This window comes from Anabrus simplex, chromosome 11, assembly GCF_040414725.1.
Source record: "Anabrus simplex isolate iqAnaSimp1 chromosome 11, ASM4041472v1, whole genome shotgun sequence".
Classification (NCBI taxonomy): Eukaryota; Metazoa; Arthropoda; class Insecta; order Orthoptera; family Tettigoniidae; genus Anabrus; species Anabrus simplex.
Genome location: NC_090275.1, coordinates 52,707,194 through 52,829,089, shown reverse-complemented (window position 1 = coordinate 52,829,089; position 121,896 = coordinate 52,707,194). Strand labels below are relative to the sequence as shown.

At 39.8% G+C, this 121,896-nt stretch overlaps 2 protein-coding genes across 2 annotated transcripts; one reads left to right on the top strand and one right to left on the bottom strand.

The window, feature by feature from the left end:
* Nucleotides 1-927: 927 nt before the first annotated feature.
* Nucleotides 928-23,754, bottom strand: Ype (yippee zinc finger protein). The gene is made up of 3 exons (XM_067155688.2): nt 23,541-23,754; nt 17,429-17,603; nt 928-11,303 (listed from the first exon to the last, which is right to left on the bottom strand). The coding sequence occupies exons 2-3, from the start codon at nt 17,587-17,589 to the stop codon at nt 11,105-11,107; spliced, it is 360 nt and encodes a 119-aa protein (XP_067011789.1). The 5' UTR covers nt 17,590-17,603; nt 23,541-23,754; the 3' UTR covers nt 928-11,104.
* Nucleotides 23,755-24,269: 515 nt separating this feature from the next.
* Nucleotides 24,270-71,874, top strand: Coq8 (ubiquinone biosynthesis protein COQ8, mitochondrial). Its single transcript, XM_067155250.2, has 9 exons — nt 24,270-24,661; nt 32,549-33,016; nt 39,297-39,522; nt 44,067-44,191; nt 47,865-48,087; nt 54,464-54,604; nt 59,637-59,839; nt 68,694-68,846; nt 70,140-71,874. The coding sequence occupies exons 1-9, from the start codon at nt 24,467-24,469 to the stop codon at nt 70,416-70,418; spliced, it is 2,013 nt and encodes a 670-aa protein (XP_067011351.2). The 5' UTR covers nt 24,270-24,466; the 3' UTR covers nt 70,419-71,874.
* Nucleotides 71,875-121,896: the final 50,022 nt, after the last annotated feature.

The following is a 121,896-nucleotide window of genomic DNA, read 5'->3' as shown; positions in this document are numbered from 1 at the left end:
CATGCTGTGCCTGAGGGCCAAACTGCCAACAGTGACTATTATTGCCAATTTCTGGAGCGACATATGCGTCCAAGTTTATTGTGAGACAATCGCACAATTGTATTGCATGACAATGCAAACAATGTCAAGCTCTTATTGCAACGGTTACACCGGGAGGTCTTGGAACACCCTCCATACTCACCAGACCAGACCTGACTTCGATCTGTTTCCAAAGTTGAAGGAACCCTTCCGAGACTGCCAATTTCCTGATGTGGCATCTGTACTCCGCACAGTAAGGCGGAGAACACCTTGCCAATGGTTCCTGACATTTGGCAAAAGGTAACAGACTTTGCGGGTGATTACACTGAAGGAATGTAATGAAATTATACTTGTTACTTCATTAAATACTGTGTTCTATCAATATTGCCAATACTTTATTTATAGCCCTCGTCAAAAGTTAGAACCCTTCTGTCGGCAGCCCTGAATGTGGTTTCTCCATCTTTACACCAGACAAATGCTGGGTCCGTACCTTAATTAAGGCCACGACCGCTTCCTGCCAACTCCTAGCCCTTTCCTGTCCCAACATTGCCATAAGACCTATCTCTGTCGGTGCAACTTGTAAAAATACATACATTATAGACTGTTATGCCTTTCAGTGTTCAGTCTGCAAGCCTCTGTGAATTTACTAAACTAATCAGTATATGAAAAAAGGTTCCACCTAATCGATACCTTTCTTTTTATTTAGCTACTTATAAAAACATTAATAATATCAGGACATGTTTCGATCGCTTTGCAATCATCATCAGCTGTTTACATAAAGCTTAGATAAAAACAGCATACAACAATCACATAGTTAACATTAAAAACTGGTGTTAGTAGGGGACGTATAGGTTGGAGGGGGGGAAGTAGTGTGCAGAGGGGGGCGGTTGTTATTAGGACGTTAAAATAAATTAAAAATACTATCTATGGACTAGAATATCTTTGGTTAAGTCCCAAAGGCTTAATAAAATCACTTGTTGTTTAAAAATCTTAAAGATTTTTAGTATTTTGATCCTGAAGAAAGGTTTTTGGTTGACTCTGTTTCTTCTTTACTTGACTTCTTGTTTCTTCTTGTACATGTCTTTTAAATGTAAGCATTGTCTCTGTCTTTCAATCAATCAATCAATCACTACTGATCTGCATTTAGGGCAGTTGCCCAGGTGGCAGATTCCCTATCTGTTGTTTTCCTAGCCTTTTCTTAAATGATTGCAAAGAAATTGGAAATTTATTGAACAACTCCCTTTGTAAGTTATTCCAATCCCTAACTGCCCTTCCTATAAACGAATATTTGCCCCAATTTGTCCTCTTGAATTCCAACTTTATCTTCATATTCTGATCTTTCCTACTTTCAAAGACACCACCCATATTTATTCATCTACTGATGTCCTCCCACGCCATCTCTCCACTGACAGCTCGGAAAATACCACTTAGTCGAGCAGCTCGTCTCCTTTCTCCCAAGTTTTCCCAGTCCAAACTTTGCAACATTTCTGTAACGCTACTCTTTTGTCAGAAATCGCCCAGAACAAATCGAGCTGCTTTTCTTTGGATTTTTCCAGTTCCTGAATCAAGTAATCCTGGTGAGGGTCCCATACACTGGAACCATACTCTAGTTGGGGTCTCACCAGAGACAAATATGCTCTTTTATTTTCATACGTCACTTTATCCCATTTAATTTCTCTCCCATTTCCCATAATTATATTAAGAAAAATCATGGTATGATATTTCAGTAAAAGAGTATGTCTTTGAATGAAACAAGAATCGCCTTGGTGAAGATGACCTTCCTTCATCTTAATTTCTTGTATCTAAATTTGATATCTGCGCATATTCTACTGCAGGATATATCAGTTCTTTATTTGACAGTGCTTGTAAAGTTATTAATACAGAGTAATTTAATAGGTCCTATACTGACAAAAATAAAGGTAATTCTTTCTTAGAATGGTCGGGCGTGATGCCATTTGATAAGGTCATGATCGATACCATTAATGTTTCTGCCAGCCTTCGCACAAAAGAATTACAAAGAAAAGGAGAATTTGACCCTCAATGAGCTGACATGCACAGTACATCTGTTGGCTTTACAGAGTCGTGTTGTTCCTCCCCTCATTCCCCTCTCTCTTCATTGTCATGCCAGTGGGACGTGCAGGCAGGCGAGGTAGCAAGTACCTTCCCCTCCACATGTGTTTCATTCGTGCTACATATCCCATACTTCGCTCTCTCCACCTCCCCTCAATCTTCAGACATGTGCATGTGTTACGCCTCTAATGGATGTGACCAATGAGAGAGAGTGTGTAAGCAGGTACTCGGTGGTTCTGAGGGCTGTACTGATTTCTGGCCACGAGATACTAAAGATCTTTTTTTTTTTTTTTTTTTTTTTTTTTTTTTTTTTTTTGCTAGGGGCTTTACGTCGCACTAAAGATCTTGAGTATACTTCCCATTCACTGGTTCTGTAAAAATGCTTACTTAAGCTGCATTGCTCATTTTTAATTTTTTGTTTTGAAATCCACTTATTCACTTCAATTCTTCTTCAGCAGCAGTGTATATAGTACAGTAGTAATTGTTGGATTAATAATTATACTCGTATGTGTGTATATATATATATTAATTCCATTCATGAGAAAACAAAGTTTCTCCTTCTGTCTTGTGAAGGTTTGCCGCATTGCCTGAGAAGGGAATAGAAGACTCCAATGGTCGAATAATTGGGCTATCATTACGCAATGAAAATGCCAGGAACAGTTCTACGGCCATTGCTGACTGCTCAGTTCTGGGCTTCTGTAAACTTTACTCTGAAGGGGTTACGAGGTTTCCTTTGCCTACCGGCAATATATATACAATACATTAACGTTATTATTGGGAAACAGGGTGGTCTAGCCTCTTAGCTGCTTGCCTGTCATCCTGGTGACCGTGGTTTGATTCCTTGTGTTGAAAATACCATGGTTTCAGGAAGGGCATGCAACTTTCAAACAGATGATGATGATGATGATTATAGTTAACATTATTTGGCATCCAGCAACAATCATTTATTATTGTATAATCGCAATATATTCGTACTTTGGGTGTATGAAGGTTAAGAAAATGGATTTTGGGGGTATGCCAACCAACAAGTTTGAATACTGTTGCATTAAACTACGGTGCACCCTATGTTCAAAGGCTTAAGCTTTCATGGGAATCTAAGAACTACAATATAATTTTGAGAGGAAGAAAAACACATACAAATTTATGTTTCCATAAGTACAAAAAAATCTTTTAAAAAAAATCATACTCTGTCTAATTTCTATATTTCACCAATAGCCAGAACATAACCAACAAAACATGATAAGATGATACAGTTTCTTGGCTGTGAAGCAAACCTTACAAGACTGTGATAAAACTTTTATTACAAATTTCTGTTTCCTAAAGAGAATTAACATCCATTTTACATCAAATGTTCTGGAGTTTTGAAAATATAATACAATGACATTTCTTCATAACAGCAAATAGATGTTCAGTAACTTTGGATACACACCATCACTAACATTAAATTGTACAGTCAGAGTTTTAACTACTGACTGACCATTTATTACCATATTTCAATCTAATTAATTCATCCCCAAATCAACTAGCTCACAATACAGATATTCCAATATATTACTGCCATCTTAGTTCAAATAACAGGGACCAAAGTGAAACTGTTTAATTTCATAAGGATCAAAGTGCAAAAATCCTGATTTTACAGCTAATACGAGTATTTTTAAATGTACATCAAGGCTCAGCATGGTCACGTCATCTCTCCTCTTCATCCTTGTTATAGACACAATCTCTCGAGATCTGGAAAGTGAAACTTCATGAACCTTGCTTTATGCTGCTGACGTCATGCTTGCATCCACCACTAAAGAAGATCTTCAGTACAAAGTTCAATATTGGTATGACTGCCTTAGTCAGTTAGGTCTTCACTTCAATATAAAAAATACTAGTCCAGATACCGGCAGCAATTTGATAATGGCTACTACGTTTAGATATTTAGGGTCCAGCTTACAAGCAGATAAGGATATCTGTGGTGAGCAGCGATCAAAAGTAAACATGGGGTGGTTGCATTGGAAGGCATGCACTGGGGTGCTCTGTGGTAGGAAAATCCCAGACATTTATATGTCCGAAAGTGATTCACCTAGTTGCCCTGTATGGAGCCGAGTGCTGAACAGCAACCCCAAGAGCACTGAAAATCAGGTCTATGTTGCACTGGACAATGGGCTTTATTCACCTGATTATATAACATATAATGACACAAGAAAGAAGATGGGCATTGTCCCATCTACGATAAACTACAAGAAAGATGTCTTGAATTGCATGGCCACACCTTTCAAGCACACAACTTGTAAGTCCATGGACACTAATAAAGGGGCCAACTGAAACAGCCATTATTGTTTATTATATTGATGGATGAAATCATAAAACATGTAAAACAATCAGTAGTGATGAAGAGAATGCTTTGGTATTTGCAGATAATGTGGTAATTTGGGGAAAAGGAAGTACAAAGGAGAATGGACATTTGGAATGAAAATCTGAAGGAGTTTGGAATGGTAATTAGTAAATAGAAAACTGTAGTCATGCACTGTGGAAAAGAGAAAAAGAGGAGCCAAGTGAACATAGATGGAGAACAGTTAGAGAATGTAGAACAGTTTACATATCTGGGGAGCATTATGAATGAAAGTAATGACATCAACCCTGAAATTACTAACATACTAAGTAAAGGTACAACATTTCATCATCAAATCAGAGAGCTTTTATGGGATGACAAAGTACCCAAGAGAACGAAATTAACATTATATAAACAGTATTTCATACCAATTGTAACATACGGATTAGAAACGTTGGTAACTAATAAGAGACAAGATAGTAAGGTCCAAGCAGTAGGAAATGAAATTTTAAGAACATCAGTTAAAAAGACAAGAAAAGATAGAATTCAAAATATTAAAATCAGAGAAGAGCTAAATATAGAATCGTTAGTACAGAAGATACAGAAAGCAAGACTAAGATGGTTTGGACATGTAAAAAGAATTGGAAAGGAACAGGTAGCAAGAAGGAATTGGAAAGAAAAGTTAAGGGAAAGAGACCAGTTGGAAGATCGAGAAGAGGGTGGATGGATCAGATATGGAAGGACATTAGAGAAGCTGGATTAGATGTGGCGGAAGTAATGGAGCAGGAAAAGTGGAAGGACGGAGGCTTGTTAACCACACCGGGGCAACTGGAGTGGGACATTGATAACGATGATAACTGAAACAGCACTGGCAAGACACCATAATCCGAGACCTAAGGAAGACCAACTTTTGTCCAGTTGACGTCTTAAATTGTATTAAGTAGTGATCCAAGATCCAAGCATCCAGCGGGGAAAATGTCAACAAGAAGATCTATAACTTTTAGAAGAGTCTATAGGCCACTGAAAGTTTCATTAGTAACAATATATGCCGAGAGATAGAATTTATCTCTGGCAGCTCATTCACTGTCTATGTGCCAATGCTCACCTAACCTGCCGTTTTGTCTACTCAGTTTCTGCATCACTGTTAACATTATGTACAACAGCAATGGGCTAGTAACATTTGTTGTGTGCGCGCGATTTATTTTTCCTACGAAAAATCTGAGAATATCTTGCAATGAAGAAAAATGTTATGAAGACAAGGAAGAGAGGTGGAAAAAGTTTGTGTGCTTCATAAAAGACAAAAGAAAAATTTGGTAGAAAGGAAAATGGTGATCATACAGGTTAACTCATTGGCATACACTCATGGCTCCCAACGGTGTGATAGCACATGGGACACAAGGTATACACATGGCTGTGAAGCTTGATCAGATTTGTACATGTATTTTGGATGTCCTGCCAAAAAATTGCATGACATATTGTATATACAGTTACTAAATAACCCATTGGTTTGACAGAATTAGTATTTCAATTACGTGAGTCACAAGCGGTTTGTAGATTCTCTTGTAATAATTTATAAAATGCTTTCCTTGGATCTGCCACTACTACTAAACAGTTCTTCACAATTTGACATTTCAGAGACTCACTTTCACTTTCATTTCTGTTCACCATTTCAGAAATATCACCGCTTGCTAACAACAGCCTTTTATGCAACACAATTACTTGCCCAAATAATTTACAGCAGATCAGAATATTCTGAATGTGATGAACGCAATGTTGCAAGGCCAGATTCGAGAAAGAAAGAAAAATAAAGAAAAAGAGAAAAAATGGAAATGTGAGGAAGAGCTGGCAAAGCACAAGAACGTTCATTTTCTATGACTAGTGGTATAGCTCCAATATTACTCCAGCAACTATGTGCTCATAAAAGGAACGTTTTAGCCAATATGAATGCGACAGTTATCTCGGGGTTTAGTAAATCCTCGACTCCTTCAGACTAGAAAAATGTACTGAGATGCTAACAAGATCCAAAGGTAAGATTCATGATTCTTTTGTTTTATAGATTAAGTTTGCAGGAGAACCTATGAACAGCTGTGACTCATATAATTTAACTACTAATTCTGAGGATGCGAAAGGCTACAAAGCTGGTAAACTAATGGGTAAATTAATATAATTAATTGCTATCAAATTAGCATTAATTTCAATTTGATATGCATTATTTTGAAGTACCACAAACAATGAATAGTGTGACAAGTATCTAATCCTTGGCTCCTTTGTCTTTTGGTGCAGAAAATTTGTTCATGCAGATACAACTGTCAAGGCCTGGTTGTTGATCATCTCAAAACACTGCTAGGCAGCTACTATGCTCTTGCTGATAAACAAAAGTATGGCCCTTATGAAACTATACACTTCAATTGAAGAACAAAAGTGGCATATCTATAAATAGGGTGTTCCCAAAAACTGAGGGAAGTAATCGGGGCGTGGATAGTACATCCCTAAGAACACAAAATGTTCCTATGAACATACGTTCTATAGTTGATCATTTATGAAGTTAGGTTATTAACTGGAATGGAGGAAACATTTATATTAATTTTGGAGTCAGGAATTTTTGTCTTAAGATCTCAAATAATTTAATTTACAATCTAATCATTAGGAGTGTAACAATGTCTGTTCTTCTCCCATGGCTAAAATAATGCAAGATTCTCTCAATGATAATATCACTCATGATTCCAAACAACACTAAAATAATGCACCAATTGGAGGCCGAAAAGCCATCAAAATTGTGATGCACTTTGAGCACATATTGTACAGAAACATGGCTACTGATACTCGAAATGCCAGTTATGGCAATTACCAATAACTCCAGGACAATTTTGGAATGTATGTAACTCGTAAGTGATCAACCACAGAATGTCTGTTCAAAGGGCTGTTTTGTGTTGTACTACCGACGTCCCAATTACTTTTCACATTTTTGGGAACAACCTGCATATCAGTGAATGTTTCCTGTTTTTGGTATTATTTGCAAAAATAGCTTGAGGTTATGCCTTACCGAATAAAAGAATAAATACAAATGGAGCTAGATAGTAGTGTACATCACACACATATATTGCCAATCAACTACTCTGTTTGATTACAGTGATAAAAATTTACATATGAACTTGTTTCCATAAGTGGAAAAATTAGAACTGTTAATGAGGTGAATAACTCTGAGGATGTTTTCTTATTAAAATAAATTTAATGGTAATTTGATTCTAGAAACTTCAATTATCTCCAATCCTTTCCTTTTCATATTCAGACTCTACAATATCATTCTCCTTCAGTTTTTAATATTACAATGTGTTCTCTGAATTTTGGTTATTTCAAGGATACATCAATACTATAAACAAGTTTAAGAAATACAGTTGAACTTCTGTATAGCAATGTTTTTGGGTCCAAGCACATTGTACTGTTATATCAAAGAGGGAATATGAAAATACATGCAGAATACGGTTTGAACTACAAGTTAATTCAAGATAACATGTCTAGATCCTCCTACAGGAACATTTTGAGCCCTCATTTTGTTAAACCATTTTATTGCAACACTACCCACATCATCTGAAACTGTCACCTTCAATAGCTTACAAGCAGGATCTAGTTTTCCGATCATAACATATTCTTCGATTTCATTCCTTTTTAAGGAATATTGCTGTATTAGATTGTGAGTTGTTCTGTAACTGTTATCTGTTTCATTCCAATCATCCAAATATTGTAAATGCTGTTAACTTTGTTTCCAAACTTAGTTACCTACTTTTAACAGAGGCCATACTTACATAACATACATGCATTAGAAAATAACTGGAAATCTGGTTTATTTTACAGGTTGTGTATTTCATACTACATTAATTCATAAAAATTTCCATCCTCGGGTCATTGGCAATAAGGGATCTGCTTATTGCTTTACGTGGCCAATGAAGGTCAAGATACATATTGTTACAACAGCGTATTTCTGAAATCGCTTCATTACTGTAATGAATGACAAAGTTACAGGAAATTTGCTGGGACTGTACAAAAATATTGCTTACTACAGATTTATTGTTATAAGAATATTTGTTATATGGAGGCTTAACAGTATTTCAAATGAAATAATATCGACTTTCTTAAAAACAAGATGTCTTCCAATATAATATCAGAATTTAATTATCACCAAAATTAGCAGCAAAAGAAGGGTTCTACTCATGAACTAGACATTATATTTGTTCAGATTTTCATATTACAATGTATTCTCTGAATTGTTTTCAGGTAATTTCAAGAATACCTTGACTTCTTAAACAACTTTAATTCAAAGAAAGGATTAATATACAGTGTGCAGCAGTGTTTCGTATTTTAACTCCTATAGTACAATGACATAACACATCAATGTATAGCATATGATGCACCGTTCTTTTCTTGATAAGATGCCATTTTGTTTGTTACCTCGACATGGAAAGTTGGACTCGTGAGTTTAATTCTTTTGCTGTTCAAATGTACTACAAGAATAACGATTTTATAGTTGCTACACAGCACACATTCAGGCAACACTTTATCTCAGGACGCTATGAAAAAGTGTCAGACTGTCACACCAATACAGGGTGTGTCATGTCCTTTAGATAAACAACATCTGTCCATAATCGTAAACCATGAGGGATTGGAAGGACTTTTGCAGAAACAGTCTACAGCTTTGGGTAATTGTGATTGTTTGTTCAGAAAATATAGCTTCATGATTTGAACTCTGAGTTGCAGATGAGTCTAAGACTTGTGATTTAGTTGTATATGAAAAGTTTTACATAATCATGTGTGATCTCCTTTGGGAAAATCTACCAATATTATACAATTTGATTATGCTTTGAGTTAAATGGTTCTGTGAACTGTTCATGTAGATCTTGCAGAGCATCCTTGTTTCTGTTTGATATGAAGTTGTTTCCTTTAGAATTATTGGAGCATATTTTTTTTTTAGGATCATGTGGTTGTAGCTGTTACTGCCAACAGTAAACGTCATCAAAAGATACTGCAAAACTTTTTTCTTCCTCAAGTACGGATGCTAAATGAGGATACAGACTGTTTATTGAGCCAACTATGTACATGGTCAGGATATACATGGATAATTCAGTGAGAGACCTATCCATAAAGATTATTTTTCATTACTGTGACATCTCTTGGCTGCCTTAATTGCCTGATCTAATTTATGCTGACTATTTTCCTATGTGGAGGTTCCCAAGGCAAGAAATCTTCCCAACACTTACCACAACACTGGATTTGAAAGACTATATCAGAGGGTAGTGGACACCTTCTATCACAGTTTCAGAGAATCTCTGCTGCACTGGGGTGATCATTTATCAGGGGTCACATTTAAACACTGATAAATAACATTTCAGTACTACTATTCAACATACATAGAAATAAGTAAAAAGCAGCTGTTTGCTTGAAATGTGCTAGGAATGCTGCTGTACACTGTAACCTTGGAATTTCTGAGTATTATTATGCCATACTTTCATCACTAAAAGTAGCAGCATCAGAAGGGATCTACTAATGAACCAGATTCGACAGCTTTTTCACTGGTATCTTACAGCAGTGTAAATGCTGTAACTGGTTTTGATATTTTATTACATTTCTCCACCCTGTTTACTTCATTAACAATGAAGAATATAGAGCTATGTTTTAATATAACCCTGTTTAAACCCATGTTATCTAAAAAAAAAAAAAAAAAACCTTTGATACCTTTTTGCTCTCAAAACCAACATAGAAATTAAACTAAAAGCACCATCCCATTTTGAATAAACCAAGTATAGCACTTTAGTAGCAGTTAAAAAAAATATATTAATGCAAAGTTTCCAACAATGCAGAATTCTACTACCTAACATGCTAATAATTTGAAAAATATAATTATGCCACAGTAAGGAGGAAGACAGTTATATGAGTAGTAATTAGATACAAATATACAGGGTTTAGAATTTTGTGATTTAGTGTTATTTAAGGATTCCAGTTTAAAATAATTTCTCATATTACACATAAATAAAATTACAGTTAAAATGAGAAACAAACAGATTTCATAACACAAACAGGGAAGATATTTCCATATCTGTTGTTATAACTGACCTCAGAAAAATTTGCTTATTTAATTTACAATCAGAAATAGACAGCAGAATCTGTTTACTGAAAATGTGATAATTATCTTTAAAACATTTGAAATAGATAGTTACAGAGGAAGAGGAATATAAACAAAAGAATAAGACAGAGACATGAAGACAACTGTGTTAAAAACACAACAATGTACAAATTTAGGGATTTTCCATTTAACTACCGAATGCCCTATCTGAAAGATCTTTTCCCATTCATCCATCCATTCATCAAATAAATGAACATCCGAGCCAAACAATGACTTGAGATTTTCAATTATGAGCTTTCTTGTCTTACAGACAAGCCTTAAAAAATCAATATTCACAGAGATTAATTCATTCTCTTGAAGTTTCAGTTATCCCACCAGCCGACCAGCCATTAAGTATGAGCAAAACAAGATGGTGCCCGTAGTTTTCAATTCCTAGATGACAGCTTTACAAAATGACTCAAAACTACACATCCAAGCTCCATAAATGGGAGCTATCCAAACACAATCCAGGGGGCTGTACTTCTGTATCAATTTCTTTTTAAGTTACAAAAACTGAAAAAGTACATCTAGGTGCTTTAAGTACATCAGTCATCACCCATGTGCTCATCAATGCCATCACTCTCTGTGACTAGAGCTCTCTCTAGTATGACACGGCCCTCCTTGTATCGCTGGTTTTCCTCGGTAGCAAATTCATAGATCCAACCCAGTTTGGCATCACAGTTTTTGCACGACACATCACGAACCATGTGTCTTCCCGTCAGCATTACTCGATCTTGTACTTCACTGTAAGAAAAGAATTCTTGCTGTTACACAATTCTGGAATTGATTTAATACACTGCATTATAAACATTACTAACAGAAAAAATATCTACAGCAAAACCTTGTTAATTCGAAGTAGCTGGGACTCAAAAATCGGACTTCGAATTAACTGCCAATTCGTAATTTAAAAGTGCCCACCCTTATCGCATTACAAAATATTCTAAGGCCCGTTACTGCATGCAGTTAACCTTGATTCACATTTTTTTTTTTGGCTAGTTGTTTTACGTCGCACAGACACAGATAGATCTTATGGCGACGATGGGACAGGAAAGGGCTAGGAATGGGAAGGAAGCGGCCGTGACCTTAATTAAGGTACAGCCCCAGCATTTGTCTGGTGTGAAAATGGGAAACCACGGAAAACCATTTTCAGGGCTGTCGACAGTGGGGTTCGATCCTACTATCTCCCGAATACTGGATACTGGCCGCACTTAAGCGACTGCAGCTATCGAGCTTGGAAATTCACAGTTTAAAGCTTTCAAATGCCATGAAAAGGAAACTATTTCCAAAATGTATCCAAAAAGGTGCATATACAGTATTCAAATAATGCACTTGGATAACTCAGTGACAAACATAACCTCACGCAAAGAAGGAAAGAAAGAAAAATAAAAAGCACGATTCAAAGGCGAGGAGAAATCTACGCTGGCTTCCATGTGCAAGTGCTTTATTCATTGGATTACTATCCTAGATGCCTTGTACTTACACAGAAAGTTCCCGATGCCCTTAAAACATCGTGGTTAATCGAACTTTCCTATGACTCTATCCTTGTATGATTTCCCGCCATGGCACTTCTCTCATACTTCAGAAATGTAAACACTTGCCGCGTCACAAAGTGTTCTAAGACCCATTAATGCATGCAATCACCATGATTCACAGTTTAAGCCTTTCAAATGCCATGGAAAAAACTATTTCCAAAATGTATTCAACAAGGTCCATTTACAATGTTCAAATCATGCACTTGGATAAACCACTGACAAACATAACCTCACGCAATGAAAGAAAAAAAAATCACACAATTCAAAGACGAGGATAAATTATGCTGGTTCCCCTGTGCCAACTGCAAATGCATTATTTTTTGGATTACGGTACTGTTTGCATTTTTAGATGCCTTGTACTTTACGAAAAGTGCCCGACGCCCTTAAAACATTGTGGCGTATCGAAATTTCCTATGGCAAGGGGATAAATTTTCTCGCTTCCGTGTGCATTGCAACACAGTACAATGAGCCCCAGCCTTGTACGATTCTCCGGCTGGCACTTTCTCCTTTAAAACCACAAGACCGTTTGGGCTCGGTATTAAAAGAAAGCAATGCAGTTTCATCGGCAATGACAATATTGTTTGGTGCCTACGAATTGATTATATGAGCCATGCGTTTCCATCAACTGTCGGCATCGCCAGTGTTAGATTCTGTTTTTACGCATACTGCCTGCTGCGTGATATTACGGTGTTCCTTAAAAGGTTGAATACAAAAGAATTCCGATTTCATTCAACTCAGCAATTATGAAGCACACTGTAGACACACTGAAGTGAGTGTAAGTGCGGAAACCTACCCCTCTACGTTCCGGAACACGCGTTCTATCATGACATGGATAAATTTTGAATTTAAATTAGGTACTCTGTAACGTACTATTGTTTGAAAATGTAAAGGCAGTTTCGAATTAAAAGTCTGAATTTCGGTAATGGGGCCGACATTGTACTTCGAATTACGCATTATCCGTATTTCGAATTAAAACAATTTATATAACATGCAAAACCATATCTCATGTTTTTGGGAATAAGAGCTTCGAATTAGGTGGGATTCTGAATTAACCGATTCTGAATTAATTTCTAACTTTCAGGCTGGGTAGCCCAGGCTGTAGAGCGTTAGCCTTTTGAGCCAAGTTGGTGGGTTTGATTCTCGCTCAGTCTGGTGGTATTTGAAGGATCTCAAATAATACGTCAACCTCGTGTTGGTAGACTTACTGGCAAGTTAAAGCACTCATGTGGGATGAAATTCTGGCACCTCAGCATCTCCGAAAACCATACACATAATTAGTGGGATGTAAAACCAAGAATATTCATTTCTAACTATTTATCAATTGTAGAAGCCTCGGTGGCTCAGACGGTAGCACGTCAGCCTATGACCGCTGGATACCGTGGTTCAAATCCCGGTCACTCCATGTGAGATTTGTGCTGGACAAAGCGGAGGCGGGACAGGTTTTTCTCCGGGTACTCCGGTTTTCCCTGTCATCTTTCATTCCAGCAACACTCTCCATTCTCATTTCACAGCATCTATCAGTCATTAATATATCACTTTGGGAGTGGCGACCCCATCGTACTAACAGCCTATATATGCTTCATTCATTACATCCCTGACCCGCTCAATGACTGGAAAACAGGTTGTAGTTTTTCATATAAATTGTAGAGCTTCCAGAGCCAACGGTGTGGCCATGTTGAAATACCGGATCTCGAAAGTCAAGCAACATTGGGCATGGTCAGCACTTGGATTGGCAGGAATGCTTATAATAAAATTCTTTATAAGAATTTATTTTTATTTTGTACTAAACAGGTGGACCACCAAAAATAAATTCCTACAAAGAATTTTATTATAAAATTGTCAAGTTAATATGGAATCAAATATGAAATACAGTGATGTTTTGAACATCACAGCATGTACATAAAATTATCAAACTGTGGAATTAATTGGAAAGGTATATTTAATTTGTGGTAGGTCATTCTAAATTATTATGCTTATATATACGGTTTTTAATCATCCATTTCACACTATCATCTTATTTCTTTGTATCATGGAAATAACAAATTCTTAACGAGCTGAGTCTTGAGTAATGTATTACAACATTACCCATATTAATAGCTTGCAGTAAATTCCCAGTAGCCCTAGGTCAGGTGACCAGACATTCCATGCTAATTTTAGCCCATTACCAGGAAGAGGACATCATCAAGATTGCAAAACTGCTTGACCCCCTCCATATTCTGAATAGACAGTTAGAACTTGTTAACTCCTAGTTTTTGAACTTTGTTAGATGACGCTTTGAAAGCCATCGAAATTTCAGCCTATGTGAATGAATGTTACCAAGTAAGATGATGGATAGGAGATTTTGGAGTCTATATACATTAATGACAAGAGCTCAAGGAGGTTTTAATAGCTGAACTGCTGAAGGGTTAACTGCTGAAGATCTTAAGCTTCTTAACATTTTAGCGTCTGATAGTGATGATGACAGAGGAAGAAGGTCTTTCTCATCGTTCTTATGAGTCACTCAAAGTTACTCTCAATGAGAACTGGTTATCACAATGATGAGAGATAAAGTTAACGAGAGACTGGTTTTGACTTATCTAGCACAGGAGAAATTTTGTTATGTATTTAGTTATGCTACATTTCTGTAATACAGAAAAATACAAGTGTATTCTCTCCATGAACGTAACCCAAGTTGGTTTTGATATTGAAATTAGGACTCATTACCACATTATGTAATGAGTATTATAGTTAGTGTTAGTCAGGAATGTTGTCGTCCAATTAGTGGGCAATACACAAATCGGAAATAGGACTGGTACTTATGAGATAACAACAGCAGAACGAGAGGATCATCAATGGTGAGCTAATGGCATAATTTACTGCAAGTCTCTGCGTAACGGTTCGTTTTATTAAATTTTATTTCATTCGATTTTTCTTTTCTTTCCATAAGTTCAGTTTTCGCAAATACGCTGTCACATTCATCTTCCTAATAAATAGTTATTTTAATTGGTACTTTCATAAATTCTTATTAATGATCCTTAGTTTCCTAGTTAGTGTGTACTTAATGGTTAGGATCCTGTCACCCCACCTCTGGGAGTATTTAGAGTCTAATTACCTATTATTATTAATTATGAACTATTGTCTTCAAGCCATAAGTTTGAAGGCTGGCACCCAAGGGATATTGTTTATGGAGAGGTAGGTGAGCGAGTATTTATTTATATCAAAATTAATGTGACCCGGCATGTCACATATTGTTGCCTATTCGTGGTGTAAGAGCGGGCAAGTCACAATACATTATTTGTAATGAGTAGCAATGTGCTGTTGGCTATAGGAGGAGTGGAAAGGAACCGGCTACTCGACCGGTCTCGAAGGTTTTTTGCGAAGGAGAGGATGCCTGATCAGTGGGCCCTGGTCTAGCTGGGGGAAATGACTACACTGCCTATGTCCAGGTTACAATAAGTCCCTTGGTTGGTTAGGATAGCCTCTAGAGTACCATCCAAGAAATCCACACAATTTCCAGAGTAGGAACACAGCGGACATTCCTGTATTTTTATAGCAGCGAGAAGGATAGGTGGTAGCAGCACTACTGACTTGTCTTCTCTCAGATTGGTCTCTCCAAGTCTTGTGCAGTGGGACGCAGTGCAAAATTTTTCTGTCATCTAGCGCCAAGGAACGGTCATCGAACTTTGCTAATTTGTAACTCCTTTTCTTTCCAGATCAAACAGTTGTCACGTTTCATTATCTGCACATTTTCTCAGTAGACATGTCTAACGCTGGCAGTTAGTAGCCAGATATATGGTTTCCTCAAATTTAATTTGATGGTGAAGGAATGAGGGAGTGCTTGGCCACTGATTATTTTTCAGGTTGGATGAGACGACAATGATGCTTATGCTCTTTCAGCCTCAAATTAATGCTGCATTTGGCGGTTCCAATATAAAACTTTCCGCACAAACAGGGAATTCAGTAAAAGCCTGCTCTGAAGCGAAGGTCCTGAGTGTCCTTAGCTGAGTGTAACTGCTGGGATATTTTTTCTTTGAGGTTGCAAAGGTGGTCCTGGTACTGAGAAGACCGAGCTCGATAGCTGCAGTCGCTTAAGTGCGGCCAGTATCCAGTATTCGGGAGATAGTAGGTTCGAACCCTGCTGTCGGCAGCCCTGAAAATGGTTTTCCGTGGTTTCCCATTTTCACACCAGGCAAATGCTGGGGCTGTATCTTAATTAAGGCCACGGCCGCTTCCTTCCCACTCCTAGCCCTTCCCTGTCCCATCGTCGCCATAAGACCTATCTGTGTCAGTGCGATGTAAAGCAACTAGGAAAAAAAAAAAAAAGTACTGTGAAGAGATGGTCTGATCATTTCAAGAGAAGGAATCCACAAAGAATCGAGAGTGTGGTTAGAGAAAGAAACTGAAGGCAAAGGATCAAAGGGTTTGTGTAAGAAGAGACAATGTGACCGGGAAAACAGCAAGACCTGAGGTACAAGGGTTGGAGTGGGAAGAGATTGAAGTGTAAGAAGTCTACCTGAACAGGCAAAAGTGGAGAGAGCTCATTTATCGCAACCAGGCTACTGGAGCCAGTTCTTGATAACGGATGATGATGATGAAGATGACTTGGGTATTTGTGGTATGTGTTGAGTGTTCTATTGCCTAAGCACTCGAATATAAGTACATCAGCCACAACAGTGGATGGTTTGCTATCTTCATTTATTTGTGTGCACCATTTTTGGTCTAATATTTAGTTACGCCTTGTTTCAGACATGATCATTAAGCAAGTGTATATGTTTCTGTGTCCAGTCTGATGACTGCACATTATAGTAGTATGTGATGATGATTATGGTAATGAGGTAGAAACTCAGTGTTGGCACATAGCCTACTCCTGTCAAAAAACAACAAGGGGGGTCTGCTCAATGCTTAATGTCTCCATCCGACAATCGAATCACCATCAACAGTCATATGTCATCATTCCATATGAGCAGCAAGGTTTGGAATTAAACCCAGGCTTATGGTACGCAGTCTAGTAATTTGTAATTCTATACCAATTTACAAGTGGCTTTATGTTTTACCAACAAAGATAGGTCTTATGACGATGAGATAGGACTAGGAGTGGAAAGGAACTGGCCGTGGCCTTAATTAAGGTGTGAAAATGGGAAACCAGAGAAAACCATCTTCAAGGCTGCCGACAGTGGGCTCTGAACCCACTATCTCTTGAATGGTATACCACTATCTCTCCTAACTTGCTGGCCAAAATTCTGATGGTAAAATTTTATTTCACAAAAGGGACTCGAACCAGATAACCATGGGATTAGACCATAAAGACTTAATCCCTTGGCCACCACCAAGCATTTTTTTTTTTTTTTTTGTACTTACCTGTAATTTAAATTTACCACCTTGTTGAAGAGAAAGGCTCTGCCAGTAGCTCCTGTGAACCGTGTACTGATCAGCTCACTCCTGTTTGTCAATATTGTGTCACATGAGGCACAGGAGAAGAGCCGGGAGCCACCAATATGATCCACAAAGATTCTACCCATTGTGAGTTCTCAACCTGAAACAGAAAGTTAAAGTGATGGGAAGCGTGGGACCAGTAGCGAGCAAACCAATAGCCCTGAAGTATTGTTGAGGCAGGTCTAAGGAAGTCACTCAGAAAATGCTGAAAGTAGCCAACAATGGACAAGTTCCTGGAATGATCTGGAAGCAGAAACCGAGAGATACTTTGTCAAGAATCTTGCACGGGGCTATATAAGGAGCGAAGCCAGGTGAAAGGGAGTCAGTCTTGAGTCAGTGGCGAGTTAACATGAGGCAGTTCAATTCAGCGATGAAATCATTTGGGAGTATAACAGCGACGAAGAAGACAGTTTTCATTACGCGACATGCAGTGAGTTGTGAAGACAACAATATGCTGTGAGAGGTCACGTTGGACAGCAAGACCTCGACACATTGGAGAACTGTGTGATCGGCCAAGCGAGTTAATACGAACTTGTAAACAACTGTAAATAGCAGTTCAATAATAAAATACGCTACCTCTCTGAATAGTGATTTTTAAAGACTCTGATAACCCACCAATAAATAAGTAGGTATTACACACGGTTTTGCTCGCATATGTGCAGAAATTGTTTCTAAATAATGTCATCAATATGCTCCTCTGCACCTTTTTGAAAGAATGTTTCTTGAGGGTCCACGTTTTCAATACATTATATGTAAATGTACAATACAATAAAAAATAGGCAAAACATGTCCCACTTAGGATATCATAATGATGTAACATTATTCATGTAAATTAATAAAAAAAATATAATGTACTGAAAGGGTGGACCTTCAAGAAACATTCTTTTGGAAAGGTATGTATTGCTCAATACAGACCTAACGATGAGATTTATAACTTATCATGCTCCTCGGTGTCGATCTGTTTTTGTTACTGCAATGGTAGGTTGGATAACCATACATGAATTAAAAGTCCCTTTTCTAAGGAAGAACATTCTGACATCAGAATTATGGAAAATTGCACATTTTGACTAACTTTCGCCTAGTGGCAAGACTTGGAACTAATAATTTTTGTAACATAATTCGCGAACGCAATGCTTTGTTAGCATATCTATGGAATTTCAGATGTTAACGGCCATTACAGCCTCGGCTGTGCTGAACACCGTAAGTTTCATTGCGGATACCCGGTACCTAATATTTATCAACAGTAACATTATACCGACTGACTATTGTTGGTTGAGGTGGGGGTCTGTCGACTCATTTCCGTTAAACAACATTACTGCTGTAATTATACTATAACTACCTCCAACGATGGGTCTGACAGATAGTATGCTATTAAGATAACACAAATGAAGCAGATGTAGTAAAATGAAATGTAAGACAAATTAAAAATAAAATAAAAATAAAATCATGTCTTGATCCTTAGAGGTTCTGGCGTTTTAAAATAACTGCAAATACAGTAAAAATGGAAATGAATTATTTTTTTGATCTTCTGAAATTTTGGCAAGATGCAGGATGTTTCTGAGTTGAGAGGCCATATTGAGCAGTGTTTGAAAGCATAAATCCTAATAAACGTGCCAGAACTACCATTATCATGTGTTTGATCTTTCCTGCCTTTTTCTGTGACCCTACCATTGCTTACAGAGCCATATTTTCACCTGGTGGCAAGACTTGGAACTACCATTGCTTACAGAGCCATATTTTCACCTGGCGGCAAGGCTTGGAACTAATAATTCTTGTGGTATATTTTGCAAGCATATTGCTTAGTTAGCATATCTAGGAAATTTCAGACTTCTATGATCATTACAGCTTGTGCTGTGCCACGCTAAACACTGTCGATTTAACTGTGGACACCCGGTACTTAGGACAAACTGCAGCTTGCCTCACTCCTTTATGGATTGCTGCTTTTTCTTTATAGCCCTTGATTCTTATCACTGCAGACTAGTTTTTGTGCAGATTGTAGATAATCTTTCTTGCTTGGTATTTGATGTTGATCACTTTCAAAATCTTGATGAGCTTGGTCCAATCAACATTATCAAATGCCTTTTTTTTTTTTTTTTTTTTTTTTAGATCTACGAATGCCATATACATGGGCTTGTCCTTCTTCATTTGATCCGCTAAGCTCAGACATAAAGACAAGATAGTTTTGTGTGTTTTTACATTTCTTCTGAAGCCGGACAGATTTCCCAACTCAGCTTCAACATGTCTATCTGTTGCAGGCATGAGGTACTAAATTATTTTGGCTATAGTTTTCACGCCTGTTTCCCTCTGTGGGTGGGGGTGGTATTCCCTGCCTGTCCTAGGAGGTGGCTAATAGAGGCCCCAGGGGCTCTTCAACTTGGAAGCATGGGTTGGTAGCCACGGGGCCCTTAGCTGAGCCCTGGCATTGTTTCTACTTACTTGCACCAGGCTCCTCACTTTCATCTATCCTATCTGAACTCCCTTGGTCAACTCTGTCTCTTTTTGACCCAAACGATATTAAGCTGCGAATCCTAGGGAGTGTTTCATTTCCATGCCCTTTGTAGTCCTTATCTGTCTTTGACTAATACCTTCATTTTTTGAAGTATTGGATTCCTTCCATTTTTCTCCCCCTGATTAATGTTAATAGAAGATTGTTGCCCAGCTGTACTTCCTTAAAACAGTAATCACCACCACTACCACCACCACTTCATGCCTGTTAACATCTGCTTCCTTTGGAGTAGGTAGAACAACATTGGCACTTCTCCTGTTGCCACTGTATATGTGGACAAGACCTAGAGACACTGGAAGATACCAGATATTCTTCATTATGGTTAAGCAGCGATTCAGAAACGAAGTATTGGATTGCAAGAACTTTCCAGGAGATGTGGACTCTGACCACACATTGAAGTTGAAGACAAGTTGAAGGAAAAGACAGTGAGGGATTGTTTCAAGGAACATGTTGCACAAGGACTAAAAATAACCCACAATCAATGAAGACTGGACAGTCCTGAAGAATGAGGTCAGTAGGACTGCTGAAGAAAAGTTAGGAAGAAAATCAAGATCAAGAAAGAATTAGTGGATAACTGAGATCGACGAATGACAGAAGTAAAAAAGAAAAAAAAAAAGAAAAACGCAAAAGATCAAAGAGATAGAAAGTGCAGGACAACTACAGAAGAAGGGAGTCATGACTGCAATTTCAATTGCTTTCAGCCGTGTATTGGTACAAGGCCGATCAGTCATAACAATGCCAAACAGTCAATCATCCACAGTAGCAGTGATTGAGAACTAAAAGTGCCAGGGCAAAGAAAATAATATACCGACACCAAACAGTACCCGGCTTTGTGGGATATAGCAGACGGGTGGGGGTATATACATCAAAACTGAAAAGGAAAAGCTACTGAGTGAATTTAAACAGAGAGGTAAAGGTTGACTGTTTACCAACTTACCGGTAAGTGCGGTAATAATAGTTTCTTGAGATTTTGATTCAATTCTATACAATAAAACTTTCACCAAAGGAACAATATTATACATTTATTACAAGGAGTACAGTGTGATTATACAATGAAAATCATTTAATATTTGACTGCACACTAAGAAAGTAACAGACACTAAGGAATTGCCAGACTGACTAATGCACGCGGCAAGCGGGTGAACCATACCTCAGTGTCCATGACCTCGCCAAAAAAAAAATATAGGCATGTGTGTATATATAATATCTGTTACTCTTCCTCACAGCACATACAAAGTCTCCACTACTTACTGCGGTGCTATACAAATCGGTTAGCCGGGACGAATGATATCAGCGTATTTCCGCTAATAATTTTGTTAATAATTAAAGAAAATAAAGGGAAGAATTAGGCAATAATGCTTGTACAAATTGCTTTTTTAAAATATAATTCCTAGTTTCAGCCAGCAAACTTGACATAAAAATGTTATTTTTTCGCCGCTACTGATCATCCAGATCATCCAATATGGTTGGCTGCACCTAAAGCTCTGCTACGTGCTTTGTTGGAATGATAAGTGTCAATCAATCAATCAATCAATCAATCAATCAATCAATCAATCAATCAATCAATCAATCAATCAATCAATCATCTACATTTAAACCTGTTGCCCAGGTAGCAGATTCCCTAACAACTGTTTACCCATTTTTTTCCTAAATGTTTTCAAAAAACTTGGAAATTTATTAAATATTTCCCTTGATAAATTATTCCATTCCCTTTATCCTCAGGGTGGCAAGATCATATAAATCGCATGGGAGTGATGATGATTCTTGTTTTAAGAGGAAGTAAAACTGGGCAACTATCTTCTATTAACACTAATTAGAGGGGAAAAAAGGAAGGGATCTGACACTTCAAAAAATGAAGGTTTCGGACAAAGAAAGACAAGGGGCATGAAGGGCGTGAAAGAAAAAGACTCCCTAGCCCTCGGGAACCTAATAGCGTCAGAGTCCGAAAAGAAGCAGAGTTGACCAAGCAAGGTCAGATTGGACAGATGAACGTGAGGAGCCTGTCACAAGTAGATAGAAGTAACGTCAGGACGCAGCTAAAGGGCCCCATGGTCACCAACCCACGCTCCCAAGTTGAGAGCCCATGGGGCCCCTTTCAGTCGTCTCTTACGGCAGGCAGGAGATACGGTGGGTGTTATTCCACAGCCCCCACCCACAGGAGGTGTTCACAGGGGAGGAATTGAACGTGGCCCTCTAATGGCAGCAGCTAACAGTTGTACTACAAGAGACTTAAGCTGCAAAGAGGAGACATAAAGCAAAAATTACGTGTCGTATCATCAGATGAGTATAGGATGATAAACATAGTGTGATTATTGTTTTAAGAGGAAGTACAACTAGGCAACTCTATTAACTTTTTTTTTTTTTTTCTTTTACAAGTTGCTTTACTCATCACATTGATACAGGTAGATATTATGGCGACGATGAGATAGGAAAGGGCTAGAAGTGGAAAGGCCTACTTCTGTATAATTAATAGAAGTCTAAGTTAAACTATATGGGATAACCTTTAAGTCATCATTTACAAGAGGAAATATAAGGACTTGTAAGTAAGGGATTATGATGAGGTATAATTTTATTTATTATCTCTGAAGTATTTTTCTTTATCTCAGGAGGACAAGACTATCAAGGCACAACATTTTAAGGCGATAAACGACAAAAGTTAAAAATAAGTAATATCCTCAGTTCTACTATGTGGCAAGTTTTTGTTTTTTTAAACGAGAAAAGAAGTGTTATGCAAGTAAATAGGGTTGGAGGTCAGAAGAGGCCATATGTTTACCAAAACTTAGATTGGCAGGAAGTACAAAATAAAGGGGACTTTCATCTAATTACGAGAACGTATGCCAGACTCAGCTCACAGTCTCATTGTCATATTCATCTTGTCAGTGGTGGGCTGCGTAAATAATAAGAATACCTGGCATAACGACATGAAACAACCTTCTATAACACTCATTAGAAATAAATATATCAGTCGATCTCTTATACTCATGACCGTAGAAATAGGTCGCGGATGAGTTTGTAGCCTATGGGAACTATAGTGACCTGGTTGCATTAGAACAAAGAAACGTTCTTAAAATAAAAACTGTGAACGTCATTCTGGATATATAAAAAGAGCAGCACTTTAAACAAGTAATTATGAGAAGTAACATTGTACCTATTCCTGGTCTAACTTTGAACAATAATCTGCATTTAAGTAACGTACCCGAAATTTCTTCGTATTTTGAGAGTGATTAATTGCTAACTAAGTACCAAAAATCAATCACATCCTTTGAGTAAAAATAGACGGAATTATTTAAAGAATCGGGAAAATGTCTCAGAAACACGTATTTGTGTCATTAGCTATCACTAAGCAATGTTCAGGTTTCCAGTCTATTGTGAAAGAGCGAACAAAACCGCACGTATAAAGTGTGCTATATTATTGTTGCCAATTCTTTAACAATTTTCTGTAAATAAATCAGATTACATATTCAAATCTTTCTATAAGGGAAAAGCCTCTGAGCTATATTTATGATCAATAATTTCTGCCTCATTACTCACGCAAATTATGCTCACAGCTGCAAGTTCAGAAGCTCCTGTTTAAGCCAACAACTTTCTCGCATAACAAAGACTTTATCGGATTAACCAATGTTAACTTCACGATGCAATGTAAGGTGAAGCACGAAATGTTTTGATTTTATGATAAAAAACACTGTCGATGTCCCGATCTCACTCTGTCTTGCAGCTGTACTTCAGTACGACTATTTATTATTCTATTTTGATTATTTTGATAACAGATGACGTATTCCATATGATGCAAAGGTAAATAAATATCAGGTTAGTGTTGTATCAATTTTACAACATTAGAAAGATAAAAAATATAATCATAAAATTTAATAAATTCTATTTATAAGAGATAAGATTCAATATCAACTTAAATTAACGCTCCACAATACGATATATAAAATTTCAGCCTATATGAGAGGCATATTGATTTCAGTAGTGTTAATCATTGTAGCCAATATCAGTACGATGGTTGTCACAAAATGTAACAAAGAAATCACTCTAATTATATTGATTAAGAAACAAGGTGGACTAATATATTTTAGAGATGTTATATGGAATAATCATATTAATCAAATTACAGTTAAAACTGCAAAATCGTTGTCTACGGTATAATCATTCCTAAGATCATTATACGGGCATAAGTTGTTGTAACTTGATAACAGCTGGCTGGACTATTGTGGTAGGGAGCAGGAGGAGTTGAGGTGTGGGGAGTGGAGGGATTCAGTAAACAACAATTTGAATGGAATCGTAAATGCATTTGGTTATGTGATAGCAGTTTCTTCTTTGTAACACAGTTTTGAAAGATTCTTTTTGTTAGGGACTAAAAAAATATATCAGGAATTTAAGCAATGAATTTTCTTTTTTCAAATAATTGATTTAACGATTACATAACTCGTAAAATCAACCATCGGCTTGTAGCAATGGCTCGCGTTTGGATTCAGGATATAACGGGAGTACTTCGTGGAGCGCAGAAAGTAATTGATGCAATGATAAAACATGAAGAAGCTAAAGTTAAACAAATTTGGGACAATTCTAGTATAAAGGAGGCTACAAAGGATTTGAGTGGCAAAATTGGCAAAGGTGTTTTGGAAGCAGGGACACTAGCAGACACCCAGGTAACTGTTATGAACACACAGTTGCTGCATGCCGTTTTCCATGCCTTTTAAACTCGAAATTATTATCGTTATTTACTCTCATTCCGTGCTCAAAATGTGCAGAAATCAAGTATTGTCTGGTGTAGCCTGCTAATGAATAGGCCCTACTTTTTTGGGTCATCTTTCTCAGAATATTAATAGCTGTGAACTAAACTAAAAGGATGTAAGGGAGTAGTGACTGAAGTTCTCTGTTAATAATTGCCAGAAGCAATTTTTGATGGATCAGTATGTAATCAGTGTTTGTGGAAACTGATGCTAACTGTATTGAAATGTAATTATTACTAATTTAACCTTTACGACAATACTGTAATTTCGAATGGTATGTATGGTATTCTGTTTGTAACTTTTTAAGACATTAATCACATTTAAAGACAGGTGATATGTTAATGAGAATATTGTGGTCTTGTGACATCTACCTCCAGAACAAGGCCAGAACCTCCTCCTTCTGGTGCTGTTAATCAGTCGGTCATCGCTGATTTAGGGCAGTCACCCATGTGGCAGATTCCCTATCAGTTGGTCTTTCTTAAGGAATTTGGAAATTTATCAAATTATTGATAATTATTTCAGTCTCTAACTCCTCTTCTTATAAACAAATATTTGTTCCAATTTTTCCTCTTGTATTCCAACTTTATCTTCATATAGTGATCTTTCCTTCTTTTAAAAACACCACTCAGACTTATTTGAGCACTAATGTCATTCCAAGCCATCTCTCCACTGACAGCTCGGAATGCACTGCTTATGATATAAATGTTGATTCTCATACCTCCGTGGCATGCACTAGCCACGAATCTTGGTGGGTGTGCTATTTACCAACTGATGAGCCCAACTTAGCACACTGGGGCGAAACGTTGGCAACTAGGAATGAGTTAGCTGGAAAATTTATAATGTCCAATAACGGACCATTTATATTGGTATTACATACCACTTAGTCGAACAGCTTGTGTTCTTTCTCCCAGGTCTTACCATCCTAAACTTTGCAACATTTTTGTGACACTACTCCTTTGCCAGAAATCTTCTTCTTCCTAGTGTTTTCACGTTGGTGCAAGGTCCGCTGTTTTAAACTTGGCTCACCATTTTGCATGAACTTGAGCATCATATGTGGTTTTAAGTGGCACCCTTCTGTTGCAGAGTACACCAGAAATCACGGGTTTGGCTGTTGGCCATGATTAGTACCAATGTGTGAGGAACACCATGGGTTTGTATTGCCTGAGTGTAGTCCCATTATTTGAGGAATACCATGGTTCTCTGTTGCCTGTGAGTGGTGCTATTATGTGTTACATATCATGGGTCAGCTTTACCTGTGATTAGTACCACTATAGGAGGAGCACCATAGTTCTGCTTTACCAGCGATTAGTACTATTATGAGGGGCCCGTGACCTGGAATTTGGACCCCTTTTTATAACAAGCATCATTTCAGAAAAGAAGGCATTGTGAATTGGATCCACTGATTGTTTTGGATTCATGGTCATTTTTTCATCATCATTTGTATTATATTTAAATCAGTGGATACATTTTGAAGTTTTAATTATCGTTTCATTTCGTTGCACCTCGCACCATTAGGGGCTGATGACCTAGCTGTTAGGCTCCTTTAAACAACTAACAACATCAGATTCAATGCAGTGCACTCTCACTCCTGCCGTTGCCACTTCCAACACAGATGTTAATAATAATGATAGTTTATTCTTGTCCCTCTTCTCTTTAATGCCATATATGATGAGGACCGGGCGAGTTGGCCGTGCGGTTAGAGGCGTGCGGCTGTGAGCTTGCATCCGGGAGATAGTGGGTTCGAATCCCACTGTCGGCAGCCCTGAAGATGGTTTTCCGTGGTTTTCCATTTTCACACCAGGCAAATGCTGGGGCTGTACCTTAATTAAGGCCACGGCCGCTTCCTTCCAACTCCTAGGCCTTTCCTATCCCATCGTCGCCATAAGACCTATCTGTGTCGGTGCGACGTAAAGCCACTAGGAAAAAAAAAATGATGATGCATCTATTATGTTGTGTAAATGGTGTTTTATGGGCTGGTTTTCTATTTGAATGTAACACCCATTACAATCGAATCCTTGTATAATCATCTTCATTATCATTGTTTGACTTTCTGTTGCAGTGGGTACAGCATACAGTACAACCCTGGTAATTCTAATCCCGCAAATTTGAAATTTCAGATAATCCAGACAGAATCCATGAGAAAGGAAAGAAGATTAAAATCTCGCATGCAATTGCAAGAAAAAGGATTTAATCATAGTTAATAATTAATTTTGTGTAGCTATTTCTAGCTGGGTGCAGCCCTTGTAAGGCAGACCCTCCAATGAGGGTGGGCGGCAGATCTGCCATGTGTAGGTAACTGCGTGTTATTGTTGTGGAGGATAGTGTTGTGTATGGTGTGTGAGTTGGAGGGATGTTGGGGACAGCACAAACACCCAGAGAGAGCCAAGAGAATGAACCATTTATGGTTAAAATCTCCGACCTGGCCGGGAATCGAACCCGGGACCCTCTGGACCATAGGCCAGCATGCTAACCATTTAGCCATGGAGCCGGACAAATAAACTCGTGTCCTCATTCCGAGATGGTGCATCTCTTTCCACGCACACCCCCAATGGAGGTGAGCTGGATGTACCTTTTCAACCACATACCAGCCCTCCTGCCATTCTTAAATTTCTGACAGTGCCGGGAATCAAACCCCAAACCCTCAAGGACGGCAGCTAATAACACTAACCATTACACTACAGAGGCAGATCATAGTAATGTACTTAAAATTCATTGTTTAAGTTAATGCATAGCAGAATTTACTTTATCCAGATCTAGTTTTTACTTGACGTTTTGGTAGATCATATGTAATCAATTTCTTATTATTCCATATTGAAGAGCAATGTAATGTAAACAAGAGCTAAAAGGTTTCCACCTATTCAGTGCTATTTATTGTGACTTTAAAAAGTTACATATATTTGAAACTAGTTTTGGTCTTGCTTAGAGACCATCATCAGTCAAAATCATTAAAATTAAAGCAAGATATGAATTATAATAGATAAAATTTAAAATGTATGAAACAAGCGTGTGTTGTTGGTATTCGGTGCAAAACAAATAAAGAGTTTTCTATTTGAACTTTTTTTTAGGTTATAATAAATAGTAGGCTATTGAATAGGTGGAAACCCTTTAGCTCTTGCTTTACATTATGTGTCTATAGCTGCTGATCAACATTGTTTATGTGCGATGTCAACAAATGGCAGCCATATCAACTAAATGAATCATTCGCAAATGTACATTTATGAATACTTATTTATTCCCCCCACCCCATCAGCCTCCATATTGTCGCAGCAAGTGCATTATTGTGTGTTGCTGTTATTATGTTCATTGTCAATTATATTTCGTAGCAACTTGCATATATTTATAGATGAGTGTTACTTTTCTTATGCAAATGTGAGATTTTAATCTTCTTACAAAGGTGGAACAAGTAGAATATTTCAAGTATTTAGGTTGTGTGTTCTTCCAGGATGGTAATATAGTAAGTGAGATTGAATCAAGGTGTGGTAAAGCTAGTGCAGTGAGCACGCAGTTGCGATCAACAGTGTTCTGTAAGAAGGAAGTCAACTCCCGGATGAAATTATCTTTACATCGGTCCGTTTTCGGACCAACTTTGCTTTACGGGAGCGAAAGCTGGGTGGACTCAGGATATCTTATTCATAAGTTAGAAGTAACAGACATAGAAGTAGCGAGAATGATCGCTGGTACAAACAGGTGGGAACAATGGTAGGAGAGTACTCGGAATGAGGAGATAAAGGCTACGTTAGGAATGAACTCTATCGATGAAGCTGTACGCATAAACCGGCTTTGGTGGTGGGGTCATGTGAGACGAATGGATGAGGATAGGTTACCTAGGAGAATAATGGGCTCTGTTATGGAGGATAAGAGAAGTAAAGGGAGACCAAGACGAAGATGGTTAGACTCAGTTTCTAACGATTTAAAGATAAGGGGTAGAGAACCAAATGAGGCCACAGCATTAGTTGCAAATAGAGGATTGTGGCGACGTTTAGTAAATTCACAAAGGCTTGCAGACTGAACGCTGAAAGGCATAATGGTCTATAATGATAACGTATATATGTATGTATGTATGTATGTATGTTCCTTTCTCACGGATTCTGTTCAGATTATCCAAAATTTCAGATTTGCAGGCTTAGGATTACCAGGGTTGTACTGTATACTGTACCCACTGCTACAGAAAGTCAATGATAATGAAGATGATTATACAAGGGTTCCATTCTAATGGGTGTTGCATTCAAATAGAAAACAGGCCCAGAAAACAACACTTCCACAACATAACAGATGCCTCACAACGCTTGTTTCATAAATTTTAAATTTTATCTATTCATGTTTTGGAGCAAAACCCTCAATAAGGACAAACTGCCTGGGGTTTTCAGATGATTTAGCTCTTTTAGCCCTTGACATGGAAGAAGTCTGTGCTCAGATCACCAGTCTCTAGAAAATTGCATTAAAAATAGGATTACAAATATCCTTTGAGAATACTGAGATCATGCCAATGAAACCTCTTGATATAAACAAAGTCATCATAAATGATCAAAAAGTTAACATAGTCCTACAATTTAAATACCTTGGAGAAATCATTATGTACAACTTAAGCGAGAAAGCAACATGTATAAATAGAACCAACAAATTGAAAAAAGCACAGTTTCTAACCCGGTCAACTTATAACAAAAAATGCTTGTCAATAGACATTAAGATCCAACACTACAAAACTGTAACTTTGCCCAAAGCCACTTATGCTTGTGAAACCTTATTCCAAATGAAAAATGAAAGAAGAACTGATCAGCTCCTCAAAACTGAAAGAAGAATGATTACAACTTGCATAAATAAAAATACCAGGTTGAAGGAGACTAGAGAATCCTCCTCATTGAAACTGTCTATCGAGAGATTAATAATAATGCTATTTGCTTTACGTCCCACTAACTACTTTTTAAGGTCTTCGGAGACGCTGAGGTGCCGGAATTTAGTCCCGCAGGAGTTCTTTTACTTGCCAGTAAATCTACCGACATGGGGCTGTCGTATTTGAGCACCTTCAAATACCACCGGACTGAGCCAGGATCGAACCTGCCAAGTTGGGGTTAGAAGGCCTGCGCCTTAACCGTCTGAGCCACTCAGCCCGGCTATCGAGAGATTTACCCAGTTACCAGTATGATGAATAAGAAAAGAATCTCTTATTTCTTCCACATCTTACGATTACCAGTAAACGGGGTTTAAGGACAACTAGTGATGAGAAATGTGGGAAAGAAGACAGGAGCGTTGGATCAAAGAAATTCAAGAGGATCTCAAAACAGTTGGACTCAAATTACAGATGCAGAGAACAAGAATAAAATTACCACCTTTCTTAAGAATCATAAATTTTCAACTGAAATGATGCACAGAAGGCCTGTAGAGATTTCAGACGAATTAACACTGCGATCAGAACAAATGAAGAAGCACTGGGCAGATAAGAAGAATCAAACAGTACAACCTTCAAAGAAAAAGTGTACATGGAAGTCTCAAGTGGTCCAATGTGGCCAATAAATTACTAATAATAATAATAATAATTCATGTTTTGCCGTAACTTTATTGATTATGACTGATGATGGTCTCTAGCAAGACCGAAACTAGTTTCAAATATACGTAACTTTTTTAGGTTACAATAAATAGTATTGAATAGGTGGAAACCTTTTAGCTCTTGTTTTTCATTATGTGTTGATAGATGCTGTCAAGTTTAAAACAAATGATGATAAAACTTTTGTTTATGTGCGATGTCAACAAATGGCAGTCATATCAACTAAATGAATCGCTTGTTAATGTAAAGTTCATTTGGAAAATGCAAAATCTCAAACAGAGCATTAAGCGATCACACACGAGCACTTGCATTACTTTGGGGATATGTCTATATTTGTGAAACACAATAACAGAGAGTTAGGATTAATAAGGAATATATAAAAATATTCTACACTTATCAAATTAATGTAAGGAAAGTAACACTCTTCTACAAATGTATGCAATTTACTACGAAATGACACAATTGACAATGAGTGTAATAGCAGCAACACACAGTAATGCACTTGCTATGACAATATGGAGGCTGATTAGAGCAGGGTGGGGAAAAACAAAGTATTCAGTAAACATACTTCATTACTTCAACACCGTGTCACTTAGAGCCATATGATGAACATCTCCATGTCATCCAGAATCCCTCACTTTCATAGGCTTCCTGAATAACTCCCTTCACGTCATTCATTGCATAGTCCCACCTCTCAGCTGTCACATATTCACGTATAGCTTGCCGCGTTATATTTTTTTACCTTCCGTAAATTGTATGTTTTATTATTACAGAATACGAAACAGGCGGAGTTCAAGGCCTGTCGTTGGACACAGTTCAAACTCATGCTCAAGCTGCTGTGAAAAATACACTTTAAACTTGCACACTTAATCTTTAACTCAAAATACCATAAATACTAAAATTACTATCTGTGTCTGATGAGAAGTCACGGCAGCTTGTAGGTACAGCACGAGTAACAGAGTACTACACTAAGCTACAAACATTAGTCGTGATCTACAAGGCAAGCTTTCTGAATGAATACATATTCCTTATCAAACTGTTCATTATTCAGTACATACTAAAGTGCAATTGCACTGCCACTTTGAAACTTCACAGCAGCACCTTAGTTCACAAGAGTCACTGTGGACGGAACCAATATTTATTGTCAGGCCTTGAGACTTGAGACATGCACATGCTTACCCCTAGCATCTCTTACCCTGCATCAAAGCGACTTCTCGTCAGGCGACTATTGTATGATATTAACCTACAGAGAACAAACCAATAATGAAGATCCTCAAACAATCAACTAAGTATGTAACAATATCCTAATGGGGAATGCCAAAACGAAACCTTGATACTATTAACTAACGTATATACTCAAGAATCTCACTAAAATATATAACGGTAAAGGTAAACACCACGCTATTTACTACATATCACCAAGGAATCTAAATATATTGTAAGACTTCTCCAAGAATGAGGTTTGAATTTAGACATTAATGATAGAAGCGGAAGTGGTACGTTAATTCGTCACCAGAACCTCATTCTTAGAAAAGTCTTCCTCGTGAGCAGTCGAGATTTTCTTCTGAAGACGCAGAGCAAAGTTCTCTGTGAAACGTATTTTCTTGACATGGCATAAGCCCAAAAGCCTATATCATGTTTACAAAACATTGTTAATTAAATTCTAGTATGCTGTAGCTGATGGAAGTCAACCTTTTAAGAACTGAAATGTCAAATATTGCACGCAATTTTGTATTGTGTTCATACTGCGCTTACAAAATACATCTGTTGAATAAAGTGTTTTTAGTGTATTCTATTGTATTTTGTAATGCACTGTTTAACACTATTGTATTTTCCTCTCAGTTTATGTAACTTTCACTTGCATATGAAAATGCTGTAACTTTTACTCAGCTAGAAAAATTGGTTACCTTCTTTTGGTGTGAATAACTAAACCTCGTTGTTGACATGTGGCTGTCGATACTGTAGCTGTAATTGTATAATATACTTTTTTTGTGGACAGTCTAAGCATTTCCCAATCCAAACAAACCACAGCCTTAGTTAGTTCGGAATACCGGGGTTCTGCTGTGTAAGAACACTCCATTTTTGTTAATCTGGTCTCACCTCTCTGTTGTCTCTTCTCATCTGCTACTGCCTCAGTTGATTGACTCCCCATCTCTTCCTTGTGGTTGTCCACTTGGTCTTTTTCCCTTTCATACCTTTTCAGATTTCTTGACTGTCAAAATATTTATGGAATTTTAACTGTAGTGATCTATTCTTTCTAGGCTTTTTTGGCAAAGAATGTGTCTGAAACTCTGCAGAGAGCATCTATGGTTGTTGAAGGTGTAAAAGGCTACGTGAAATATGCTGGGAAAGTCGAACAACCTGTAGATGAGCCATTCATAACTGATGAGGAATTAAATGAACTTAACTTGTATCAGAAACCAGAAGTCATCGATAAAGAGATTGATACAAATCAACCAAAACCAACCTTCCCCACTGATCCTCCAACTGTTGAAGGACTGAAATTGGAGGCACAGAGAATTATCAGTGCACATAAAGATATCCTTGAGCCATCCATGAGAAAAGATGATATATCTGTATCCAGAAATAAGGAAAATCTCTGGATGGAAAAAATTGTGCCTCCTGTGGTTGGGTCCTCACAGGGAAAGAAGCACGATGAACACATGGAAATCAGGCCGCTTCAAGAAAGAAAGGGGAAGACAAGTTCATGGGTGAAAACACGGCCTTCAGTGAGTACTTTCTTTTATATTTCTAATGAGGTTTACATTTGCAAAGGCTTGATTTTCTTTATTTTTGCTGTGACTAGCTTTAGGTTATGATTTTTCTTATTATTTGTTATTGATGAGGATCAGGTGCTATCAAGTCGACATCATCTCCTGGCGATTGCATGGATAGACTGCCATATATGTCAGATCCTTCAGTGACATGTTCATGTTGGATTTGATGGAGTCTTATCCATCTCAGTCCTGGCCGCACTCGTCTCTGAGACCCCTCCACCTTCCCAAGCATAATAGTACCGAGCTCGGTAGCTGCTGTCGCTTATGTACAGCCAGTATCCAGTATTCGGGAGATAGTGGGTTCGAACCCCACTGTCGGCAGCCCTGAAGATGGTTTTCCGTGGTTTCCCATTTTCATGCCAGGCAAATGCTGGGGCTACGGCCGCTTCCTTCCAACTCCTAGCCCTTTCCCATCACATCATTACCATAAGACCTACCTCTGTCAGTGCGACATAAAGCAGCTTGTAAAGAAACAAGAAGCTTAATAGTCTTTTCCTACAAATCAGAGCTTCTCATCATGTGTCCAAAATACGACAGCTGTAATCTTGTAATTAATGCCTCAAGAGATAGATCTGGTTTGATCTCTTGAATGACCCATGCATTTGTCTTCTTGGCTTTTCAAGGGATACGCAATATCCTTCTCCAACACCAGAGCTCAACTGCATCAATATGCTTCTTATCTCGCTTCCTTACGGCCCAGCTTTCACAACCATATGCAACTATTGGAAAGACTAATGCCTTAACCGTTCTGATTTTAGTGTGCAAAGATACTTTTTTTTTTTGTTAGTTGCTTTACGTCGCACCGACACAGATAGGTCTTGTGGCAACGAACTTGAAAATATTATCCAGACCTTTGAATGCTGCTCTTTGAAGGACAAGTCTTTGGCAAATTTCTGGACTGTTTAAGTCACTTCTACTGGTGGTTGATCCCAACAAACAGAAACTATTCACCTCTTTGATTACTTCATTATTTATCATAATATTTGATGGTAAACCTGTTGTCATGATTTTGGTCCAATTGTATTCAGACCCATGTTCTCACTCTGTGATTACTGATTAGAATTCCAGCTCTTGCCTGAAAGGTCAATGTAGTTTCTTTCAGTTCAGAGTGTCTCGGGTTCTATTCCTGGCCAGGCCAAAGATCTTGGCTCTGTCTTGTTTATTCTTTTGATTTAGAGACTAATACATCTGTCACTTACACACACTACACTACACTACCAGCCACCGCAGAAACAGGAAGTAGTTCAATACGTCCTTCTACATAGGATTAGGAAGGGCATCCAGTTGTAAGATTGGGACAAGTCTACATGCACAGCACAGATCCCCAGGTTATGGGAAAAGCTCTGGAAAAAGAAAGAAGAAAAATTATGATTATAGTGATTACGAGTCTGGTTCCTTAGCTGAATGTTCAGTGTGATGGCATTCGGTTCAGAGGGTCCCAGGTTCAATTCTCTGCTGGTCCAGGAATTTTAGCCACGTCCGGTTTATTCATTTGACTTGAGAACCGGGAGTTTATATGCTTTTTTTTAAATTCACACCTCGTTATTTACATTCACATTACCAAACACTACAGAAACACAAAGTAGTTCAATACATCCCTCCACAAGGGTTGGCATCAGGAAGGGTACTTGGCCATAAAACTGACCTAGTCCACATGAAGGCGAAAGGCTTACATCATTCTGAGTAGGATAGGGTGATTAACGCTATGCCTGGTAATTTTGTCCCCCCCCTCCCCTCCAGCCCTTGACCAGGAATTTACCTAGGATGTTTTTTGATGAGCTAGCTCCATGGCAGCGAGCCTGCTTCTTGTATGGATGCCCCAGGTACCATTCCTGGCCCGGTGAGGGATTTTTTAATTTTAATTTTTTGCTAGGGGCTTTACGTCGCGCCGACACAGATAGGTCTTATGGCGACGATGGGATAGGAAAGGCCTAGGAGTTGGAAGGAAGTGCCGTGGCCTTAATTAAGGTACAGCCCCAGCATTTGCCTGGTGTGAAAATGGGAAACCACGGAAAACCATTTTCAGGGCTGCCGATAGTGGGATTCGAACCTACTATCTCCCGGATGCAAGCTCACAGCCGCGCGCCTCTACGCGCACGGCCAACTCGCCCGGTGAGGGATTTTTACCAGAATTTTAGGGCAGGTTCAAAGTCACTCCACTCATGTGAGAACAATTGAGAAACTGACGGTGAGATAGTGGCCCTGGTGTAGAAAGCAAAGAATAACAACCCAGAGGATTTGTTATCAATTCGTAATCTGCTAATCTTCAGGCTGAGGAGCGATCACTTGGTAGGCCAAGGCTCATCAGTACTACAGCACCATAGTTTCTTTTTCATTTTTGATCCTGATTCAACCCCACATGGAAGTGGGGGTATTTGTGTCTAAATTTCTCGACTTTCTGGGGAGAAATTGAATCCGTACTGTACTGTATGAACCAAGTACACTTTTTACTACCTTCACCAAGCAAGTTGGCTGTGTGGTTAGGGTCACGTAGCTGTGAGCTTGCATTCAGGGAGGTGGTGGGTTCGAATCCCACCGTCGGCAACCCTGAAGATGGTTTACCGTAATTTCCCAATTTTGTACTGGGACTGTACCTTAATTGAGACCACGGTTACTGACTTCCCAGTCCCAGTCCCAGTCCTTTCCGATCCTTCTGTTACTGAAAACCTTTGAGGTCTTAGTGCGACGTTAAACCCCTAGCAAAAAATAAAATTACTGCCTGCCTTCAGTTAGTGAATGTAAGGAGGAACTGTCCCATTTGTTTGATGTTATTGAGGGATTTCTTTTTTTTAAATTTGCTTTATATCGCACCGACACAGATAGATCTTATGACAATTGTAGAGTATTTCAGGAATAAGTACCCTACTTTTGGGGGTTAATAGGCTGGATGTATGTGATCATTTTAAGCTTGGGAACATGGTGTCCATGATGAGTCTTGCTTTTGCCAGGAATTCTTGAAGATGTCCTGCTTGATATGAGGAGGGAAATGAGGTTCCAACATAATGAGCCACCTCCTCAATTGAGTCATGACGTGCTAATGTTTTTGATTAAAAGGTTCCCTGTACATCGGATTGGTCATAAAGGATTGGTTCATTGGCCAGCACAGTCAACCGACCTCATAGATTTTTAAATTTTTGGCACATGTGAAGGTATAGGTGTATGAGAACACCATACACACACAGGAAGACCTGGTAGCATGAATTACTGCCTCTGCAGGTGAAATACACGATCAGGTTCATGACGTGTTCTGGAATGTCCAACAGCCTGTGATCCAATGAGTGCAGTTGTGTCATCAGTGTAGTGGGGGACATTTTGAGCTCTTCAGTGAATCTATAGTCGCTCAAAAAAAAGAATGAGCATAGGGTATTGTATGTTAATTTCATATATCTCTCATTGGTTGTCTGGCAGGCACGCCCAGCTTATCTGCCTCCTGTTAACTCATCACTCCCTCCTTGTGGCATAGCAACAAGGACCGCACTTCGCTCACCTTATCCGTGCATGACATGAGATAACAATTAAAATTAAGAATTAAAAAAATAAGCTCATACCTTATGACAGGAAATGTTGGAAATGTTCTCGTCCTGCATCAATTTTAACATTTTTGTAGCCCGTCATGCTGAGCTCTTCCAAACCCTGGCTCCTTGTTCAAGTTGTCTTGGGGATTTTGTAGGCGTATGTTCTAATCTTTCTGTGATTTCATTTAGTTTTTCCTCGTTAAGTACACGTTTTTTAACACTTCGCTTCTTATCGAGTAACAAACCAGTTCCTCTCGATTTGTTTACGAGTTTCCGCATGATCTCTCTATGTGGAGGGCGTAAACCTGAAAATTATTACAAATCGCCTAACGACTTCCCTGCAAGACTCTGTTTTCACATAACTATCGTACATCAATACCCTAAATACCCTTTCCTCCACTCTGTAGACCTACACATGTGGAGGCATTATGAGAATTATATCCCGAAGTTACACTTCACAACTCGAGAACAGTTGGAGCTACAGATCAGCACTTAATACACTTTCTAAGCATGGACCTGAACTGCTTTTGCTGCGCTGTGTAATTTTCATTGACATGTCAAGTTCACAAATGAAGAGAATGGGCCACCTCTTGAAACATGTGCGAGTAGTAATTATGTAAACTTACAAATTTTATAATAAATATTGACAGGGCTGATTCAACAAGCAGCCGTGTTATTTTTCATGAGCTTAGTCAATTCGGACCAATGGAAGAAGACCAAAAAATGGTCAGATTTATTGATTCTTGTTTAATACAATATGCTCATCTTATTGAGCAACTGTACATAATACCATTCCTGCCAACTTTACAAAACCAAAAATCAGGATATTTTGATATGAAAATCAGGAAAAATCAGGAGATACAATTGGTCAAAACTGCTTATTCTACATGTCTTGTGCAATACAGGAGTACTATGGTATGTATTATAACACTTATTGTCCCAAAACCCGACTGTTGCTATTTGAGGCTACAAGCTAAAAATTACACATCTCTATTTCCTCACAGGAAAAATATCTGAGTGAGATGATCGGTCTCTTATAAGCCTTTGAAAAATAGTATGAACTCATGCTCCAGACGTGTGAATCAGTCATGCACTTAGATGCCATTACTTAGCAAATGCATAGATTAATATATTGTATCATGTGCCCATGCGATTATGCGAACTGCAATGCTATTTTTTATCAAGTCTGTCTGTTAGGTCATCAGCCCAGAGGCTGGTTGGATCCTCAAATAGCACCACCAAAGGTTATGCGGTTATAAGAAAACCCCAAAAACCAACGGCAGCACCAAAATGAGGCATACTAGGCAAGATGAGGAGTGGGGTAGTTTGCCATTGCTTTCCTCACTGGGTCATAAAGTACTATTGCAGCACGACTGACCCTATGAGCAGCACTTTTCATAACACTCAGATGCACTAGTCGTGCTCTGAATGTCATTACTCGGCACTACCCATACCCCAGCAACTTCCATATTGTCACAACCATGGATGAGACTGGGACTTCGGTGGAAGCTACACTTTACTCTGGCCTGTGCCAAGAGATGGATGCAAAAGTACTGTATCCATCAAGAAATGACAGCAGGCAGTTTTATCAAGTAATAAACAAAATTGTCTCCAAATGGTTCCTAAAATCTCTAGAAAAGTCACTAGTTGCTATTTTTGAAATTCCGTCACTAAATTACTTTAAAAATCTCCAAATCTAGCAACTAGTCTCTAGAATCGATTAGACAGTTCTGATTGAACACGAACATAGCACGCGAGAACGGGAGATTGACAATCGATATATGCGTTGCGATATACAGGTTTCAATAAACATCGCACATTCGTGCGCATTTCTCGTATTAAGAAACGTCGATATTTTATTTGAAAGCAGCCAGTGAGCGAAGGATTTCCCGACCACTGGCGTACAAAGCTGAAACGGTGGGATTTGAAAACAAATGTTTGAAGTTCACCAAAAAAATAAGCTAAAATCAGGAGAAATAAGAGAATAATTGGGAGGTGGGAAAAACTGTTGAACATCCGGAATCTCCTGCCTAAATTGGGAAAGTTGGCAGGTACGTAATACTAATTTCACAATTTTTCTTTTTCTCTGCTTGACTTTAGGCATCTTGTGCTTAGGAGCTCATGCCATGACAGATTTTGAATGAAGATTCCCTGCATTGTTCTCTTTTATATTCTGCAGTCTATTAGCCCAGCACCACTAGCAGCTTATCTGTCTGGTTATGCAATTCCAGTATTGGCATTGTGTACAGTAACAAAGGCTAACCCTGTACCTTTGCTTAAAGTGATCAAGATACAACCTAACATCCCTTTTGTGTGTGTGTGTGTGTGTGTGTGTGTGTGTGTGTGTGTGTGTGTGTGTGTGTGTGTGTGTGTGTGTGTGTGTGTGTGTGTGTGTGTGTGTGTGTGTGTGTGTGTGTGTGTGTGTGTGTGTGTGTGTGTGTGTGTGTGTGTGTGTGTGTGTGTGTGTGTGTGTGTGTGTGTGTGTGTGTGTGTGTGTGTGTGTGTGTGTGTGTGTGTGTGTGTGTGTGTGTGTGTGTGTGTGTGTGTGTGTGTGTGTGTGTGTGTGTGTGTGTGTGTGTGTGTGTGTGTGTGTGTGTGTGTGTGTGTGTGTGTGGTTTTTTTTTTTTTTTGTTTTTGTTTTTGTTTTACTTTTATTTGAGTTCATTAGTATCTTATTTGGTTTCAAACTCTAATGGTGTGAATTTTCATCCATCCAGTTGAGTTCGACAGCAAAGCAGAGAAAAGTTCCATCATCTCGTATCAGTCGAATGGCATCATTTGGTAGCCTCGCAGCAGGGTTGGGCCTCGGTACAATGGCAGAATACACACGACGCACTCTTGGTCTCAATCCAGAACCTCCAAGTGTTGGAACTGCTTTGGATAGCGTCTTTCTATCTCCAGCCAATGCCGAGAGGATTGTGAACACTTTGTGCAAAGTGAGAGGTAGACTATAAATATTATTTGAAATTCCTTCATTATTCATTTCCTGTTCTAGATTCATATTGGGTAGGGTAATGTACTAATGCCTTCCACTTTACTCTCTCATTCCACTGTTCCTCTTCGAGCACTCTGTTGACCTGTCTCGAACCACTCAAGTGGTAATGATGGAACAAATCGTTGTAACCAGATTGCTAATAAAGTGATTATAATGGAATATATCAATATCAGATTTTTATAACCTCCTTTACAATATCTTTAACATTTTATTTTGTCATAGCAACAGAGATTACGTTTCTTAGCATATATCTCTTAAAGTTCGACTTGCTCACTAGTAGAGTCAACTAGTTTATAAACTTATCAGTCGTACATTTTACCAGTGTAATGTAATTTAATTCACTGCACCGCACTTTGCACAGACAAGCGGACACTGTCTGTCTGTATACAGAAATCGCCTTAAAACCTGTTCCTCATTCCACCATGATGCACCATGCAGTTGCATGCTCACCTCGCTTGCATGCGATTGTCCGGCCAGGACCGAAAATGAACTCGCTGTACCTGGAAGACATCAACAACAAAATGGGATATGAAGGATGCATGATAATGAACACAAGATAGAGAAGAGTGGTGACATTGACCAGGTGTTTAGGTCATGAATGAATGATTTGATGGTTGAATTTTGGAACAATGCTTTATATTCAGCATTTGACTTCAGAAAATCTTCAAACTCTTCTCTGAGTATAGTGTCTTATTCAGTTGGACTTTCTTCTTCAATGGATGCTTACCTAACGAACTGAGCTGGTTCTGCATAGAGATCCTCTACATATTTTCTCTAAAATTCTTACTTGTAATTCTGATCTAATATTGGTTTAACTTGAATGTCGCAGATTAATCTGGTACAAAATTCTATGTAATTTCTAGTTGTTTCTCTCACTTTACTATAAGCTAAATTTGTTCTTCCTTTGTTTTCTTGAAGTTAACCTACTGCCACCATTCTGCTTTCTTTTGTTTATGGAGTTTCTCAATTTCATTCTTCCTTACCCTGTAATTTCTTTTGCCTAGTTCTGAAGAGTCATTTTCAAATTGACTTCTTTCATCCATCTTTTGGAGAATGTAATCTGTAGTAACCTGGGTTATCCACAGTTTTTTATTTACTCTTTCCAAAATTCCTACTGTATTGCTCTCAGCATTTTCAGTAGAGAATTTGATTCATGCCCGTAATTGATCTGCATATCACAAGTATACTTGTCTTGTTTTTATTAATTTTTATGCTGTACCCAGTTAGATAGATTATGTCCTTCAGTTCCAACATTGTCTTAAACCCCTTCCTTGCTTTCTGCTGTTACAGCAATGTCACCAGCAAACCTAAGTACATTTTCTTCCCTATTGTATCTTAATCCCTCCTCTGTGTCTCGAGTTTCTCCCTTGTCTCATCTAGAGCTTTCTGGATGTACCCATTGAAGGGTGAGAGGGCACATCCTGTCTTACACCCCATCTGATGTCCAGCTCCATAGCTAAAGGGTTAGCATGCTGGCCTGTGGTCTGAGTGGTTCTGAGTTCAATTCCCAGCCAAGTTGGGAATTTTAACCTTAATTGGTGAATTTCTCTATCTTGGAGACACAGAGAGACAGAGAGAGTGTGTTTGCATGCGTGTGCATTTTTTTAAAATCTTCAACATTAAAAAAAAATCTTCATAGATCCCCATTCTTACAGACATGTAGGTCGCATATAGGTATTACTTCAAAAGACCTGCACCAGGCCTCTTTGGAGGCTATACACAATTTTTTAAATCCCATCTGATGATTACTTTTTGATCTTGACTGCAACATTTTAGAGCCTATTCTTCATCGTTGAGACTCCAGGTAATTTGCCTGGCCTTGTACTTGACTCCTGCTTCTCTTATCATTTGAAACAATCGGTCCACTCAACCTTGCCGTATGCTTTCTCTGTTAACAAGAGTATTGCACCACATGTGCATCTTTCTGGTGAAGTTTATTTACAAAATAATAAGATGCAGTTTGTTGATCCTGAATCCTTTCCCTTCTGAATTTTCACGTGCTGTACCAGAATTCAATTTCCAAATTAACATTTAAAAATAGAAATAAGGTTAGAACACCCTCATGTCAAATTTTGCCACTTTCTAACTATGTGGTATTTATTTTAAGATCAAGCCTACACTAATAATGTGTTGGATTAAATTAGATTAGGTTGGGTGTAGAAATCATAAGTTATAACTAGTTTTAATTTTAGGACTATCTATCTATTTATTTATTTATACATACATACATACATACATACATACATACATACATACATACATACATACATACATACATTATCATTATAGACCATTATACCTTTCAGCATTCAGTCTGCAAGCCTCTGTGAATTTACTAAACGTCGCCGCAATCCTCTGTTTGCAACTAGTGCGGTGGCCTCATTGAGTTCTCTACCTCTTATCTTTAAATTGTTAGAAACTGAGTCTAATCATCGCTGTTTTGGTCTCCCTCCACTTCTCTTACCCTCCATAACAGAGTCCAATATTTTCCTAGGTAATCTATCCTCGCCCATTTGCCTTACATGGCCCCATCTCCAAAGCCGGTTTATGCGTACAGCTTCATCCATCGATTTCATTCCTAACTTAGCCTTTATCTCCTCATTCTGAGTACCCTCCTGCCATTGTTCTCACCTGTTTGTACCAGCAATCATTCTCGCTACTTTCATGTCTAATACTTCTAACTTACGAATAAGATATCCTGAGTCCACCCAGCTTTCGTTCCCGTAAAGCAAAGTTGGTCTGAAAACGTACCAATGTAAAGATAGTTTCGTCTGGGAGCTGACTTCCTTCTTACAGATCACTGTTGATCGCAACTGCAAGCTCACTGCATTAGCTTTGCTACACCTTGATTCAGTCTCACTATATTACCATCCTGTGAGAACACACAACCTAAATACTTAAAATAATCTACCTGTTCCAGCTTTGTAGCACCAATCTGACATTCAGTTCTGTTGAATTTCTCACCTACGGACATCAATTTAGTCTTCATACCATACTCATTGCACCTATTTTCAAGTTCCAAGATATTAGATTGCAGGCTTTCGGCACAATCTGCCATTAAGACCAAGTAGTCAGCCTAGGCCAGACTGCTTACTACATTTCCATTTGCCTGAATCCCTCCCTGCCATTTTATACCTTTCAGCAGATGATTAATGTAAACTACAAACAGCAAAGGTGAAAGATTACGGCATTGTCTAACCCCTGTAAGTACCCTGAACCAAGAACTCATTCTACCATCAATTCTCACTGCAGCCCAATTGTCAACATAAATGACTTTGATTTCTTTTAACCATCTGCCCTTAATTCCATAGTCCCCCAGTATGGCGAACATCTTTTCCCTCGGTACCCTGTCATATGCTTTCTCTAGATCTACGAAACATAACCACAACTGTCTATTCCTCTCATAACATTTTTCAATTACCTGGTGCATACTGGAAATCTGTCTGACTCGTTGGCTGAATGGTCAGCTTACTGGCCTTCAGTTCAGAGGGTCCCGGGTTCGATTCCCGGTCAGGTTGGAGATTTTAACCTTCATTGGTTAATTCCAGTGGCCTGGGGGCTGGGTGTTTGTGCTGTCCCCAGCATCCCAGCAACTCACACACCACACATAACACTATCCTCCACCACAATAACATGCAGTTACCTACATGGCAGATGCCGCCCACCCTCATCGGAGGGTCTGCCTTACAAGGGCTGCACTCGGCTAGAAATAGCCACACAAAATTATATTATACTGGAAATCTGATTCTGACAGCCCCTCTGTGGTCTGAAACCACACTGGTTTTCATCCAACTTCCTCTCAACCACTGATCGCACCCTCCCTTCCAAGATGCCAGTGAATACTTTGGCTGGTATAATTTTTTTTTTGCTAGTTGCTTTACGTCGCACCGGCACAGATAGGTCTTATGGCGACGATGGGACAGGGAAGGGCTGGGAGTGGGAAGGAAGCAGCCGTGGCCTTAATTAAGGTACAGTCCCAGCATTTGCCTGGTGTGAAAATGGGAAACCACGGAAAACCGTCTTCAGGGCTGCCGACAGTGGGGTTCCCTACTATCTCCGGAATACTGGATACTGGCCGCACTTAAGCGACTGCAGCTATCGAGCTCGGTCGCTGGCTGGTATACTAGTCAATGAGATACCTCGATAGTTGTTGCAATCCTTCTTGTTCTCTTGCTTAAAGACAGGTGCAATTACTGCTTTTGTCCAGTCTGAAGGTACCTTACCAACACTCCATGCTAATCTTGCTACCCTGTGAAGCCATTTCATCCCTGCCTTCCCACTATAATTCACCATTTCGGATCTAATTTCATCTTTATTTATTTATTTTGAGGAAGTATTACTATGCAGTAAATATCATTGAAAAAATGAGGAATCCTTATTTCATGCTTTGCATTTCCTAAAATTCATATCTAATTATACAAGTGATGGATTCAGATGCTCTTTGTTAACAGTAATATTTCTTTGGGTAACCTTTTGTTATTTTACTTACCAGGAGCTGCTTTGAAGATTGGTCAGGTGCTTAGTATTCAAGATAATAGTATCATTAGTCCAACAATGCAGAAGGCATTTGAACGGGTTCGACAGTCTGCAGATTTCATGCCCTCTTGGCAAGTTGAGGTGAGTATCTTTATTACTATCCCTAGTTCTGCGAAGTAAACTAGTGATAATAGGAGGGCAGAAGACAAGTTCTGGAGACCTGACCAATACATTCTTTCACTTTGATGCAGAATATCACGTATACATACTGTATGTGTAAATTTTGTTGGGCATTGGCTTTATGGGAAAGTGGAGACTGGGGAGGAATAAAAGTGCTGCTTCAGTGGTAATTTTTACCGTACCGTCAAACGGGGAGATTTCGGACGGTTTTGAGGTTATTTTCGTCTTAACTCATGAAGGGAATCTTAAATTGTATTGTTTGTCATTCTAATAATGAGGAATATATCCAATTAATGCAATACCCTACAAACGAACAATATACGCCAATGCATGTTTTCCTGACGAAACAAAAAGGAGTGTCGGAATTCACCCCGTACTTCGGGGTGATTTCAGACGCACATGCTTTTCAAACCACTGTCCGAAGTTTCAAAGCGAAAATAGTCCTTTATTTCAATTCTTTGTTCTTTTTGCTTTACTGTTGTGATATTTAAAGTGTTCTGAGGGTGTACAAAATATGACTAGCTGGTTAAAATCTTTGTAATGATAAATGTAATGTGTTACTGATCGATCTTTATTTTCTGACGAGGTAAATGTAAAGTTTTCTGTTCTAAATTGAAATGTTAATAGTTATAAACTGCACAGAGATCCTACTGAAAGATCTTAATATTTTTCCTTACAAACGATACAAATCTCAGTGCAAAAAAGGTTGATACAATGAATATGTAGCTGCCACGGTCTATAAAACTGAAATACATTTTCTTTGAAAATAAACATTCCTCTCTTCTCAACTTGGACTGGAAGTATTTTTCGAAATTTGTTCTTTAGCTATTGTATCCTCAGCAGGGATATTAGGGAACACAAACACTTTTCTGCTGTTTTTATATGGGCGCAAGTATTTGACATCCAGATCCCTTGAACGAATATTTCAGGCCAGGCCAAAATAGTGCCTGTATGCTCTTTGTTCCTCAACTTGTATTTATAATCTGCAACAAGGAATGCCAGAACATCATTACATTCATTGTGTGCTTCATCGCATTCATTTTTACTGCTGCTGCCAGCGCCATCACTTGTTTCTGCACTGCTTTCATCTCGGCCGAAGTCCGGCCAAAAATCGACTTCCCAGAAAGATCATTTTATTTGCGGCGGCGGCGGGAAGTAGCAGGTTGTGTTGGAGCACGGCCGGAGGGTAACAAGCTTCCTTGAGCATTTCCTTCTTCCTCATTTAGCATTGGTTGTCTTCCCATTTTTTTGGATGTACTTTCTGCACTTTATTTTGTAGGGTGGACCAAGGCATACCATACAAATCAAATACTTTCCTATAAGACAACTTGCCACATTTAATATCACGTAGGCCCTACGGCTTTTTCTAATAATTTTGGTTTGTAATTACACCTCAAAGCAGCTTCTTTCTGCCCCTGATAATTTCTAGGCATTGTCCGAAATCACCCAGACTGCTTTCAGTTTTCAGTAAAATGTGCGTAAAAACACTGTTTGTCACTAAATCATATCAAAATTCCACAGCAATCGTTTATAAACACTTCAGTCAGTTGATCTCACGAAGTACCAGAGTTATAATGCATTCCTTCCGGTCGCGACAATCGAAAGTATCCACTTAATGATAATCCATGAACTTTCAACAATGCCAGTGCACACGGAAAATTTTCCAAAGTATGAAGTCGATTCGTAATAAAAAGCGCAGAACGCGGGAAACATAACCTCAAGGTCAAACTAAAACGCACGTGGAAGTGGAAAGCACTGGCGGCTCGTTGCTATGCAACAAAATACGGCAAATCTACCATACTGTCCAAAATCACCTCTGTGTCCGAAATCGCCCCGTTTGACGGTACTCCTAAACAGAGAGAGTGAAATGAATGGGGAGAATTAGTAGGCCTTCATCAAGCTCAGTCTGAACAGTATTTACTTCATAGATATACAGTAGTTCGCTTCTGTGGTGTAGTGGTTAGTGTAATTAGCTGCCACCCCCTGGAGGCCTGGGTTCAATTCCTGGCTCTGCCACAAAATTTGAAAAGTGGTACAAGGACTGGAACTGGGTTGGCTCAGCCTTGGGAGGTCAACTGAGTAGAGGGAGGTGAGGGTTTGATTCCCACCTCAGCCATCCCCAAAGTAGTTTTCCATGGTTTCTCCAAATGCCAGGATGGTACCTAACTTTCTTCCCTTTTCCTTACTTATCCATTTCAATCTTCACAGCGCCCACAAGGCCCCTGCTCAGCATAACATGTTAGGCCGCCTGAGTGAAGTACTGGTCTTCCAGTCCAGTTGTATCCCCTCCGATCCATAATCTCACGCTCCAGGACACTGCTCTTGAGGCGGTAGAGGTGGGATCACTCACTGAGTCTGAGGAAAAAGAAAAAAAACAATCCTGGAGAGTAAATGGACTAAGAAGAAGAGGAAGAAGAAGACATATACATAGAATGAAGAGAACATTTCTTGCATGTACTGTGTAGTTCCGAGAAACGTTTGCTGTAATGTGACAAAAATGTACGTAGGGAATTATAATATTTTATGCTATAATATTTTATTTCTCATGTTAACTATAATGACCCTAAAAATACTAACAAATTAAGATATTATACATGTACTAGGTGAGTTAATTACAAAGAAACGTTTGCTGCGTTATGCCATATTGGATCCTGTATGTATGTATGTTTAGTCATCAGCCTGAAGGCTGGTTGGATTCTCAACAGTTCTGCCATGAGCTGTCATAGATGGCCTAGGCATCACTGAAGAGGCGTACTAGGGAAATGAGGAGTGAGGTAGTTTCCCGTTGCTTTCCTCACTGAGCCAGAAGTTGCTATTACATATCAGTCTGCCAAGCCCACTGAAATGCATGCACCAACTGACCCTATGAGCAACATTTTCACACCATTCATAGCAGGGACTGGCTGCATAAGGAATGGCATTACTAGCATCGCTCATACCTCAGTCACTTTCATTTTGTCAAAGCCAAGGATAAGACAGAGACAGATCAATGAAAGTAACAAATTGCTCTAGCCCATACCAGAAGACTTAGTGCACTGTAAACACTAGGTCCCGCCAGCAAAGGCATATTGGATCCTATGTTTGTGAAAATGAAGAGTTTGTATCAACGTGACATTCTCATACTTCACACTGCCATAGAACGTTTTGAGTTCAACTGACATCCTGCTTGTACCTCTTACTGAATATCTAGAATGTTGAAACAACTTTATTAGTCAGAAATGGAAAATAAGTTAAGCCAGCATATTGCTTACTCGTTAGTATTTTCCAGGGAATGTTGGTACTTCCTTCAACTAGATAAGAAAAAAGGAATGACCAAAACCAAGTTTTTCTCACCATAACACAATTCAGTGGCAAGATTGAAAGCTTCATAGAAAAAACAGAATATATCAGCGCAGTCAAAGCTCATTCCACATTTCACTGTTGCTAGCTCCATATACGCAGTTGATGGGAAACCATCGAATGAGGACTTGGAAGCCGAGTACCCAGGAAAACTTGTGTGTGTAGTACATACATACATACATACATACATACATACATACATACATACATACATACATACATACATACATACATACATACATTACATATTCTGTGTTCTATTTGGTTTCCTGTCTGACAGTTTTGTTCTTTTCAGAAAGTGCTCCAAGCTGAATTTGGTTACGATTGGAGAGATAAAGTAACTTCCTTTGAAATGAAGCCATTTGCAGCAGCATCCATTGGACAGGTCCATTTGGCTGTTCTTCCAAGTGGACAAGAGGTTGCTATGAAGATCCAGTATCCTGGAGTTGCACAGGGTATCAACAGTGACATTTCTAACCTTGTGGGAATCCTCAAAGTATGGAACGTATTTCCTGAAGGTGAGTTTGGTGTGTTCATGTAATATTTGGTATTTTAACTCACTGTAGCTTGAGATTCAAGCAGGAATCTCCAATGATGGCTGTTAGGATTGACTGAGAGAATACATTAAACTGAAGTTGATGAATTACAGAAGTTTACTATACACAAGAACCTCATTTATCTGGCCCTCATTAATCCAGATCAAAAATAATAAAAATATATTTTTACTTGTACAATATTTCTTTTACTGGGTCGACTCTTCTTGAATGTCTTTTCCACCAAGGATAGTTAAGGATGGTCTTTCAAAGGTACCGTCCCGACATTTGCCTGGAATTGAGAATGGGAAACCGTGGAAAACCATTCCCAGTACGGCCAAGGAGGGATTCGAACCCCACGCTCTTCTGAATGCAATGCACTACTAATTCATTGATGGTGAATTAAAAAATGAAACCGGCACTCCATCAGAAGAAACAATGACTCATGGAGAGGCAACAATGTAGCTGGATGGACTGTGAAACCACACCGGCAGAACTGTTATTAGTAACATGTCGTCGTGATTGTGCTGCACGCAAATGCTATACAAATGTAAAATAGAAAAAAACTCACACATTATTTTAGTGCATAAAACAAGTCGTAAATGTACAAAAAGTGTCCTTTTTTTTTTTTTTTTTTTTTTTGTACAATTGAAAAGAGGATATTACTGTAATAGATTATATAACATGTACTGTATTTGTTTTTTAGTTTTCTGGATTATCTGGATTTTCAATAATCCAGATCATTTCTGGTCCCACTTAATCCAGATAAACGAGGTTCTTATGTACTTGTAAACCATGGTCCTGGTGGGGTTTGAAACTTCCCATCATCTTCTTCTTTGACTCATTGTCTTCCTGCAGATGTGGGGACCACTTTTTGGATTGACAAGCACCAATTTATGCAGTCATACACAACTTTCAGTTCAAGCTGAATGATTTGCAAGTCGATGACTAGAGTGTCTTGTTTCTTAGCCTTCTGTGGGGGGGAGGGGCTTTGTAGGCATTGTAAGTAACGGTACTGGTTGCTGTACTCAGGACAAGGTCCTCTTGCATTTTATCCCGAATGGGAACAACTCCCATCCTCGGCCGGATCTTGTCATTGGTTATGCAATCAAGGAGAAAAATTCCAAGAGACTAGCAAAACCTGTACTTCTCCACATTGTGCAGAGGATGCTTGGCACTTTTGGTGACTGGCTTACCCCATACAGCACTATACTGCGATACACCTTTGCTTTGAGGTGGACTGACACACGCTTAGCCCACAGTTCTCCCAATTCCTTGCCATCTAAGCCATGTTGCACTATCTCTTGCATACACTTGCTGATCAATGTTACCATCACTCTGTGGCTGGGATTCTACATAAAATTGCTATAAAAGAAAACAATTGAAAGTTTCCACCTTAGCCAGTACAAAATTTTTAATAAACTTTAAGAACTAGTACAAAAAATGGTACATGTTCGGCCTTGATTTGGCCTGCTACAGTCATGAAAATAAAGATACAACTAATACAAGCGACAATGACATTGAGTGAAGTGAATAAAAACTAGTTGAAACTAAGTCTTAAACATTTTTGAGATTTATATCTGTTTCATGGAATAAAAAGACTAGAATCTACTTCACCTAGATGTACTGTATCTTACTTTTTCCAGGCAGGCTAGATATATCTTCTTTTTGATGTGAATAAAGAGTAGATTCTACTTATTTGGTGTAGAAGTATCTTTATTTTTGAAGATTCTGGTGGAGCATGCTAACTTTTTCCTCGCTGCTTGTCAGTTCTCATCATGGCAGTGTTCATGCCGGTTAGACAAGAGAAAACATATCATGTTCAAAGAGATGTGAGCAGATGTAGGGAACTGTTACGTTTCAACAGTGAATATGTAGACTTTTTGACATAGGCATATATGGCAGTAGCTGAAGAAGCGTGAGTGGGAGCCCTACCTCCCAGAAAACGGATGGAGATACTTCTTCGTTGCATAGATGATTCAGGCTTCCATGGTGGAGTAGCAGAAGACTTCGTAGTTGATCAAACAACAGAATGTAAGTCTCTTAATTTTGTTACGAGTCGTGTTCTTGACAAAGCTAACAATTGGATAGAATTTCCTTCCGCAATGTAGGAAATTAATAATACTTACACTGGCAAACTCGTTTTTATCTGCCAACCATCATAGGCGCATTGGACTGCACGCGAATAGAAATAAAGAAATCATTTGAGCACGGTGATGCGTATATAACATGTAATGAACTTCATGGTGGTCCTTATTGTAAATTGTATATTATCTTAAAACAATTAAGTTTATTAAAATGGTCAACCTATTCAATACAATACATTCATAAGAATGTTTATAATTTATACATGACACTCAAATTGGGGCATGTTTCGCCTTAGTTGTGGGCATCTTCAGCCTGATTTTCCTCCTCAAAATTAAGTGTTATCGGGATCCCAATATTCTCAAATTGAACCATCTTAATAGCTAAATTGGTATGAGTTAAAAATATAATGTGTCAGTCTCATTACTGACAGGTGAACAATTATTTAATGGAGTTCTTGAAGCAGTCTTTAAAATTCATTCATTAAAATATCTGGTGTTGGCACCTATTAAAATGATCATGTAGTTAGGTACCCTCTGTCTCATAAATCAATGTTTAACAAATAATGATACATTAACACTTGATACAAAATAAACACGTCATTAAGATGCTGTGTACAGTCACAGGATAAAGAGATTTAAGGTAAAAGTCATCTGGATGTATTTTTAACTCATACTATTTTAGCTATTAAGATGGTTCAATTTGAGGATATCGGGATTCTGTTAACATTTGATTTTGATTAGGAAAATTAGGCTGAAGATGCCCACAACTAGGGCGAAACATGTCCCAATCTGACAGTCATGTATAACTTATAAACATTCTTACGAATGTATTGTATTGAATAGGTTGACCATTTTAATTGTTTTAAGATAAGATGCGTATATAAATCGGAAAGTGTATGCCAGTATCTATGTGCAAGCTCCTGCCAATGCCAATGACAAATTTTCAAGCATAAGCGCAGAGTGGCCTGGTAGCAGGCACAATGTTAGGACATGAAGACATAGCCCAATTACAAGCATTATTTCTCAGTTTGATGGTAATGCTTGCTTGCTTGACGATTCATGCTATGGAATACCTCCATGGCTTATCACTCTGTTTAAGCCAGCAGGAAATGCTATTCAATGCTCTTTCAACTTGGCTCATGCCAGAGAGAGATTAATAGTTGAAAGAACCTTTGGTCAGTTAAAACAACGGTTTTCAATCCTTGGTAACTGCATCTGGGTTGCCCTGGAAATAATTCCCAAAGTAATTGCCACGTGTGTCATGCTGCACAACATTGCTAAGCACTTGAAAGACCCATTTGAGTATGACTTTGAATACAGAAGAAGCAGAGGACGCGGATGAGGAAGATTTAGAAGAATCTGTTGGTGGACAGCACAAGAACAATGCGACTAAAGTTTGTGGTGAAGAGAGGTGCCAGGACATGTTAGATTTTAGGCCTCTGTAGTCTTTTGTAATTTAATTATAATTTACATTCTTGTATAGTTTCTGGTAGTTAACTAAATAGAATAATATAAACTGTTTACAAATAAAAAGTAATGAAAATAAAATGTTAAATTTTAAGTTGGAAAAGTGCAATAAACAAAAATTAAACTCGTGCTGAAAATAGGAACATTTTAATTTTAAATAAAGAAATGAAATTAAAAAGCAGACTTAAATAAGTCACGCTTCCAATTTAACGACACACAGAAGTTATGTGACATTACGATTGTTGGCACATAACAGCAACTATAATACAAAGTGTGTTACAAGTGTTATTTTAATATCCACCTATTCAGTACAAAGAGATCTAGTAAATTAAGAATTAAATCTTATCATAAAAGGTAACAAGGGACATGTTTCACCCATTTGTAGGGCATCGTCAGCCTCAAACTCAAACCTGTAAGGTGAATAATCAGGATCCTGATTGTTCTTACAAATCGTAAAAGAGGATATCAATGTAGGTGTTTGTCTAACATAAAATTATAAGAATGTTCTTGGTTAAAACCGTAGTATCAAGCTGCGTGTCACAAGTTCACAAGATTACACTCTCCGGAGCGCTGAGTCAATGCACCCAAAACCTGTTGAGGGTGGAGCGATAAATAGCTCAATCTTAATAATAATAATAATAATAATAATAATCGCATGGCCTCAGCTACCGTTTGCAGACATTTCGATTTGACGCCATCTGGCTGTCTGCTCGTCAATTTCGACGTTCCGGCTTACTCTGTCTGCCATCTAGCGGACCTAGAGTAAACCGGATCTCTCTTGGGCGTCTATGGCTGAGATTTAATTAATTTTGTCGGGTAAATACCAAATGTATCACCAGAGATCTTTTACATGCCGACATCGTACGACATGGAGTGTCGAACGGACTTTTTTCCGCCCTTTAAAAATCCGACTACCTCTGCCGGGTTTGAACCCGCTTTCTTGGGATCCGGAGGCCGACACTCTACCACGGATCCACAGAGGCAGCTAGCTCAATCTTTATAATGAAGTAGAAATGTGTTTCCTTGAACACTCCTATTGGAGGATAAGAAAAAAAGTAAAGTAGCTAGACTGTTAAAGATGTTAATCTTGTATGTTAAGATAAGACAACAGTATTCTTTAAGTAGCTGTGGAGCAAGGAAGGGTATTCAGCTGTCTATAGCCGTATTTATCTGGCTAAGCCTAGGCACTAGATTCTACTAGGTAGATTCTACCTTTTATCCACTTTAGTCAGTAAGACATAACACTGAAGAGAACTTTTATCTGGCTAAGCCTAGGCACTAGATTCTACTAGGTAGATTCTACCTTTTATCCACTTTAGTCAGTAAGACATAACACTGAAGAGAACTTTTATAAAAAGTAGTCATATTAAAATTTGTTGTCTTGATTGTGAAAAGTTCCATTAAAATTAGCAATCAGCCATATGAAGAGCACTTGTTCCTAAAATGTTTTACTCTTAGTATGCCATCTTGATGATAAGAGGTATGTAATCCTACTATATTGAATCTGTTCGATCGGATAATTTTTTGCTGGTATTGAAGTGCTTGAATACACATTTGATGGAAAAACAAAGATGTAATTGTTTTTAATTATTGGAAGCAGCTAGTTTGCTAGTCTTGACCATTGACCCTGATGATGAGTTTCAAGCTTCTGATGTTTTACCAGAAACTGTTTGTCATTTACAGTGATTCATGGACTCTAATATCTGTAGAGTTCAGTAGTGGACTGGAACTGTACCCATCTGCCACTACCGGGTGGTTGTCTATCGTGAATCAATTAATGAAATGGCGTATGGCTTTTAATGGCGGGATGTGTCCAGGGACTTCGGCTTGCCAGGTGCAGGTCTTTTGATTTGACTCCCGTAGGCGACCTGCGCGTCGTAATGAGGACGAAATGATGATGAGGATGACACATTCACCCATTCCCCGTGCCAGCGGAATTAACCAATTATGGTTAAAATTCCCAACCTTGCCGGGAATCGAACCCAGACCCCTGTGGCCAAAGGCCAGCACGCTAACCATTTAGCCATGGAGCCGGACAATCAATTAATGAATCATATTAAAAACTGTGAGTAGCATAATGTATAGAAAAAGAGAGTGATATGATAGTAGTAATAATAATAATAATAATAATAATAATAATAATAATAATAATAATAATAATAATAATGTCCTCTTCTACTGACCTGCAGATTTTCTGAAGTGGTGCCATCTGGGCAGCTTGCCTACCAATTTCTACATTCTAATTATGCTGCTGTCTTAACAGTGAACGTGGAATTCTACTGGATGGTTCCTATGGCTGAGTTAATTTAATTTTGTCGATTACCTCCATCTTCAACATTCCAACAACAGTGACATGGAATGTAATGTCTTTTGATGGACAAGCACATTTCCAGTCCATTACTGACCTTCTTAGAATTTAGAGGCAATCATTCATTGAAAATGACGTATGCAGTTTTCAGTGAAACGTTCAGAGCTTAAAACCCCTCTGAACCACAACCTACAAGCCCAGATATTATCAAAGTGATGTCAGGTGTGAAATTCTGGGGCGTAACTTTATATAATCAGAAAAGATCATCATCACCATCGTCCAGCTCCTGTCGGGTTGGGATGTTTATGGCACTTTTCCATCGTCCTATATCTAACCACCACTGTTTCTCCTTAACTGTGTTGCAATCCAGGTTTCTTCTAAATATACCATTCTGGATCGTTTTTAACCACCTTAGTCTTGATTGCGAAGGAGAGTGAGGTAGCATATTGTTCGCTTTTATTCCAGCATTCTCAACACCATGTACTTTCTTTTCTTACAGGTTTCTTCATCGATAACCTCGTGGAAGTTGCCAAAAGGGAACTGTCGTGGGAAGTGGATTACCATCGAGAAGCTGAATGCACAAAGAAATTTAGCGAGCTGTTGAAGCCCTATCCTGACTACCTTGTTCCTCGAGTCATAGGTAAATGTTAAAATTAGTGTCACTTCAGGAAAGACAAAGACAAACTTAAACTGGAAGATTAATACAATATTATCACATACTACTTTCATATTTCCTGTCTTTTTCTATATGGGTTGGAACTTTAAGAGTGGCATCACTACTGTGAATGCGAAATGAAATGGAATTAATTATTATCACTGCTATCACATGTTACCTCACAGTAAATGGGTTCTCCCTTACAATATGAACGTGCTGTGGTGAGAACAAGTCAGTCTTGTGTGAGCTGGTACTCAAAACTGTTGTTGTATAGTTGCCATGTTCATAAATTAGTTGGCTGAAAATTCAATATGTCCGTGGCCGCACAGCAAGACAGTGTCATGAAAGTCTTCACGAGACATATGGGGAAGCAGTGTTACCATACAGATCAGTGGATATTTGTGTTAGAGCTTGTAATCAGGAATGAAAAAGTGTGGCAGACATGCCTTGGCCTGGTCACCCTAGTGCCAGTGAAGAGGAAGTGTAGGCTATTGTCGCGCTATTAGACATAGATCAACATCAGACGGTACATGAGTTACGTGATGAGACAGGATTATGTGGACTGTTCGTGCAGGCTGTAGATTGCTCCAGCAGAGACATCAGCAGAAGAGGGGCTGCTACAGGGATAGTGCAACTTCCACATTGCTGGCAGCAAGTTGTAGACAATGCTGGTGACTACATTGAAGGACTGTAGACATTTCACACAGGTGTCACTTATGTCTTAGTAGTAAATATATAGTTGCTTCTATTGAAGTTGCAACCCTAAACCGCTTTTCGCGAGAGTTTAATCCTGATGTAAACAAATAGGCGGAACAACTTACCTATGCACGTGGACATGGACGTATTGATTGGAGAGCAACCATTGCACTCACTCGACTGTATGTGAGCTTGAAGAAAAGTAGTACGTCTCATTAATTTTATTATAATTTAGTTTATTACATTTAGAGAGATTGGAAGAGTACGTAATCAAATTAAAATATGGTGTCATATATACCGGTATATATATGGTTTTGTTTTAATAAAATAATGATTAAATAACAAGAAATGAAGGCACAAGGCATGATGTAATACAGGAAGTCTTCTTGCAGTGAGGGAAAGTTTCAGGCTGTACAGCGTGGAGATAAGGTGTTGCATCTTGTAGCAGCAGTCATTGTCAGTATTCATAGTGAGAGAAATGGAGCAAGAGGTAGGATCATTGCATGTAGTGAAGCACAAAAGAGGAAAACTGCTCAGAAGTGACCATAGGCAGTGCATCGTGAATGTGTTCAATAAACTAAGTGAACAGAATCCAGGTTTAGTCGTTTATTCAGAAGTTCAGATCTTCCCACTGTTGTCGTATGTGATGAGCAGCCCTGTACGTCCGAACATGAAACATTGCCGTGGTGGAGGTCGGTACTACATGCTCAGCAAATCACAACTCTTTCTTTGGCGGAGGTGTGGACATACCATGTTTACATCAGGATTAAACTCTCGTGAAAAGACGTATAGTATATTTGTATACTAATTTAATATGAAGTCCTGAAAGTTTGACTCGTTTTAACTCATATTATTCTGTAAAACAAGATATCTACAGAGGTTTTCTTTCTCTGTACCAGACAAATAATGAAATTACCCTTATTCTTTTATTTCTGACTAAAAACTGGATGAGTGGTATGACTAGGGACAGTGGGGATCAAACTCGCACGTCTACCGAATACAGAGCTTGACTCCATAGCTGTAGCCCGGCTACTCCGCCCGGTACACATTAGTCCACTGTTATGAAATAAATGTACTAAAAGCTATTTTCAGTGATGTTTTGGTTTCATTTTATGTCTTTGTTCATCAGAAAGTTTCAACATTGGTCAGAGAATAGTCATGGCAGTTGAACCCATGCATCACACAAATAATATAGATAAAAATGAATATTCTACAGGGTGTGTTTAACAAGCTTTGATCAATACTACTAACGGGAATAATTGTCGTAGTTCCAGGACTGTTATTACTTACGTCCCATCCACTCTGTTGGTGCCAATGTCACTTATGTGGTTGTTGCTCTCAGATGAGCTGGAGAAAGAATTTGTCTTCAGAGTCGCATAAATTAAAATCCAACACTTCTTTGTATAATACAATATTGTCACTATTTCGGTATCACTAATGTAAGTACACGCATGAAAAAGCTGTGTCACGCAATGTGTGTGTTACACAATTCCCACTAACAGGAGAAGAAACTTTATAAGATGCTCAGAGGATTTCCCTCATCAGTAGAACTGAAGGAACAGCTCTTGCCATCTGTGAGCATATTTGTGTACTCCCTTGGCTAGCAAAGCTGTGGAATTCGAATGGAACATAAATATATGTTTCCGCCTGGTGAGAAAGAAAAGTAGAGCATGTATATATATACTGTATACAATCATGTTCATAAAAAACAGAACACCTTGAAAGACTAGAGATAGGAAGTTCATATTCACAAGACATGTTCATTAGTATGTTCTGCAGAAACGATTAGCATTTCAGTCACGTAGGATCAGCATGTGTTCTGTTGCCTAGTAGGCACTGGGTCCTCCATGGGCACTGATAATTTATTCCATGTGTGATGGCATTGACGCATATAAGGCACGAATGGCATACAGCCATCCATGCTGCATTCACCTGGTTCCACAGTTTATCTTTGGTGATTGGCATTGGGTCACAGCGCTGCACTCGTCGTTTCACTGTATCCCACACATTTTCGATTGGCAATAAGTCCGGTGATCAGGCGGCCCAGGGCAACAGTCTGACATCCTGTGACAACAAGAAGGCACGTTTTAGTGCAGCAACATGTGGTCGCGCATTTTCCTGCTGAAATATGGTGTCTGGCGTGTCGTGGAGAAAGGATATGGCTATGGGTCGCAGGATGTCATTCATGTAGGTCAAACTGGTCACAGTGCCCTGGACACACACCAACTGTGATTTATGGTTGTACCCAATAGCACCCCACACCATAAGGCGTTGAATTGGCGCTGTATATCTTGTGTGAATGCAGTCAATGTGATGCCTCCCTCCCTGTCTGCAGCAAACCAAAATGTAGCCATCATTTTCAAACAAACAGAACATGGATTCATCCGAAAACACTGTCTGCTGCCATTCCCGTTTCCAATGATGTTGTTCCATACACCATTTCAGTCTAGCATGTTTATGCGTCAAAGGTAGGCAGAGAAGTGGATGACACGCCAGTAATCCAGGCCGTAATAAATGGCGACAGACTGTTACTCCTGATAGTGTATAATGTATTCCACTGTTGCGCCAGAGCCAAGGAGGACGCAGATCTGTCCTGCAATGCCATTCAGATGAGGTGTCGAACTTCTCGGGGAGGGGATCTGGGTGGTGCGACCAGACCCATCTCGTTGTGTTCTACGGCCTTCTGTGAACCATTCTGTACACACTCGTTACACTGCCGACACACTTTGTCCCATATGAGCAGCAATTTCGTGGATGGATGTATCACGTTCTCTCATGCTAATAATGCGCCCTCTTTCAAACTCACTCATTTGATGGTACAGTTCTCGCATACATCTGCTCAAGTAACACTGATCCATCGCTTTTGGTTTATAGCGACAACGAGCGCCGCAAGCACATTTTACCAGTCGGTGGTGGTGTGCCGAGATATCGATGTGGACCTTGAACCTGAGGGCCGACATGGTTTGAAGCTAATCATGTCTTCAGAACATACTAATGCACATGTCCTGTGAATATGAACTTCCTACCTCTAGTCTTTCAAGGTGTTCTGGTTTTTATGAACATGCGAGTGAGAGAGGGAGAGAGAGAGTGTGTGCGTGTGTGTGTGTGTTTTTTTCCTGCCCACAAAGTGTTGAACCTGTAAAATTTTCTGAAATCATGTTCATCAGTTCTTTTCTTGGTTTGTACATTTTTCTTCTATGAAATATTGAAAAAATCCTACCTTTTTTTGTGTCGTACAATCGTTTGTGATTTAGACGGTTTTGGCGCTGGTCTTCTGACCCCAACTTGGCAGGTTCGATCCTCACTCAGTCTGGTGGTATTTGAAGGTGCTAAAATATGTCAGCCGCGTGTCGGTAGATTTACTGGTACATAAAAGAACTCCTGCAGGATTAAATTCCGGCACCTCGGTGTCTCTGAAAACTGTCCAAATGGTAGTTAGTGGGACGTAAAAACAAATAACATTATTATTACAATTTTTTGCCCAGCTTGCGTTCAGGAGATAATGGGTTCAAACCCCACTGTTGGAAGACCTGAAGATGGTTTTCTATGATTTCCCATTTTCACACCACAGTTGCTTCCTTCCCCCTCCTAGCCATTTCCTATCCCATTGTCGCCATAAAACCTATCTGTGTCAGTGCGATGCTTTGCAAATTGTAACTTGTTGGACTAGGGCACACTTAATTAAAAGCGATTGCCTCGTGTCATTATGCATCGAATATTGAGCAATTGCTTTTGGCAGTAGCAACTGCTTCATATGGCCGACATGACCTAGCCTTTGCAACAGTAAAAGCTATTGCTCTTGAGTTTTATTCATACTGTCTGGAACTTTTGATACATTTTCTGTAATTTTTGCAGGAAGAGCAATTGTTTCTGTTTCTATGCATACCACCTATTGCAGTATGTTCGTCCTAGTATGTGTTCCTTTTCATGTTCCTATCTCTTTATATATATGGTTTAATTTGACATTTGTTTGTCCTTCCCACCTAGTACCTACATGATGTTCATTCTGATGCACCAGGCGAGTTGGCCATACGGTTAGGAGCGCGCAGCTGTGAGCTCGCATCCGGGAGATAGTGGGTTCGAACCCCACTGTCGGCAGCCCTGAAGATGGTTTTCCGTGGTTTCCCATTTTCACACCAGGCAAATGCCAGGGCTGTACCTTAATTAAGGCCACAGCCACTTCCTTTCCATTCCTCGGCCTTTCCTATCCCATCGTCGCCATAAGACCTATCTGTGTCGGTGCGACGTAAAGCAAAATAGCAAAAACAAAATTAAAAAATAGCTTTCTGATGCACAACTCTTCATCTTATCTCTTTCTCAGATGAATTAAGCACGAAACAGATCTTCACTACAGAATTAATGGAAGGAATTCCTGTAGACAAAGTTGCTGATCTGGACTACGATAACCGTGAACATATCTGTCGACTAATCATGCAGCTGGTTCTGCGTGAATTGTTTGAGTTCCGTTACATGCAAACAGATCCCAACTGGAGCAATTTTCTGTACAATCCGGAAACCAGAAAGGTATGTGTTTTCATTTCACTTTTGGAAAGTGGGTACTTGTTTAAAGTATGCTCATGTTTGGTAAATATTTAAGAACTTTCCCTGCATAAAGTATAGTGATATTTTGGAGATGAGATATGTTTCACTTGAATGCTGTGAACAATCCACTTGTCGCTTTTAGTGTAAATTCTTAATTATGAAACAGTTATATGCATGGGAAGAAGAGATGAAACAATATGCAGTGAAATTTAATGCCAAAAAGGAGCAAGATTATGATCACAACTAGAAAGAGGGCGAGACCTACGAGAGAGATAATGAATGATGATAATGCCATTTGCTTTACGCCCACTAACTACTTTTACGGTTTTCGGAGATGCCAAGTTGCTGGAATTTAGTCCCACAGGAGTTCTTTTACGTGCTGGTAAATCTACCGACACGAGGCTGACATATTTGAACACCTTCAAATATCACCAGACTGAGCCAAGATCGAACCTGCCAAGTTGGGGTCAGAAGGCCAGCGCCTCAACCGTCTGAGCCACTCAGCCTGGCAGAGGGATGATGCTTGGAGGGGAACAGCTTAGGAAGGTAGAGTGTTTCAAGTACTTGGGAAGTATCATAGAGGAAAGTACAAGACATGATAAGGAAATAATTGAGCTTGGAAGACAAGCAGGAGCATTTCTGAGAAGTGTCAGAAGCCTGATTTGGAGCAAGGATGTCCCTCAGAGAAGCAAAAGAGTGATATACGGGATGTACTATGTACCTATTCTGACATATGCTGCAGAAACTTGGGTAATGAGGCAGAGAGCCGTAACTGAATACAGACAAGTGAAATGAAATGTCTGAGAAGCAGGATAGGAGTGACAAGAATGGATAAGATGAGAAACGAGAAGGTTAGAGATATAGTAAAATAAGAGCCACTGCAGAACAGGATAGAGGCATCTAGACTTAGATAGCAAGGACAGATGAAGAGAATGATAGAGGAGGATGCGTGAAATTGAGATAACAGGAAAAATAACCAAGAGGAAGACCAATAAACAGGTGGATAAAAGGAGTGGAAGTGTGTGTACAGAAAAGAAGAGAGGACTGGACAAGAGTGACGAGGGAGAAGTGATGGGAAGACAAGAGGGAGAGGCTTATGTTCCAAGCAGACCTGGCCAACAGCTGGAAACTGCATATGATGATGATGATGATATTTTGATGGAGAATATAAGTGTTGCCAACAGTATTATTCTCTAAGTGTAGTGCTGTGACATTTACATAGTACTGGCAAGGTGTTATTGAATTTAAGCTTTGGCTTCGCTAATAATACGCTGCTTCTTTTTCTCCCTCCTCCGTCAACCTTATCCGTGGAGCTCCTGGATTAGGCTGTGGATCATCATTGACCTCCATCCACTTAGAGAATGAAGTTGCAGATCAAGTTTCAAAAGAAGCGGTACTTTTGCCACTTACTTGCTAGGGATATTTGTTCTCAGCTACGTTGTACCAACTTGGCGTCCTGGGAATCAGAATGGCTAGATATCTGAACTCCCAACAAGCTGAGAGCAATTAAGAAGATAACTGCCATGTGGCAGTCCTCTTTCCTTGCGGAGAGAGGTCATAGTTTTGTGTAGGCTGAGGATAGGTCATAGAAGATCTACGCATGGTTATCTCCTAAGGAGGGAAGATGTCCCAATGTGGTCTTATGATGTTGAATTCACCATGACCCATATCCTCACAGAATGCACCAATACCTCTGGCCTAAGACGGAACCTCGGTCTGCAGGAGGCTCTCAAACTCGTACTATACTTCTTTTCACAAGAGATTAATCCTGATGTAAACAAATAGGCGGAACACCTTGCCTTTGTACGTGGACATAGACATAGTTCATTGGAGAAGCAATCGTCACACTCACTCGACTGTATGCGAGCTCGAAGAAAAGTAATACGTCGCATTAATTTTATATTATTTCATTTAGAGAGTTTGGAAGAATACGTAATCAAATTAAAATAGGGTTATCATGTATACTGGTGTGTGTGTATATATATATATATATATATAAGTGATTAAATAACGAGAAATGAAGGCACAAGGCATGGTGTAATACAGGAAGTGTTCTTGTAGTGGGGGAAAGTCCCAGGCTGTACAGTGTGAAGATAAGGTGTTGCATCTTGCAGCAGTCAGTGAGTCAGTATTCATAGTAAGAGAGATGGAGCAAGAGGTAGGACCATCACTTGTAGTGAAGCACAACAGAGGAAAACTGCTCAGAAGTGACCATAGACAGTGTATTATGAATGTGTTCAATAAACTAAGTGAACAGAATCCATGTTTAGTCATTTATTCAGAAGTTCAGATCTTCGCACTGTTGTCATATGCGATGTGCAGCACTGCACGTCGAAACATGAAATGTTGACGGGGTGGAGGTCGGTACTACATGCTCAGCAAATCACAACTCTTTCTTTGACATTGGCGTAAACATACCATGTTTACATCAGGATTAAACTCTCGTGAAAATAATTATATCTTATGACAAGAGTACTGCTAAACTTGTCATTTGCTTTATGTGTCAGAGTGGATTAATCAAGGACATATACATTTCAAGTGTTCTATTTCTCAGGGAACTTAGTTTCCTTTTGATGAGTGTGTGTCCTTTCCGGTTTACAAAAATAATTTTTGATTTACTTTTTATTCATTTTCAAATGCCTCTGTTGAATAAATATTTTTATTTTTTTAAATTTTTGTTCCCATTTAATTTGTTTAATTTTTAAAATTATCCTGGCATGTTAGTCTTAAGAGATTATTAACATTCATATTTTATACTATATATGGTTAAATAAGGTCCCAGATCTTGACCTGAAGGTTGTCAGCAGGCTGAAGATGCCCAAATAATGGGTGAAACATGTACCTGATAAGTTTACATAAATTCATGTAGATTCAGATCACATTAAATGTGGAAAGTATTGAATAGTTGTTTTTTTTCAAATTATCCTTGAGATTTTATGCATAAAGTAAATTGTAAAAAAAAAAAAAAATTTTTTTTTAAAGATAAAAAATATGAAACCAGGTCCCTTTGTTTATGAGACATGTAAGATGTAAAACTCTCTTTATAACAGAACTATGTTTGTCATTGTAGAGGTAGATAACGGAGCATTTTCAAGCCCCACTGCTTGGGAAGTGGGTGTCTATGGAGGCCACGTGTTATTGTCGTTATTATTTTTGTCATTACAGAACCTATTACAAGGTTTACCTACAACAAGAATAAAAGTAGTTGCTTATGATGAATAATTGATGGAATGTTTATATTGATACTTCCAGGGTCCATGACTTTAGACATGATAATAAGCCTGGCTTTTGCCGTGTCAAGAAAATGAGGTAAAATTCACTTTTTGCACTTTCTTTTATTATTTTTATTTCTATTTATTTCTTCTACGACATTTGTCCTTGATTTATCTGATGCTGTTACTTTGTAATAAATGAGAGTACCACTTACTATAGACCAACGGGAAAGCATTCTTAACACATTATGGGTGGGACCTGAGTCTACTTGTGTTTGGCTGGCCGACCGTTGTGGACGGGTCCTGAGTTAACTTGTGTTCACGAGACTTGTATATTCGGTGATATCTCTTGAAACTTCTGAAACTAGCTGGTGGTCAGGGTTGATAGCATCTTATTGTTGAAGGTTTTGTTTATCCCATGCTACTTTAGTTTTCTTTTATTTTATGCTTCAGTTTCTTAGTTTTCCGACCTCATGTTTACGTCGTTCAAGGAGTCGTGGTGGGTATGATGGCATTTCCCAGACTGACCGCACGTTTAGATCAGGACGAAATATTATCGAACTGTACGTGAATAATTATTCGGAATGCCCAAGTAACGTTGAAGAATGTGAGTTCAATATTGAAAGCTCTTCTGATGAAAGTGAATGTGAAATCTGTATAAGTTGTTGTACGCCCCTTCACCGAGGTCATTGCTACAGAACTTATCACACCAGAAAACATTATTAGGACTCCTTCAGAAGGTTTCCAATGATCAGTACACTGTTAGCTAGGCCAGGATCATTTGATTCTATGCATGCGTTTTTTTGCATTAAGTTGCTCAGGAAATTGCCAGGCACAGGGGATGGTCAGTGTGAGGAGCATCCAGTCAGCAATGTGTTAAATTCAAACCTTCATTATTGGAGAAGTCTTCCTTGTAAACAGTCGAGATTTTCTTCTGAAGACGCGGAGAAAATTTCTCTGCGAAACGTAAAGAATTTTTTCTTGTTTTCTTGACATGGCAAAAGTTCAAAAGCTTATCATATCAAGTGATGGAATATTCTTCCACACTTACAGTAATTACATATTAATTTCAACTCTCCTGTAGAAAGATAGGAACAAGAAAAGGAGCACAAAATAGGATGAATACATGTGGGAAAAGGGAGCAACAGAGGACAAAAGGACAGCCTCTACATCTTCATACACTGTAATCTTTAGATAAATAGGCTCCCCCCTCAATCCTAGTTCTTCTACATCCATCTCTTATCAATCCCGGAGGAGCTCATTTCTGCTTCATCAGAAGGGTGGGCATCAACACTCACTGAGGGGCCATCTTCACAAATATCTTCAAACTAGATGTGGAAAGTGTAAGATAAGAAGAAAAACGGATAATTATAGCAAAAGGGAAGAAACATAAGACAATTACAGGTGGTAAAAGATTGTGGGGGTCGATGACCTAAATGTTAGGCCCATTTAACCCTTTTGATGCCAGACTGTAATGTAGTGGTTGTGCTAAGAATGCCAAGAGAATTTTAATGAAAAGCATACACTAAGGAAACACATTCTCCTCACATTTTTACCATGACACACAGGTGAATAGAGAACATGTGAGTGTGACTGTAATTGCAAGAGAGTTTCATTTTCTTTATTTAAAAGTGTACTAATTTTTTATTATTTTTTGAAAAAATTAAATTTCAAAATTTGACCTAATTTTTACATTTATGGTGTACTTTTATCATGGGTATGATACCTTTGTGAGAATATTCACCTAATTTTGAATAAATGACTAAAATTTTACACAATTCTTGATAGTACTTTTTGAAAATTCTGCACACGCAGCTTAAATACACAATAACCTCTTCTTTACTTTGAACACTTGTCAGTCAATAAATTATTCTCGAATGAATCACTTAATGTTAAGACATTGCATATTTTAATCATCTTTCATATACTCATCCATCTTTACACTATTGGAAGTAAAAACGTATAAACAAAGCAAGTGATTACAAAACGGTGGAGTGCAGGCCTACCACGCGTGTAACATACAATGTGTTGAAAGAAAGCTTTTATAAAACTTCACTGATATCAAGATCATATGTTATTGATATGTTCAGAGAGTGAAAGCTTCAGTCTTTCTGGCGGTATTACTGATGCTGCCATCGTACAGCAATAATTGAGGATACAGGCGAAAGAAAAATGTGGCCGACAGATCGACCCCCAGCATTTTTAGCAGCAGCTCGCATGGCTGATAGATTGGCTACCTGGCAGTATAAGAGTTAAATAACAAGCATCATCGAAAGATCAGGAACTCAGGACAAACATAAAAGGAGAGAAGGATCCCCGGGTAACCACGGTGTAAGATCATAGAAACTTAATGCCTTAACTATCATGGCTAACAGTTGGACTTGGAAAGTGTGTACTTTATTCTTTACTGGCTTACTGGGTCTATCAGCTTCAAGAGAGTCCCTTAGTCGTTGCTTATGAAGGTTCCTTTAGAGTTAACGCAACGTTCATGGGGCACACTACCCCTATTATTGCTGCTGTAGACAATCCCCTATTTCACGGTGCTCTCCATCCTACTATCACTCCTATAGAGAGTCCTCACAATGCGAATAAGGGGTTGAACTTGCAGGAGATGGCCCATAGCTCACATTATATATATATTATTCTGTTTTACATGTTTCTTTGACTCGTATAGTACCAGATGGCTGATCTGTCAGCCCTGTGAGCTGCTGTTAAAAATGTCAGGGACCAATCTGTCAGCCACCTTTCTTTTTTACCTCTATCCTTAATTCCTGCTGCATAGTGGCAGTATAAGTAATACTGCCAGAAAGATTGAAGATTGTACTGCATATTCTGTGCATGGTAGCTCTGCAGTCTGCCACTTCACGTCCCTTGCTTGTTTTCTCACTTGTTTACATGTTTGTATATTTACATCCAATAGTGTAAAGGTGGATAAATATATGAAAGATGATTAAACACACAATGTTTTAACATTAAGTGATTTATGGCAATGATGAATTTCCATCTTCTGATAACGGAGTTATTTCGGTAAGTCCGTTGCCTAGGCAATGCCATGTGACAAATGTAGCTCTAACACAGTTAGGACCGAGCTCGATAGCTGCAGTCGCTTAAGTGCGGCCAGTATCCAGTATTCGGGAGATAGTAGGTTCGAACCCCACTGTCGGCAGCCCTGAAAATGGTTTTCCGTGGTTTCCCATTTTCTCACCAGGCAAATGCTGGGGCTGTACCTTAATTAAGGCCATGGCCGCTTCCTTCCCACTCCCAGCCCTTCCCTGTCCCATCGTCACCATAAGACCTATCTGTGTTGGTGCGACATAAAGCAACTAGCAAAAAAAAAAAAAAAAAAAATCACATGTAGGCATAATTCCTAGTAGTAGTTGCGATAGTGAACGTGAACAGTCAGATCTTTCCTCGTCTGTTGATAGTTCGGGCAGTGATTGGGAAGAAGTTACAGGTAACACTGATCATCCACCTAATACTGCCTTTGGTTAACCTGAATGTGCTTAATTTTTTTTAAAATTCATAATTCTCAAAAATTACTATTAATAATTGCATAAAAGTTCAGTTTATTATTCAAAACTAACTGAATATTTTCAAAAAGGTATCATAAACATGACAAAAATACAATATAAAAGTAAAATTAGATCAGATTAGATTTTTTTTAAATTCTCATATTTTTAAATGAAGATGCAATAATAGTTACACTCACATTTTCTATATTCATCTGTGAGCTATATTAAAAAAAAAAAAAAAACAGGAATTTAACTTAAAAAATGTAAGTAGGAGAATATTTTTCCTTAGGGTCGTATTCATGAATGAGACCTAGACTTAAAAGGTGGTAAGTTGCCATTTCCATTTCATAATCGCTACTTGGAGTTAAGTAAACTGAGATGGCGACTTTACTTTCAAGTCGCCGATGTTCCATACTTAAGTAGACTCAAGAGATCAGAAAAATAATAAAATGGCAAATATTGCAGGAGTAGTTAATTTTGTAGACGAAATTGAAGAGATCCAGGAAATTATTCAGTACGTTGTGCCTAATCCTCGGCGTGTTATAAAGAGATGCACGGAACCCAGTTGAATTAAATACAGAAAATGAGTTCAAAAAACGATATAGATTCGAGAAACGTTCAGTATTAGATGTACTAACGATGTCTGAAAACGAATTACAGAAATATAATAATCAAGCATCACCCATACCTCCAATAATACAGTTGCTAATTTCGTTAAGATTTTTTTAGCTTTACGTCACATCGACGCAGATAGGTCTTATGGTGACGATGGGATAGGAAAGACCAAGGAATGGGAAGGAAGCGGCCGTGGCCTTAATTAAGGTACAGCCCCCCGGCATTTGCCTGGTGTGAAAATGGGAAACCACGGGAAAACATCTTCAGGGCTGCCGACAGTGGGGTTCGAACCCCGGACGCAAGCTCACAGCAGCGCGCCCCTAACCGCACGGACAAATTGCCCGGTCGTTAAGATGTTATGCTACAGGTAAAAGTAAAATTATTGTTACTATAGTGCAAAGTTTTTGCACTTTCTACTCATCGTGTTATCTATTTAGGTTAAGGGATGATCAGTACAGATTAATGCATTCTTATGGTAAGTACAATAGTCTTTCACACTTCCATGGTTTTCAGGTAACTTCCAAATTGATTCCGCTGATTTATGAGGCGTAAGCCAGCCCTCAGTATGTAGAATAATCAAAAGAATATTGAATATGGATCCTGACTGCCCAAAAGAGACCACAGTTTGTTTCGTTCCCAAATGAAGCTGAATGTCGAAATAATGCGCGACGTGTGTATAAAAGATCCCGATTGCCTGGAGTGGTTGGCGCTATTGATTGCACCCATATACCAATAATAAGTCCAGGTGGCAACCATGCTGAGGTTTTCTGTAATAGGAAAGGGATTTTTCGTTTCAATGTTATATATTGGAGTTCTGTGGTTTCAATTATCAGGGCATAGCCAACCACGAGATGAAGTTTATTGATTTCGTTTTCAGCTATATCTTTCTTCTCTTTCACTAGTTCTAGTAACACCTCCCTTTCATAGTTGTTGAAGGCTGGCAATTTTTTCTTTCCTTCCAACGTCGAGAAATAAAAATTAACTGTATTAACTGGATTGGATTGAGTTTAGAATCCAATGCCATCTATAACGCGGGAAACAACTGAATTTCTTCTTCTTCTACCCCTTTATTAAGAAAAAACATTGAGTGATGAGAGATGCTACACTGCTCTTCCATTGTTTTCATTGCCAACTTCATATCTAATTCTTCACATCGTAACTTACGAAAGTCTACTTACGCCAGAGTCTACTTTGCAAAAGTTGCGTCTATGAAACAGACTTCCACGAAACTCAACTAAGCGAACTTACGTAAGTCGAAGTCAAAGTCACGTTCATCAATACGACCGTTAGTGTATGTATTTGCATTGAAGTTGTCTTGGCATTTTTAGTGCAACCACTACATTTCATCTTGACATCAAAAAGGGTTAAAGTACATTTTTTTGTGGTTAAACTGGTACATGCAGTTCACTTCCACCTTGAGACGAGTACATGTATGAAGTTTTTAAAAATGAGGTAGTCATTTTCACAGTTATTTTGATTGATGACTTCCTCTTCCAGTTGGCACTGTTGGACTTTGGAGCATCACGCTCGTACAGTAAGGAGTTCATGGACCAGTACATCCGAATTGTTAAAGGAGCGGCTGATGGAGATAGAGATGTAGTACTGAAGATATCTCGTGATATTGGCTTCCTCACAGGCTACGAGTCAAAGGTAAGAATTCTCTTCATCTGAAAGCTGCACTGAGAGTTAAATATTTTTTTATTTTCATATTTTTGAACTTGAGCCCAGAATTTAAAAATAAAAAGGAACTATAGCTTGTAGATGAAGCAGGCTGTAAGGTAGAATAGTTTCCGACATTAAATTTATTACAAGTAATAAATCACATTGTAGACTGTATTGAACATCAGATTATGAACATTAAAATAAGAATAATAGTTTACACCACCTTTCCAATACTTCTTTCCTTATATTTAGGAAATAAATATTACAACAGGCGTTGTAAGATGGGACATGTTTCGCTTAACTGTCGAAAGCATCATCAGCCGAAATAAATCTTAGCCTAAAGTTAGGTCAGGGCCCCGAACCTAGTGTCCTTAAAATATATGGTACCCTAAGAATCAACATTTACATTTAGAAAATCAAATAGGCTTAAAACTAGTGTGAAAAATATAGAATGTTCATCATGACTAAGAGAAAAACACAATCGTGTTGAACAGAGGTTAAAAACAAAAAATACAATACATAGCTGGTGGTGGTGGTGGTGGTGGTGGTGGTGTCGAGTACTGTGTGATAAGATCAGCTGCAGGATGAAAGGAAAGCTCTACAAAACTATGATGAGTCCAGCAATGCTCTATAGTGCAGAAACTTGGCTGATCACGAAAACCCAAGAGAGAAAGATGGAAGTGGAATATTAAGATGGATGAGTGGAGTTACAAGAAATGGTAGAATAAGGAATGATTACATGAGAGGATCAATGAAAGTGGGATCCACAGGATAGAAGGTTCATGAAACCAGGCATGGGCATGTGCAGAGATGAGGGGAGGACTGCGTGGGGAAAAGAGTTGGAAATCGGGTCAAGGAGGAGAGGAAGACCAAAAACAAGATGGAAAGACAGGGAAGCAGGGGATTTAAGAGGAAAAGGTTTGAAGAGGGAGGAGATGAAGATGATGATGATGATGTTGATGATTGTACGGAACAGGAAGGATTTTAAAATATATATCAAAATAGTCTCCTTCCTGATCCACTATTTCCTTGAGTCATTAACCTAGTTGTCCTGTTTTTGTGTATTGAGAAAGATTTTCCTGATCTTAGTCAGATGAGTTTTTTGTTTTGTTTTGACTGTTCTGTGTGTATTTGATTACTGGTCCTTATACCTCCTTGTTTTATGACTTTGACACAATCCTTGAGGTTTACAGTAGAGAAATTTTGTCATGTGCTAGTGATATAGCAATGTTATCCTCTTGTTCTCCTATCGAATTAACCTTTCGATTCTTTTATTTTCAGCTGATGGAAGAAGCCCATGTGGATGCCGTCATGATCCTAGGTGAGGTTTTCCGAACGAACAAACCTTTCGACTTTGGTGGTCAAGATATGACACGACGCATACAGGGTCTCGTACCCACCATGATAAAACACCGCCTGTGTCCTCCACCTGAAGAAATCTATTCGCTACATCGGAAATTGTCAGGTGTGTTTCTGCTGTGTGCCAAGCTCAATGTCAAAGTGAACTGTCGAGTCATATTTGATGAGGCCTATGACAGCTACAATCGATCATCTTATTGAACATGGCTCATCCGTAGATTGATTTGTAGTAGAAAGCACATGTAGTGCATATGAAGAGTCTGTGATAAAACTATTAATGGCAGGGAACGAACGAGTCACCTGGTTTGAAGCATAGAATAGCGGGTTGAAAAGCTTCAAAAGCTTTCGCTGCATATCATCATCATCATCTAGATCAGGGGTCTGCAATGCTCTTTGCCAGCGATTTTGAAAAAAATAACTACTACTTTTTTCCTGGCCATAACTCCGCCTTTCAGTTACGCACTCCCAAAATTAGTTGAGGTCTGAACGTTTAGTCCTGTGACTGTATGCATTTATTTCTACCACTATATCTTTTAGTGCCCCTTCTTTCTGTAAGGTGGATTCAATAGACTCAACTTAGTGCAAAGCATTTCATCCAGCTGACTATCTCTTAAGTCAACTTTGGCCTTCCTCTTCCTCTTTTCAGTTCCTCCTCATCTGAGGTACAGTGTATGAGGTGGGATTTTTTCCATCTCATTATATGACCTTACCAGCGAAACTACTTACATTTCCCTTGAAGCTTCTCACTGATAGGGGCATGTTCCTCACGTGTTCATTTTGGAGCCGATCCTTTAATGTGATGCCAGTTGGTCACTGCGCATTCACATCTCCATCACGTGCAATTGTTGATCATGTTTCTTTTTCCTGGTCCAACATTCAGAGCCATGCAGAAGAGCAGGACAGATGATAGATTGATACACCTTGCTCTTCAGTTTCACACGACTCAACTTAGCTCACGCCATTTCATTCAACTGACGTTGATGTGATGTTGAACTTCGCCTGTATCCTCCACTCATAGGAATAACAAATAATATCAGTGAAATCCAGGTGTCACTACGGTTTTTAACATCAGCATCTGACGTGACATCAGTAGTGACGGCAGATCCTAGATATTTGAATTTCTGTGTCATCATTAGCGGTTTGCTATCTGGCTCCTTGGCTAAATGATCAGCATAGTCGCCTTCGATTCAGAGGACCCTGGGTTCGATGCCCGGCCGGGTCGGAAATTTTAACCTTACATGGTTAATTCCCCTGGCTTGGGAACTGGGTGTTTGTACTGTCTCCAACATCCCTCCAACTCGCTTACCATGCACAGCACTATCCTCCACTACAATAATACGCAGATTCTCATACACGACAAATGCCACCCACCCTTGCTGGAGGGTCTGCCTTACAAGGGCTGCAGCAGACTTCAGAGTAACTTAGAGATATACACCCACACCGAAAATATATCAAGCGTAATTTGGAAAAGAAAACATTTTATACTCACCTCAGCAATAGCTGCACAATATTATTATAGTGGTTTGCTGTCCAAGAAAACAGTAACCCATGGTCCAACTTGTTCAGGATTTGCAAAATTACACCACATATACTCCGTAACTATTTGAATTAAAATGTGATTAAATAAGAAATAAAAATCAATGTAGTCCATGGGTCACTAAACTACACTGTGGTATTTCAAATTGTGTATGTTTTCCAGAGTCACAAGGAAGGCAGTCTGTCAGTGTTATAACATAATAGGCTATGGCTGTCTCGGCAAAACTATCTATGCATATATACGAATCACACAGTGTTTGGGACTGACTGATTAACTGACTTTGGTTAAGATTCTCTATTATCTATATGAAAATAACGAAGTATCGAGAACCTTTGAGATGCTATCTGGAAGGCTCTGGACAGCGGATTTGGATGAACTATAGCTTCAGTCATCTATCTGCAACGTCTGCCTACTGCTTCTTGTTGGTAGATGGCTGAAGAAGCATAATTATCTGTATTTACTGTATTTCTAAATTATAATTTGTGCAGGTAGATATGATCCTTAACGAAACTTGCATGTTGCTTAAAGCCTTATCTGGCAGATAAGCTGTTGCCTGATAGGAATAGCGCCATCCTGTGTATGTAGAGAAGCAGCTGCCAACAGGGAGAGGCTAAAAGTGGAACAACAACACCCACCTGCTGCATGGACATAGTCCTTCTCAGCAACTGCTGAGATCTCAGAAGAGCTTCCTGAGGACATTTGAGATGCTTACTGTCTCACCAGAGAAGGCAAGGCTGGAGCTGTGGAAGAAGAGAACCCCTTACCTTTACGGATGGATGCCAGCAACTGAACAGTTACCACCTGAGGCCTATTCCACAAAAGTATGGTTTTGTACATTACAAGTTACTAGTGCGGGTTCTTGTAATGTATGGAGTTGTACATTTCTGTTCCACAAAAGATTAAAAGTCTCTTGTATATTACCAGTGAATAGTTACAAGTTTTACAAGTGACGACATATCAATAAACATATTACGTCATAGCATGAATCAGTTGTTTATCCTCGTATTTCATTCGTTAAATTAGGTTATACTTGCCGCATTTATCGTAATATCGTATTTTAAGGTAACTTATGCAGCTAAGATTCAAAGAACTAATATTCCTGTGAATTTCTTAATGCTACGATGTTATTTTTCAGTTTATTTGTTTGATGATAGAAAATTACTCCGTTATTCTCACCCATTATGTTCTTCCGTGATCCTTGCATATGTTCCACGATAGGTGATATAGGCTACCTTGGTCTGTCATTAGGAATCATTTGCCGCTAATAACGATATTCGGCCGCCAAACATAATTGCAAACTCTGCATGAATTGTTAAAATGATGTCAAGAGAACCAAAGTTATTCATTTTGAAGGAAATAGAAAGAAGGAAAGATGTTTGTTTTGGTGCATTCAGCGAGAGTCTGAAAAAACAAGTCAAAATAAATGATTGGATAGAAATATTTGACTTGGGAAAAGCTCATGGAGCTTTTGAGGGGAAAAGTTGGACGTATGGAAGAGATATTCTGCTCATTAATGATTCCAGGAATGTCCTTTTACGAACATGTTTGTTCAGTATTTTCAGGCCAACGAACAATTTGAGGAAATTTTATATCATTTATTGCAGCTACCACAGAATGACCACCATTTCCTAGCCAATGTAGTGATGTTAGTAACCGTTGTTTAGCAGAGAGAGATTTATTTCTGTTCGTAGGATGTTTTAACCTATGCCCATTATCTATCAAAAGTTCTTCCACTTGTATTGTGCTTAAGCTAAAACGTTCATTGTATTAAAATACAGTGTTCAACTGGAAGTTTATTCTTTCCCTGTACAGATGGTTTATTTTCATCACTATGTCTACTGCTAGACCACATATTTATCAAAATGTATCTGAAATAAGCATATTTAAATAGCACTAGTACATTTATGTATTAATGTCCTTTCACTGGTAGAGAATTCTTCCCAGTTGACTAGTAAGTTACAAGTACTAGTACTTTCGTGGAACACACCCAAAATTCACTGGTAATTTGTAAGTATGGAGTAGTAAAGTACAACTGTAGAAAATTCTTTTGTAGAACAGAAACTCTGGTATTTGTACAAGTTACTAGAGAATTTACTTGTAATGTACAAGACCATATTTTTGTGGAACAGGCCCCAGGATATAATGAAAGCTGGCTGGTGTAGAAGTCCCTGAACAGGCTACGATCAGGAGTGGGAAGATCCAGGAATAACTTGAAGAAATTGGGGGTTCAACACAAATGATACAAGGTATGAACGTGGAGAGGATAAAACCATGAGTCACATGCTTCAGTACACTCTGTGCCCAATATCTTGCATAGAGGATGATCTGCTATAAGCCACTCCAAGTGCATTGAACTTGCAAAATACTGAGCATGTGTGATGTGAATGTCTCATATGTTAAGTTTTTAAAGTTTACTTCAAACCGACTTGTTCATTAACTGTAAATTTGAATGTTTTTGACGTGAGAATAATAATAATAATAATAATAATAATAATAATAACAACAACCAAAAAGTTGGCCTCCAAATATCGTTTGAAAAAACTGAATACATGACCTGCAGCAAAGAAGCCCCTAAATTCATGGAGACAAAATATGGCAAAATAAAACGGGTCCAGCAATTCAAATATCTCGGTGAAATAATTCAGGAGAATGGAATGGAAACAAAAGCCAATGAAGTTAGATGCCAAAAAATGGAAACTGCGTATAGACTCACCCAAAATATCTATAACAAAAAGTGTCTATCCAAGCATGCAAAACTAAGACACTATAATACAGTTATAAAACCAGAATGCCTCTATGGATCAGAGACACTAATTTTGAACAGGAAAACTGATCTAGAAAATATTCAGAAAAAGGAACGCAAGATCATTAGAAAAATTTTAGGCCCAAAACTCGTAGATGAACAGTACCGCCTTAGAGGGAAACAGGAAATCAAACCATTTTCTAACATTCACAGCGACATCAGAAAACGCAGATTAAGATTCTTTGGACATATAAAAAGGATGAACCCAGATAGACTTACCAAGCAAATAGTTGCATTTTATGAAAACCGAAGTAAAGCCAAAACGGACACAATAAAATGGATTGGCGAAATTAAAACAGATCTCAAACTGGCAGGAATTACACCTGAAGACATCCAAAGCCGGGTTATCTTCAGAACCAAAGTTCATGAGTGGCAAGTTGACCAAGAGGAAAAACCAAAGAAGAAGATCGGAACAACATGGTCTCAAGAGAGAAAAGAAGCACACAGCAAACAAATGAAGGAAGTGTGGGCACAAAGAAAGGCAAATGCCTGTCTCTAAGTACGTTGCGTAGTCCTAATGGGCTCGTTCGCAAAATATAAATATATATAATAATAACAATAACAACAATATATACATCATCATTATAGACAATTATGCCTTTCAGCAAAATTTTTCAGAGATTCATTTCGCATTTTGGCATGTCAGGACGTGGTATCTCTCACATGGTCCAGTACATCAATTGCACACGCAGCCTGTGCCTGTCTCATGGTATTATTTCACACCACAGAGCTTGAAGTGAAAAACAATGCACGAAAAATTTTGTTACCACTGGTCGTATCCTCCTTGTATCCATTCACGGTTGATCATTGCATCTGTTGCAAAAAAACTCGTCCCATTTAGCAGCCTTCTTCGCCTTTAGACACACCATAGTTTCTAAGAATGCTGGTTTTGCAGGTAACAGGAAGTGTAGTCGTAGCTTCTCAGTGAAGAAATGCTCTCTGGTTAACTGATATGAGATGGAGTGAATTTAGACAAACAGAGTGCTCTTTTCAGATATGTTGCTTCAACTTTAATTGTTCCATCTGCTTCTTTCGAAGGCATCCACACATTTTCCAGGCCGTATACATCTACTGGTCTAACATTCAATTCAAAAAGCTTTATGGCAATTGCGATGGATAGTTTTTGTGGGAATCTTTTATCATTCATAGATTTTATTGCGGCGTATACTCTGTTTGTTAAGTGTAAGCTGAAATTTAATTTCTTGATATGCAACATCCAGAAAATCTGAAAGAAGCAATTGGAACTAAATGCATCATTTAAGAAGGGCATCTTCTCTGTGCATGCAGGGGACTAGTAATCTAGAATTACCAGTCTAGGGTTGAGTTCCATACTTAGAATGACATCAAGAAAGGCTTCATGTTCAGAGACACATCATGCCATGTGATCCACACAGATCTTATAGTAAGCGGTGAGTATTTATTGATTTGTTCATTGGCATATCTGGTGGTTTCTGCAGCAATTTCATTGAGGATGTCATCTATGAAGAATAGCCAAAAATAATCTAAAGGTGACATATAGGTTTTCCTCTTTTTTGTACGCTGAGCACTAATCCCATATGGGGAAGATCATTACTTGACACTAAGAAATGTTTTCAGTTATCATCAATTATGCCCTGCACGGTTTTAGTTCTCAATTGACGATTCGCAAAAACAAATGAGCATCGCCTTACCTCTGTTCCCAGCGCGCTACTGCCGTGAGAACAGTTGATGCAATACGACTGCAGTAAACAGCCTTCGTAAAATGTAATACCGGACTCAGAAAAGCTAATGAATCATGATTGAAAACAAATTTCCCAAAACTACACTTACTAACAACATCCAACACTAAAAGGAGAATGAAGAAATAACACATCACTCACCACTAATGGCTGGCAGAGAAAGGAGGTTATAGCCTACAAAGGGAACTCTCCACTGATCTCAGAGTCACTTTCTTACCACTTGTATTTCTCGAACTACACTGAGACATGCTAAATACGCACAAACTAAATACACTAACCAATACACATACTTAAAATTAAACTACAGCTATTTTTATACACTGAACTATTAAACCTGTATTTTACTAACTTACGTATGCTAAACTGTAAACTATGCTACACTGTACTATATGAGAGAGATAAAGGCTGATATGAAAAACTCTAATCACTAAAGAAAAATGCGACCGAGCTCGATAGCTGCAGTCGCTTAAGTGCGGCCAGTATCCAGTATTCGGGAGATAGTAGGTTCGAACCCCACTGTCGGCAGTCCTGAAAATGGTTTTCCGTGGTTTCCCATTTTCACACCAGGCAAATGCTGGGGCTGTACCTTAATTAAGGCCACGGCCGCTTCCTTCCCACTCCTAGCCCTTTCCTGTCCCATCGTCACCATAAGACCTACCTGTGTCGGTGCGACGTTAAGCAACTAGAAAAAGAAGAAGAAGAATGCAGAAGTTTGCGAGCTGTACTGAATACCGTACACGTTGAGCGAGATAGGTTAACCACGTGGTGAATGTAAATATTAGAGTTGGCAACTAGGTTTCGAAGATAGCACTCTGTTGATACAATCCGATATGAATGGCAGCTTGGGATTGATTGGATGTCCATGTTTCAGCACATAACCACCAGACAGAGCCAAAATTGGCCAAAACGTCGATTTAGAAGTAAAACAGTGCGGAGTATAAGCTTTTGCCGGACCCTATCATACAACAGTTATCAGCATTTTTATCTTATTCAGAGTCAGTATGTGAGCCATTCTCACTTTTACAATCACTAGGTTCATCACTTCCTTCACTCATCAAAACACTTGTTTCATTTTCATTGTGATTCATAAGAATATCTGTAATTTCATTGGAATGTAACATCTTGCTTGGACCAGTCGTCTAGAACAATATTTAAACACGTGCTGCTGTTCCATGGGATATAATACAGAAATAGTACAGAAGTGGCAATAACTTAATGTCTGATTAAGATATAGACATAGACATGGACATAGAAATTCTCACAGCAACTAGATAGTGAACAAAAAGACATTTACTGAGGATGAGCGAGTTGGCCATGCGGTTAGAGGTGCGCAGCTGTGAGCTTGCACTCAGGGGATAGTGGGTTCAAACCCTGCTCTCGGAAGCCCTGAAGATGGTTTTCCATGGTTTCCTATTTTCAAATCAGGCAAATGCTGGGGCTGTACCTTAATTAAGGCCATGTCCGATTCCTTCCCACTCCTAGCCCTTTCCTATCCCATCGTCGCCATAAGACCTATCTGTGTCGGTGCGACGTGTAGCAACTTGTATTTATAAAAAACCAGAAAGCAAACAAACCAGTTGCTGGGTGACACCCCGATTACAAGTGCAAAGGGTTAAGGCAAGTAGGAGAGAGTATTTTGGTGTGTTCTTTGTCAAGGTGTCTGTTTAAGTGATGCCTTTCTAACATGTCTCTTACATAAAATAAAAAATCTATTCCTTAAAAATAGATAAGAAGGTGTCTGTTTAATAAAAGCGCCCTCAAGTGAAAGTTCCACTGCATATTATTATAATAATACTTGTTTTGATCCAACCATTATTGTGCCCAGTGATTATCGTAGATAATTTATCAAGACACCTTTTCTCTCTTTAGACGTACCTGTTGGCACAGTTTTAGTGCCATGTGGAAACACAATACAGTGAATTGTAACGTACATGATTCTGTCATCAGGCCACCGGTTTCTAAATTATATAGCCAGTTGGCCATCATTAGACTTACTAGGGAACTGTTTGAGTTGGACCAGACCAATTCCAATGAAACTTGGGTATCGGGCTAAAATATTTTGTGGTATGAAATCTTGGTCAGTTGTATATAAACGTGCATGCTGCTAACATAATCTTTTATTAGCACAAACGAGGAAACTGTTCAGAGTCACTCATTTTGTCATACTGTGGACATCCTATGTAATAATGGCAGATGTGCAGCAATGTTCTGATGTCTCAATTGATTGTGCTAGCAAGTTTCATTGCAATCGATGTCTTTGATACACCTCATTCCATTTAAAATTATAGCAACACACGGCTATTTTTTTTTTAAAGTACATAATTATAATTTTTATGACAGAATGGCTGTTGTCATTAAATTTATGGTGTCTTCCTACCAAGTTTCATTACCATTGGCCTGGTCTACTGAGCGAGTTGGCCATGTTGTTATGATCACGTAGCTGTGAGCTGTTTGTTAAGAAGGAAGCCATATTTTCCTGTGTCGACATTAGTTAAGTGTAACTTAAAGCTTTCCAGTCTGTCAAACACACAATTTCAAAATAAAAATTATAACATAACATTCTTTCAGTCACAGACCACGCAGTTGGTCTGCCACTACTAAGCAGAATCTTGGAGGCGCATGCCAGTCCAACAGATGACCTCAATTGGCGCATCTGTGCGAAGCTCTGCAAATGTACATGGCCTAACCACCCAAAAGCTGGTTCTTTTCCTGTGATTGTAAGATCTGTGGCCATGAAAGCCATTTTTGAAATAACATTTTTTTTTTTTTTTTTACAAATCTTTGTTTAATAATTTACAGGTATATTATAGTGTTATTATTTTTATTTATTTTAACACGTCTGGAATGGAAGAATTAGCCGGTAGATATGTGCACGCTCTACCGTTTCCAGGGAGCATCGTCAGTCACAGTCTGTTTAATCAATCTTAACTGTACAATTTATTCTGTAGCTGCACATGTGAAGGGTGGATACAGCCCTTAATGAAACATGCAAAATAGTTACTGGGTGTCTGAAACCTACTTCCATTGACAGACTTTACTGCTTGGCTGGTATTGCTCCTCCAGACATTTGATGGGAAGTGTTTGCAAGGCAAGAGAGGTCGAAGGTGGATCTCACAAACACCCTTCCATTATTTGGACATTGACCTCCACCCAGAAGACTGAAGTCCAGGAAAAGTTTCCTCATTGTCTCCAAGGCTCTGGATAAACCAACAAGAAAAACACGTTGTGATATGTGGTGAGCAAAAATGGAGCATCTTTCTGACTGGATGGTGCCTTCTGAATCTCCACCCCCTGGTCATCATTTGGAATGGACGACCTGGAAGGCACTGAATCAATTGAGGAGTGGAGGAGGTAAATGTTGTAACCAAGGTTGAAGTTTACAGAACACAACTTTTATTACTTCACTTTATGATATTTACACAAATAACTGAAATTTATTTTGAAGCAAAAAGGAATATTGAATCTTGAGAAAAGTCTGTCTTTATACAATATGTACAGGTTTACAGTCTTTATATACACTTCTATCTTGAAAAGATAGTCTTTGTGAATTGACACGTTGATAGTCGAGAACTATCTGGCACACTAACATAAATGTTTATGAGAGTCCTTGTTTGTTGAAGTGCCTGAATTCCTAAAAAGCAAGTTCAATTGATTGAAGAAATTCCACCTAGCGAAACTAAGGGAGCTTGCATACATTAGGGAATGAAAATGGCTTGTAAAAGAATTACGGAACATAGGCAGCGGAAACAGGTAAGGGAGCGGTGACCAGAGGTGAAACCTCGTACTGCCAGAAATTCAGTCCACCTGGTCGAAGCACATTTTCAAGAGGAGTAGCCTCCGTGCTCGACGTAGGGTGTATTCTGGAGCTGGACACCAGGGCGAGTGGGCAAGTAAGCAGGCAGGGAGCTCCTATTTATAGTACACTCGATGGTCAGGCACGCGCACTGAGGGCTGCGCGTCGAAGCTAGCAGAATGATACACAGGCGCGCGTGCAGCTGGCTGGTGGAGCGAGAAAGGGAGCGCCGGACATACAACACCCTCCCCTCCTAAATACGCCGGTACGGCGTGAAACGGCGGCGGCGCTGGCGGCGACTGCGATGCTGGGGCGGAGCTGCTGATTGCTCTGTTGTATTGTCCGGAGCTGGAACTGGGCGGAGTGGCGCTGTCTCGTCCTGAAAGGAACCCATTGTTATTAAATGATCTAAAGCGCGTTCAGCAATAGATTTATCAGGTTTAGCAATAGCATCAATAGCTGGACAGGGGCGGTAGCGCAGACGTATCTGATCTTGATGGCGGCAGATACGTTTCTCCGTAGTCTGTATCTCGTATAGACGATGACCCAAAGATCTGCAGATGACTCCAGGTATCCAGAGTGGGTTGGATTTGAATGTCCTGGTGTAGACCTTGTCGTTGAGGGAGAACTTCGTTGGTGATGTCTTATGCTGGGCCGGAAGAGGCTGTAACAGAGAAAGTAAAGTTCTGTGAGGTCGTCCATGGAGCTTCTGTGCAGGAGTGATATTATCAGCGCCGGGTAGAGTTCTGTAGGTGTTTAAGAGTTGGAGCAAGGCTTGGTCTTTATTTAAGCCTGAAGAGACAGCTTTCTTCATACTTCGTTTAAATGTTTGTACGAAGCGTTCAGCTTCACCATTAGATTGAGGGTGAAAAGGTGGTGCTAGGATATGACGAATGCCATTATGTGTACAAAAGTTCTGAAAAGCAGTAGCTGTAAATTGAGGTCCGTTGTCCGAAATGAGTACTTGCGGTAAACCTTCTGTAGTAAAGATTTTCTGGAGAGCACGAATGGTAGCTTCGGTTGTAGTAGTCGAATGCATATCCACGACATATGGAAAGTTTGACAGTGAATCGATGACTATTAACCACATGGAATTGAGGAAAGGACCTGCGAAATCGATGTGAACTCGTTCCCATGGAGTAGTAGCAGGAGGCCATGAAGCAAGATCAGAAGACGGGGCGTTCTGATTCGTTTGACATTGCTCACAATGACGTATTAGCTTTTCGATGGCGGCATCAATACCGGGCCAGTAGCAGTGTTGACGGGCGAGTTGCTTTGTTCTGGAGATACCCCAATGGCTTTGGTGTAATAATTCGAGAACTTGTTTCTGTAGGCTAAGTGGGATAACCACTCGGAAGATGGTGCCTGCTTCTAGTAGTATAACTCCGGCACGAGTCGTGAGACGATGCTGCATACGATGATAAGGTGCCAGGTGGGCAGGAAGTGTGCTCTGAAGAGGCCAACCGTTGCGGATGTAAGTACGTACAGTAGCAAGTGTACTGTCCTTATCCGTAGCTTTAGCTATGCAGGTAGCATCAATAGGAAAACTGGATACAGTATCTTCAAGTTCTATGTCCAACTGAAGACATTCAGATTCTTGAGAATCGAAGGCAGTATCAGGACCAACGGGTAAGCGGGAGAGGGCATCAGCATTACAATGCTGGGATGTGGCTCGATATACAATCTGATAGGAATAATCAGAAAGGAACATGGACCATCTTTGAAGCTTTCTGAGGGAATTCTCTGGGATCTTATTACCAGGATGGAATAAGTGTACGAGAGGCTTATGATCGGTAATGATCAGGAAATGGTTGCCATAGAGATATTCATTGAAACGGCGAATACCAAAGATGATGGCTAAAGCTTCTTTCTCTATCTGTGAGTATCGACGTTGATGGTCATTAAGTGTTTTCGAAGCGAAGGCGATGGGGCGTTCTTGTCCATGACGATCCTTCTGGGAGAGAACGGCACCGACACCGTAGTCTGAAGCGTCAGTAGCTAGCGTGATGATCTTGTCGGGCTGAAAATGAGTGAGTTGTATAGCTTGAATTAAGGCGTTGTTGATTGTTTTCCATGCCTGTTGGCATTGCGGAGTCCACTGAAACTTAACACCTTTTTTACGTAGAGCGTTTAATGGAGCTGCCACTGTAGCGAAGTGTGGAATGAACTTATTATAATAGTTCGCTTTGCCTATGAAGGACTGAAGCTGCTTGAGGTTCTGAGGTGCTGGCATGTTTACTATCGCTGAGACATTCTGTGTACTAGGACGAATTCCATTCTTATCAAGTATATGTCCTAGGTAGTGAACTTGAGGCTGAAAGAAGGTACATTTAGCGAGATTCGCTCGTAAGCCATTGTCTTTCAATTTCTGGAGAAGGAGGCGTAGATTGGTTAGATGTTCCTGATGATCTTTGCCAGTAACAATAATATCATCCAGGTAGTTAGCACAACCGGGAATGGAGGCGGTGAGTTGAGCCAAATAGCGCTGAAAAATAGCCGCTGAGGATGAAACACCGAATGGGAGTCGCTGGAGCTGGAGCAGTCCGAGAGGAGTGTTGAGTGTGAGAAATTTCTTAGATTCTTCGTCTAAAAGTAGCTGGAGATATGCTTCTTTAAGATCAACTCGAGAGAAGAATTGTCCACCAGAGAGACGACGGAATAAGTCTTCTGGACGTGGAATAGGAAAGATATCTGTGTCGAGTTGTGCGTTGACTGTAGATCGAAAATCGCCACAAAGTCGAACATTACCATCAGGTTTCTTGATTACCACGAGTGGAGTAGCCCATTGACTAGAAGTAACTGGTACAACAATTCCAGTTTGTATCCATCTTTCTAATTCTTTCGTGACCTGGTCTTGAAGTGCTAGGGGTACTGGCCGTGCTTTGAGGAAGCGAGGCTTAGCTCCGGATTTCAGCTGTATGTGAGCTGTATAGTCTTTGGCTGTTCCGAGCTGAGAGTCGAAGACTTCAGGAAACTGCGCTAGGAGAGCGGTAACGTCAGAAGTAGGATGCAATGTAGATACGACGTTAATGTTGTCATGTATCTGGAAACCAAATAAGTTAAATAGATCCATGCCCATAATGTTTGATGCAGTGTAGTTGTTAACTACGAGAAGAGGAATGGCCTTCTGAATTCCTTTATAACTAGCCTGAAGCTTGATTTGACCTTTGATGTCAATTTTCTTCTTGTTAAATGTCACGAGCTGGATGTCAGCTGGAGAGCATGAAGGTGAACCTAAGTCGTGGTAGGTAGTCAGGTTAATAATAGAGACAGGTGATCCAGTATCTAATTGAAAATCGACAGATCGATCAGAGAATGAGAGAGGAATGATGATTTTGTGAGAATCCTTTGTGGGAAGAATAAGATTGATCTGATCAACTTCCATGTCTTGGCGGGGCTGTATATGCTTCCGGCGTGCTGCAGTAGTCTTAGCAGGGCGGAGCGAACTTTGACAGACAGTCTTAATGTGTCCCAGTTTATTACATCGTTCACAAGTAGCTTTGAAAAAACGACAGTCACGACGTTCATGATGCTTGAAACAACCTCGGCAGGAAGGCAGGAGTTTCGAGGTGCTTTTAGAATTGGGCTTCCGTGTAGCATTACGAGAGGGAACCTGGCGAGAATGCTTGGTGGAGAGCGCCTTATCCGTACGGTGCACTGTAGCAGAGGACTTGCGGGGCTGAGGCGAGACATGTGCAACTTCGTGTGGAGAAGCTATGGCTGCGGCAGTCTTGGTAGTAAGCTCATAAACCGTAGCAATACGCTGGACGTCTTCTAAAGAAGGGTTACTCTGCTTGACAGCGTCAAAACGTATTTTGTCTTCAGGAGTATGTAAAATTATCATGTCCCGAATGAGAGAATCAGTGTAGGATGAACCACAACCGTCCTTGGAGCAGATGAACTGGCAGGGTTTAGCTAGACCACGCAATTCAGTTATCCATTCAGTATGTGTCTGATGGGGTTGCTTTCTGCTCTGAAAAAATTTATAGCGAGCAGCCACTATGTGAGGAGCTTTGGCATAGTGTTCCGTGAGACGGGCTAAGAGCTGCGTGAAGGGTACCTCAGATAAGTGTTCTTCTGGACTTAATTTACGTAGTAATTCACACGTAGCATTGCCAACCGAACTAAGAAATAGTGCACGGCGGCGTTGATCATCTGTGACAGAATGGCAGATGAAATGCTGTTGCAAGCGGGCGAAATAAACTGACCATTCTTCCTTAGCCGGATCAAAAGCAGAGAACGGAGGAATAGCTGCTGGCTGTGTAGAGACAGAAATAGCTTGAATAGCCTGAATTAATGCTGCCTGTTGTTGTTGCATAAACTGTTGTTGTAGCTGCTGTAAGGCTTGGAAGATCGTAGCGAGTTGTTCCGCAGTAGCCATTGCGAGATGCGTGCAAGAACAGTAAGGTAAGCTGTGTGTCAGAACTGGTTGGAGTGTCGTTGTAGTTTAACACGTCGCCGTAGAGTTGACAACTGGGCCCGTGGAATTGTAGTTTGTTGCTGTTTTACCTCGTCGCCATAGAGTTGGCAACTGGGGCCGAAGAATTGTAGTGTCGCTTTTTACCTCGTCGCCATAGAGTTGGCGACCGGGGCCGATGAATTGGAGTGTCGCTTTTTTACCTCGTCGCCATAGAGTTGTGTTGTAACCAAGGTTGAAGTTTACAGAACACAACTTTTATTGCTTCACTTTATGATATTTACACAAATAACTGAAATTTATTTTGAAGCAAAAAGGAATATTGAATCTTGAGAAAAGTCTGTCTTTATACAATATGTACAGGTTTACAGTCTTTATATACACTTCTATCTTGAAAAGATAGTCTTTGTGAATTGACACGTTGATAGTCGAGAACTATCTGGCACACTAACATAAATGTTTATGAGAGTCCTTGTTTGTTGAAGTGCCTGAATTCCTAAAAAGCAAGTTCAATTGATTGAAGAAATTCCACCTAGCGAAACTAAGGGAGCTTGCATACATTAGGGAATGAAAATGGCTTGTAAAAGAATTACGGAACATAGGCAGCGGAAACAGGTAAGGGAGCGGTGACCAGAGGTGAAACCTCGTACTGCCAGAAATTCAGTCCACCTGGTCGAAGCACATTTTCAAGAGGAGTAGCCTCCGTGCTCGACGTAGGGTGTATTCTGGAGCTGGACACCAGGGCGAGTGGGCAAGTAAGCAGGCAGGGAGCTCCTATTTATAGTACACTCGATGGTCAGGCACGCGCACTGAGGGCTGCGCGTCGAAGCTAGCAGAATGATACACAGGCGCGCGTGCAGCTGGCTGGTGGAGCGAGAAAGGGAGCGCCGGACATACAACAGTAAATCCAAGGATAACCTAAAAAAATTTGAAAAATCAGTCAGACTTCTGCAGTTGCGGAGAGCAACAAACTACCCAACGCCTTTATGACTGTCAATCCTGGCCTGTACGTTGTATACTTCAAGACTTGACTCAAGCCACTGAAGAGAGAACTGCTGTTGCCCATTTTTGGGCAAACATTGTGTGAAATATGTTTGTGACATAAGATGTACTTTTTTTTTAATACCTTGTTTATATTTTAAGTTTTTTCAACACTCTGACACAAAATAAATAAATAAATTTTTATTTCGAATTTGTATCTTTGACACACTGGAAAGTTTTAAGTTACATTTAGCTGTGAGTTTGTATTTGAGAGATGGTGGGTTTGACTCCCACTGTTGACAGCCCAGAGGATGTTTTCTTTGTTTTCCCATTTTCACAACAGGCAGGTGCCAAGACTGTACCTTAATTAATTAATTTATTATTATTTATTGTATGGCAAGAATACAAAATAAAAATAAAATATACAATATATATAAAGACAAGAATGAATGTTCGTAGCATTTACATTTACAAATCGATGTCCAGTTGTTTTAGCCAGTCCAACAGGGGAGTTGTAGCATTGACGACATCTTGGGCTGGTTAATCATACTCCTCAGCAATGTGCTCCACTGACTGGGAAGGGGGTCTGCAGTCTCAGGCAGGGTATTCTCAAAGTCTGTACTTGTGTAGCATGGCATTACATCTATCATGCCCTTTTCTCAAACAGTTGAATTTGTCCATTCGTGTCTCGTCAGGTGAAATCCTGGAAGTCCACTTACGGAGTCATAGACGCCTTGATGTTGCACAGGTGCAGAATTCCAGCTCTGACGCCATTTTTTCTGGATATTGAAGCCAGTTTTGTCATGCCATATTGGGTCCTTGATTTAAGACGAGAAGGGTGTAGGTTTTTAAGGACCTCATGGATGCTTCCTGTTGCCTCAGTTCTGGAGGTGATGTGTTACTAATAGTACAGTATGTAATCACTGGATTGGGGTGGATTTTAGTGTGCCTGTTATGATTCTCATACATACATACATTCATTCATTCAGATGGATGTCAAATTTTTGGTGTGAGCACTACGTTGCCACACTTGAGCACAATATTCAGCCACCAGATAAACCATACTGAAGACGGTTGTGCGTTAATTAAGGCCGCGGCTGCTACTTTTTCAATCCTAACCCTTTCCCATCCTTCTGTTGCCGAAAACCTTTGATGCGTTAGTGCAATGTTAAACCACTGGCTAAAAGAGATTGGCCCGGTCTAACCCAAACAGTCTCCTTGTGAGTCATTTGGCATTGATGACAATTTATTAAGAGTTCATTGCACATCACTAGTAGTGGATAAATATATCTCCCAGTTTGAAAAGTCCACCAACGGGAAATATCGTCAAAATTATTCAATTCAGTTGTTAAGTGAAGAGGTCCACCCACTGATCTCTATACATGGATCGCTGATGGCAGGTCTCCGCTGCAGGAGAAAGTACGCCAAGTTGAGTGCGCGGTTCGCCATGTTGGCGTACCCAACCTAGAGCTCTCCTTATGGGGAAGCAATGATAATATAGTCAGTTTTAAGTCGCAATTAATGGCGCATTGGAATAATTAAAAATATAGAGACCTGTTCACTCAACGCATAAGGACATTGGGATCACTGACACGTCATTCCGAGGTCACTAAATCTCCGGGATAGCAATAAACATGAGTGTATAATAACGGCCGACAAATATTAACTTAGGTGTTGAATACATGCAATTAGCGATCGGTAACACAATACAAGTGAAAACCAGTTTCTGGAAACATTGCTGTAAATTGTATACATGTATGCCACGAAATTATGCATTCTTAAAATGATGTACCTATAAACGTAGCTCACTATACAGGCCTAGATTCGACATTCGTAATCGGTGCTTGATAATGAATTTCTGTTTCCTGTTTCAATGAAATAACGCGCATATTATCAAATTAAAATATCAGTGAAGCAAATGTACACATTTATAAAACCAGCAAATATTCAAAACTTGTCATTATATCACATTACCTGCAGCTTAATTTACTATTACAGACCTCTTTAATTAAATTCAGCTAGCAAAGCGATATTGATAGTCATCATCAGATATATGTAACACCAGTTAAGAGTCCCAAATACCACGAATTGTATAATGGGATAGCCCCAAATACCCACCACACTTTCCCTTCTCCCACCCATAATTATTACTGATGTAAATATGGTCTAGAATTCCCCCAGACTTCATTTTCTAAGATTATCATAAGGTCACGTCAATTATTTCATCGAAACCGTCAGTTTAATTACGAGAAATAAAAAAATATAAGTAAATTTTTACTTGCAGTTAATGTTCAGTAAAATTGAAAACAGTTGGCTGTACATCACTTCTAAGGTGTACAGTTTGTCCATTTCTATCAAAACAGTCTTCCTCTAAGTGATCCGAGCAGAGAACAGCTGTTTTAGAAGGCTCCCAGTTCTCCCGCCTGATACTCCTAATCGATGATCTTAGATGTTCGGGTCTCGAGAAAGGAAACCTACAAAAATTAATTGCCATTTTGCTCCCGGAATATGCGAAATAAGATACAATAAACCTAAAACTCAAAACACTACCCTAGGAAGATTCTTATGTACAGTATAAAACTCCCCGATGAAATGATTTCTCCTTCTACTGATCGGTTCTGTTTGTACATCCATAAGCTGAACACTGCGGTATGTTAATACCCCGTAGAATGTTTCTTCATTCATATTTCAAATAAACACATCATCATCTGTCGGCTTTTTCCTTCGGGCACAGCGAGGGATCCCACCTCTACCGCCTCAAGGGCAGTGTCCTGGAGCTTCAGACTCTTGATCGGGGATACAACTGGGGAGAATGACCAGTACCTCGCCCAAGCGGCCTCACATGCTATGCTGAACAGGGGCCTTGTGAAGGGATGGGAATATTGGAAGGGATAGGCAAGGAAGAGGGAAGGAAGTGGTCGTGGCCTTATGTTAGGTACCATCCCGGCATTCGCCTGGAGGAGAAGTGGGAAACCACAGAAAACCACTTCCAGGATGGCTGAAGTGGGAATCGAACCCACCTCTACTCAGTTGACCTCCCGAGGCTGAGTGGACCCAGTTCCAGCCCTCATACCACTTTTCAAATTTCGTGGCAGAGCCGGGAATCGAACCCGGGCCTCCGGGGGTGGCAGCTAATCACGCTAACCACTACACCACAGAGGCGGACTCAGATAAACACATACATATTTAAATTGAATCTTGTAATCCACAAGTATACTACAATGCAACGAACCTAAATTCGTAAAATACACTACTATTTACTTTGCAATAACAAAGCACAGAACACTCGTGGAACTACAATCAAGAGGCTGGCGTCACTGAACTAAGCATAAACAAAGCAAGTGCGCTCCTCGTGGTCTACTGCACCGTGCGCTCACTGCCATCTTACTGCGCCAGTCATCTTCTATTCGGCTTACTGCTACCCAAGCTACCAGCCATCCAGGTATAGAGATCAGTGGGTCCACCTATATATATATTTTACATTTAATTATGTATTATTTGAATGTAACACATGTTTTATCTCCTATGGAGACATCTTCAGTTCCTTGAGAGACTAGCATAAAATGACAAGGATACCATGTAAAATGATTTGTGCATGTGTAGTTTTTTTTAAACGGTTGAAGTCTTTAGGCTTAATAATATGAGCATCGACTGAGCAAGTTGGCCATGCGGTTAGGAGCGCGCAGCTATGAGCTCGCATCCGGGTTATATTGGGTTCGAACCTCACTGTCGGCAGCTCTGAAGATGGTTTTCTGTGGTTTCCCATTTTCACACCAGGTAAATGCTGGGGCTGTACCTTAATTAAGGCCACGACCGCTTCCTTCCCATTCCTAGTCCTTTCCTATCCCATCATCGCCATAAGACCTATCTTTGTTGGTGCGACGTAAAGCATAATAGCAAAAAAAAAAAAAAAAGAAATATGAGCATCAAATTTGTAATCTATATGAGTTACACACTTAGAAACAAAATCATCTTTAAAGATATGATCTTAAGCCAGGTGAAGTTAAACTATAATGGTGATTCTCCTATGGAGATATCTTCAGTTCCTTATGAAAAGCATAAATCACAAAGATAATACTTAAAATTATTTTTTGCTTTATTTTTGCAGATATAGTTTTTAAATGGTTAAAGTCTTTAGTTTCATCTGTGTCATGAGCACCAAACTTGTGATTTATATGGAACACACTCTTAGAAACAAAACCATTTTTTTTTTTTGCTAGGGGCTTTACGTCGCACCGACACAGATAGGTCTTATGGCGACGATGGGATAGGAAAGGCCTAGGAGTTGGAAGGAAGCGGCCGTGGCCTTAATTAAGGTACAGCCCCAGCATTTGCCTGGTTTGAAAATGGGAAACCACGGAAAACCATCTTCAGGGCTGCCGATAGTGGGATTCGAACCTACTATCTCCCGGATGCAAGCTCACAGCCGCGCGCCTCTACGCGCATGGCCAGCTCGCCCGAAAACCATTTTTAAGGTATTATCTAAAGTTGAAGTTAACATGACCAGGATAGCACTTAAAACATACCCTGCTTCACTACGGAATTCTCAGGAAGGCTGTCTTTGTGGTTTTCCCAACTGAAGTCAACGTAGGTAATTACAATGACGTCAGTAGGAATTAAATATAATTTTAAAAAAATATTTGTTTAATGTCAACCTAGTCAATACTTATAATTACCACTATTGTGGTTAAATGATCATAAATTATTTATTTATTATTTATTTAATTATTTATGATCATTTAACCACAATAGTGGTAATTGTAAGTATTGACTAGGTTGACATTAAACAAATATTTTTTAAAAATTATATGTAATCACTGTCGTCAATACGGACCAAATATGAGATTAATGACTTGTAAGTCAGTAGGAATGTCAAGATTAAAAGCAGTCTTATATAAAATACTCAATCAAATGAAAAACCACACATTTTCTCACTTTAAACGAACAGTACTATGCTGCCGATCTAACAGTCCAAAGTTCCAGAACTGGAATGACCAGGCTGCAGACAGCCGTGAATGCTCCTCTGCCATTATTCCGTTAAATGTGCACTCTGCTCATTCCAGTCAATGCTTTAGAGTAGGGATTGAATAGCTGGAAAGCTATGATGAACCAGTGTGTTACATATGAGTAGTATCAGAAAATTTACGAACCTGGGGAATGGCTTGCTAAAGAAGAGAGAGATCTAACTCCCCATCTACTTCCCACCAATATTCAAACAGGCTGTTATATCGGTACGCAGCAGTAATCCCATCTTTCGGAGGTGATTGGCAACCAGTGGTGATTCCTGATTTCTGGTTTAGTAGATGTAACCAAAATAAACTGCAAAAAACCAATGCAAACAGACCGTCATTCCAAACACATTTTTCAAGAGAAGACAACAAACAAGGCCAACAGAAAAATTTATTGAAGATCTCAGATCCACTAATCTGGTGGTCTGTTTCATAAATATTTCTGTTGAAATGACGAACTCAGGACTTAATTTGTGTAGTTACATTCAGAGTTGGACGTTGTTGTCTTTCATTTATAATTGTGCTTTTCTCCAAAAGTATACTAAATGGTTCTCTTAATAATTGTTCGATTACACATGGTTAGAATTCAATTCGGATTGCGCGGTAGAAACGTGACCCTGGCGTTCCTACATCCATGCCTGCTGAACTACTGTCTGATCGGTGTGATGTCATTTCAAAATCGCATTATTCCCCCATTTTCTTTGTTTCATATTTACACTACAAGCACACGAAACTGAATCATTTATATTACTACAACACACATTTGTCATATATCATCATTTACAGCACAACAAAATAACCACTCAGAAGCAAGAAATCCAGTATTTAATGAAATAGTAAATAAATCCCAGCCACATGCGATAACTTGCAGGATTCCACGGTGCACCGCCCTCTTGACGGATGTGGTTGTTTGTTCCGCATCCCAACCCCACGAAAGACATCAACAAGCAACAAAGGTACAATGCATGTGCTGCCATCTCTAGAGTAGTTTGGCAATCAGTAGCAGTTGAAAATACAAGGGATGTAACACATCAATCGCATGTATGGGAAATTCGCCACTGGTGGCAACAGAAGACACAAAGCACATCACAATAAACAGTAGTTAATGTAATGTTATTGTTGATTCATTTTATGAGATTTCTATGTTGTAGGCCTTCACATTTAGTTTTGTCTCGACTGTGTGATATTAGAGCGTCTTATAAAGTTATTTCTAGTGTAGACTGTAACTGTATTCCTCATTCCCCAATTTTACACACTGATATTCATTAAATTCTGTTAACCCATTTTCTCGTGACTCGGCGCTGTGTTATATTGTATGACACTCTTAGTACTGATGGTTGGATTTTCTAGTTGAACAGCTGTTAAGGAGGGGTGTTGTTATGGTTGGGAGGAGTAAGGAGAAGTGTAAGGGGAATATTGATGACGTCTTTTATATATTTCAGCTTAGTATATTTTCTTTGTAATAGCTAATATATTTCTTCAAATAGCACATTTGTTTCCTCTGTGATTTCATTTTTATTATAATTTGGGTTCGTTCTTTGGTCAATCTGTATATAAACGTCTTCTAAGTTATTTGTTAGGGTGCCTTTATTCGCTAAGTGCAAAATGATTAAATCCTTAGTCATCCTCTTATAAAATGGGATGCCTTACCACTTTTACTGTCAAGAAGATTACGTATCTTGTATTATACCATTTTTGTTGCTCCACAGTTTACCTCTTACCCGGAAGCCCTGCGTTAGATTCCATTCAGATCAAAGATTTTTACTCAAATCTAAGGGTTGGTTTGAGGCACACTCAGTCTGTATAGGAACAATTGTGGAGCTATTTCACTGTGAAATAGCATTCCCAGTTTAGAAAGCCAAGAATAACAGATGATAGGATTTGTTGCATTGACCACACATCACTTCATAAACTGCAGGCCTTTGGTGGCTTGGTAGGCGAAGGTCCATCAGTGCTGTAGAGCCATGGGATTTGTAGTATAAATTGTCAAGTATAGTGTACATATTTTTATTAATTCAAGCTTTACTCCATCTGCGATTGTACGTGGCGAGTGAGAAATATTGAAATTTTTCTAGAGGTTTTAAAAAGTTTCGTGCTTAAGAGAAACATGGCAAGTGTGTTGCAAATTTCATATACTGGAAGTGGAATCAGGCAATTTTTTTCTGCAATGTAGGATACAATCAGTACTGCATGAATTTAGTCATGATTGATTCCTGTTTGAGATGCTGTGTCATACACGGTTTATTTTCAGGTATATTTCCTGTTCTTCAATGACTTAATCAGTTTCTGTCAGCCAAGTGGTAAAAATCTTCTTGTTCTGCCAGAAGATGAACAGGTGATTGGTCAGTCTTTTGTGAGGTAGTCTTACTACTGTACATGGACATAGAAGGCTACTCTCCTTCTCCTAGCACAATCGGAGAGCCTCACTATATGTTCGTAGAGCTCAGAATTGTGCCATCTATGGAATTCTTCCTTTACTGGACCTAAGATCTTTCTGAGAATTCTCCTCTCTCTGACTTCCAGTTTCTCCATCAGACCTCTTTGGTTCAATGAAAGACACTCCATGGCATACAGAGCTTCTGGTCGTATGTAGTGCTTCAGTTTCAGATTGCGTGATAGGCATCTTTTGTAATAAGTGTCTTTGTCAATCAGTAGTCCAGTTTCAGCTTGTTGACTCTCATGGATAACGATGCTCTTTCTGATGAGATGGGTTCAATCCATTTGCCAAAATACTTAAATTTTCCCTGTTCAGGTAGGTATCTCTCTGCTAGCTTCTTTGATGTCGGTGAAGAACTGTTTTCTCCAACGACACTTAAGATCTGTTTTGACTGCCTGTCTTCTGAGGCAGTTGACCTGTATTTTTGCTGTATGTTCTGTTTTTGCTGAAAGCAATCCCTCTTTCTCCTCTTCTGCTGACTTGCTATGCCTAGCACAATTAAGGGTTTATCCATTAGTTGTTAGTAGTCTCCTGCTTCATGTTCTGTACACAACAGGAGATGGGTTACTGGAATGCTAGGCTTGGGTTGTCGGGTTTAACACACGTTACTGTTTTGCCTGATTTCCTCAAAACTTTGTTGGTGCATTGTTCAACTTTACTTTTTTATGTGTGCCACTAATTCTGTGCACTGATTCAAACAGAATGCCAATCAAATACATGTACTTCTGGCCGTACAGTGTTGACACCAGTGGCCTGTTGATAGTAGCATATTAATTGAAATTCACTGAGTTTATTTCAGCATATGGAACAATTTTTTCTACTCAGCTGTATTTTTCTGTATTTCCTGTGCGTTTGCATACTTCAGAAATTGTTATACTGTAGTAATTTATTTTATCTTCATTTGTTGTTATTAATTTTGTTTGTATATTTTTAGTTGTAGAAATTGTACACAAAGTATATCTAGTTGAAAAGAGTTTCGGAAGACTTTGCTGCATAATATTATTCTGAAATCCGCCTCCGTAGCGTAACGGTTAGCATTATTAGCTGCCGTCCTCGGGGGTCCGGGTTCGATTCCCGGTACTGCCAGGAATATAAGAATGGCACGAGGGCTGGTATGTGGTTAAAATGGTATATGGAGCTCACCTCCAATGGGGGTGTGCCTGAAAAGAGCTGCACCATCACGGAATGAGGACACGAGTTTACTTTGTCTGACTAGTTGGCTGAATGGGCAGCATACTGGCCTTCGGTTCAGATGGTCATGGGTTTGATTCCCGGCCGGGTCAGGGATTTTAACCTTCATTGGTTAATTCCAGTGGCTTGAGGGCTGGGTGTCCCAAACATCTCTGCAACTCAGACACCATACATAACACTATCCTCCACCACAAAAACACGCAGTTACCTACACATGGCAGATGCTGCCCACCCTCATTGGAGGGTCTGCCTTACAAGGGCTGCCCTCGGCTAGAAATAGCCACACAAAATTATTATTGTTATTATTCTGTAATGTGGTTGCTTTCACTACATCTTTGGCAGGTGTTATTGGGGTCATATTTAGGCAGAGATCAAAGGGGCCTGGGACCAGGACAGCACATTTATGGGGTTGGCAAAAAATATTACTGCTGATTTGGCAGTGCGGTCAGGGCGCGAAACTTTGAGCTTGCATTTGGGAGATTGTGGGTTCGAACCTCGCAGTCGGCAGCCCTGAAGATGGTTTTCCGTGGTTTCCCATTTTCACCAGGCAAATGCTGGGTTGTACCTTAATTAAGGCTGTGGCCTATTCTTTCCCACTCCTAGCCCTTTCCTGTCCTATCGTCACCATAAGACCTATTTGTGTCAGTGCGACGTAAAGGCAATTGTTAAAAAACAAAACAAAAAATAATTGCTGCTTGTTTTCTGGAATTTATGTTCCCGTCTTCACATGCTTCAGTTTATTTACAATGTAAATATTTGTTTATGTACTCCTGTTGTAAATTGGTCAGTTGAAAGATTGTTTTCAGCCCTTGCAAGTATTAAAAGTAATATATGATCATTTCAAACTCGACAGGGCTGAGTCCATCTCGCTGTGCCTGCCATTGAAAATTATTTAAATGTATGATTGAATTACAAATATCATCATCACCATCCATTACCCTCATTCAGCTCCTGTCAAGAAGGAAGGTTTATGGCACCTATCCATCTTGCTCTATCCAACTACCATTGTTCTAACTGTGTAAAGAGGTGTGTTCTAATCCAGGTTTCTTTTAATATTATACTAGTTTTGACTGTTTTTAACTACCTAAGTTTGGGTCTCTGTCATCTGCTTCAGCATCCTTCCCTCTCCCATTTAACAAGTCCAAAGCATCCAAGTTTATCACTCTCCATTCTATCATAAAACTTTTCCACTCCGATTTCCCTTCTAATGTCCTCATTTCTTACTCTGTCCTTTCTTCTTTCTCCTATCATCTTAAAAATTTCTTTTCATTGACCTGGATTTTATTCTCCTGTCTGTTTGTCAGTGTTCAGGTCTGTTACATATATCAGTATTGGGCAGTAGTACATCTTATACCTCACCTCTTTACACTTCATTGGTACTTCCTTCTTCCACACCAGGCTTCTCATACCCTAACAAGAGTACGTTTCCCTGTTGATTCTGGATCCCGAGATAACTGGTTCAAACCCTGCAGAGGTAGTCGAATTTTTGAAGGGTGGAAAGAAGTCCATTCGACACTCCATGTCGTATGATGTCAACATGTAAAAGATCTCTGGTGACACATTTGGTGTTATCCCGACAAAATTCATTAAAACTCAGCCATAGATGCTCAAGAGAGATTCGGTTTACTCTGCCGTCTAGTAGGCCTTCGCTTCCCAAGTACTTGAAGTTCGTCACCATAAGACCTATCTGTGTCAGTGTGACGTAAAACAAAAAAAAAAACCAAAAAAGTACTTGAAGCTCTCCTCGATTTTAAAAGTTTTGTCTCTTTTTTTTTTTTTTTTGTAATTCCTTTCCCTTCCCTTTCTCCCCTGGTCTACACCAGCGTCTTACTCTTGAATGACAAGGATATCGTAGGCAAATTTGGTAATGAAAAAGCGAGACAGAAACTACTAAGGTGCTATAGCACATACTCTCATTTTCAGTTTTGTATATACCAAAGTTTTGGGAAATGGTGTTAAGGCACAAAACTGTTTGTACCCATCAGTGCTCCAGAAGTTAAATTCAGGCCTGGATGTTATCAACCCAAACTATTAGTCGGCGTATAAATGCGTATATACACAGTATGCGCATATTCTTAACATATGAGCATATAAATGCATAAGTCCAGTTTTTATTAGGAAAAAAAAAAAAAGGCAGATATACTGTATATTGATATTCAGCAGTGGATATACGGAGGACCAACATTACACATAGAAGGGAAAATAGAATTTTTTGCACATTATGCAACAGTGCATATATAGGTGCAGATATTGGTGCTTTCAGTGCATAGATGCAAGCATATTTTTCTGTTTTTTAGTGCATGTGAATCCGCCCTCTAGTGACGACACATACTTTGTAGATATGTATTTTGGTATTTACAGTCTGTTGGTCTACACTCTGTTCTTCAGCCTGTACATAATGGTCACAACCTTGACAATTTCTGTTAGTGATCTCAGCATCAAGATATAATGGATAGGTAGATGAAATTATCAACTATTTTCAGTACATGTCTGGCGATGGCAGTGGGTGGGAAATTGTTACTGCTGTTGTCCATAACCATAGTTTTTTGTATGCCGACAATAAGACAGAATTCTTTGCATCCATTTGACAGTTGGTCATTGAGATGTTGTAGCTGGACTTCTGTAGAGGCTAACAAAGTTGCATAATCAGCATATAATATTTCACAAGAGTACCATCCTAACTTTGGTCTTCGCTTTCAGTTGCGTTGTATTGAACAAATTGCTGTCAACTCTGGTGTGTAGATACATGACTCTCATTGTAGTCTCCGTCCGACTAGTTAGCTAAATGGTCAGCGTACTGGCCTTCGGTTCAGAGGGTCCCGGGTTCGATTCCCGGCTGGGTCGGGGATTTTAACCTTCATTGGTTAATTTCAATGGCCCGGGGGCTGGGTGTTTGTGCTGTCCCCAACATCCCTGCAACTCACACACCACACATAACACTATCCTTCATCACAATAACACGCAGTTACCTATGCATGGCACATGCCGCCCACCCTCATCGGAGGGTCTGCCTTACAAGGGCTGCACTCGGTTAGAAATAGCCACACAAAATTATTATTATTATATTGTAGTCTCCAAGAGCATAATAATAATAATAATAATAATAATAATAATAATAATAATAATAATAATAATAATAATAATAATAATAATTTTATTATTATTTATTAAATTATTTACTTATTTCTTTAGTTTGTTTTGACCCATAAAGGATCACATAAAGCAAATTACGGTTTGTTGTTATTTTTCTTGTTCTTCCAGAATTCTTTCATCATGTCACTATGTTTAGCTTGACGTTCGTCAGTCCATTTTCTCCTAGATCTGCAGGGCTTATCTTCTGAAGCAACTTCCCAAGTGTAGATCTTATGTCTGAGAATTTTGCAGTCTTCAATATCTTTAGGTGTGATGTTGGCGTTATTGAGATCAGTTTGGACTTGTTTGGTCCAACTTGTTGTCGTCTTTTATGTTTGTGTGTAGATCAATATTTTCATTGTTAGTCGGTTGTCATCTAGCCTCATAATGTGTCCATAAAATTTCAGTCGTCGTTTATGGAAATCTGTTTCAGTGTTTGAGTATTTTTCTGTGATGTGCGATTGTAGACGATATCCTTTATCTATAAGTTTTGGGCCAAGGATTTTTTGGATGATTTTCGTTTCAGCTTTCTTGATATTTTTAAGATCCTCTTTATAATTGAGGTTTAAGGTCTCACTGGCATAGAGTGTTTCAGGTTTGACGACTGTCGTATAATGTTGAATTTTATTATTACTATTATTATTAGTTGGCTGCCTGGTGAATGTGATCATTAAGGCTATCAAGTCTATATGGTGTGACACTGTAGTTAGCTGGTTCGATTCCCGTTGGTCGAAAAAAATTCACCATCAGAATGTTGGCCAGCTGGGTAAGAAAGGTGGGGGTATACACTTTCAAATCACTAGGTTGCGTGCCACAAGCCTGGATTCAATTCCAAATGTCTCAGCAGTATTGATGTGGAGTGACGGCATATGACACTGTTGATGGTGATTCATCTGTCGGATGAGGATGTGAAGCGTTGAGCATGCCACTTGGCGTTATTTGACAGGAGTAGACTGTGCTGACACCAGGTTCCACCCTCTTCCTATCTCATCAGCATCCCCCTACACTCAGACATGCAGGTTGCCCATGGGCGACAAATAAACTTGCACCACGTGAGCTGATCATGTACTCGGACACTCCTGGCACTGAAAGCCATACACTAAGTAAATAAATATTAATCAGAGGGAAAAACATGGAAGAAGTCCAACCTTTCTAAGAAAGAGAGTACATAGCGAGTGGTTATGCGGTTTGGGTCACGGTAGCTGTCAGCTTGCATTCGGGAGATGGTGAGTTGGAACTCCTCTGTCAGCTGTACGTTCATTCAGGCTATGGTCGCTTCCTTTTCAATCCTAGTCCTTTCTGCTCCCATTATTGTCATAAGAGCTGTCTGAGTCAGTGAAATCTAAAAAATATAGAAAAAAATAATGAGAGAGATATCCTATGCTTTGCAAACCTAATTCTTTCTGGTTTCTGTGTAGTAACTGAGTATGCCAACTACTTGGTTTATATTAGATTTAAACAACAATTATTCATGTGATATGCAGGCATTAATATACGATTAAAAATTTCATCTGCTTATACCAGTTATTCTGGGGTTGCTAGTGCCGCTCTGGCACATTTTAATTTTTCAAGTGAAAATAATTCCAACCAGGGATCGACTGAAAATCAAATAAGCTCATGAAAGAATTTTCTCATAGAAGTCCACCTTTTCAATATACTTTATGGTTTAAAAAAAAAAAAAAAAAAAAAAAAAAAAAAATCAAAATCGAAGTTACATGTACCAAGCTCGATAGTTGCAGTCGCTTAAGTGCAGCCAGTATCCAGTAATCGGGAGATAGTGGGTTCGAGCCCCACTGTTGGCAGCCCTGAAGATGGTTTTCCGTGGTTTCCCATTTTCACACCAGGCAAATGCCGGGGCTGTACCTTAATTAAGGCCACGGCCGCTTCCTTCCAATTCCTGGGCCTTTCCTGTCCCATCATCGCCATAAGACATATCTGTGTTGGTGCGACGTAAAGCAAAGAAGTTACATGTTAAAATATTGTATACCTTGCAAACTTAATTCTTTCTGGTTGCTGTATAGTGACTGAGTATGCCAACTATCTGGTTTTTAATAAATCACAAAGTGTTTTGAAAAGGTGGACTTCTATGAGACAATTCTTTCATGAACTTATTTAGTTCAATATGGACCCCAATATGAAATTTATAACTTGCAATAAAAATCAAATCTTGGTTGACCAAGTGTTAATGGTCTATACAATATTCTATTTTTTATTTTATTTTAAGAAAAGGGACATGTTTCATCCCTTCTGTTGTGAGACATCTTCAGCCTAAGTTCAAGTTTGAACTCTGATTTTAGCACACTATGACCGCATCTTTTCAATTAATTTTGTACATTAAAATTCAATGGGACTTTTACTATCCAAATAATTGGTTTTAAGACTTACATGAGCTGTGTTTTAAAAAATCCATGTTTAAATGTGACAGATTGAGTCACCTTGACTCTTCAGTATTTAGATATATGTCATTGTTCTTAGTATTAAGATTATCATGTGTTTTTTACCATAATAGCTTAGGCTGAAGATATCTCGCAATAGAAGAGATGAAACATGTCCCTTTTCTTAAAATAAAATAAATTTTTGCTAGTGGTTTTACATTGCACCGATACAGATAGGTCTTATGGTGACAGTGGGATAGGCCTAGGAGTTGGAAGCGGCCATGGCCTTAATTAAGGTACGGCCCAGCATTTGCCTGGTGTGAAAATGGGAAACAACGGAAAACCATCTTCAGGGCTGTTGACGCTGGGATTCGATCCACTATCTCCCGGATGCAAGCCCACAGCCGCGTGCCTCTAACCGCATGGCCAACTCGCCCGGTAAATAAAATAAAAAGTGAATATTGTATATTATTGTAAAGGTGGAGTCAATCAGTTAGACCTTATTTCTTATTGAGGCCAACAATACAGATTTACTATGAAATTTATTTCTTGCTGTTCTCCTTGTGATCCGTCTGATGCAGCCTACTGTTTAGATAATGAATGGAATTTCACAAGCTGTAGTTATGCTCTCTTTTCTTGTATTAACCTGTTCTTCTTTTCCATTGCAGAAAGCTGGTTTTGATGATGTATAAACATGCAAATTTTGTATCTTATATAAAGTACCAAATACTTCTAATGGTATCCAAGACTTTGATGTACTTTAATAAATCATATGTTAAGAAAAATTGAAGAAAAGGAGAGTTTATCCATAAACATGTTAATTTATTTATGAAGTTTTATTTGTTTGTTAAATAAACTGTGTTGTGAACGGCAATTTTTGTTTGTTTGATTCTTCATCCATCCTCTACCTTCATATACTTCATATCATTCTTAACGTAGGGTAGCAAAACATATACTCTCCCTAAGAAGGACTCGTGAAGGTTGCAGGCACGTGAGATGAAGTTCTCGAGGTCCACAATTCAAAAAACAAAAACAGACAAGTTAAGAAACTACATGGTGAGAAAGGAAGAGCTGGAATTGAGACATTGTCAGTATATCCAGAGTGAGATGGTTTGGGCATGTAATGAGGATTGAATCAACAATGACAGCTTATGTTAACCTGGAGAGACATGGATTGTGGGAAGACCAAGAACCCACTGGATGGACATCATAAAGTTGGACCTTGTAGACAGGAAAGACACTAGAGGACGTCAATAACATCAGAACATATCTCAATGAGACATTGTGAAAGAAGCTCACCAACAGTACCCGGGAAAGTGGCACTGTAAACTGATGATGATGATGATGGTGATGAAAGGAAAGTATTATTGGACCTTTATGTTTTCCTATATATAAATTATATGAGTAAAAAAGTGGAATCAGAGATAAAGCTTTTTACGGATGATGTTATTCTGTATAGAGTAATAAATAAGTTACAAGATTGTGAGCAAGTGCAAAATGACCTTGATAATGTGAGATGGACAGCAGGCAATGGTATGCTGATAAGTGGGGTTAAAAGTCAGGTTGTGAGTTTCACAAATAGGAAAAGTCCTCTCGGTTTTAATTTCTGCATTGATGGGGGAGAAAGTTCCTTATGGGGATAACTGTGAATACCTAAATGTTAATATAAGGAAATCTTCATTTGGGGTAATCACAAATGGGATTTTAAATAAAGGGTACAGGTCTCTGCACATTATGAGGGTGTTTTAGGGGTTGGAATACAGATGTAAAGGAGGAGGCATACAAGTTTCTGGTAAGACCCCAACTAGAGTATGGTTCCAGCATATGGGACCCTCACCAGAATTACAGTCACTCCCATAAATATTCGGCCACTGGTAAAATCCATGAAAAAGTCTTAACAATAATGCAAGCATGAGCAGAATGTGAAACCAAATGTGTCTAAGTAATGGAACTAGAAGTGTTTGCTTATGTCGAAGAGGAATCACGGGTCATTGATGTACAGTACGATTTAAAAGAAAGGATATTGCTCACATGGGTGAAATGAAACGCCTCAAATATATTCGGTCACCTGGAAAGGCCGGGATTGTAGCTATGTTTGTTGACAGTGAAACGTTCTGTTCAGTAGTACGGTGATGCAAGACATGTTGTGCCGAAGTGATTTGCTGCAGTGTTGAGGATTGGTATCAAACGGGGTGCTAAAGTCAACACAATGCCGCGTTTGAAGAAAGCCAGCTCGTGGATACTCCATCATGCTCAAAGTAATTTGCTAGAAAGATATTGCAGATGATTAGCATAAGCAGAACAACAGTCGGAGGTACAATAAGGCGATTCAAAAACGAAGACAGAATTGGTTCAGTTCCCCAGACAGGCAGACAAAGAAGGCTGACAGAACGAGGCTAGTGGTGTGTGCTTCGGAATGTGAAACGAAATCCAAAAATTAGTGCCCAGAAACAGGCAGGAGCTGTTTTAGAGGAGTGTGGAGAGAAAGTGGGTACTGAAACCATGCGGAGAGCAATGCGAAGGAATGAGTTCTTTGGGAGAAGAGCTAGGTGGAAAGCACACATTAGTGCGGTAAATAAAAAGATACGGCTAGAGTTTGCAAAAACCTTCGTAATCAAACCCAGTGTTTGGTGGGAGGATGTGTTATTTGTGGATAGGTCCAAGTTCAACGTCATTGGGTCCGATGTAAAACAATTATAGTGGTGGAGAGGTAACGAGGAACCGAAAACAAGCAATTTACAAGCAACGGTAAAACATGGTGCAGGATGTGCGATGGTGTCGGGATGTGTTGCATCGAACGGGGTTTGTGCATTGAGTTTCACTAAACATACTTTGACAAAAGAGGACTATTTGGTTATCCTCAAAAACAATTTGCGACAATTTGATATACAGCGTACTTTCAAGTTTTACCAAGATAATGACTCCAAGCACAAGTCGTACCTTGCCAGAGAGTGACAACTGCTCGAAGGTTTTGGAGACTCCACCACAATCACCCGACCTGAACCCCATCGAGAATGTGTGAAGTCAAATGAAAACAGCTTGAAATTGTGGCCAAGTTCCCTCACAGACTTGAAGAGAAGACTGCTACAAGAATGGGCGGCATTAGGTCCTGATTATATCAAGAAAATTATTGCCACAATGTCGAATCGACTGGAAGAGGTCACAAAACATCAAGGTGACCTAAAAAGTAATGAATGTGCAATAGGGTTTGAATTATGCGAGTTTATGTTGATTTTTGTATAGTGGCCGAACATTATGAGGTGGCACAGGAATTATTGCTTTTATTTAATGTACGACTGATGGCGTACTAATGACTGTCAGAAGAGTTTGACTTACATCACAACGTTTGTAGAAAGTGTTATTATGTTTTCCTACATGTTTCGTTGTGTTATACGTTATCATTATAGTGTAAGAATAACTAACCAATAAAAGTGAGTCAAAAATCAGAGTGACCGAATATTTATGGGAGTATCTGTACTTGATTCAAGAACTGGAAAAAATCCAAAGAAAAGCAGCTCGATTTGTTCTGTGTGATTTCCGACAAAAAGAGTAGCATTACAAAAATGTTGCAAAGTTTGGGCTGGGAAGACTTGGGAGAAAGGAGACAAGCTGTTCGACTAAGTGGCATGTTCCGAACTATCAGTGGAGAGTAGGCATGGAATGACGTTAGTAGACGTTAGTAGAAGGGTTATAGGCAGGTACATTCAGGGAAACGGGGTGGCCTAGGGAGTGATGTTAAGCGAACAGGGAACTGGAAATCAAGTAGGGATGACATAAAATGTTAGTGCTCAACTGTAGAAGCATTGTAAACAAAGGAATCGAATTAAGTAATTTAATAGATATATACTTACCAGATATTGTAATAGGAGTTGAATCATGGCTGAGAAATTATATAATGGATGCAGAAATATTCTCACAGAACTGGAGTGTGTATCCTAGAGATAGGATAGGAATGGTAGGAGGGGGAGTATTCATTCTGGTGAAAGAAGAATTTGTAAGCTACGAAAAAGTTAAGGATGCAAAACATGAAATTCTGGGTTTAAGGCTCATCTCTAAAGATAATAGACAACTTGATGTCTTTGGAGTGTACAGACCGGGAAAGGGTAGCGCTGATGCTAATTCAGAATTATTTCATAAGATAATCAGCTATGTTGGAAATGATATGGAAAGGAATATGGTAGTAGCAGGTGATCTCAATTTACCAAATGTCAATTGGGAAGGTAATGCGAACGACAGGAAGCATGAACAACAAATGGCAAATAATATGGGAAGAGCAGCTGATTCAGAAAGTGATGGAACTAACTAGAGGGAAGAATATTTTGGATGTGGTGCTGATAAAACCAGATGAGCTCTATAGAGAAACCAAAGTAATAGATGGTATTAGTGATCACGAAGCTGTTTTTGTCATAGTTTAAAAAAAATGTGAAAGAAAGGAAGGTATTAAAATTAGGACTATTAGCCAGTACCATATGGCTGACAAGACAGGCATGAGGGAGTTTTTAAAAAGTAACTATGATCGCTGGAAATTGGTAAATAAAAATGTAAACAGACTCTGGGATGGGTTTAAAGCAATTGTTGAAGAATGTGAAAATAGGTTTGTACCTTTAAAGGTGGTAAGGAATGGTAAAGATCCACTATATTATAACAGAGAAGTAAAGAGATTAAGAAGGAGGTGCAGGTTGGAACGAAATAGAGTTAGAAATGGTTGTAGAAGTAAGAAGAAATTGAAGGAACTTTCAAGGAAATTGAATCTAGCAAAGAAGTCAGGTAAGGATAACATGATGGCAAGCATAATTGGTGGTCATACAAATTTTAATGAAAAATGGAAGGGTATGTATAGGTACTTTAAGGCAGAAACAGGTTCAAAGAAGGACATTCTAGGAATCATTAATGAACAAGGGGAGTGTGTATGCAAGGATCTTCAAAAGGCAGAAGTATTCAGTCAGCAGTATGTAAAGATTGTTGGTTACAAGGATAATGTCCAGACAGGGGAGATGAGTAGTACTAAAGAAGTATGTTATGTTTTCTTATATATATCAACTAGCAAGATACCCGTGCTTCGCTACGGTATTATACTGAAATTTATAATTGAATGCTTATTGTTTTAGATATATAATCCGCCGAAATTCGCGATCTGACTCGTTTTCTGCGAGAATCCACCAAAATTCCCGATCTGACACGTTTTCTATTAGATTACGGCACGTTTCCTCCCATTTTTCAATCTTCTTTTCCAGCAATCGATTTCGTACTTCCCGGGCTAGACTCAGGTATTCCTCCCGGTCAGTTGGGTCCGTAAATCTTTGCCATCTTTTCCTATAATCATTTTTAATATGGATAAAATCCTTCAGGAGATCCGGCGTGGTGACATATTGGGTGCCTAGGCGGCACTGAACCCGCGGCCGGACTGCATTCTTAGTCATTACCCGTTCAGGAGCCGTTTCCAGCGCGGTCCGCACATTTGACGACGGTCCGGAACATTATTATTATTATTATTATTATTATGTGTTGCTGGAATGGATGATGACAGGGAAAACCGGAGTATCCGGAGAAAAACCTGTCCCACCTTCGTTTTGTCCAGCACGAATGTCACATGGAGTGACCGGGATTTGAACCACGGAACCCAGCTGTGAGAGGCCGGCGCGCTGCCGCCTGAGCAACGGAGAATCCTTATAAGTACATTAAGAACAGTAAAATCAATTGGTTTCACCTCCTTCTACACCCCACCGCCGTTAAGTTTATTTACCGCCACCCCCCTCCCCCCCCCCCAAAATTAAAAGAAGGCTTGTTTCTTTATGTTTAAAGGAGATTCCAAACACCAATGTTCACGTCTATTACCTTCAGTTTTGAGATACAAGTATCCCCATAAAAATAATTTACTTTTTTCACTTCATTTCACACTACTCCCCCCCCCCCCCCTAAGTGAATTTTTCCGCAAAAAATACTTGTTTCTTTAATAGTAAAGGATCTTCTAAATACCAATTATCACGACTCTAACTTCTTCAGTTTTTGATTTATGTGTCCTCATGAAAGGAATTCAACTCCTTTACACTCCCGCCCTCCAAGATGGTTTCCCCCCAAAACGCGTTTTTGTTTGTTTTTAAAGGAGATCCAAATACGAATTTTCACGTCTGTAACAACTTAAGTTTTTATTAGATGTATGTATTCTCATACAATTAAGTCAATTAATTTTTCAATTCCTTCACCCCCCCCCCCCCTTTCATTGGATTTTCCGAGAACACGTGTTTCTTTATTTTTAAAGCAGATTGCAAATGTCAAATTTCACGTCTGTAACATCTTCATTTTTGAGATATCAGTAGCCTAATTAAAATAATTCAACACCATTTTCAGTCATTTTTACCCCCCCCCTCCACCCAAGTGGTATTTCCGAAAACTAAAAATACACGTTTCTTTATGTTTAATAGAGATAAAAAATACCATTTTTCACTTCTGTAACATGTTAAGTTTTTTGAGATAAACTGTAAAAATTCTCATTTTAAAATTTCACCCCTTTTGAGTTCCCCTTAAGTGGAGTTTCCAAAAACAAATCACCTATGTTTCTTTACATTTACAGGAGATTCCAAACACCCACGTTTTACGTCTGTAACATTTTACGTTTCCGAGATATTCTGTAGATATAGTCTTTTAAAAATTCACCCCAATTTGTCACTCCTGTTTAACCGCCATTAATTGGATTTTCCAAAAACTAAAAAATACGTGTTTCTTTATTTTTAAAGGAGATCCCATATACAAATTTTCAGTTCTGTAATATCTTTCGTTTCGTGGGATATATGTATCCTCATTAAAGGCATTTACCCATTTTTCACCCATTTACACCCCTCCTATTGGGATTTACAGGAAACAAAAAATACGTGTTCCTCTATTTTTAGAGGAGATTCTAACTACCAATTTTTACATCTGTAAATTTTAAAGTTTTAAATTGTAGACACACTCATTTAAAAAAAATTACCCTCCCCCTTTTTACCCCCCAATATTTGGATTTTCCAAAAACGAAAAATACGTGTGTTTATGTATTTTTAAAGGAGATTCTAAATACCAATTTTCACATCTATAACCTTTAAAATTTTTGAGATAGATACACTCGTTTTAAAATATTACCCCCTATTCACCCCCCCTTAATTGGATTTTCCAGAAACAAAAAAATACGTGTTTCTTTATTTTTAACGGAGATCCCAAACACCAATTTTCAGGTCTGTAATATCTTCAGTTTCTGATATATAAGTAGCCTCATTAAAGGCATTCAACCACTTTTTAGCCCCTTTTCACTCCTCCTATTGCGATTTTCCGAAAACAAAAAAATACGTGTTTCTTTATTTTTAATGAAGATTCTAAATACCAATTTTTACATCTGTAAACTTTTAAAGTTTTGAGATATAGGTGCACTCATTTTAAAATTTCACCCCCTTTTCACCCCCTTAGCGAAGGAATATCCAAAAATCCTCTCTTAGCAAGCACCTACATCTTAATATGAATATATCCCCAAAATTTCATTACTTTATGTCCAGTAGTTTTGGCTCGGCGATGATGAATCAGTCAGTCAGTCAGTCAGTCAGTCAGTCAGTCAGTCAGGACAAGTTATTTTATATATATATAGATGATATGTGTAAAGAAGTGGATCAGAGATTATGCTGTTTGCAGATGATGTTATTCTGTACAGAGTAATAAATAAGTTACAAGATTGTGAGCGGCTGCAGGTTGACCTCGATAGTGTTGTGAAATGGACGGTGGGCAATGGTATGATGATAAACGGGGATAAAAGTCAGGTTGTGAGTTTCACAAATAGGAAAAGTCCTCTCAGTTTTAATTACTGCGTTGATGGGGTGAAAGTTCCTTTTAGGGATCATTGTAAGTACCTAGGTTTTAATGTAAGAAAAGACCTTGTTGGGGTAATCACATAAATATGATTGTTAATAAAGGGTACAGATCTCTGCACATGGTTATGAGGGTATTTAGGGGTTGTAGTAAGGATGTAAAGGGGAGGGCATATAAGTCCCTGGTAAGACCCCAACTAGAGTATGGTTCCAGTGTATGGGACCCTCACCAGGATTACTTGATTCAAGAACTGGAAAAAATCCAAAGAAAAGCAGCTCGATTTGTTCTGGGTGATTTCCGACAAAAGAGTAGCGTTACAAAACTGTTGCAAAGTTTGGGCTGGGAAGAACTGGAAGAAAGGAGACGAGCTGTTTGATTAAGTGGTATGTCCCGAGCTTTCAGTGGAGCGATGGCGTGGGAGGACATCAGTAGACGAATAAGTTTGAGAGGTGTCTTTAAAAGTAGGAAAGATCACAATATGAAGATAAAGTTGGAATTCAAGAGGACAAATTGGGGCAAATATTCGTTTATAGGAAGGGGAGTTAGGGATTGGAATAACTTACCAAGGGAAATGTTCAATAATTTTCCAATTTCTTTGCGATCATTTAAGAAAAGGCTAGGAAAACAACAGATAGGGAATCTGCCACCTGGGCGACTGCCCTAAATGCAGATCAGTAGTATCTTCATATTGTGATCTTTCCTACTTTTAAAGACACCTCTCAAACTTATTCGCGGGAGTGGGGAAACTGCGGAAAACTATCTTCAGGGTTGCCGACTGTGGGAGTTCGAACCTGCTATCTTCCGAATGCAAGCTCACAGCTGCGCACCCCTAACTACACGGCCAAATCAATTGATATATAATTGTTCTCAATGGTCACAATGACATGAACACTGCATAGTGATAGCCTATTTATAATGGAATTCGAGGATGAAGTAAGATCCTGAGTCTCTAACAAGAATCGATAGTGATAAAATATGGAAGTACCATATCACTTTAGACGTTTCCTTATCATTTCTTGAATATAACTTTGGCAAGTGTACCATAATATTCAACTCTTCAGTACTACTACTAAAATATTTTCATTCCTCCCCTGGAAAGGGAGGTGGGTCGCTTAAACGCTAACGCCGTCTCTCAGGCCGGGAGATTTGTTACGGTGGAGTTGCTCGGAGAAGGTAAGGTGGTTGGCGGCCGTGGCCTATACTAGGAACTGTCCCGGCATTCCAGGAGAATAGAAAACCACGGAAAACCATTCTCAGAACAGCCGATGGTTGGGGCCAGCCTTGAGGTCCAACCCTGTCCCGTCTCCCGAATGCAGAGGCATAGAGCCACGGTAGAGCCGTGGTCACCCATCGTCTGCTCGGTTGGCCGGTCAGAGTGCAGAGAGCTGTTGGACCACGGACCAGCCGTGGCTACTTATGGGTCGAAACCCACTCTGCATCTACCGACAACTCTTCAGTTCCTCGTGTGAGATAATAGGTGATTATTTTTGGTAATATTCTGGAAGAAATAAACAAGAGAAGAAATGTTTCAGTGAATTGCTAGATTTAATCTACCGTACCGTATTTACTTGTTAATACATTTTATTTTTGAAGCCAAAAGATAGCGATTTTAGTTAGATGGTTTTCCATAGGCTGCATTCTAAACTGTATTACACGGATTTAGCATGAACTATTAGACAGTGGAACAATCTGAACGAAGATGGTGGCACTGATTACGCAGACTGCTAGAAAGGTGATGAAGAGGCCAAGGCATAAGCTGAAAAACAATGCAACAATCATAACGAAGGCATTGTTCACGCAAACAAGATCAATCCTGATCTTGGCTTACGTCATAATTTAAGAAAGGAGAATTTGTTGAGGGAGCAATTCAAGCGACATTTTGTCCTCGTCCAGTTTATACAGCCCAATATAGGCCTACATCGCAAACTTTGGTTTCCTCGTTGGTGAAGGAGGAAGCATTTCCCTCATTTGAAGCTTTGGAAAACAGTGACGGTAAAAGATACGGTACGTCAGAACTGCCATCGTACATAATTACGTTCAAGGCTCTATTAAATCCATGTTGCAACTATATACTTAACATGAATAACGGAAGGCGTCTAGATATAAAATATGGGTCTACCAAAAGTCAGTTAAAATAAAATAAAATAGGCTATACTAGAGAGAATACGTGCAATACGCGACAAATCACAGTTTGAGTAGGCCTACTGGTTTTGGTACGGTAATTACAATTTAAACGATTGAAATTTTTGCTACTGTAAAAGTTATTATTTTATTAAAAGATCGTACAATCCAACAATAGATCAAGACCGACTCCAATCGCTCCAATCCTCAGACCTTAATGCAACTCTCGATCGTTCAAAGATGGCGAATCGAGTAGCCGGAATTGTTGGAAATGTGGATTAGTTTTGGTTTGTTGTTATCGTATGTAGTCTGTGTAATTTTAAGAGAGTTGACGATAAATGTTACTTTCTTTGTAGAATAGAAGTGTGTGAGTGTATTTATATGAGTCGGTGGACACACAGGATCTGTAATTATACGCAGTAATGTGAGAATATGCTTGTTTTGATCGTGTTGTTACCCATAAAAATTATGAGTACGGTACACTAGGTAGACCAGGTTTTAGTCTAACTATGGCAGTGCCTCTCATACAACTATTCTTAAGTTTCCTACGGAATAGAACATTAAGACAGAAATGGATTAGGAACAAACATCGTGATTATTTTGAAGTCCATGACAAAATTGTAGCGTGCATACATCATTTTGAGAATAAGTGTGAGGTTAGGATAGCCATTTCTCTACTTCCGAACTATTCGTGTTCCTCGAAAAATATTTAGATAGAACATAATTGATATTGTTTCATTTCGTCAGTGTCTATGTGCTCCAAAGTGTCGAGTGATTTAGATGCAAGTGTATTTTACAATAATCTGTGCTTTGCCTGCGGAAATGTTTGGCTGGATCTTGGAGTATAACATAACTTATAAGTGTGACAGATGTAGCACTCTTACACAGAAGGAATAGTGACTTAGAGGGATTAGCTGGGTTTGTAACGTAAGGTTTTACACTACCAACACCTTCCGATTCATGCTGTGGTTATCTGTTATCATGCAGACTGCGGCGAACTGAAGCTCGTCCATGTGGTTAAATATCAATGTTTAGTCAATAGAGTTTTTGCACTCATGTTCTTTAACGGGTAAAAACCTTTAGCGTCTGAACGTTTCATTACTAAGGTTACTATCATTGTGTGAAGTGCTGTTATGCCGTATGTCAACATTACCAGGGCCGTTCATTGGGTTAACATAATCATTTCGGGTGTATTTGGGCAGAGTGGCTCAGACGGTTAAGGCGCTGGCCTTCTGATCCCAAATTGGTAGATTCAATCCTGGCTCAGTCCGGTGGCATTTGAAAGTGCTCAAATACGTCAGCCTCGTATCGATAGATTTACTGGCACGTTAAAGAACTCCTGCGGGACTAAGTTTCGGCACTTCGGTGTCTCCGAAAACCGTAAAAATGTAGTTAATGGGATCTAAAGCCGATAACATTATTATTTCGGGTGTACTTCCCTTTCATTGGGTGCTGAATTTAAGAAATTGTCCACCACTTCAAATGTAAGGCAACAAATTATGTTTCACAGCTCTCAGTTCTCGTAAGAACGAATAAATCGATGAATTTCGGACCTTAATTATTTTGAAACATTCAAGATGATGTTAGAAATGCCATTTTAACAGTTTTATCATAATATTTTCATCCATCCAGCGAAGTGAAATCCAAGAGGAAACTTTATTTGACCAATTGAAATTTCTAAATAATCAGCTTGTTGGTCTCTTTTCTAGTAGAATATATTATGTAATTCTAGTGTTGCATACTTGTTGGCGAAGCGTTTTCAACGTGTAAAAGTGATGTTCCCTACGATGTTGCATTTATCATGTTAAATTACCGCCGTATATATAATATGTGTCCGCCTCTGTGGTGTAGTGGTTAGCGTGATTAGCTGCCACCCCCGGAGGCTCGGGTTCGATTCCCGGCTCTGCCACGAAATTTGAAAAGTGGTACGAGGGCTGGAACGGGGTCCACTCAGCCTCGGGAGGTCAACTGAGTAGAGGTGGGTTCGATTCCCACCTCAGCCATCCTGGAAGTGGTTTTCCGTGGTTTCCCACTTCTTCTCCAGGCGAATGCCGGGATGGTACCTAACTTAAGGCCACGGCCGCTTCCTTCCCTCTTCCTTGCCTATCCCTTACAATCTTTCCATCCCTCCACAAGGCCCCTGTTCAGCATAGCAGGTGAGGCCGCCTGGGCGAGGTACTGGTCATACTCCCCAGTTGTATCCCCCGACCAAGAGTCTGAAGCTCCAGGCCACTGCCCTTGAGGCGGTAGAGGTGGGATCCCTCGCTCAGTCCGAGGAAAAAACCGAACCTGGAGGGTAAACAGATGATGATGATGATGATGATGATGATGATATATAATATGTACGTGATATTTTCGTGTTAGCCAATTCCAGCAATCCGGCTTCTTCGACCGCCATGGTTTTTTTAATATTACGGTCTGAGGATTGGAGTCGGTCTTGGTTTTTAGTCGGTCTTGTCTTGACATACATCGTTTGTTTTTAGTTTGAATGAGAATGTGCGTTGTGTCTGGACAAGCAATGTTATTGTGAATTGAGAAGGCGGTGAGCTTGTAGGTTAAGTCTTAAAATAGAAGACCAATGCTCCTTTGTTGTGCTATGTCAAGGTTCTTAAACACTACTAGCTATGTGATTGCTGTAAAAATTGGCTGAATATCTAACTAGGACGACTGAGAATTTGGGAAGGAGTGAAACGGGTGGTTTCATTGCTGTTCCACAATGTGCATACACTCAAAAACTTCAATTTCAAACTATACCCCCGAGTTCTGTACACCATTGTGTAATAGCATAACATAACCTCACAAGTAGCTTGCTGTAGTAACAGATTCACGTCCAATTGAAACACCTACACCAGGCGAGCTAAATATGTCCGCGGACACGCCGGGCACTAAAAGCAAAGCCATACGCTGATACTAACGTGTTGCTTTAGGTTATCGGTAAGTTTTCGTTTGGTTAATATTCATCAACATATTATGTTAGATCCGACAATGTGCCCCAGGGGCTCTTAATTTGGAAGCGTGGGTTGACGATCACGGGGCCCTTAGCTGAATCCTTGCATTGCTTCCACTTGTGCCAGGCTTATCACTTTTATTTATCCTACCCGACCTCCCTTGGTCAATTCTTGTTCTTTTCCGACCCCGACGGTATTAGGTGTCGAAGCCGAGGGAGTCTTTCATTTTCACGCCTTTTATGGCTCTTGTTTTTCTTTGGCCGATATCTTCATTTTTTGAAGTGTCGGGCTTCTTCAGTCTTTTCCCACTTTGATTAGTGTTGATAGAAGATGGTTGCCCAGTTCTCCTGTTTCCTCTTAAAACACTAATCACTACCACCACCACCTCTGACAATGTAAACAAATACAACTGTATTTCTCTTATGGTAAATTTTATATTATTATAAACAACAAACCCTAGAAACGAGAATCACATTGATTGATACCCGAGTTGTGAAGATGCTGATGTTGCTAAAAGAAAATTACACCATAGTCTGTTCAATAAGTCATTATTTAGTGTTGGATTGTACGTAGACGTGTAGATGTGGACACCAGTTTAAAATTCGTTAGAAATCTTTCATCGATGGAGAATTTTGATGAAGAGAACAAGGAAGGATGGAAGCAAATTAGACAAATATAGACATCTGGGTGCGGTAGAACAGTCAACCCCAAAGGTTAGAAATACAGTATTCTACTCTGAAGGATATGGGGTGCCCAAACACTCACATAGCTCTGAGATGTCTCTGTTTGAGAATATATGCATGGTAAAGGTCTACAATTCCTCCTTAGCATTCCCCCTGTGATTGGTGGGAGGTAGAATAACACCCACTGTATCTCCTGCCTGTCGTAAGAGGCGACTAAAAGTGTCCTCATGGGGTTCTCAATTTGGCAGCGTGGATTGGCGACCACGGGGCTCTTAGTTGAGTCCTGACATTGCTTCCACTTACTTGTGCCAGGCTCCTCACTTTCATCTGTCCTATCCGATCTCCCTTGGCCAACTCTTGTTACCGGGCGAGTTGGCCGTGTGGTTAGGAGCGTGTAGCTGTGAGCTTGCATCCGGGAGATAGTTTGTTCGAGCCCCACTGTCGGCAGCCCTGAAGATGATTTTCCGTGGTTTCCCATTTTCACACCAGGCAAATGCTGGGGCTGTACCTTAATTAAGGCCACGGCCGCTTCCTTCCAACTCCTAGGTCTTTCCTATCCCATCGTCGCCGCAAGACCTATCTGTGTCGGTGCGAAGTTAAGCCAATTAAGCCAACTCTTGTTTTTTTCTGACCCCGACGCTATTACGTTTCCGAGGGCTAGGGAGTCTTTCATTTTCACGCTCTTCGTGGTCCTTGTCTTTCTTTGACCGATATCTTTATTTTCCGAAGAGTCAGATCCCTTCTTTTTTCTCTTTGATTAGTGTTATATAGAAGATGGTTGCCTAGTTGTACTTCCTCTTAAAACAATAATCAGCCGGGCTGAGTGGCTCAGACGGTTAAGGCGCTGGCCTTCTAACCCCAACTTGTCAGGTTCGATCCTGGCTCAGTCCGGTGGTATTTGAAGGTGCTCAAATACGACAGCCCCGTGTCGGTAGATTTACTGGCACGTAAAAGAACTCCTGCGGGACTAAATTCCGGCACCTCGGCGTCTCTGAAGACCTTAAAAAGTAGTTAGTGGGACGTAAAACAAATAACATTATTTATTAAACAATAATCATCATCACCACCACCACCACCACTTTCTCTCTGATTAGTGTTATATAGCGGATGGCTGCCTAGTTGTACCTCCTCTTAAAAAAACAACCATCACCACCACCACTCCCCCTCAGCGTGAAGTAGGCAACACAGTTTAGGAATGTGGATCTTATAATTCTTACCTCGTGCGATAGGTAGGAGAGAGAGAGAGAGAGAGAGAGAGAGAGAGATGTGTTCATTACCAATGCTAGGAAGTAAGGACCCACCAATCCACCCCAGAAATATATCGTCATTGCCAGGACAAAACCTCCTATGTGATAATATTTTTGGAGATATACTGACCCGCAGCACATACATTATAAAGGGCGAGAATGCCTTGACCATATTCACACAATATTGCACCTTAGAAGACAGAACCTTACCGGCCAAAGTTCTAAGGTAAAATATTTCACATAGGAGGTTTTGTCCCGGCAGCGACGATATTCTATTTTACAATTTGTTTTACGTCGCAAATATACCTATTTTACTTTTATAGTAAATCTTGCAACATTCTCCAGAGCCTCTGTCATTGGCTGAAATGTATTAAATATTGCATCACTCCCAGAATTCAACACAGATTTCATTACCAACTAACTACGAAGTAATAAAAAAATCATTTGTTTAGGCCAGTGGTCTGACTCGAAACAGGGGCACAATTCCTTCGAGAGCTCTACGCTATGCTGTGCTCACCTGTCGTAAAACGTGACTCAGGGGCTTTCATCTTGCAAGCGTGGGTTAGCGACCACTGGTCCCCTAGCTGAGTCTGGCTTGATTCCACTTATTTGTGCCAGGCTCTTCTTCATCTTTCGTCCCCCTCTGGGTAGGGGCTTTATCCCCTGCCTCTCGTAAGACACGACTAAAAGGACCCCAACGGGCTCACCCCTGTGGATGGGGGCGGTAGAATAACACCCACGGTATCCCCTGCCTGTCGTAAGAGGCGATTAAAAGGTGCCCCAGGGGCTCTGAACTTTGGAGCGTGGGTTGGCGACCACGGGGCTCTTAGCTGAGTCCTGGCATTGTTTCCACTTGTGCCAGGCTCCTCACTTTCATCTATCCTATCCGACCTCCCTTGGTCAACTCTTGTTCTTTTCCGACCCCGACGGTATTACGTATGGAGGCCTAGGGAGTCTTTCATTTTCTCGTCCCTCGTGGCCCTTGTCTTCCTTTGGCCGATATGTTCATTTTTCGAAGTGTCGGATCCCTTCCTTATTTTCTCTCTGATTAGTGTTATGTAGAGGACGGTTGCCTAGTTGTACTTCCTCTTTAAAGAATAATCACCACTACCACCACCTCTCCAGAGCCCAAAAAAATCATTTCTTGTAGGCCAGTGGTCTGACACGAAACAGGGGCACACTTCCTTCCAGAGCTCTACGCTATGCTATGCTCTCCCGTCTTAAAAAGGTGACTAGGGGGCTTTCATCGTGCAAGCGTGGGTTAGCGATCACTAGTCCCCTAGCTGAGTCTGGCTTGATTCCACTTACTTGTGCCAGAATCTTCTTCATCTTTCGTCCCCCTGTGGGTGGGGGCGGTAGAGTAACACCCACGGTATCCCCTGCCTGTCGTAAGAGGCGACTAAAAGGGGCCTCAGGGGCTCTGAACTTTGGAGCGTGGGTTGGCGACCACGGGGCCCTCAGCTGAGTCCTGACATTGCTTCCTTCCCCCTGTGGGTGGGGGTAGAATAACACCCCCGGTAACACCTGCTTGTCGTAAGAGGCGACTAAAAGGGCCCCAGGGGCTCTGAACTTTGGAGCGTGGGATGGCGACCACGGGGCCCTCAGCTGAGTCCTGTCATTGCTTCCACTTACTTGTGTCAGGCTCCTCACTTTCATCTATCCCATCCGACCTCTCTTGGTCAACTCTTGTTCTTTTCCGACCCCGACGGTATTACGTATGGAGGCCTAGGGAGTCTTTCATTTTCATGCCCTTCGTGGTCCTTGTCTTCCTTTGGCCGATACCTTCATTTTTCGAAGTGTCGGACCCCTTCCATTTTTCTCTCTAATTAGTGTTATAGAGGATGGTTGCCCAGTTGTACTTCCATCTAAAAACAATAATCACCACCACCACCACTGACATTGCTTCCACTTACTTGTGCAGGACTTCTTACTTTCATCTATCCTATCCGACCTCCCTTGGTCAACTCTTGTTCTTTTCAGATCCCGACGGTATTACGTATGGAGGTCTAGGGAGTCTTACATTTTCATGCCCTTCGTGGCCCTTGTTTTCCTTTGGCCGATACCTTCATTTTTCGAAGTGTCGGACCCCTTCCATGTTTTCCTCTGATTAGTGTTGTATAAAGGATGGTGCCTAGTTGTATTTCCTCTTAAAACAATAATCACCACCACCACCACCACCACCACCACCACCACCTCCCCGAAAACTGTATACTTATTTAGTGGGACGTAAAATACTAACACAAACATATTACTACCATCCGCGGCATTTCCTGCCTGTCGTGAGAGGTGACTAAAAGGAGCCCCAAGAGCTGTTTACATGGGAACGTGGGTTAGCGACCACGAGATCCTTAGCTGAGTTCTGCATTGCTTCCTCTCATTTGTGCCAGAACTCCTCACTTTCGTCTATCGTATCCGATCTCCCTTGGTCAACTCTTGTCTTTTCCGACCCCGAAAGTATTAGGTTTTCGAGGTCTAGGGAATCTTTCATTTTCACGCTCTTCGTGGACTTCATCTTTCTTTTGCCGATACCATCATTCTTCGGAACTATATTTTCCTCACTGATTACTGTTGAAAAGGGATGTATGGCAAAGTGGTTGGACTTCTCCTTAAAACTGCAATCACCACCACTCTCAAACGAAGGAATTAATGACACTGATCTTGTCCTGGAATGTGTGACGTAAGAAATACACGGATGTCCTTGGGTCAGTTAACAGGTGAAATGGAGAGTGAGGCGGAGTGCACGTGACTAGCATTGAATGTACCCCGCACGTCCACCTACAACTGTTCCTTATACCTCATCCAGCTGGCATACTGAACCACCTTTCTCTTCACTTTCCTTTTCCAAATTTTATTTATTGAATATCTATATCCTTGTCTTGTGCTGGCCAACTCTTGTGGCATTATGAAGTAAAACCTCTGTTACAGTTGACCACATTTATCTGGAACCGGCAAATTTGCATTTATTTATACTGTATGTGAAATTTACTCTGTAAGTTGGTCATCTGTATAACTTGAACCTTGAACACAATTTGATAATATTTGATATAATTTTCACCTGTCTGAACCTGACCATTTTAACACTAGATGTTGAAAATGTAGTGTAGTAATGTACAATAACTGCTCATGATTGCACCAAATTAACTTCCAAGTCTATCGATACTGTACTTTCACAACTAACATCTTTCTTTCTTTCTTTCTTTCTTTCTTTCTTTCTTTCTTTCTTTCTTTCTTTCTTTCTTTGTTAATCTGTTTACCCTCCAGGATTGGTTTTTCCCTCGGAATCAGCGAGGGATCCCACCTCTACCGCCTCAAGGGCAGTGTCCTGGAGCTCCAGACTGTGGGTCGGGGGATACAACTAGGGAGGATGACCAGTATCTCGCCCAGGCGGCCTCGCCTGCTATGCTGAACAGGGGGCTTGCGGGGGAATGGGAAGATTGGAAAGGATAGACAAGGAAGAGGGAAAGAAGCGACCGTGGCCTTAAGTTAGGTACCATCCCGGGATTTGGCTGGAGAAGTGGGGAATCACGGAAAACCACTTCCAGGATGGCTGAGGTGGGAATCGAACCCACCTCTACTCAGTTGATCTCCCGAGGCTGAGTGGACCCCGTTCCAGCCCTCGCACCACTTAAAAAAATCGTGGCAGAGCCGGGAATCGAACCCTGGCCTCCGGGGGTGGCAGCTAATCACACTAACCACTACACCACAGAGGCAGACTTTCATAACTAACCTTGTGCGTAAAAGTAGCTATTGTATCGTTAATATTGGTCAACCTAAATTTCCTTTGTAACATAAAGGTAAAATTCAAGCGAATTTTAATACGTCCGCCTCTATGGTGTAGTGGTTAGCGTGATTAGCTGCCACCCCCGGAGGCCCGGGTTCGATTCTCGGCTCTGCCACGAAATTTGAAAAGTGGTACGAGGGCTGGAACGAGGTCCACTCAGCCTCGGGAGGTCAACTGAGTAGAGGTGGGTTCGATTCCCACCTCAGCCATCCTGGAAGTGGTTTTCCGTGGTTTCCCATTTCTCCTCCAGGCGAATGCCGGGATGGTACCTAACTTAAGGCCACGGCCGCTTCCTTCCCTCTTCCTTGCCTATCCCTTACAATCTTTCCATCCCTCCACAAGGCCCCTGTTCAGCATAGCAGGTGAGGCCGCCTGGGCGAGGTACTGGTCATACTCCTCAGTTGTATCCCCCGACCAAGAGTCTGAAGCTCCAGGACACTGCCCTTGAGGCGGTAGAGGTGGGATCCCTCGCTAAGTCCGAGGGAAAAACCGAACCTGGAGGGTAAACAGATGATGATGATGATGATGAATTTTAATAGTTCATCCATCCCTCTTAACCACTACCTGGTTGCTATTGTAGGTGATCAAACTACCCTCCTTTTGTAGCAGAATATGAATGCTTAATGCACTCTACGGTATCCTATTTTCTTAAATGTTAGATGATCCCTTTCCAATAAGCAGCGAGGCCCTGAAATATCGACCAATTAATTTAATATTTAATGCAAATATCCCCCTGTGGGTGGGGGCGGTAGAATAACACCCACGGTATCCCCTGCCTGTCGTAAGAGGCGACTAAAAGGGGCCTCAGGGGCTCTGAACTTTGGAGCGTGGGATGGCGACCACGGGGCCCTTAGCTGAGTCCTGGCATTGCTTCCACTTACTTGTGCCAGGCTCCTCACTTTCATCTGTCCTATCCGACCTCTCTTGGCCAACTCTTGTTCTTTTCCGACCCCGACGCTATTAGGTTTGCGAGGGCTAGGGAGTCTTTCATTTTCACGCCCTTCGTGGCCCTTGTCTACCTTTGGCCGATATCTTCATTTTTCGAAGTGTCCCTTCCATTTTTTCTCTCTGATTAGTGTTAAATAGAGGATGGTTGCCTAGTTGTACTTCCTCTTAAAACAATAATCACCACCACCACCACTCTTAATCAAGGCCAGGGACTGGGAGTTTTCTTCATGCGCATTTCATTCATCCATTGAGTGGTGTGATTATATATTTATCAGTTGAATAATGAGGTCATCGGCCATTCGTCGTTAAGTGTTTCTATTAATATTTGCTTTACGTCCCACTAACTACTTTTACAGTTTTCAGAGGCGCTGAGGTGCAGGAATTAAGTCCCGCATGAGTTCTATTACGTGCCAGTAAATCCACGTACACGAGGCCGCAATTGCTTTGTAACGTAATTCGTAGATGGTGTTGTTGAAGTTCTGAACTTTCATTTATGTGTTCAAACAAAACATTACCAAGAATCAGTTCTAGAACCGTTCTGAGTCGCGGATGCGCTTTAATAAAACTTTTGAACTAGTTTATTTTCGGTTCGGAACTGTTTGTTGGAACAATCCTGTGCATTTTCTTCGTCACTTTGAACTATTTGCTTCGAAACTGCTCTTTCCCCTGTGGGTGGGGGCGGTAGAATAACACCCACGGTATCCCCTGCCTATCATAAGAGGGACTAAAGGGAGCGTGAGTTGGCGACTACGGGGTCCTGAGCTGAGTCCTGGCATTGCTTCCACTTACTTGTGCCAGGCTCTTCACTTTCATCTATCCTATCCGACCTCTCTTGGTCAACTCTTGTTCTTTTCCGACCCCGACGCTATTAGGTTTGCGAGGGCTAGGGAGTCTTTCATTTTCACGCCCTTCGTGGCTCTTGTCTTTCTTTGTCCGATAACTTCATTTTTCGAAGTGTCGCTTCCCTTCCATTTTTCATTCTGATTAGTGTTATATAGAGGATGGTTGCCAAGTTGTACTTCCTCTTAAAACAATAATCACCACCACCAATCACCATCAGCCTCGTTAGGTCAACTGAGTAGAGGTGGGTTCGATTCCCACCTCAGCCATCCTCGAAGTGGTTTTCCGTGGTTTCCCACTTCTCCTCCAGGCAAATGCCGGGATGGTACCTAACTTAAGCCCACGGCCGCTTCCTTCCCTCTTCCTTGTCTATCCCTTCCAATCTTTCCATCCCCCGCAAAGTTCTCCCTGTGGGTGGGGGCGGTAGAATAACACCCACGGTATCCCCTGCCTGTCGTAAGAGGCGGCTAAAAGGGGCCCCAGGGGCTCTGAACTTTGGAGCGTGGATTGGCAACCACGGGGCCCTTAGTTGAGTCCTGGCATTGTTTCGACTTTGTGCCAGGCTCCTCACTTTCATCTATCCTATCCGACCTCCCTTGGTCAACTCTTGTTCTTTTCCGACCCCGACTCTATTAGGTTTGCAAGGGCTGGGGAGTCTTTCACCTTCACGCCTTTCGTGGCCCTTGTCTTCCTTTGGCCGATATCTTCATTTTTCGAAGTGTCGGATCCCTTCCATTTTTCCTCTGATTAGTGTTATATAGAGGATGGTTGCCTAGTTGTACTTCCTCTTAAAACAATAATCACCACCACCACCACCACCACCACCACCACCACCACCAATCCTCCCATCCTCCCGCAAGGCCCCTGTTCAGCATAGCAGGTGAGGCCGCCTGGAAGAGGTACTGGTCATCCTCCCCAGTTGTATCCCCCCGATCCAGAGTCTGAAGCTCCAGGACACTGCCCTTGAGGCGGTAGAGGTGGGATCCCTCGCCGAATCCGAGCGAAATCTAACCCTGGAGGGTAAGTAGATTAAGAATGAAACAAGATATGTAGCATTTCTTCAGCTATCTTCAGGTGTTCTATTTTCTAACAATTCCTAAGACATGACGTTTCTTAACAGGAGGTTGAATCTTTAATGGGCCTACCGTGTCGTATGTTCCTTCGTATTACATTCAATGTTAAGCATCAAACCGTCACCAACCAGCAGTGAAGGTAGGACTAGCGACCTATGTGAGGTGCCTACAGCATCTCAACTGGGTCAATGAATTTTCGGCAGTCTCGTACGTGGTTGCACCAAGGGTTATAACTTTCTTGAATGATAATGAGAGAGTGTTGAAATTCATGAGCCATTGTCTGAAGGCCATTGCAGAGTTGGGTAACGGGTTGAGGTTAAGGCTACACAGCTACTGCAATTCAGCTATTGTTGTTGCTGTTTAAATCTTAGATGGTTGTGGTGATTTTTTCTTTAAGAGGAAGTACAACTTCCTGAGCAAAATAAGTGGAAAAATAAAAAGAAAATAAAAGTATAAGTATATTAAACGAACGAATGTATGTATGCATGTTCAGTCCACAGCCCTAAGACTGGTTGGATCCTCAACAGCTCCACCATCAGCTGTCATAGATGGCCTAGGCATCACTGAAGAGGCGTACTATGGAAATGAGGAGTGATGTAGTTTCCCGTTGCTTTCTTCACCGAGCCAGGAGTTGCGATTACATATCAGTCTGCCAAGCCCACTGAAATGCATGCACCAACTGACCCTATGAGCAACGTTTGCACTCCATTCATAGCAGGGACTGGCTGTATAAGGAAAGGTATTACTAGCATCGCTCATACCTCAGTCACTTTCATATTGTCAAAGCCAAGGATAAGACAGAGACAGATCAATGA

Excerpts from the sequence above, each read along its gene's own strand:
- Ype (XM_067155688.2), bottom strand. The coding sequence starts at position 17,589 with ATGGGTAGAATCTTTGTGGATCATATTGGTGGCTCCCGGCTCTTCTCC. Across the intron at positions 11,304-17,428 it reads GTGGTAAATTTAAATTACAG|TGAAGTACAAGATCGAGTAA; the intron begins GTAAGTACAAAA and ends CTTTTCTTACAG.
- Coq8 (XM_067155250.2), top strand. The coding sequence starts at position 24,467 with ATGGCTCGCGTTTGGATTCAGGATATAACGGGAGTACTTCGTGGAGCG. Across the intron at positions 39,523-44,066 it reads CACTTTGTGCAAAGTGAGAG|GAGCTGCTTTGAAGATTGGT; the intron begins GTAGACTATAAA and ends TTTACTTACCAG. Across the intron at positions 44,192-47,864 it reads TGCCCTCTTGGCAAGTTGAG|AAAGTGCTCCAAGCTGAATT; the intron begins GTGAGTATCTTT and ends TGTTCTTTTCAG.